Consider the following 136,331-nt stretch of genomic DNA (forward strand, 5'->3'; position numbering starts at 1 on the left):
GCTGGGGGCCGCGAGTGCCGGGACTCTCAGCCCTGGAGCAGGTGGCCCCTCTGTGGGGGGTGGTAAGGACAGGCAGGTGGAGCCGGCCTGGCTTCTCTTTGGAGTGTCCTGTGCCCGGCAGGTGTCTGTCAGGGCCGGGGTCGGGCCTTCCTGCTCCATTGCCGGCCCTGGAGCCCTTACCGGCAGGAAGCCTGGCCCAAGCTCTCGCCCAGCCGCGGCCACTCCTGCCACGGAAGCTGATTTTGCAAACTTCAGGAACAGGGCACCTTGTGAAGGCTGGGGCCCGAGGCCAGGGCTTGGGTCCCCTCCTCATGAGGCCCCTGTCAGGGGACATCGGAGTCCGGCGCAAGGCCCAGGCAGGGTGGGAGAGAGGGGAAGGCAGGAGATGGGCCCAGACAGGTGGGGCCGTGTCTGGGTCCTCCGTGCAACGAAGGTGGGCCCTAAGCACTGCCGTGGCGTCTGCACGCTCGCGTGCATGGGAAAGCCAGGTCGGCTTGCACACGAGCCGGCAAGGGACAGGTGCCACCACTCCCCTTCCGAGTCTCCCCCCCGCCCCCCCATGAACTTCCCTTCCCTGTCTCAGCCCCACCCAGGTAGCTGGGTATCCTTGACCTCCTTTACTTTTCTGGGGCTCCCTCCAGCACTGTGGGCTGCAGGCATGGGGCAGGGTGGTGAGTTCCCATGGGGTCCAACCCCCCCCCACCCCCCGCCCTCGGTGGAGCTTTGACCTGGTGGACGTGTGGCCCACACCCCCAACTTCCTGTTTCTAAGAAAAAGCAGTCCCAGAAAAGTCTTTGGTGGCAAGGGGGGGGGGGGGGGAGTTGGGGGGGGGAATCTTTGGAGGCTTCTGGCCAAGGTCTGGGGAGGCGCTGGGAGGGGTTTTGTTTTGTTTTGTCCAGAGCCGGGGGGTGGGGGGGGGGGGGGGGACTCGAGGAGAGCTGCGGCGGCTGTGGCCTGGCTGGGCAATCACTGGTCCATCACTGTCCGGCCATCTGCCTTCCCTGGACACCTGCTTCCCCAGGCAGGAAGGCAGCCGTCAACTGGGACAGGGGCCCAGGTCAAGGCTCCTCCGCCCCGGCGTGGCCGCCTTGGGTCTAGTCTCCCCAGCACCCATGTCAGGATATGGGCCACCCCCCACCCACCATCCTGCAGCTGGCAGTGAGCAGGGTATGCGGGGGGAGGGGGGCTCCCCCGGTCCGAGTTTACCCCCTCCCCCCCCAGTCAGATGCAGATTAGGCTCCTCTCCCACACCCCCCACCCCGGGGGAAGGGCCGCCGCAGAGAATCCTCCGTGGAATTAGAAGGCTGGTTCCAAAACATTCCGAATTCCTGCTCCTTCCGGCCGGGCCGGAAGCGCGCCTGGGGAGGGGCGAGCAGGGGCGGGGGCTGCGTGGTCCCCGGAGGCCACGGGGCCGACCCTCCTGGGGTGATCGCGTTGCACGGGTCCGGATGGGTCGAGGACTTGGACTCTCGTAGGCCTCGCAGGCCCCTAGGGGGCAGGGGGCGTCGCCCGCGACCGAGTCCGCGCGGGCCCCCCCCCCCCCTTCCGGGGGGCCAGTAGGTCCCCACTTCCTTCCGCCGAGTCACCTTCTGGGGTCTGGCGCGGGGTGGGGTGGGGGGCGAGGGCCGACACCGGGGGTCCTGCGGCCCTCGCTCCGCGGCCTCGGTTTCCTATCATGCGTCTGACGGAAACCCGCCACTGCGCCCCGCGGGGCCGCCCCGCCGCCCGGTTTCACTTCCCCCGCCCGCCTCCCGGCGTCGCGTCCCAATTCCGTCCGCAGCCTGGGTCCCGGGCGCCCCCGAAGGACCCGCGCAGCCGGGGCGCAGGAGCGAGCTGGGGTTCCCCGAGCTCCCGGGGGCGCGCGCAGGAAGTGCCCCCCGCGGGCCGGGCGCGGTTAGCCCTTCCGGTCCCCGCTCGGGGCGGGGGGGGGGGGGGAGGGGCGGCCCGGGCAGGCCGGGGGCCGGGGGGGGGGGGGTCCCCGCTCCGAGCCCGGCGGGCGGGGCGCGGGCCCGTCCACGTGTCGGGAGGCCGAGCCGGGCGGCGGCCCCCGGCGGCGGAGGCGGGAACTGCAGCCCCGGCCGGGCGCGGGGAGGGCGCGTGTGCGCCGGGGACGGGGATCCGCCCTCCCGGGAGGGCGCCGGCTCGGCCACCCCTCCCGCCTGTGCGGGAGCCCGAGGGAGACCCGGTCCTTTAAGCGCCCCCTCCTCCGCCCCGCACCTGGCGAGGAGCGTTCCCGCTGGTGGAAGAGCCCCCTTGCCCCCCACACCTCTGCCCCTTCCCGGGGCTCCATAGAGGCCCTGGGCCCTGTCCCCGCTGGTGGTCCGCACGCAGGCCCCGAGTCACCGCTGGCGGACGCACCACCTGGGTCCACCTGTGCCCCGATTCCCTCGGCCCCTGGGGGCCGGGGCCAACTCCTGGGGAGTGGGGGCCTTGGCAGGTGTGACCACTGGAGACCCCAAGAGTCACGGAAGGCCACACGGTGACCTATGACGCCCTTAGAAATGCTCCCCCCACCCCCAGCCTCTCTCTTGCTCCTCAAGGACTGGCCTCCCCTGCCCTGGACCTCACTCACCAGGGTGATGATCCCCTCTCCACTACCCTGCTTCTCCCCCAAGCTGCTGGGACCCCACCCAGTCCACACCCAGGCCTAGCCCGCCTGCCCTTCTCTATTGGGCAGAGCAGGCCCAGCCGCCCACACCTGGCCTCCCTCTCTTACCCCCCCTTCTCCCACTGTGCACCTGCTGACCACCTTTCCTGATCAGCAGCTGTTTGGTGCCCCAGGTGCACCCCCAGCCCTGTCCCCGGCATCCTCCTGAAGGCCCTCTCACCTCCTTTTCTGCCTCACCTTTGCCCCCTTTCCTGGAGCGGGGGGGGGGGGGGGGTCTTCCAGAGTGGGCTCACTGAGGATTTGCAGAGGGAACGGGGCCTCTCCGGAAGGCCAGCCCCACCCCTGACGTTGGCCCACGCGGGGGCTCCTGTGGTTTCCGTGGCCTGTGGCCAGCACCTGTGCTGCAGACAGGGCCAAGGAAGGTTCGAAGGCTTGGGGGGGCAGGTAGCACCCCTCCCGCGCCCTTCCCCGGGCGCCCCAGGAGGGAGGCCCTGCAGACTGGGGTCCACCCTGCTGGGCACCGGAGCGGCATTTGTGGGGAACACTGTCCCAGTTCCTCCTGTCTCTGGTTGTGCAGGGGGCAGGGCAGTTCTCTGAACTGCTGGGCGGAGTTCCCAGGAGGAGGGGTACCTGGAGTTTCAGGGGTACCTGGAGTTTCACCATCTGGGGGTCACATGGGGTGGAGACGGCTGGCCTGGTGGCTGAGCCCGGCACATCTGGCAGGCTGTGCCAGGCTGCCCGGCCGGCCGGCCGATGACAGCCCTATTTATAGTCTCCATCAGAAAACGCCCCTGACCAGGGCGGTGGGGTGGCCGGGCTGCTCCTCGACACCCGGGGCCTCGTGCCAAGAGGAGCCCAGGCTGGAGCGGCTCCGGCCTGTACGGGCCGCCGCCTGGCCCGCTCACTCCCCTTGGCCACCCCCGAGGCTCGCTGACGGACCGCAGTTGCCCTGGGCCTGAGGCCAGGGGGGTCCTCCAGGGTTACCTGCGAGGCAGGGGACCCAGGGCAGCTCCTCCCCACCTGCTCGGGCCCCCAGCTGGCTCCCAGGGTGTCCTGTGCTGACTGTGGCCCGGGCTTTTCCATCAGAGAGGCTGTGGGCTGGCCCTCAGTGGCCATCTCCTGCCTTGGGACAGTGGCAGGAAGGGGACGGCCCCTCACAGCCACGTCTGTTCTAGGTGCCGAGCGCCGCCCGCCCCGGGATGATCTTGTGGAAACAGGCCCCGTGATCCCCGCGGGACGGAGGGCTCCCGGGGTGCTGGGCCTCCTTCGACAGGCAGTGGGCCGGGCCTCCCCGGAACCTGTCTGGCGGCGGGCACCGGGCACCCCTCAGGAAGCCCTCCCTGGGAGGAGGGGCTCCACACAGCCGGCCCGGCACCGAGACTGGGCGGCCTGCCCGGGCTTTGCAGAAGGAAGGCCTCCCCTGAGAGTCCTGGGTGACCCGCCGGCCGGAGCGGGGAGAGGAGGCTGGGCAGGCCGCCTGCGCAGGAGGGGCCCCCTGTGCTGGGCGCCAGGCTGGCGCGGGGTGGTCTGAGAGGTCGCACTCGCCAGGGCCCTGCTGGGAGGTGGGCCGGGCAGAGAGGGACAGGCCCCTGATCCGTCTGCCCCTCTTGCTGTCTGGCTGCAGAACTCCGAATGAAGAACGAACACGTCCTCTTCCAGGCACTGCCTTGCCAGGTGCTCAGCATGGGGTTATCACTCTGTAAATGTCCCCCGAGCAAGTGGACAGCAGGAGGGACCCTCGGGGGAGAGAGCTTGGCCCAGGGGAGAAGGGTTTCGCTTGCAGTCGGGGAGGGGCTGAGACCAGAGCCTCCTCCCCAAGCCCCCTGGGGGCTGAGTAGCTTCTTGGGGTGTAAGGCATGTGGGGGCAGCCTCCCGCTACCCGCTACCAGCCCCTGCCCGCCTGCCCCAGCCCGGTGGCGGAGGTGGCTCTGGGGCCTCGGAGAAGCCTGCCTTCCTCTAAGGAGAAGGCCCTCGGGGTCTCCCGGGAGGGCCTGACGGAGCCCCCGCCTGTCTGATGGCCACTAGGTCAGGACCCCGGGTCTAATGTCCCCCCGGCCCCCGCTGGGTCAGCACCGATTCTGGGAGCAGCGACCAGGCCCAGGTCCCTCCTTCCCCCACTGAGGACCCACGTAACGGGTGGGCTTGCAGGCGCTCAGAGCTCCAGATGAGAGCTCTCCCACCTGGCCCCCGCCCTAGGCTGTCCCCGACCCCGCAACGGCGAGGGGTGAGGGGCCTTCCGGGACCGGTCGCCGCGTCTGCCGTGCTGCCCCGGAGGGCCCAGCTGCTCCCGCTCGGCCCTTCACCTGCCGGATGTGAAGGCCAGGCCAGCCTGTGGCCGGGACTCTGCTGACCCTCCCTCTTTCCTCGTTTTCTTGGGAGTTCAAACTCCTTGCGGGTCTGTCCGTGGGACGCTGTGAGAACTGGGACCCGGCCAGGGGGCAGCTGCCTCTGTGCCCACCCGGCGTGCCTGCTCACTGGCTCAGACACACCACTGTCCCCAAGGGCACGTCCACGCCGTCACCCAGGAGTCCCAGCAGAGGGTGGGCAGTGGGACAGGGCAGGGGACCGCTATCCTGCCCAAAAGGGGGCCCACGGGGTGTGAGCTCCCCTCAGGCCTCGAGTGGGTCATCTCACTGGGCCGCAGCCGCCTCGCCGGGAAGCTGGTGGGGGCGCAGGCGTGGGGAGAGCCCTGGGGGACCCACGGGGCCAGTGCCCGCTCTCAGATTTGCTTGGAAGACGGGAAGTAGGAGGGTTTGCGGGCCGTGCGTCTGCAGGAGCGTAGGGCCGGCCTTGCTCTGCGCGCGCGCGCGTGTGTGTGTGTGCGCGCGCGCGCGTGGACTCGGGGTGGGCCGGACCACTCCTGCCCGCGTCCAGAGGCCCCGGGGGCCACAGTCCCGGTCCGTGTGGGGTGGCGACTCTGAACTTGCGCCCTGGGCTTTGTGACTCAACCCCACAGCGCTGGTCTGGAATGAAAGGCCGGAGGACACCCCTGGACAGCCTGGAAAACGTCGCAGCTCTTCTCTTCCCAGCACATTTTTCTTCCTAAACTCAAACATCTTTATTGTTTTTGACAGAAGGGAAGTTTCATCTGGAAAAGAGGAAAGGGCCGCAGGCCCCGTTGCCGAGGATCCGGGCAGACCCGGGAGGACGCGAGGCCCTGACGGGCTGTTCTAGCAGACTTGGTGCGTGTGGCCCTCCTAACTTCCGGCTGCCCACTAGGGGCTCTGCCCCACTGTTGACGCAGCCGCGTGTGGACACGGCTCCTACGACAGCTCACGGCCACAGCCCCACCCGCCTCCCTGTGCTTCCGGAAGGACGCAGTCCCCAGGGCCCAGGCACATTCTGACCCAGGAGTCGGTGGTTCCCAAGAATGGGTCCTTTCTGGGGACTCGCTGCTGGGGACACCGGCCAGCAATCCGTCCCCTCCTAATGGACAGAGGCGGAGGCCCTGCTGAACCAGGCTGGCAGCGTCTATGGCCGCTTGAGCTCGTGGAACCAGAAGGCTGGCAGGTGAAGCTTGCTCCAGGTGACACAGCGGCCACCCCACACCTCAGGCTCAGAAGCCCATCAGTTCCCTAGTTACGGAGGCTCTGGAACCCCCTCCCTCACTGACTCTGCGGTCAGTGGCCCTCTGGCGGCTGGCTGGCCGGCTGCCTCACCGGGTCTGGAAGCCAGGACCGAGCAAGGGGTGGTCCTGGGGTTCAGCGGGACAAGATCCATCTGGGCTGTCCATTTTGGGCGGTCATATTGAGGGAAAAACTGGACGGGAACCCTAATAAACAGAGAGCAGGAAGCACCAAGTGAGGGCACGGCTGCCAGGGGCCTGATGTTGGCTTTGCCATAGGGATGCCTTCCTTGTCTGCTCCCTCTTGCCTTTAGTAAGAACAGTTATTCCATGGGAAGCTACCTCCTAAGGACAGGTGAGCCTCTGCTCCATTCATCCATGATCACATCCATCACCCACCATCCTCCCTCTCGACCACACATCCACTATTTGTCCATACACCTGTTCATCCATCAGTTTACCCACACTCTTATCCACCCACCCACCTATCCATCCATCCATCCATCCATCCATCCATCCTTCCTTCCTTCCATCCATCCATCCTTCCATCCATCCTCCCACCCACCCATTCTTCCATCCATCCATCCATCCATCCATCCATTCTTCCATCCATCCATCCATCCACCCACCCACCTATCCATCCATCCATCCACCCACCCACCTACCCATCCATCCATCCTCCATCCATCCTTCCATCCATCCATCCATCCACCCACCCACCTACCCATCCATCCATCCTCCATCCATCCTTCCATCCATCCTCCCATCCACCCATTCTTCCATCCATCCTTCCATCCACCCACCCACCTACCCATCCATTCATCCATCCTCCCATCCATCTATCCATCCACCCATCCATCCATCCATCCATCCATTTATTCATCCATCCTCCCATCCATCCATCCATCCATCCATTTATTCATCCATTCTTCCATCCATCCATCCATCCTCCATCCATCCATCCACCCACCCACCTACCCATCCATCCACCCATCCACTCATCTACCTACCCACCCACCTATCCATCCATCCATCCATCCATCCATCCATCCATCCTTCCATCCTTTCATCCATCCTCCCATCCATCCATCCATTTATCCATCCATTCTTCCATCCATCCATCCATCCATCCATCCATCCATCCATCCTTCCAGCTACTCAGCTACCAGTCTCCCTGCATACCTCCTCTGCCCAATGTGTCTCCAGTGCCTCCCATTCTGCGTGGCACAGAGCAGGTGCTCTGAATTCACCCATTCATTCAACGAGTATTTGCTGAGGGCCTCCTATGGGTCACACGCGGTGCTAGACGCTAAGGCTGTGAAAGTGAGCAAAAGCGACCACACGTCTCCCTCTGGACATTGGGGAGCAGACAAGTGAAGGGCATGGCGCGTCAGCCCCGTCTGTGCAGAAGACGTGAGGCGGGAGGCACGAGCAGGAAATGTTGCTGAAGGTGGGGTGCGGCTTCAGAGCTGGTGGCCAAGGAAGGCCTCGTGAGAAGGTGAGGCGAGCAGTCTCGGCAGCGCAAAGAGCACGTGCAAAGGCCCCGAGGCAGAAACACGCATGGCCGGACTGAGGGGCCACGGGGGCCAGTGTGAGTGCAAAGCCAAGAAGTGAGGGCAGCGAGCGTGGAGCCAGCTCTGGCCGGGCTGGGGGTCCTGGCAGAGTCTTGGGGGTGAGCCCTGACGGCCCCCTGCTGTGTGGTGTCGGGAGCGGGGGTGGGGGGGAACGAAGTCGGGCTGGGGATGCACTTTGAAGCAGGACGGAGAAGACCTGCCTTAGACCATGGAGCAGGGGAGAAGCAGATCAGGGAACACGGGGGCTGGTGTGGGGTGCTCGTCTGCAGTGCCCTTGGGGCCGGAGGGAGGCTGTCCAGTCACCACCCTCCCCGAGCCTTGCTGCTGGCCGGCTGCACCAGGACCAGGGGCCAGAGGGCGTCCCTGGGGCTGAGCCCCCGCCCAGCCATCAGGGAGGTGAGGGAGCAGCCGTGTGCTCTCGTCGGGGGGGGGGGGGCTCTGGATGCTCCTCTCCCACTCCTCATTTCTCAGGACGAGAAGTGGCGGTGGGCCTCGCGGCCGAGGGGGGCAAGTCTAGCCCCCCCAGCACGGGGTGCACACAGGGTGAGCCCAGGTGTGGAAGCAGGAATTGTGCGCCCGCTCGGGAGAGGACGCAGGAGGCCCCGCCACCTGCCCAGAGCCCCCCACTCCCGGGCACCGGGTGCATTTCGGAGGCAGCTGTAAAATCCGAGAAGTGTCCCTTGTCCAGTCCCTGCAGACACGAAGCTTGTTTCTGGAAAGCCAGTCACCTGCTTACTGCCTCTTGAGTTCTCCTTTGGCAGCCGTTTCCAGTGTCCCCAGGCTGTTTGCGGGGCGGGGGGGGGGGGGGACTGAGCCACCCTCCAAGGCAGGGGTTGTGCCAGCGTCGCTGCCAGACTCCGTAGCAGGGGGACCGGGACCGTCCCATCCCCAGCTCGGCCTGGGCTCAGCCTGGGGCCCAGGGGTGCCAGGCGGAAGGGGGTCTGGCACGCACCCGGCTGAGCCTCCACGGGTATCCTGGGTGTGCGGGAAGGGGCTTGCGTCTGGGCGAGGCACCTCGGTAGTCAGTGCTGAGCATTTTATTAAAGCCAGTGGCCTTGGGGTGCACGAAAGGTGGCCCCTCCGGCCCCCACTCAGGCCACTGGGAGGAGGGTGCCCTTGAAAGGCAGGGGTCTCCCTGGGGGAGAGAGGACACTGGTGGCTCTCGGGCGCATGGAGATGGTTCTTCTAGCTCAGGGATTCAGGGCCTTCTCCGGGGATGTGGGGCTGCCGGTCCGTCCCCTTCCCCGAGACCCGAAGGTGTTTGAAGGCGGTGGGCAGCACGTGGCCCAGGAAGGGAGGGTCGGTCACATCGCGGATCATGACGACATACTCCCCTGCAAAACACGGGCGCTCAGACTCGGTCCCCAGTAGTCACCCCCTGTCCGGGCCCCTGCCCTGGCTTCTGCCCACCCCCAGACCCTGCCCAGGACCTCAGGTGTCCTCCCGGGCCCTGCGACCCCAGGACCTGGCGCGCAGAGCACCCCTCACCCCCGATGGGGCTGCATGACTGAGTGCAAGGATTCTTTTGAGAAAACTCCCCATCTTTGTAACAGAAAAGCAATTCATTTCCTCTAAAATGCTTTTTTAAATAATTAAGCCTCTGAGGACACCGTCGTCTGGTTCGTTTGAAGCCCCCGCCCGGCCGGGCTCAGGCCGGCGAGGTGGGGCGGGGGGGGGGGGGGCCGCCCTCCAGGGCGCCCCGGGGATGGAGAAACACTTTCCCTTCTGCAGTCTGTAAACTGTCTGCAGAGCTTCAAAGTTGGAGAAACCATAAAAAAGAAAATAAGAAATAACAGAAAGTGTGGTTGCCATAGAAACCGTCCTTTTCCCCTCCCCCGAGCCCGAGGGGGCTGGCACCGGAGCGTGGAAAAACCTCGCTGGGCTGGCCCGGGCTCACACCAGGAATGCGGCCGCAGCTGAAACGGGGCGCAGGAGGCGGCTCACACCGTCAGAGAGAACATTCCAGCGCCCTGGTCTGGGAAGCAGGCACTCCCCTCGCTGCACAGTCACCAGGGGCTGTGGACACCCTGTGTTCTGGCGGGGGGGGGGGGGGGGTGGCAGGACGCGAAAGAGCCTCGGTGGGGGGGGCAGGAGTTTGCTGGGCTTTGAGTCAGTTCCTTCAGAAATTCGGGGGGCCTGGGCGGGGGCCCGCGTTCTGCAGCCCCGGGCACCAGGCCTCCCTGGCCGGCCTGGAGGAAAAGCCGCGCATGGCAACGCCACAGTGTTTCCAAGCAGCCGGTTTCTAGGTGTTCCCGGGAACACGGCTACACCAACCTGCGGCCAGCGCGCCGGCTGGGGGGCGAGCTCCGCGGGCAGCGGCTGCAGGACCAGGCCCAGCCCTCGGCTCACCTCCCTGCCGCGCTCTTCTCCCCGAGGACGGCAGGGGGTCTGGCCGGTGGCCACCGTGCCGGCCTCGGAAGCCACCCGAGGCCCGGCCCTCGCGGCCTGGCCGTGGGCCCGGTGCCCAGCGTCCCCACAGAGGCGGCGCGGCCACCCACCGGCTTCACCCCTCGAAGCCGGAAGTCGCTTCTCCTCGGGCCCAGCCCTCCTCCGGCCTGTCGCCCATCGGACCCCGCAACTGGGTGCAGGGGGCGCCGCCTCTGCCCACGCACGAGGGGCCCGGGGTCCTAAAATAGGGCGACCACAGCACCAGCTTTGCTGGCGTCAGCAGACTCACGTGGCTGCTGTCGGGACTCCTAGCGCCGGCCCGCACGGCAAGGTGGGGGGCGCTGCCCAGAGCCCGGCCCAGCCCTCCCCCACACAAGGGGGGCTCTGTGGGCCACAGGCTTCAAGTACACGAAGGGTTGAGGGGGCCCAGACCTGGAAGCCTGCCGGCCTTCCGATCGGGACCCTGGACACAAGGAGCCAGGGACGTTCACTTCGCCCGTGGGGACAGAGAGGCCCCCCCCACCCGGCACCCGCGGCCATTCCAAGGGCCCGGGGAGGGCCTGGTGGAAGCCCATCCCCCATCCGTGCCCCCTCCACCTGGGGTGCCTCTGGGGGAGCCCAGAGGGGCATGGGGAGCGGCCGGGCCGGGAGTCGCCCTCTCTGATTCCCTGGCTTCCAGAGTCAAGATGAGTGTTGGATTTAGGGGTGCGTTCAGAGGAAGGGAGTCTTTCCAAAAGGTCGGCAACGATGATACATGTGGATTGTGGGGTGGTGGGTGGAATCGGCCCTCCCCACCCCCACCCCGTCCCCTGCCGGCCACCTACCTGGGAAGGCCGCAGCCGCGGGCTCTGCGGTGGCCGCCCCGTCAGGCCTGCAGGGAGAGGAGAAGGAAGCCCCTGAACCGCAGCCCCGGGGCCCTGAGGACAACAGAGACCCTGCTGTTCCTGCCTGCCAGCCTCAGGCGGGCACAGGTGTGACCGTCCTGTCCTCCGAGGCCCATCTCTGCCTCCCGAGGGTGGAGCGTGCCCCCGTCGGGACAGCTCTCTGCCCCTGGGCCCGGTGCCTCGCCGTCTAAACCCAAACATGGCCACAGAGGCTGGAGCCAGACCCCAACAGACCCATCCCTGTTTCCACAGCTCTGCAGGATCAAAGGTTCTTTGCACGGAGCCCCCACAATGCCGAGCAGAGAGGCCGCTCGGAGAAGGGCTGGCACACCGGCTCTGCTTGGAAGTGACTTACCAGTGGTGTTTATTTTCCAGCGGCAGCCGGGCTCGGCGGGGCCCTGGTGCGTCCTCCTGTGTCCCCCTCAGAGGGACCGGAGGCCATTGCTACCTGGGAGCCTCATGGGAAGGGAAAGAAAGGGTAGCAGGCAGAGACAGGCTGTGCGGGGTTCCCTGGGCCTGGACCCAAGTCCGAGGGACGGAGACCCTCACTTCTCACGCGGTGGCCGCGCGGCGGCCACAAGAGGCCCTGACGGGCAGCCCGAGGCGGCTCAATCAAGCCCAAGTCTGAGGGCTTTGACCTGACCGGGGGTTTCTGCCTGCCCGCAGGGGTGGTCACCAGGAGGCCACCTTGGGGACATGAGGGTGCCCACCTGGACCCCCAGCTGCCAGATGCACCTTCTTGGTGGGACAGAGGCCCCAGAGCGACGGGCGGGGCTTTGCCCTGAAGGATCTACCCGGGGGCCTTGGGGGGAGCCACGGGACTCCTCCCACCCCGGCCTCCGTGGCTGGTGGTGGTTTCCTGTTATCAGAGCTGGGGGTGGAGGACGGGGGCTCCCTGGCATCGGCTCGGCGACCTGCCAGGGTCCGACCCCTTGCCAAGCTTAATTACCACGGGCATGGTTTGGGTGATAAAAAATTAAAGACAAAAGATTTTAAAATTACTTCATTTTGAGCGGGGGAAATGGGCCTTGGCTGGGACCCAGGAGCCACGTTACAGATTCTGAAATGTGGGTGAGGAGGGGAACGCGGATAAATAATTCAGCACTAAGAATAACCAGAGTCTGTCAGCCTGCCAGAGTCAAGAGAAATAGACGGGGTTACAAGAATCCTGAGAGTTTTTACAGAACCCCCAGGGCCTTGAGAAATCGGAGGCCGAGCTGGGAAGCAGCTGGGGAGTCTCGGTGTGAGGAGAGGCCAGAGGCGCCGACTGATCAGCGGACGGTTCTCCCAGACCCGCAGGGTGGGGACTTGGCGCCCTGGGAGGCGGTCCCGAGAGGCCACCTGCTGAGGGTGCACCGGGAGCCCTGGGCCGCAGCGTGACAGCAGGAACACTAACTGGGCACTGACTGTGTAGACGGCACTGAGCTGAGCCTCCAGGAATCGAGGTCAGAGCCAGAGGAGGGAACAGGCCCCCTCTGGGAACCGGTGCCGGCGCCTCCTGGGCGGAAAAGGGCGCTGGGAGAGTCGGGACCCAGGGGCCGGGCGGCGCTGGGGACCCAGGGCTCCAGCCTGGTTTTCTCTTTATCTGTGGCTGGCGTCCTTGTCCTCATGTTTCCTGTGCTTGGGGTTCCTTGTGTCTTGAATCTGTAGGTTTATAGTTTGCGATGAGTTTGAAAACACGGTGGCCGTTATTTCTTTGACCGTCTCTTCGGCCGCGTCCTTCCCTTGCGGCACTTGGGAGCCTCTGATTCCGTGCATGTTTGGCGGAGAGGAGCTGTTCGGCAGTTCAAAACGCTCCGCTCGAGAAGTTCAGCCCTGCTTCTCTTCCTGGGCTTCTTCCGGGGGGTTTCTGTGGCTGTGCCTGCAAGTTCACGCCCCTCCCGCCCACCCCTGCCCACGCACATCATCTTTGGTGGGTGAGCCCACTCCTTCACGCCTCACGTCTGCCGAGCGTGGCCGGTCTTCCCTGCTGGACACACAGAATCCAGTGACGACGTCTCACGCCGCCGTCTACTGGCTCTTCCATTGGTGTCCTTTCTGGGTCGGCTTTGATCGGTTCATTTTTCCTCATCATGGGTTATACTTTCCTGCTTTCTTTGTGTGCCTGGTAATTTTCGGTCAGATGTCAGACATTGTGAATTCTACTTTCTTGGCCACTGGCTGCTTTTGTATTCTTATAGTCTTGATGCTGTTTGGTTACTTAGAGACGGTTTGATCCTCTTGGGTCTTGCCTTTAAGGCTTGCAAGGTGGGGTTCGAGATATGGTTAATTATTCCCCACCACTTGGTACTCTTCTGACGTCCTGTGAGTTGAGGTCTTCCGGACTGGCCCCTGGACCGAGCACTCTTCACAGCCCCGTGTGAGCTCCGGGCAGGACTTGCTGTGACCCTCTCGCTGGTTTTCCTGGCACGTTCACGCACGTTCCTCGCGCTCCGCAGATCTCTAGGACTCCCCCCTCCCGTGCCGCCTCCTGCAAACTCTAGCTGCCTTAGCTTCCCGGGACTCCCAGCTCCTTCTCTCCCCTCGTGAGGACCCCTGAGCCTGCCGGGTCCCCTCCCTGCACTACAGACGGTAATGCTCCGGGAAGCGAGCTGGGGCCTCTCAGGGGCTCCCCCTTCATCACCTGATACCCAGTGTCTTGAAGGCTGGCCATGGTTTCCTGGATCTTATCCGGCTTGTTACCTGTTTACCTGTGGGAGGGCAAACCCAGCCCCTTACGGTCCCGCATTTACAGACCAGACTGAGACGTGGTGCTCAGATGGCCCCAACTCGTGTCTCCGTGGCCCGAGGGCCGGGGCTCCTAGTGGAGGGCAGGGCGTGAGGCCTGTGTGCCTGCTAGTCGGGGTTGTCCTTCCAGGGCCCCCAAGGGGCATATCGTCCTGACTGCTTGTGTCGCTGTGAGGTGGGGCCTGGACCAGTGTGAATACTCTGTGGCGAGGTCCCCGTGGTGGGTCTCCTGGTCCCCATCGGGCCTGGCGGGCCTCACCCGTGGGACCAACGGCCAAGCTGGCACGAGGAGGGGACCGGACAGCCTCCTTTCAGGGCCGACAAGTAACCTGCAGGTTCCTATCAGGTTCCTATCAGATACCTGAGTGGCCCACAGGCCCAGCTGCCTTCCCCTCGGCACCGCCGGTCCTGCCGCTCCCCCTGACCCGTGCCTTTCCCTTTCCGTAGGACCCGAGAGTGTCCTGTCTGAGCCGAGCCGAGCAACCTCAGCAGGCTCTCCTGCCTTCACCTCTTCCAGGACAAGCGTATCTCAGGACTGCGCTGAAACACCATGCAGCCCCCCAGGGACACGCCCCGGGACTCCGTCCCACCGGAATTGCCAGCAGCATGTCTGACCCTCAGCAGAACCACTGCTGAGGCGAGGCCCACAGCAGCCCGGGCACGCCCAGGTGGGCGGAGCTATGGAAAGAGCCATAATTGAAGAGGAAGCCTGAGGCCGCCCAGCCAGACCCTGGCCCAGTGGGACAGGAACCCGGCGACCTGTGCACGCTCGTCCCTTTCCTGGGCAGCTGAACAGAGGGGGGCAGCTGGGGAGGGGACGTCAAGACCCCGCAGTCAAGCACACGGTGGGTGGCAAGAGAAAGGGGTTCCCTTGGGGGGAGCCAAAGGTCTCTGGCAGCCTGTGTGACCCGGGCCTGTCCACCCACAGGCCCACCAAGGGACCTGCAGGGCAGTGGGCAGGGTGGCCCCCCGGCCCGGCAGAGGAGGGCCGTTGGCTACAGACCCGACTTAGGGCTAGAGGGCTGGGGAAGCAGGCCCGCGACTTGGTCAGGCCTGGTCCTGACCCTGGCTGTCATCAGTTTTTCAGGCTGAGGTGGGCACGTGGGCAGGGCATGGGGTGTGGAGGCCCTGAGACCTGACCTGGGCACGGGGACCAGTCTGCCTGGGGCTCAGCATGGCGAGAAGGCACCCTTTTCCTGGCCGGGGAGAGCTCCCCGCCCAGAGCCGTCTAGGTCAAGGCCCCGGGTCCCGGCCTCTGCCCACAGCCGTGTGGGCATCATGGCAGTCCTCCGGTACCGATGGGATGTGCCGGCTTAGGGGACCGGGGAGCCACGGAGTCCAATGCCAGTCAAGGCAGGGATTGGGGAAAACTGCCACCCTGAGGGCGTGTGGTCCGCAGGGAAGCGACCCGGCTCTCCCGACCTGCTCACGTGGGACGGGAGACCCGGGGCTCTCTGTGGCCCCCACACGGAGCCCATAAGGAATTTCCAAAATCAGAACATCAGCTAATTGTTGGAGCACGGCTGGCCCGGATTTGGGGCTGAGCTGGAAACCATCACCACTCCCGGGGGACCCCTGGGAAACAGGAGCCTCAGGGCTGTGGGTCCTGAGTGACGGCCACGGGCACGGACACGGGGTGCCGTGGGCACGCAGCCCCGGCTGCTCCCCCTCTGCAGAGCGTGTTCTGCTCCACGGGGCACCCAGGGGCACTGGGGTCACACTGTCACAGTGGCCCCGGCAAGTGAGGCCCCTGCTTGCACAGGCGGGAGAGCGGCCGGGGGCCTCGGATGGCGGGGCGGGGAGGGGACGTGAAGGTGTCCCCCCCTGGCCTGCAGTGGGCGTGTAAGGGTTAAGGCCCCGCCTGCCGCCAGCCTCCAGCCTGTCGTGCTGTGCTGTGGGGGTGGGGTGGGGTGAGGGCGCCCCATCAGCCCAGCTGTTCCCGCCTGGGCCTCACACCTGCTTCCGTTTATTACTCCTGCTCGGACGACGGGGCTCAGTTCTCCGTCTTTAGAGTTTCTGAGGAAGCAGAGAAACCCATCAGTCTCTATGTCTGATTTTCCATGAACATGCCCGGGGGGTGGCGGTGGGGGGGGGGGGGAGGCCGGGCCCACTCTGCCAGGGGCCGGTGGCCAAGGAAGGGGTGACGAGGTCCCCAGGGGACCAGAGCCCTCTGCCTGGCTCCCTCTTGTGTTGGGAGCCCTCCCCCACCGCGCTGCCCTGGGGCTCATCTGAGATCAAGCTACCCGTCCCCCCGGCCCCGCACTTTGCTGGGACAGCCCTGGGAGCAGGGCTGCCCTACAGCAGACACATTGCCTGGTGACGCAGGCCGCAGGCCGAGGAAGACCTTCCTAGCTGAGGGGCCGGCGTGTGCCAAAGGCTGGCGGGGGGGCGGGGGGTTGCTGTGTGTGGAGAACAGGGCGGGGGCACAGGTGAGCCGGAGGGGGTGCCGCAGGGCAGAGGGGCTGAGGGCTTCACCCCGGACCTTTGGGTAATGAAGCACGCACTCCAGTCTCCTGAGCTGAGCCCTGTGTAGGTCACAGAGTGGAGGGAGAGAGGGTGGAGGGCACCCAGAAGTGGCCCCAGAGGCGGCCGTGGTGCAGGGAAGGGGATGCGTGAACCCCACTGGTAGGGCAGCGCGGGGCAGTAGCTGGCTGGGCCGGGCGAGGAGCCAAGGGGCTGATCCGAGGGCCTTCCCGATTGGACCCTGCACTGCCCCCCCCCCTCACCCCCGGCGCTCAGACGCGGGACAGGCCACCAGCCTGAGCCTGTCGTCTCTGGGACCCCGGTGACCCTGGAGGCCCCCGCCCAGGGCCCTGCTCTTCCCTGGGAGAGCCCGCTGTCCACCGCACGCTTCTCGCTGCATTCCTGCGGAGACATTCCTGGCATATTACGGAATTTCACAACATGACACAGGGCCCCGTCAGTTCCTGAATGATGTGGAGTTGTGTCAGCTGCAAAAGACGAAGTCTGTTGTGTAAATGTGGCTGTGAGTCTGCCCAGCCGCCCGTGAGAATTCCACTGAAACGGGGCATTCTCCCCCAAACCCTAAGTGCGTGTTTTGTAACAGCACAACGCGGCGGCCAGTCTGCCCGGGGGTGGGTGGGGGCCTCGGGCCGACCTTGCCCGTGACTGCTCACTGCCGGCTCAGCACTCGGCCAGCCCGGAGCCTGATGTGCTGGCCGGCACGGCCCCTCCCCTGCTCACCCGGAGAAAAATGGGTTTAATTAAGACTTCCGCGATTAGTCACTTCATCAGTCACCAGGCCAACACAGATGGGGCCAATTACTGTTTTTACTTGAATAGATATTTGGTGCTGGCAACCCCTCCGGGCAGGGTCGCGCAGGTGACCGCTGAGCACCTGACGCAGGCCTCTGACCTCTTGGGGAGGCTGTCCAAGCCTCCATCCCGGGCTCCTCGATGACCCTGCCCCGGGGACACGGGTCCACCTGCCTTGCCCCCTCCTCTGCCCTGGGTCCTGGGTGCTGTCCCGTGAGACCACCACTGGCTGGCCCCGCCGAGACCCGCAGATGCCCCGGGCAGGGGCCTCCAGGGTCAGCTGGATCCAGTTGGGCAGGCCCAGCTGGGGCCCTTGGAGCACAGCCCCAGGCCCTGGGGATGCAGCCTCGCCCCGGGCCGTGGGCACAGAGGGTCAGCCTCCGGGCTCCTCGCAGGGCCTGGCCAGCGACTGCCCCTCTCTGCTCCGGGATGGGGTCCGTGCGCAAACCCCGAAGCCATCTGCAGACCACCCCCAGGCGGGGTCCACACGGAAAGCGCCCACGTGACCCTGGGGAGGTGGGAAGTCAGGTCCCAGACTCTGAGGGAAGAAGTCAGGGCCGTGATTCATGCCATTTCCCGGGACACGGCTCAGGGCCCCTGGGACAGGGCTCAGGGCCCTCCCAGCAGGGACCCTGCTGAGCATGGCTCGCTGGGGTCTGTAGTGAAGCACTCCAAGAGGGCTGGGGGCTGGGGACGGGACCACATGGCTGCACCTAAGTGCCCCCTTCCCCAGGTGGCACGCCCCACGAATAAACAGTGAGAGCACGTGTGCTGGAGGGTAGAAGCCACTGCGGGCCCAGCGGCCTTGGCGGGTGACCCTTCACCTCCATTCCCTTCACCAAAATGCACAAAGGTGATTCTCCTCAGTCACTGACGATACCGCAGAACTGTGCCTGGAAGCTGGAGGCAGCCAGTTCTCTCCCTTCTTATGCAAATCAAACCTCCGCCAGCTCTGAAATGACAGGGTGGCGAGACCTCCTTCATCTTTGTGAGTATGGAGGCACCTTTTTCAGTCATTTCCATTGGGCGAGCCTCCTGGAAGTCTACACTGGGCTGCTCAGCGGGCAGGGTGAATAAACGAGCAAATGACTAGTGGACTGTGGCTGCTGGGGGTCACCAGGCAGAGGTGGGCAGCCCAGGGCACACAGGTGACCAGGGGCGGGAGGCTCGGCGAGGACGCAGAGGCGGCCCCTGTCCGTGAGGCCGCACGTGGGCACGGGCCACGCTGCCGCCGACCCTGAAGCTGACCCGGGTCACCCCGGGCGGGCTGGCGGCCGCCCGGACCGCTTCAGACATTCAAGTCAGCCCCGTGGCCCCGCCATCCCTCGGCCTGCGGGAGCTCTTGGACCGTGCCGACACCCACAGGCCATTCTGCGCCCCTGGACCCTGGGCGCGGGGAGGCGGCGGTGTGCGGGCAGAAGCCATCTGCACACACCCCCGCCTCGCCCCCACGGAAATTGTTAACACCTTGGGAACCTTGCATGGGGACCGTGTTTGCCGACTGGCCGGGGACTGGGGACAGGCAGGAGGCAGGCTTGGAGCAGTCTGTCACCGGCTTCTGCCAATATCTCATCTCATCTGAGTGAGTGGGAGGGAACCGTGCAACAGGGAGGGGGCTCTGGGGTCGCTGGGGGTGGGGCAGAGGAGGCAGGTGGAGCCTGGTGGGGAGAGGGGGCTGCCCCCTCCCGGCCTTTGGCCTCCACGGTCCTGCCTTCCGCCCTCCAGGGGGGCTCATTCTAGACCGGGAGGCAGGCTGTCAACCCACAACCAGAAACACAGACTTCTAGGCCGGGATGCCTGGCTGGTCTGTGGTCCATGCGTTTGCCTGAGGCAGCCTGGGGTGGGGGGGGCCGGGGGGAGAGTCGACAGGGCCCTGTGCCCCATTTCGGGGGCTGGGTCAGGCCCAGCAGGCCCGCTCCCCATTACAGAAAGTGGGGTCCGAGTGGTGGCCTCCCCGGGAAGTTGGGGTGTCTGTGAGATGACATCACAGCCCATCCTCAGCAGGGGTGAGGTTGTTGCGTGCCACGTGGGGGCTGGAGAGGGGCAAGGACTTTTGGGGCAGGGAGTGCCAGAGCCTCCCTTCCCCTGCCTCCCCCGTGGGTCTGGCGTTCTCAAACGAGAGCCCCAACCCGGGACCTGGCAGCCGAGGGCTCCGCAGAGTGTCAGGAGCATCTTGGTCCCCCCCGGTCCCATTCACGTGGAGGTAACCGCCCTGCAAACACCCTGACCCTGGGGGTGGGCCAGACCGGAGCCATACATCTGAGACCCCGAGAGGGCCTACCTGAATGCAAACCAGACCCAGGGGGAGGTCCGGGGCCCCTGATCTGCCCGAGTCCGCCTCGGTTGCTAGAAAGGATGGTTTTCTTAGGATTCTAAAAGGTGGGCTTTTGGGGTCAAGAGCCAGGTTTGGATGCTGGTGTGGGATGCTGGTGCCTGAACCAGAGTAAGGAGCCGGGGGGGGGGGGGGGGGGGGACATGGGGACGGTCCACATCCCCGCAGCAGAACTGGTAGGGGGTGCTGGGGCAGATGCTGGGGGCCTCGGGGGGGGGGCCACAAGACACCCAGATCGGGTAGGGGGCCTCGGGGGCACACAGCAGGGGCCCTGGAGAAAGTGGTTGTTTGGGCAGTGGGGTCTGAGGCAGGTGACGCGCCACACGGACCCTGTGACGGGGCAGGGGATGTGGGCTCTGGGGGGCGCTCGGTGGCCACAAAGGGCTTTGCGCGTCACTGCTCAGACCTGTGCCTGCAAACGGGCCCTGGGGTGGGGCGGCCCGAGCCCCCGAGTTCCCACTGAAAGCCATCCCTGCTGGGGTCCTCTACTCGGAAGACCTTGGAGCCCCGGCCACGGGCACCGGCTCACAAGCAGAGCCCTCCTGGGATGGCGAGGACCCCGGGACGAGGACACTGAATTTCAAGCACCAGAACCGACAGAATGAGCGGGCGGGCGCTGCCTCCTGCCCTCAGGAGAAACCAGACACCGAGGGCCTTGTCTGTGTCGGAGGAAGACAGTTCCTCGTCCCACAGCCTCCAGCTGCCCCCCTCCCCGTTATGAAAGGAAGCAGTAACTCTGCCCCAGGCACGGATGGGTCTGTGCGTGTCGACGCGAGTTATTCCGCGCGCGTTGCAGCTTTGGGTCACACGTGCGTGCCCGCGACCGAAGCGCGGGCTGAGTGTGGCGTGTCAACGTTCAGCGGGATCTTGGCTTTTTTTTTTTTCTTAAAGTCTGTGCTTCTCCACTTACTGTGTGAAGCGGGCCTCATATTTGATTCACAAACCGTGACTCAGAACGACACAGGGTGGCACCTTCCCCTGGAAACAGCTCGTCCCGGCTCCGCCTCGCCAGTGGGATCAAAGGCTTGTCAGCCTGCCGATACTGTGCCAGCCTCCGGGTGTCCCGGCCCGTCCCACGCCCGCTGGCGTCACCGATGAGCAATCTAACTGCGGAACGTCCGCAGGCTGCGGCGGCTCAGGACGGATGCCTCGGGCCCTCCTCCCGTTTCTACTCAATGCCTGATTTTCCTAGGGTTTTGCCGTTGGGTCTGTGCCCACAGGCCTCTGCTCTTTTGTGAGGCTATTTCGACGGGTGCCCCGGAGCAGACCGCGTGAAGACAGATGTGCGTGTCCCAGGCCACAAGAGGCGCCCCGGGCACGCTGGCCTTGGCCACTGCCCCCCCTCCCCCGGGCTGATGACAAGGCTACACACAAGGGTCAGAGGCCTGCCCTTGCCAGCAGGTGGGCGTCTTCGAAGGCCTGGCGCCCCTCCCCCAGGGGCCACGTTCTCCCCGCCCCGCCTGCAGATGGAGGGTTCCTGCCTTCTAAGAGCGGGCCGGCTCCCAGGGTCCCAGCCACAGCTTCCCGATGTGCTGCTTTAGGCCCCAGCTCTGCTCTGCATCCCCCAGAGTCCCCACGGAACTGCAAACCGGGTTGGGGACAGGCCGGGGGCGCCGGGGGTGCCGGGGGGCAGGGAGGTGAGCTCAGTCCCACCTGAGCCTTGGGCCACACGGCCTGGCAGGGGACAGGCTGCTCCCACAAGCAGTTGCCAGGAGTGATTTCTCTGGAACTCAGCCTTCCTCCTGGAAGGGCCCCGGGCTGGGAAGAGCGTGTGGCCGAGGTACTGGCAGGGTGGAGTCTCCTCGGCCCCCACCGTGGGGCTCGCAGCCCCGACCTGTGTGTCTGCTGCAGGACGGATCACGGGCCCGCAGCAGGTATGTGGCGGGCCTCTGGCCGCCTCTGCCCACCCTGTGGGCCCCTCCTGGCCTCCGAACACGATCGAGGAGCATCGTCCCTTCCGTGGGCCACCCGGCTCCGCCAACCTGGACCAGGGCCCGGCTCCCCTGAGGCTGGGAGCCTGGCCTCTCCTGCCGTCTAGGCCGCAGAAGTGCGTGCAGTCCCTGGGCAGACGGAGACCGTGCCTGTGGGGTCACAGGCTCGCCCGCCTGTGGGAAACCGAGGCCCCGGCCCCGGCACGGAGCGCACACCTGGGGGGGCCCACCTGTGGTCCCGCTGATGGCGAGGCCGGACCAAACCCCCCGAATGCCCTGAGGCGGTCAGTGTCTCCTACCTGCTGCCTCCTGGCGGGTCCTGCGTGGTGGGCGTCCTGCCGGGGCCCAGGCCCCCTCTGGGCCTGCCACCTGCCTTCTGGAAGGAGCAGTGGGGGAGGGTTCAGAGGGGCAACCGGCACATGGGCCTCGGTGCCGGGCACCGTGTGGACAGAGCCCTGGGGAGGGGGGGTGTCTCCCTGCCCATACCTCACGGGGGCCGTCCAGGAAGAGGACGGGGCTGTAGCCGGGCGGGGGGGGCCCAAGGCAGACGTCCGAGAACCGGGCACAACCTTGTTCCACTCGCCTGCAGTCCTCAGGACAGTGGGGCTCGCATCCCAGGGCTTCTCCTGGAAGGTGAAGGACAGAACATCCCTCAAACAGCACAAAGCCAAGATGGGAAAGAACCTGTCACACGGCCCCTGACGCAAAGCTTCTGTAGCTCGGCCGGCCGGGGCACTGGCCGTGTGGCTGGGGGGACGGGAGGGGGCACAGCCTGCTCTACACCGCGCAGGCTCCGTGCGGGTGTATTTTGGGGCCCCTGGCCTCTTGACGCCCCCTCACCTGGGGTCCACCCTGAGAGCCCTGCAGGCTGGTGCCCTGGGGCTAGGAGGGTCTCCTACCACACAGCCCGTTGCCTGAGGCCCTGGGCGCCAGGTCAGGACCCGGAGAAGGACATTTCTACGTCATGGCTGCATGCTAAGGTGATGTCGGACCAGGTCCAGGAAGAGTGTGGAACATGGGGGCCGCTGGCAGCCACCAGCCCCCACAAGGGGCGAGAGCCCCCCAGGAGACCCCCAAATCCTCCAGGCTGGGCTGGGCCCTGCAGGAGGTACCCCCACCGTGGACCCTGTCCATCCTGGCTTTCCCTACTCCTCCCCTCCCGGTGTCCCGAGGTGGGACGGGGCGTCTCCTGGCGGTCCCCTCCTTCTGTCCCTTGCACAGAAAGCTGGCTGCTGAGACGGGGTCGTGAGGTTGGTGAGGGCCACCGGCACTGACCCAGACACGTGTGCGTCGGGACCCGCTATCCTGTGGGGGCTGGGCTCCCAGCTCTCCTGACTGACCTCTGTCCTGAGGTCCCTGCCGGCTCTCACACAGGGAGAAGCCACCAGCAGGAGCTGGTCGAACCGCAGGGAGGGGGCTGGATGGGGCCGTGGGGACAGCTGGAGGTGGACAAGGCGGGCTGGACGCTCCCGCCAATGGGGGGAGCTCAGTGGGTGGAGGGCGTCTCTCATCCGTGCCCTGGATGGGGCCCAGGGGCCGTAGGCATTAAGTTCCCTTCCCTGGAGCCCAACTTCTGCAGGGAGAGATGCCTACGGGCCCCAGAAGTATTTCCAAATTACAGGTAGGGAATTATTTCTCTCAGAGGGGTCTTAATGTCATCATTATGGCGCATTATAAAAAGTAAAGTCTTTCCTTCTGCAAGGACATTCTTTAACTAAAGTCCTTCTCTCCATTAGCTTTTGCTGTCCCCACACTATTTATGTCCTAGGCAACGACTGTGAACCGCGTTGCTGACGGCATGATTTCTGTTTCTGAGCGCAGCGACGGTTTCCAGTGGGCCTGAGAGGAACCAGTTGTCTGTTATCGACGCCTCCGGCCAACGAAGTCCCCGGCTCTGTGTCCTAATACCCCTGCCAAGGTGACCGTGCAGGAGTGGGTCCCCAGCGCCCGCCTCCGACAGCAGCGGCGTCAGACCCGACCTGAAATGTACCAGTTTCCCTGGGTGGGGGTGGCCAGGGGACGTGGGCATGGGGCCCGGAGCACGTCGCCTCCCTGGGCTCAGGGTCCCAACGACCACGGCGCCCGACGCACCGACCCGGCACCAAGCAGCTGCCCGCGGATCCTCACGGGACTCCCAGGGCCTGTCAGGGCTGGGGCTCTGTGGTCACAGCCCCGTGGTGAGGAGCCCCGGGCCCAGAGAGCGCCGCGGTGCTGGCCTCCCCGCCTGCCCGCTAACACCACGTCACCCAACGTGGCCGGTAGGCGCGTGGATGACCAAGTTCGGTTTAGCCACAGGCTTGACATTCTCCATCACCTCCTGCCATTCATCATCCCCGGATGAGAAGCGGCTCTGAGACCCCTTTTGGTTGAAAGCCAGAGAAACCCAACACCAACGGGCTTAAACCAAAGCGGTGGCACGTCCGCGGTGCGAGGAGGGGTCCCTGAGATTGGGCTGCTCGGGCCCAGGAGGCCACTGGGCGCCGAGGCCCCTTCCCCACAAAGTGCCACGTGGAACTCGTGCACCTGACCGCTCCCTCTCCTCGGGCCGTCCCCGAGTCTCAGATGTGACGCCGCCTTCCCAGAACTGGGGCTCAGCCTGCAGCCGCCGCTCCTGTCCTGTGCCCCCCCGAATTCAGCCCCAGCTCTTCCCGCTAGAGCTGCTCTCGCGGGGCTCCTGGGCTGATCACAACGCTGTCACCGCAGCCTGGCCGTGCTCGGGCCCCGCGCTTCGGCCCCTCTTTTTGCACACGGCCCGGTGGCCTCCTTTGCCTCCATGTCTCAGCTGGACCGTGGCTTCTCAGGTCGTGCGTCCAAGCGGTCCCTCAGCTTGTCTCTGCCCTGCATGTGCGATGTCCCAAAAGGTCAGGCCTCCTGCCGTCCCCAGCCACCCCGACCGTGTGTGGACCGCAGCACAGGGCGTTTGTGGGGTGGGTGGTGTCCCGGCCAGGCCAGAAGCCTCCTATGCAGCTTGTGCCCCAGTCCATCGTGGAAGGTCAGGGAGAGACCTTGTGGACCCTGCTTGGCCACTGAAAGAGAGCAGGGCTCTCTGGTCGGCTTAGGAGTTTAAAATCCACTTAGAAGTGCGTCCTCTCAGAGTGCCCTCTGTCCCGGAGCAGGGGGGCCCGCAGCCCAGGGCTCCACAGGGTTTGTTGAGAATCTGGGTTTCCCACAACGGGGGGCCGCTGTCCTCGGCCCTAACATCGGTGCACCTTGCCTGGGCACCAGTGGCCGCAGCTGACCCCCACCCCCCACCTCCACTGCTGGAGGCCGGTCTCTTTTCTCCCCCGTCTGTGCCCCTTTGGGTGGGCACCTTGCTGCCCGTGGGGGTGTCCACCACATTCGCCCAGCTCCCGCCTCCTCGGGTCAGTCACCCACCTCCGCTCCCTGCAGACACCTGCACGTGCTGCCCCCCAGACCCAATTCCTACCCCAACTCCGGCTCGCTCGACCAGAAACGTGGACTACATCACCGATGTCCCCCCATCCTGGTCTCCCCTCAGCCGCCATCACAGGGCCCAGCCTCACACCTAGCACAGGGACTCACCACTGGGTGAGACCACCCCCCCCAACCCCAGCCCCAAACTCCCACTGACCTCCTCCTGCGTCCGAGCACATGCCATGCCCTGTGGCCACAGGACTTCCGGGGCCAGCCGCACTGGCTACTCCTCACGTCTCGTCCTAGCTCACGACCGGGCCGCCACACTGAGCCTCTGGACGCTTGGCCCCTCTGGCCTCTGCTCACTCCCTGCCCCCGGGGTACTGCTGCAGGTGTCGTGTCCCGGTGGCCTTGGCCCTGCCACCATCCATCTTGCTGTCACGGGGTGGCCATGTGCATCCCCAACACTCACGCCTTCCTGCGGCCCCTTCCTCACCTTGTCTGCCCTGTTGGCGGAGCAGATCCCCCTTCCCGGCCGCGCTCCTGGCTGGAGCCCCCCACCCTCCGAGAGAGCTGCCTCACCACGCACCAGAGTCTCAGGGGACCCATTGTTCTCCTCAGCCTGGGGACAACATGGGGACAGCGTTCTGGGGCGAGGGTCCCGCCCTGGCCTGCAGGGGCCCTTGGAGCTGGTCCTGGCCTCTCTAGGGGGGCACTGGCCAGCCTGGCTGACCCTCGAGGCAGGGCCCCTGCCCAGAGATGCCGACCCCAGCTCCCAGGAGTTATTTCCGAGGCCTCTATGTCGATTTTAATCATCAGCAAGATAAAGGTCACTGCTGCGTCCGGGGGGGCGGGTGGGGGGCGACTGGTAACGGGAGGCTGCACCGCGGGGAGATCGGCGCTTGACCTCTCTGGGAGGAAATGTCGATTAATTATCTTTTTACAGCCAACTCAATTAGACTCCCTAATCACCTGTGTAGGACGCGGAGACAAAGGCGGAGCGCCGCCCGAGTAAACAAGGCTGCGCAGGCCGGGCCGCGACCGTCAAACGGCCGCCGGGGGGCCCTGGGCGGAGAGCCAGCCACAGGCTGGAATGTTTTCTTCATTTATATGAAGAAAAAAATAAAATGTTATCGGCCCTGAGGGGCCGAGAGCCGTCTCACGTGGAGGTGACCAGACACACCGCGTTAGTCTTTAGGGCAGAGGCTCAACCGGCCAAGGAGCTGCTACCTTCCAAAGGCAGAGCGGCCTGTTCGGCGAGGACTGGCGGGGCCGGGGTCTCCATGGCCCAGAGGGCGAGGAGGCAGCGTGAGTGCTGGGCAGGGCTGGGGGGGGCACCCTTGGGCCCCTTCTTGGACGGCCCAGTCTCCAGACGAGGGCTCCCTCGAGGCCGCGACGCCCCCCCCCCCCCCCCCCCCGCCCACCACTCGGTTTGTCCAGTGGGCGCCCGGGCCCGAGGCAAGGGCTGGCCCGACGTGACCACGGGGCAGGACCTTCCAGGTGCTTCTGCTCCACCTCGACCGGATGTGTCTGCACGGTCTGCACCCAGCATGGAGGCGCCCTGGGGACCAGCCCAGAAACAGGCGTCCCCGTGTGGGGTGTCTCAGGCCCCATCTGGGCTGCAGGATGGAGGCCCTGCCTGCGGGCAGGGTTTGGTTCAGGTTTCTATCCAGAGGTTTTCGAATCCATGAGTTTCCCAAGGAGCCCGTGTGAGAGCCAGGCCTGCAGGCAGCTCATGGCCGGGCCTGGCCGGGCAGGTGTTTAGAAGCCCCGTGCCCTGTGGTGGCTGCGGTGGACCAGGACCCCAGTCCCTCGGGCTGAGCTCGGCAGGGCCGGTGTCTGGGGCCACAGCACCGTTCCTGACGAGGAACCTGGTGCCCGCCTTCCCTCCCTTTACTGAAGCGTAGAAAATGGATTTGACACAAAGCCACGGTCCCCGTTGGCCCATGTCCTTTCTGGATGCTCAGACTCACTGCCCCGTCCCTCTTCTACACGTGTGTCCTTCCGAAGGGGGCTGTATGTGTGCTCTGCAAAGTGGTTAAAGCCTCCTCCTTACAGAAATGCCAAGACACTTCCTGCGACCCCGAGGGCATGCGTTACCTCCAGGCTCGGCTCCTGGGCTCAGTTGTGCTGGAATCGCAAAAAGGACTCGAAAGGGGCCGGGACTCTGTGGTCAAACCCGCAGGACGGGGGGGAGGCACTGATTTGGGGTTCTTCCTGAGCCTGTCTCTGATGTCCCCTCATCCTCGACTCCGGGAGCCTCCGGCAGCCAGGCTGTTTATGCCTGGCTGGGCAGAGCGAGGCCAGGCTGCCCCCGAGGTGACCAATGGGGACACCAGCCTTACGGGGCTAGGCAGGCAGCCTGACACCACACAGGGCTCCCCTGAGGGGTCTCCTGCTCATCCAGCGGGAAAGTAGCAGAGGAGCGGCCCTGGGGACGTGGGGTCTGGACACCGCAGCTGACCTCCAGCTTGGTTCCTGCGCAGGTATCGGCCGGGAGGCTGCGCCTGGGGCTGTCTACTTGGGCGACACACAAGGCAGTCCTGGGGGCTCTCGGGACAGACCTGGGCAGAGGCCTCGGGGCCCACGAACGGGCCTGGAGCGTGGCAGCTCTCCAACGGAGAGGGCCGCCTGCAGGTGTGGACAGCGGCAGGACAGGCCGGGACAGTGGCTTGGGGCTCCCGGCCAGTCCGGGTTCTCTGGGGTCTCTGGACCCCGAAGCTCGCCTCCCACGAGGGCTGGAGTTGGCCTTGGGCCGGGGTTGTGCTGATCCCAGCAAGACAGAACTCATGGCCCCGTGTTCTTTCTGGGAGGGATGAAAGGAGGTTTGTTGTGTCTCTAGGAGCTGCCGTCGGGGAAGACGCGCTGCGGGCAGCAGCCTTTACTAGGAGAAGGAAGCTGGTCGTGAGGCTTCCAGAAAGGCCTCGAGGGGCCTGCGGCCCACCAGCAGAGCGTGCTGTGAGGGGCTGGGCACTAAGGAGCCGGCCGTGACCAGGGGTGCGGGCACACGCTTACACACACCCCCCACACGGGAGATGTGCACACAGATGCACACGGTGCCACACACGGTGCTTACACACGCAGGCCCACGCTCAGCACACGCCTGGCCCACGGGCCCTCAGTCCCAGGCTGACCCTCGGCCAATTCCCACACCTGCATGTCTGGCTGGCCATGGGCAGCTCCTCGGGGTGGTGCCGGGTGCCCGGAGGCTCCCTGTCCCCACACTGCCCTGCCATGGGGCCTGGGCCAGGCCTGCCCCACGCCCACCACCGCCCAGGAGCAGAGACTCCAGCAGACCCCTCCCCAGAAACTTGGCCAGGGGACCCTGGACAGGTCAGAGAGCAGGGTGCCGGCCTGGCCTCCCGCCCTCCTTGAATCCCCTGCCTGAAGTGGGTCCTGGATCCCAGGGGCTGCACCCTGTCCCAGGAGAGACCCCCACCCCCACCAGCTCATGCAGGGGCCTGACACCCACTCCCAGGGGACAGAGGCCCGTAGGCAGCATTGTGGTGACCAGAAGGCCACGGGCTCTGTGACGTGGAGGGGGGCAGAGACAGTGGCATAAACCGCCCCAGGAGGGCCCCCAGGGCCAGGCTTCGGGCAAGCAGGGCTCTGACCACAGGAGACTGGGAGCCCCTGCCAGCAGGTCCCAGCAGGGGCCCCAGCGCAGGCTGCACAGGGGCAGCTGGTGAGGTGGGACACGTCCCCTCCCCTCTGTGGCTCAACTGTCAGAGGCTAAGCCTGAGGCAGACGAAGACACAGACGAAGTCTCCGTCCCTGGCCGGCCTGGTGGCCCTAAGCGGTCTGGGGCCTGTCCCTAGGCCACAGGGAAGGGCACCCACCCCGGCCCACCCTGCCCTGGGGCAGGGCATCCTCACTGCCAGTGTCAGCATGTGTCCCCCCTTGGGGGGACAGGCCTCCGAGGCCGCGGTCAGGGGCGAAGAGAAATCCAAGATGGTTCTGGGTTGCTGAAGGCACATCCGTGCCTTCTAGAGCCGTGTTCGCAGCCACCCCCCCAGGCACATCCATGTGGGCGCAGGCTGGCCACCACGCGAGATCTCGGCACCTGACGCAAGCCCAGGCCAGCCTCCCTCCCTCCTTTCTCTCCGGGGCCCCCCAGAGATCTGCTGTTAGGGGTCCCGGGGGTGCTCCTGGGGCTCCTGCCCTGTGGCTGTGCCCACGCAGCCCCAGGACCCATGAGCGGCAGGTGGAGAGGTGCTGGGGAGGGTGGCCAAGGCTGTGGGAGGGGCTCACTCCGCGGGCTATGGTCTCAGATCGCGTGGCCCCCCCACCCCCAGGGTTTCAGACGGACGCAGCCCCTGATGAGCAAGTGTATCTCCTGCTCACGGCATTGCCTGCAGGCACCATAGGATTTTCCTGTACTTGTCTGGGACGACCCCCCCCCCCCCCCCCGGTAGGATTCCTCCACAGGAAATTCACGGCACAGATTTCCCTTTAAAAGCAAGGATCTTTCATGGTAGCTACGCCGCCATAATTAACCATAGACAATTAATATTAAAATGCGTTACCTCCCCCCTCCCCCCCCAAGGCAATGAAATTCCCAGAAGTTCTCTGCTATACATTGCATCGCTTATTGGCAAGACTGCATTAGCAGCAAAGGGCACCTTGATTTTTAAAATCATCTTACAATTAGGGATGATTCTTCACAGACCGCATCTGATGAATGCTCGGAACCATGTGTTCAACAAATGGAAAAGAGGGACCACTCAGATCAGTTGGAAACATTTCCTGGGAGGGTTTTGTGCATTTCACTCTCACACACACACACACACACGCACACGCAACGTGAGGTTCTCGCCCTGCTAGGGCTTTATCGGGTTCCCAAATCCAATTTACGGGGATTGTCTGGGCCGAGTGGCCCGCCTGCCGGTGTCCCTGCAGCCACTATCGGCACCTGCGGCAGGACTCCGAGGGCTCACACTGCCAGGGGGCGCGCGGACGCCCCCCTGACGCGATCAGCACAAAAGGGCATCCCGCTTAAGGCCGAGGGCGGGAACTACAGAAGGTTAAGCGTCTAAATATAAAAATCTCTGTGAACCGAACATCATTATCAGCTTTGTTGCTACCACGTGGGGGCTGCAACGTCACCAAAGGCTGCGGGAAGCCTGGCGCCGGTCCACGCCTACGAAATCGTCTTTTCTTCTCAACGGAAAGCAAAGTGCTCGGAAGTTAAAAACCATGAGGCGGCTGGCATAGTTCGTATCAAAGGGAGAAGAGGATCCTGAGCCCCGCGTGGCGACACGAGGCCTCCGGGAAGTACTTTCTCTGCTCGTTTCACTTACTCGTGTGATTAGAAAGCAGGCTTTTGGAGGGTTTACGTCCTGAACCGCCCGTTGCAGGGGTGAGGAGGAAGCCGAGAAGCCGGTCCCCGGGGGGCGTGCGCGAGGCCGCGCCGGAAGGTGCCAGCTGAGCCCGCCACGGGGCCGCCGCGCCCTGGTGCCTCGTCAGCTCCCGCCGCCGTGGGGCCCCGTCTCCCTCACTTCCTGCCGGTCTCACAGAAGGAGCGTCTTCGCCTCCAGCCCCGGTTTCACGAAGCCCGTTCGTCACTGCCTCACAGTCCCGTGGTGGGGCCGGGGCGTGAGGGCGAGGGCTACGGGGGCGCGGCGCGCGTAGGACACCCTTCCTGCAAAGGGCTGCAGAGGGAGGGCACCCGCCTCCCGCTTCCCCGTCAGCCCCCGGAGGCGGCGGAGGCCTTGGCTGCCGGTGGGTTTGCTCACGCGGCGTCCAGACTGTCAGGCAAAGGCGCCGGTTGACGGAAACGGCCATCGTCCCCTGGTTCTCCGGCCACAGAGCCTGGTCTTGGCCGGCACACTGCGTTCCTCGTCTCCTCGAGGCCTGGTGCGGTCACGTCACCAAGTTCTGGCCGACGGCGTGGAAGCAACGGCACGTTCTTAGAAGGGACGCGGCTTAAAAGGGAGGGCCCTGGCTCCTCATGCTTCCCCCCCCAGCTGCCGGGAACAGGGGGCATGACGACTGGCGCCCGTGCAACCTTCTAGGGCCACGAGATGACGCAGGAAGGGCGACAGAGCAGCGGCACAGGAAACAGAAACAGGGGCCCCAGTGACCGTGGGGGACGGCACCCCAGCCTCTGAACATCCACACGAGAAGCGAACCTCAATGGAGCTGAAGCCGCCGCTGTGCTGTCGGAAGGGGGCTCGAGAGTGAGCTCAGGAGCAGGGACCCGGAGGCGGGGCTGCTCTGAGAACACGGAGGTTCGCTCCGTGTTCCCTGTATGCGTGGGGGCTGCCACACGACGACACAATTTTGCTTTCTTTCAGAATAATGCTCAGAATAAGTTGAGGCTGTCTGTCCCCAGAGAGTCACAGAATGAGCCGCTTTGGTTAAAACAGCAACAGAGACTTCCTTCTTTCCCGCCCAAGCAGCTCCGTGTCCCGGCCGTTTCCGGTTTTCCCCACTCCCACGCGGGTCTCAGGTACCACCCGGCCGCCCCGCAGCTGCCGCCTCCTGGACCCCACAGAGCGAGCTCCCCTGGTCAAGCTGTGATTATCTGGGATTTTCTCGCTCACGGCCGACTCCTATCCTACCTGTGGCAGCAAATTTGCACCGACTTCATTTCCTGTTTGCAGACGGCCGGCCAGTGTGTCCATGACCCAGGGCCACCCCGGGCCAGCTTGTCCGAGGGCTTGGGCCCCCGTGGGGCGAGCGGTGCTCCGGGGCAGCTGAGCGGGCAGGACGCAGTGGCAGTGTCCTGCAGAGAGGCTCGGGCGACCCCTCCTGACCCAGGTGTGCGTGTCCCTGGCGCCCCACCCTGTGAGGGGACGGGAGGGGGTCACGAAGGGGTTGGCGGTCCTGGGAGCAGATGCCGCTCACCATCGCTTTACAGAAGAGGAGACAGGTGTGGAGAGGCTCGGCCAAAAAGCGGCAGAGAAGCAGCCACCTCCCGGGTCAGCCCCCAGGGCACCTGGCAAAGGACCCGGGGCCTCGGGTCCAGCTGCAGAGCTCGAGCGGTTCTCATAGGACCCAAGGCGTGTTCCCCTCGGTCTCCCCAAAGGTGATTCTCTACGGCTCCACGCCCGCGTCCTAGCAAAGCCGGAAACGTCTCTGAGCGTGTCAGCAGCCGGACACCAGCCCCGTGAGCACAGGGTGAGGCCCGCTCCCGAGCGGCGAGCACCCCAAACCCGCACAGCGGGCTGGGCCCGGGCCGCCCACACCAAACACCCCGGGCGCGGACGTGGACCCCCCTTTCCGGGCCGGGTTTCCACGGAGACCTCATCACAGGCTCTGAAATCCCTGCCGGTGGAAGGTGTGGTGCCCAGAGGGTGTTTTTACGCAGAAACATGAGACCTATTCTGCCCTTTGGCGTAAAGTTGCTTCTATAAACCGAGTGGGAAGCAGACGAGGGGTCGTGGCCAGCCCCCCGGGCCTCCCCCCACAAGCCTCGGGGCCCCCGCCGGCCGCTGGGGTGTGAGGCGCCCCCACACAGAGGGCCCGGCCCGGGCCCTGGTGCAGAACACTAGTCCCCCCGTTCTGCTGTGACCTGGGAGCACCCCCTGCGGCATCCAGGGCTGGGGTCCTGATGGGGGACCGGCCCCTCTTCAAGGGCTAAGGAGAACGTGAAGGTCCCCGTGGTTAACATGCGCGTGAACTTGCCCGGTGGGGACCCCGGAGTCCCGCTGATGACCGTGCCCTGGTCCACAGGACCTGATGCAACTGCTTCCCGTGGCTAGGGGACCAGGCGGGACCCACAGCCACGCTCGCTGGGACGCCTCCGGTAACGCACATGCTCCCCCCATTAGGACGTAAGCGGTGGGGCTGCATCAGCTTGTGTGGGACCCGGGGTCCCCGGACACGGTGAGCTGCAGAGATTAAACTCTGATTTACCTCCGGAGCTCCAGTGCTCTGCTTCCGGCAGTGGTTCCAGAGGACTCCATGGAGAAGCCGGGCCAGGCATCCACGGCAGCAGCTGTCAGGCACCAGGAGCCGTGGGGCCAGGTGCATGTGGAGTTGCTGTGTGCTCCGGGCAGAGGCGGAACCAGCCGGAAAACCAGGCAAACGCTGGCGACCGTTAGGTCTATAGACGCCTGTCCCGGGCGGGTGGGGGTTGTCACGAGGGCGCGCTCCCATCCAGCCACAGACCTCCTGGTGACAGTGGCCGAGGCAAACCGCCAAGGTCTGACAGATGCAGAAACAGGCCCGAGGCCCTCAGCCCAGGGGCCACACCGCACCGCCAGGCTCTTGTGCACCAACAAGACAGCCGGCAGTGACCAGATGTGCATGTGGCGAGGGCAGGACGGCCGCCATGGCGGTCCCCGGGCTGCCGTGCCCCAGCCCCACCACGGGCTCTGGGCTCACACAGTAAGAACGTGCACCCGAGGGGTCTGGTGCCCAGGGCGGTAGCTCCAGCCTGCCTTGTAACCCACAGCAATGGCGACCAGCCTGCTCGGGTCTGGGCACTGTCTTCCTGGGACATTCTGTCCCCTCCAGGGCCACTGTGCCTGAGTTCTCAAGGGTCAACTTTATTTTCTTCCTGCCCAGGTTCTGAGGCGCCCGCCATCAGCCCACACACCCCGAAGCACTCACGTAAGCTACCGCCAACCAGCTGGTCAGCTCCACTCACCGGGAGGGCCACCGGGGATGTCCCTCTGGCCTCGAGATGTGTCTGATGCCGCTGCTGGCTCCCGGTCTCCCCTGGGGAGCAGTGGATCTCCTCTGGCACTTTCCAGGGCAGCTCTGGGCTCCAAGGCCCCAGACTTGGGGCTCCACAGAGGATAGGCGATGCACTCAAAGCCACTGCAAAGGGGACAGGTGGGACTGGGCTTTGCCGGACGCCAAGCTGAGAGGGACACCTGGCTGTGGGGGACACGGTGGCTTAAGGGTCCTTCCAGGGAGGAGGGGACGAGGCGACCACTCGGAGACTAACGTGGTGGGAAGCAGGGAACGGTGGGGGGGGTGGGGACGGTGTGTCCGGGACCACTGGAACCACGCCGCAGCCCCAGCCCACCTCCCCCTGGCCCTCTGTCTTTGCTCCTGCTCCACTAGACAGAGCATGTCGTGTCTGGTGGTCACTACTGTGTCCCCAGTGCCCTCAGAGTCCTTGGTGTGGGAGCCACGTGTGGACGGGCCCGGGTCGAGTAGTTCTGGGCCATTCCTCCTCGTCTCCCACCCCACACGGGCGTCCGGGGTCGCCCATACTCACAACGGGGTCTGGAAGGGTGTCTCCGGGTTGTCCTTGTCCACTTTGAAAAAGCTGACCTCTGAGTAGGCCGGAAGCTGCACGTACCTGACGCCAGCCGAGATCTTCAAGACCCGGCCATCCTCGCCTTGGGAAGGACAGAGAAGCAGGCTGAGCCAGGGAGGGACAGAAGAACCCGGGTCTCTCCCTCCCTGGTCCTGGGCCGGGCACCATGAGGACTGTTGCAGCAGACCCCCCGCGCGGGCAGGGCTGGCAGAGGCCACGGCCGTATCCAGCTCACGCTCCCTGCCCACCGTCCCGGCTCCTCTGTCCCCCTGGCCCTCACCTGAGCCGTCCTCGCTGCCCGGCACCGCCACCCCTCACTGGGGATCCCGGGCCTGAGGGCACCTGGCTGTGCCTCTGGCTGGGGGGCTCTCCTTGTTGGCCAGCCTCAGGGTTTCACCTGCTCAGGGGCGGGGGGGTCGCCCTGGCCGAGAGCAGTCACACCGGAGGCTCGTCTTCACCGCGGTTCCACCTCCGGGGAGACATCGCTGCTTGTGGCCCAGCCCCCACCTCGACCTGGGGGATGGCTCCACCCCCCTGGTCTACACTCCTGGGGCACTCGGCACAGGGCCTGGTCGCGTGGACTCTGAGCGGCGTCCGTGACGCCCGTCATTCAGCCCCCGTGGAAGAGGGGACAGAGCAGGACAGATGCTGCAAGTACTTTGACTTGGAAGGAGGGTAGTGGAGGGCGGAGTCGAGGATCACATCCCAGTATGGTCTGATTGGCCTCCGCTCTTGTCATGATGGGGCACCCGGGACCAATCTATGCTCCTACCTGAAGCAACCAAAAATGCAGACAAAATATAATGATAACACGATGGTTTTCAAGATCCAAGGACAGTGGTCCCTGAGACGGGAAACAAAGGGTGTGGACCCCATAACTGCCCAGGTCACTGCCTTGAGAGAAGGTGGACCGGGTACAGGGAGAGGGACTGGCAACCCCAGGAACCCCCTCAGTGAGGACACAGGGCTGAAGGGGGAGGGGGGGAGGACAGGCACATAGCAGGAGTCCTGGAGTCCAGAAGGCAGAGGAACAGAGAAGCGTGTGGGGCCTCTGGGTGCACAGCAGAGCACAGGTTGGTGCGCCAAGTGCAAGGAAATGTCCCCAGGCCAGGGAAAGACAGGGCGGGAGGCTCTGGGCTCACATGGGACAGGAGCGGTGCTCATTCCCATTGGCCAGGCTGGGAGACCCGGAAGTCATGGCACACTGGGCAGGGTTCTCAGAAGGTCTTGCTTCCGCAGTGGGGATGACGGGTCTCAGCTGGAGCTCTCCACCACACCTAACACTTCATAAAGGCAAAACCTGAGAGGATCGAACGATCTCCAAGGAAGCCAACTGTACCCCAGAAAAAAGGCCAAGAGTACTTATGGGAACACAGAAATATCCAGCCTCCAAATGGTACGTTTTCAACGTCTGGCACCCAGTCAAAGACGTCCAGGCGAAGAATGACGAAAAGTATGGTCCATAATGAGGAGGGAACACCGTCAAATGAAACCAACCCAGAACTGACCCAGATGTTAGAATTAGCAGGAAAGGACACTTTTTCAAAGTTATTACTATAACTGGACTCCGTGCATTCAAAAGATAAGTACAGACACTGAAGATATAAAAAGAACAAAGTTGAACTTCTAGAAATAAAAACTATTAGATAAAAAATACACTGTATGTGATCAATGGCCGATTAGACATTGCAAAAAAAAAAAAAATTCATGAACTTGAAAACATAGCTACAGAAACTGCCCAAAATGAAATACCAAGAGGAAAAAGGAAAAAAGAAAAAAATAAATAAAAAAGGAAGGTAAAGAAAAAGAGGGGAGAAAGAGGGAAGGGGAAAAAGAATCCATGAACAGTGAGGCGACTTCAAATGGCCTTATATATGTGTAACGGAGCCTCTAAAAGAGGGGAAGAAAAAGCAGTGATGGAAAATTATTTGAGGAAATAAAGGCTGAAAAATCCCAAAATTTGATGAAAACTATAAACCCACAGATGCAAGAAAATCAACAGACCCAAGCACAAGAAACATGAAGAAAATTACACCGTGTCACTTCAAAAATAAAACTGCTCAGGGCGCCTGGGTGGCTCACTTGGTTAAGCGTCCGACTTTGGCTCAGGTCATGATCCTGCAGTTCGTGAGTTCGAGCCCCGCGTCGGGCTCTGTGCTGACAGCTCGGAGCCTGGAGCCTGGAGCCTGCTTTGGATTCTGTGTCTCCCTCTCCCTCTGCCCCTCCCCCTGCTTGCAACTCTGTTTCTCTGTCTCTCTCTCAAAAATAAACATTAAAAAATGTTAACAAAAATAAAAAATAAAACTGCTCAAACCAGTGATAAAGAGAAAATCTTACACTACCTCACACCTGTCAGAATGGCTAACATTAACAACTCAGGCAACAACAGATGTTGGCGACGATGTGGAGAAACGGGAACCCTCTTGCACTGTTGGTGGGAATGCGAACTGGTGCAGCAGCCACTCTGGAAAACAGTACGGAGGTTCCTCAAATAATTAAAAATAGAACTACCCTACGACCCAGCAATTGCACTACTAGGCATTTATCCAAGGGATACAGGCGTGCCGTTTCGAAGGGACACATGCACCCCAATGTTTATAGCAGCCCTATCGACAATAGCCAAAGTATGGAAAGAGCCCAAATGTCCACCGCTGGGTGAATGGATAAAGAAGATGTGGCATGTATATACAATGGAATACTACTCAGCGATGACAAAGAATGAAATCTTGTCATTTGCAACAACCTGGATGCAACTAGAGGGTATTATGCTAAGAGAAATTAGAGAAAGACAAATATCATATGATTTCACTCTTATGAGTACTTTACGACACAGATGAACATAAGGGAAGGGAAGCAAAAAGAATATAAAAACAGGGAGGGGGACAAAATATAAGAGCCTCTTCAATATGGAGAATAAACAGAGGGTTGCTGGAGGGGTTGTGGGAGGGGTGATGGGCTAAATGGGTAAGGGGCACTAAGGAATCTACTCCTGAAATTATTGTCGCACTATATGCTAACCAATTTGGATGTAAATTTTTAAAAATAAATTAAATTAAAAAAAAAAAAGAGAAAATCTAAAAGCAGCCAGGGAAAAAGCAAGTTTGATTTTTTTTTCAACGTTTGTTATTTGTTTTTGGGACAGAGAGAGACAGGGCATGAACGGGGGAGGGGCAGAGAGAGAGGGAGACACAGAATCGGAAACAGGCTCCAGGCTCCGAGCCATCAGCCCAGAGCCTGACGCAGGGCTCGAACTCACAGACTGCAAGATCGTGACCTGGTTGAAGTCGGACGCCTAACCGACTGCGCCACCCAGGCGCCCCGGGAAAAAGCAAGTTTGTACACAGAAAACACAGATACAGACGACAGCAGACTTCTCTTTGGAAACAGCATGGACAAGAAGTCAATGGAATAGCACCACTGTCCTGCTGGAGGGTAAACCAGAATTCTATACCTGGTGAAAATACCTATGAGAAATGAAAGCAAAATCAAGATGTTTCCAGACATATGAAAGTGGAAAGAATTAATTGCCAGAAAGCACATAGGACAACAAATGTTAAAGGCTAAGTCCTTCAGGCAGATGAAAACGGTACCAGGTGGAAATCTGTATCTATAAGAAGGAATGGGGAGGACCAGAAAGGGTAACTACAGGGGCAAGTTGATGAGATTTCCTTTTTTATTTGTTACGTATTCTTTGAAAGATAAACGACTGTTTAAACAAAAGTAATAACAATGTGTTACGGAGTGTATTAAACATATGACTGTAAAACATATAAAAACAATAGCATAAACATTGGGATTGCAGAAAAAGAAGTATATCCTATTGCAGAGTTCTTATGTTATATGTGAAGTCGTATGGTATCTCTCCAAAGCAGGCTGTGATAACTTAAAGATGTAAATTGTGGTCCTTAAAGCAACCCCTAGAACGAAAAAACAAGGAGTAAGAATTGATAAGCCAACAGAGGAGATAGGATGGAATCAGAAGCAATACTCAACCCACAAAAGGTAGGAATAGAGTCTAAAGAGGGGAAAAAACCAGCCAGGGCAAATAGAAGACAGTACAATGGTAAGTTTGAAACTGGTATATAAATAAATACATTAAATGTGGATGGAGTAAAAATTTCAATGAGAAGATAGATGTGGTTAGAACGAACTAAAAAGCAAGACCCAGATATATGTTGCCTACAGAAAGCACACTTTAAAGACTTAAGTAGGTGAAAAGTAAAAGGCTGGATAAAGATACTCCATGCTGATATTAGTTAAGAGAAAGCTGGGGTCACTATATTCATAGTCATATTCCTACTTCATAGGAAGTAGATGCCAGCACAATAACTATGCTAGGGATGAAACAGGTAATTTTGGGGGCGCCTGGGTGGCTCAGTCAGTTAAGTGTCCGACTTCGGCTCAGGTCATGATCTCAGTTTGTGGGTTCGAGCCCTGCGTCAGGCTCTGGGCTGACAGCTCAGGGCCTGGAGCCTGCTTCGGATTCTGTTTCTTCCTCTCTCTGCCCCTCCCCCACTCATGCTCTGTCTCTGTCTCTCTCAAAAATCAATAAACATTAAAAAAAGAAAAAGGTAATTTTGCAGTGATAAGGGGTCAAGTAATTAAATGCCATAAAAATCCTAAATGTTTATGCACCTAATAACAGAGCTCCAAAATACATGTAGCAAAAAATGATAGAAACGAAATCAGAAATAGACAATTCCCAATTATAATCACAGATTTCAATATACCACAGTCAGTAATTGACAGAACAAGTGGACAGAAAATCAGCAAAGATACGGTAAATCTGAAGGGCAGTAACAGTAAAATCCACTTGACTGGTATTTATAGAAGATATTTATAGATATTTATTTACAGATTGATATTTATTCTACCCAACAAGAGCAGAAATCATGCTCTTCTCAAAGTGTACACGCAACATTTACCAAAAAAGAACAAATTCTATGAAAAAAGTCTCGATACATTTAAAGGGATTCAAGATATACAAAGTGTGACTCTAACCACATGGAATTAAGTCAGAAGTCAATTACAGAAAGATCTGAAAAATCTCCAAATATTTGGAAAGGAAACAACACACTTCTTTTAAAAAAAAATTTTTTTTTCAATGTTTTTTATTTATTTTTGGGACAGAGAGAGACAGAGCATGAACGGGGGAGGGGCAGAGAGAGAGGGAGACACAGAATCGGAAACAGGCTCCAGGCTCCGAGCCATCAGCCCAAAGCCTGACGCGGGGCTCGAACTCACGGACCGCGAGATCGTGACCTGGCTGAAGTCAGACGCTTAACCGACTGCGCCACCCAGGCGCCCCAAACAACACACTTCTAAATAACTCATGTGGCAAAGGGAAAACCAAAGGAAATAAGAAAGCATTCTGAACTGAATGAAAATGAATACACAACATGTCAAAATTCTTGGGATGCAGCTAAAGCAGTACTAAGGGGGGAAGGTATAGCAAACTCTCATATTAGCAAAGAAAGGTTTGAAATAAATGACCTTGGTTTCCATCTTAAAAACTAGGAAAAAAGAGAGTGAATTAAACCCAAAGTAAGCAGAAGAAAGGAAATACTAAGATCATAATAGGAATTAATGAAACAGAAAACAGACAACAGTAGAGAAATCAATGAAATCAGAAGTTGATGGTTTATCAATGACACTGATAATCTGTAGCCAACTAGTCAGGCAAAACAGGAAGAAGACACCAATAATCCACAGTAGGAACAAAAGAGGTGATATCAAGGCATTAAGTGGAGAATGAGGAAATATTAGGAACAAGCTTATGACAATAAATCTGACACCTTAGATGAACAAATATTCCTTCAAAGACGCAAAACACCCAAGTTTGTTAAAGAAGAAACATGGAGGGGCGCCTGGGTGGCGCAGTCGGTTAAGTGGCCGACTTCAGCCAGGTCACGATCTCGCGGTCCGTGAGTTCGAGCCCTGCGTCGGGCTCTGGGCTGATGGCTCGGAGCCTGGAGCCTGTTTCCGATTCTGTGTCTCCCTCTCTCTCTGCCCCCTCCCCCGTTCATGCTCTGTCTGTCTCTGTCCCAAAAATAAATAAACGTTGAAAAAAAAAAATTAAAAAAAAAAAAAAAAAAGAAGAAACATGGAACTTCGGGGTGCCTGGGTGGCTTAGTCGGTTGGGTGTCTGATTCTTGATTTCAGGTTAGGTCATGATCTCATGGTTCACGGGATCAAGCCCCAGTTGGGGCTCTGGGTTGACGGTGTGGAGCCTGTTTGGGATTCTCTCTCCCCATCTCTCTCTGCCCCTGCCCCACTGTCATGTGCTCTCTCAAAATAGATACACTTAAAAAAATAAAAAGAAGAAACAGATAACTCCAATAACCATATATCTATTAAAGACACTGAATTAGTAATTAAAAGTCTTCCCACAAAGAAACTCCAGACCTCAATGGCCTTCATATTGAATTCTACCAAACATTTAAGAAAGAAATGAAATTATTCAACAAGACTCTTCCAGAAAATTGAAGAGGAAGTAATTTTCCCAGACTCATTCTACAAGGTCAGCATTACCCTGATACAAAAACCAGACAAAGATATTAAAATAAAAAAAAATTCAGGGCACCTGGCGGGCTCAGTCAGGGGAGCATGTGACTCTCGATCTCAGGGGTGTAAGTTCAAGTCTCATGTTGAGTGTAGAGATTACTTAAAAACAAACCTTAACAAGGAAAATAAAAAAAATTCAAGACCACGATCCTTCATGAAAAGATATGCAAAAACTCTAAACAAAATTTTAGTAAATGGACTGTCTAGATCATTCAAGGCCAGGAAAGAGCAGTCTTTCAACGAATAGTGATGGGACAACTAAATGTCCACATACAAAAGAATGTAGTTGGACCCCTGCCTCACACCACACAAAAAGATTAACTCTAAATGGATTATCGTTCTAATGTTTATTTATTTTTGAGAGAGACAGAGACAGAATGCGAGTGGGTTAGGGGCAGAGAGAGAGGGAGACACAGAATCCGAAGCAGGCTCCAGGCTCTGAGCTGTCAGCACAGAGCCCGACGCGGGGCTTGAACCCACAAACCGTGAGATCGTGACCTGAGCTGAAGTCGGACGCTCAACCGACTGAGCCACTCAGGCGCCCCTAAATGGATTATCATTCTAAATGCAAGAGCTAAAAATACAAAATTCTTAGAAGAATATATGGGAGAAAATTTTCATGGCTCTGAGTTAAGCATTCTTCTTAGATATGGAACCAACAGCATAACCAGCAAAAGAAAAAAAGTACGAGTTGGACTTCACCAAAATGTAACACTTTTGTGTTCAAGGGACACCATCAAGAGACTGCAAGACAATCCATAAAATGGGAAAAAACATTTGCAAATCAGATATTTAATAAGGGGACTTAGCTCCAGCATAAAGAACTCTTAAAAAAAAATGTTTTATTGGGGCTCCTGAGTGGCTCTGTCAGTTAAGCATCTGATTCTTGGTTTCAGCTCAGGTCACGATCTCATGGTTTGAGAGTCTGAGTCCCTCATCAGGCTCTGTGCTGACAGTGTGGAGCCTGCTTGGGATTCTCCCTCCCACTCTCTCTCTGCCCCTTCCTGTTCTGTCTCTCTCAAAATAAATAAATAAATTTAAAAACAGTTTATTTTTGAGAGCGTGTGAGTGGGGGAGGGGCAGAGAGAGAGGGACAGAGGATCTGAAGCGGTTCTGTGCCGACAGCAGCGAGCCCAACGTGGGGCTTGATCCCACGGACCTGTGATATCATGAGCTGAGGCTCAAATCAATAGTCAGATACTTAACTGAGCCACCCGGTCGCCCCCATAAAGAAGTCTTAATAACTCACAGTAAAAGGACAAGTTACCCGATTTTTTAAGTGGGCAATGAATAGGTATTTCTCCAAAGCAGATGTACGAATGGTCAATAAATACATGAAAAGATGCTCACATTCCTCCTTGCTAGGGATAATGCAAATCAGAACCACAAGGAGACACTGCTTCACACCCAGTAGGATGGCCATGACCCAAACGACACATGATGAGAAGTGCTGGTGAGGGGGTCGAGCGCCTAGAGGCCTCAGTCATTGCCGGTGGGGACGTAAAATGTTGCAGCCGAAAGAAAGAAAACACATCCAGACTGGAAAGAAAGAAGTAAAATCGGATGTTTTTGTAGATGACGTGATCCTCTATATAGAAAATCCTAAGAAATCCTCAGAAAAAATAGCAGAACTAACAAGTGAGTCCAGCAAGGTCAAAGGATATCAGATCAATATTTAAAAATGAATTGTAGTCTCGGGGCATCTGGGTGGCTCAGTCAGTTAAGTATCTGACTCCGGATTTCGGCTCAGGTCATGATCTCGAGGTTCCTGAGTTCAAGCCCGGCATTGGGCTCTCACTGTCAGCACAGAGTCAGCTTTGGATCCTCTGTCCCCCTCTCTCTGTCTGCCCCTCCCCTGCTCATGCATTCTCTCTCTCAAAATAAATAAACATTAAAAAAAAAATCAATTGTAGCCTAGCAGTTTCTGACATGAAGATAAGAAAACAATTCCAGGGGCGCCTGGGTGGCTCAGTGGGTCGGGCGGCTGACTCTTGATTTCAGCTCAGGTCATGATCCCAGGGTCATGGGATCCAGCCCCAAGTCAGCTCTGCACTGAGTATGGAGCCTGCCTGGGATTCTCTCTCTGCCTCTCCCTCTGCCCCTCCCCTGCTCGTGTGCGTCCTCTCTCTTTCTCTCTTAAATAAAATTTTAAAAAATTCCATTTACAATAGCATAAAAAGAACAAATATTACAAGCGTATTAATAAACAAATTATAATTATAAATTAAATAACCAGCAATAAGTTAGCATTTATTAATAAATTTAACAAAAGAAGTATAAGACTTGGACACTAAAAATTACAAGGCTCTGGTGAGAGAAAGCAGAGGGAGGCATCAATAAACGGGGAGATGTTTCCCGCTGGTGACCTGGAGTGAGTGCTGTCAGCGGTGGTGCCTCCTGGCCAGAGTCCCTAACAACATCCCAGGAGGGTTTTTTTTTTCTTTTTTTGGCAGAAATTGACAAAGCTGATCCTAAAAAATTTATGTAAAATACAAAGTTCCCAGGATAACCAAAATAATTTTGAAAAAGAAAAACCAAATTGGAGGAATCTCACTATGGGGCTACAATCATCAGGACGGTGTGGTGGCACAGGGACAGATGCAGGAGCCAATGGAACGAAATAGAGTCTGGACATAAACCGTCATTCTTTTTTTTTTTTTTTTTTAATTTTTTTTTTAACGTTTATTTATTCTTGAGACAGAGAGAGACAGAGCATGAACGGGGGAGGGGCAGAGAGAGAGGGAGACACAGAATCAGAAGCAGGCTCCAGGCTCTGAGCCATCAGCCCAGAGCCCGACGCGGGGCTCGAACTCGCGGACCGTGAGATCGTGACCTGAGCTGAAGTCGGACGCTTAACCGACTGAGCCACCCAGGCGCCCCTAAACCGTCATTCTTACAGTCAAGCAGTTTGCGACCCAGGTGCCAAGGCAATCCAGTGGGGAGGTGACGGTCTTGTCAGCACGTGGTGCTGTGACAGCTGGACAGCCACACGAAAAGAGATGAATTTAGAACTTGATCTCATCCACAAAAAGTAGCCGAAGACGGATGGCAGAAATCCAAGAGCAAAACTTTTCCCAGAAAACAGGAGAATATCTTTGTGTGCTTGGGTCAGGCTAGGAATTCCCACACAGGTTACCAATATTATGATCCACAAAGGAAAAAATTTGCTCATTGGACTTCACCAAAATTAAAGCCCTTTGTACTTCAGAAGATAGCATTAAGAAAATGGTAAGCCACAGACTGAAACTATTTGCAAAGATGCATCTATAAAAAGACTCGTATTCAGAATACGTCGGGAACTCCAATAACTCAAACCCAGAAGAGGAACAGCCTAATTTTAAGAAACAGGCAGCATGTTTGGATTAACATTTCTCTAGAGAAGATACACACGTGGCCAATAAACACACGGAAAGCTGCAACACCTCATCAGCCGTGAACTGTGGGTCAGAACCGAGAGGGGCACCAAGATGGGCGCCCCCGGACGCCCCCTCGGGCCGGCTGTGCACGCGCAGGGTGTGGGAAATCCAGCCCGGGCCCCGCCGACCGCGTTGTAAATGGTGCGGCCACTTTGGGAAACGGCCTGGCGGTTTCTTTAAAAATTTACACGTAAATCTGCCACGTGACGCGGCGACCCCACTCGTGAGCGGATAACCGAGGGACAGACCACACGGGCACCCAAAAACTCGCACCGAGCACTGCCACGTGGGTGCACCCCAGCAGAGGGCGTCGGTCAGAAAAGCAGAGCAGGTGTGAGGAGAGGGGTGGGGTGGGCAGGGGGCCGCAGGCAGGAGGTGCGAGGCACGGTCCGAAACAGACGGCGTGGCGCTGCTTGCCCGACTCCGGGAATTTGCTAAAGATCATCGAATCGCTTACAGCACAAAGATTTCACGCTATAAACACGGCACCACAATAAAGCTGTGAAAATAAACCAGCTGTGGGGGCGTCTGGGAGGCTCAGTCCGTTAAGGGTCGGACCCTTGGTTTCAGCTCAGGTCATGATCTCACGGTTCGTGGGTTCGACCCCCCACGTTGGGCTCTGCACTGACAGCGTGGAGCCTGCTTGGGGTTCCCCCCCTTCTTCTCTCTCTGCCCGTCCCCTGCTGGTGCGCAAGCGCACACGCTCTCTCTCGAAATAAATAAACCTAACAAAATAAAATAAAATAAAATAAACTAGTTGTGACTGTCTTTGATCCGCGCCGCACATGGGGGCTTCCTGCTCAAAGCTCGCCGAACTCGGGCGAACTAACGGACGTTAGGAATCCCAGGCACGCATTTTAGTAGCGGTGGTCCTGCCCGGCCACGCACAGGGACCGGTGACCGTGCGGGGGCCCTCTCCGCACCGCGCCCTCTGCTCACGGGTCACGGGTGGGACCGGCTTTGGGAGGTCAGCTGGTCCACGCTGTGCGTTGCTGCCCCGCTGGGTCCCTCAAAAAGCAGCCCAGATGCTACAGGAGACCTGCCCTCCCCGATCACCCACGGAGGACACGGGAACTCGCCCCCCGCAGACACCAGCGGTGCGTAGAGTCACCCTTCCTCCTATAAGACGAGCGGTGGCCGCGGGCACGCACAGAACCACCCCACACGCACACGATCACTGCACACGTGCACAACCATTGCACACGCACAACCACCCCACACGCGCACAACCATTGCACATACTCACAACCACCCCACATGCACACAACCACCCCACACGCACAACCACCCCACACGCGCACGATCACTGTACACGCAATCACCACACACGCTCACAACCATTGCACATGCACAACCATTGCACACGCGCACAACCATCGCACATGCACAACCACCCCACACGCGCACAACCATTGCACACGCGCACAACCACCCCACGTGCTCACAACCACCGCACACGCGCACACGCCCGCCACCTGGAGGCCTCGCGTGCCTACTGCCTGTCTGCCGAGGCTCCCGTGGCGAGGACCTCCGAACAAAGAATCTGCTGGTGTCCGGGTACCGGAAGCCACTCGTGGCATCTCGTCCCTAACCCTGAGAGCCCGACGCCTGTTTGTCCTTCCGAAAACGCAGTCGTCACCCTGCAGACACTCACTCTCGGCAACTTCCCCGCTGTCCTGCTGCAGCTGAACGTTCAAGTCGAAGGAAGACCCCTGGGCCACGTCCATCACCTCCGGACCCAGAATCACGATCCTCCTGGCTTGTGCTGGGAGACAGCAGAGCGGAGCACGGGTGAGCAGGGCACGGGGGATGCCGCCCACTGGAGCCCACACCCCCCACGCAGGCCCAGCAGCCTCGATTCCCAGAGCTCTGTGGGGAGAGCGTTATCACTCGCCACGGTCAATCCCCTGCAAGAGCCACCTGACCGAATGACCTGGGCAGTCACTAGAACGAGACCGTGACCCCGCCCTGAGGGTCAGCTGTGATTTTTAAGCAATTCCCACAAGTCCATTGAAGAGACTGCAGAGGGCCACCAAATGGGGAAGGGCTGTAAGCAAGTGGCTCATCAGCATTTGGGTCTGTACACTGTGGAAGGTTCCGGCACATCCTCTGCTTGGTTGGGACTCAGGCCCTGCACTCCTTGTGTCTGAGTCAGGGGCTCCACGTGTGTGGACGAGGTGCTACGGCCACCTGCCGGGGAGCTGGCCTGGAGGGCGACCCACCCACAGGCTGGCCCCTACCTCCTGGATCTGCCGGGCGTCCTCTGGGGTCTGAGCGGCCGGAGACAGTGTTTTCAGCGTCTCCTTCCCCCTGAACCCCGAGCCCTGGGGGGCTGGGAAGGATCCGGGAGTCCCTCCAGGAGACTCCCCCTGACCTCGGCTGCCACTCCCCTTCACAGGACCTGAGCCCCCACCGAGGAGTCCTTCCCGGCCTGGCGGGTGCCTGCCGCGGCCTCTCCCCTGCAAGGGGCCCTGGGGACCCACCTGAGGTCGTGGCTGGTCAGCTCTGAGTGAGCAGCTGCAGCCCGTGACCCCTGGCCCCCGGGGTGGCACTTCTGTCCTGGAGTCTAACAGGAGGTCACCTGACCCGGCCAACAGAGGGAGGGGCCCCTGCAGGCCCTCTGTGCTCCAGTCACGGTGCAGAGAGTTCAGGGAGGGGGACAGGTGCCCAGGGCCCTGCGGGCGGGGACCCTCTGAGGCTGGGACCCTCCTGCTCACAGCGGGGCCGTGGCTGTCCGAGGTCGGACTGGGGCCTCTGCCGGTCACGGTCACGAGCCCTTCCGAAACCCGACTGGAATGTGTTTCTTCTAAAGGGGCTGGGGTTCTAGATGAACTTCACCATCACCCCCAAACACCTCCTGACCCAACTCCCCTGTGACGGTGCCTGGGGCCGCCTGAGGGAGAACTCACAAGAGGACCTTGCAACGCCGAGGGCGGGGGGTGTGGGCACTTACCCGCCGGGTGGCCATTGATCCACATCCCGCGGTAGACGGCCCCAGAGCAGAGGGTCATCCTGCCCAGGCCGCTGAAGACGTCACCGTGCCACTGTCCCTGCAGAGACAGCCGTGTGCACTCAGAACCCACAGAGGGCACGTGTGATGCAGGGGGAGGGGGTGGCCCCGGGGTCCCGGGGACCCTTCGAGGGCGGGGAATCACGAGCTGCTACTGTGTGGCCACGCTGCCCTGCGACTGAACTGTAAGAAGCCGTGACGTCTGGGAGCAAGGACACGTGTACAAGATGCCAACGAAACACCGGCTCGGAAAGGGGGCCCTTTCGGCACAGAAACCCTCTCGGTAAGGACACCGCATGTGTGCGGGCCGGAGGGCTCCCTGACAATGGGCAGGCCCATCGAGGGGCCCGCTGAGTCCCCGCGGCGCACACCCCACTCTGCCGCCCTCACAATAAACCTCGCTTTCCGAACCACACGCACAACAGGGCAGAAGAATAAGAACTGCGTCACTTCTGTGGGAAACTTCAAGGGCCTGCTGGTGCTTTGTTTGACTACGAATTACTCCTTCTGGAAGAAAACTCAGCCGAAGGCACGTTTGGTTCCACGCATCCTTCTGTGGGAGCTGATCGGGCTCCACTCCCCCGCCCTGCCCTCCACCTGGGCTGGGCCGCGGTCGGTGCCCGTGTGGACGGCGCTGCCCACGGGCCCCGCGGGACACAGCGCAGCTGAGGCCGGCGCCGGCCTCTCTCAGGCCCCCGGGAGGGGCCGCGGGGCCGTGGCAACGGCCCCCGGGGGCTGCGGCCCGGTACAGCTTGGACACCCCAAACCTGGGAAGGAGCCTCTCGCGGGCGGCCTGGGGAACAGAGTCGCCGAGCACCAGGGCTTTGGAGTCAAGTCACCGTGAGGGGTGGAGGTCCGACCACGGCTCACCTCTGGGCCCGGGGCTCCGGACAGCGGGCAGCCCCCCGGGCACCCGGCAGGGGTGGCAACCCGACCGCCGCGGCCACAGGAGGGCCGGGGCTCCAGGTGGGCAGGGGCAGGCCGAGCCCAGCCGCGAGGCCTGGCCGTCCCTCCCGCCCGAGACCCAGGCGGCAGAGTCGGCCTTGCGGCCGTTCCCGGTCTCCCGAGGCTGCACCTCGGGGATGCTCGGTGCACGCGGGGCTGAGGTCGCATCCCCCAGGAAGTGGCCCCCGGGTGCAGGCGACGGGCCGGACCAAGCCCGCGGGCGCTGCTCTCTCGTCCTGGACTCGGGGCGGGAAGCCCACCCGGCAGCGGCAGGGGCGGCTCCGGAGACGCTTGTGAGCACCTAAGTGACCATCAGCGGGTGCCGAGCGCACAGGTACCCGCGTGGGGACGGGGGCGCGGGCGCTTCTACCTACGTACGTGTTCTGTGCGTACCCGCGGGCAAGCGTGTTGCGTGTCTGCCTGCGTGTGTGTGTGCGTGGCCGGGCAGTGGCGCTCTCTCACGGTGACGGGCGAGGTGATCTGGGCGGGAGCCAGCAGAGCAGCGGTCCTGGGCTGAGCTGTGGTCCGTGGGTCGAGGTCGGGGCAGCGCTGGGAGGGCAGGGTGGCTGCCCCCGGTTACGGTCTGCTTGCTGGGAAACCCTTTCCCTCACGACACCATCCCCAAACCTGGCGACAGACCCCTGGCTGGCCACACGAAAAGCCCACAGGAGCCACACCAGATCCACTGCCCCCAACAGACGGGTGCCCTTCCGCCTGGAAACCTCTGGGCATGGGCCGGGGCCCGGCGGCAGCAGGTGACACAGTAGGATGTGGTCAGGCCCCAAGGAGGCCGGGGCAGGGGTGGTGGCCACAGGTGAGGGCTGCGCCTTGCAGAGCGACACCTCCCTGTGGGGCCCCGCGGCCTCTCGTCCTTCCTCGGCCTCGTCGCTCCAGCTCCCTCCGTCCCACCGACGCGAGAGCTGCTGTTTCTGTGCCCCCTTGTGCTCTGGGCAAGCCTGCTACCTGCCCTCACCCTGCAGTGCTCGTCCCTGTCCCTGGGCAGGCACGTGGGTCACCCCACCCTGCGGGGATGGGAGCAGGGCCCCTGGAGCCCAGCCATGTGCTCACGTGCCCTCCCAGGTGCCGGCCCCATGCCCGCACCTCCCTCTCTGGGCTCCAGACGCTCCCGCACACGGACCCAAACCCTGTAGCCCCGTCCCGCCCACGGGGGCACCCGAGACTCCTGGAGGCAGGGGCCGCAGCTCCCACGGGTGGACACTCGTTGTAAATGCTTCCTGGCTCCCTCGGGGCTGCATCAGGGCCCAAATCGACACAGGCCGAAGGGCCCTCCAAATGGCGCGATGGCTGCTGAGCCAGTCACCGGCGCCCGCCCACCTCACAGCCATTTCCGCCACGACAGCCGCCGCCTCTCGTCCCCGCTCGCACTCCCGTTCACCAAGCCAAGCACCGGCGCAGCCTTGCCTGGGAAGCATCGGACTCTCGGGTCATTCCACACCCAGGGCCTCCGAGGAGGAGAGCGGCCCGTGGGCACAGGCGCCCCCGTCCCCCGGCGACCTTTAACTCGCCTGCTAGAACCTGAGCCCAGACCGCAGCTCCGGGGCAGCTGGGCTTCCGCGGCTTCAGTGCAGAACCACACCGGGACGAGCACACTTGGGTGTGCCACGCAACTCAGCCAGCGTGGGACCTTTTCTAATTAATGTCATAAATCATACCTGTGAGAGCCCTGCCCTTTCTCCGCCGACACACGCCCGAAGCACGAGTCACCACTCCTACAACTGTCTCCTGGAGGAGGCTGGACCCCCACGAGGAGGGGCGAGTGCATTCCACCCGGGGCGGGGGCTCCCTCCGCCCAGGGAGCCGGCTGGCACCCAGGCCGGGGCTGCTGCACGGTGGGAGCCATCCCGGGAGGAAGCGCGGGGCCTGTGTCCACACCACAAAGACCGAGGGAACGGGGTCCAGTGTTAGGAGACGGTTCCGCGGGACGACGGTGAGGCACGCCTGTCAGCCACGGCTGCGGGGCTTCCCTAGGACCCCGAGGGTGCTGCTGTGGACTCGGCAGCTGGGCCCACCTCTGGGCGCCCAGGGCTCCACAGGATGGGACCCGCCTGTTTGGAGCCTCCCTGAACAGAGTGGGGCCAATGGGACGAGAGATTCGTGGCTTGTGCCCACAAGTGATGGGGATAAATTGTGTGAGACAAGAGCTCGACTCTCTTCTCATTTAAGGAAGCGCTCTGCTTGACCGATGCGACTTTTCTTTCGGAGGGAAAAGTTGCTGTGCTTTCATGGTTATCGCTTCCGTGCCGGCCCCTCCCCCGTGCTCCCTGGTGCTCCCGGAATCTGCAGCCTGGCACACTGGCGGCCACTCAAAGAGGCATTCGCGGTCTCTGCGCCATGCCAAACCTCGGAGCTGGAGCAGGTGACCACTTCCTTTGAGGTCACGGGCTCGCAGACCAGGTTGGGGTGGCTGGGGTCGGGTCATATATGAGGAAATGGCCGCGGGCCACCTGCCCGGGCCCCGTGACTGTCCAGGAGCCCTGGTGTCCCCGGCTTGCGGGACGGCCTGCAGGGGTGGCAGTGACCGCACAGGCTGGCATGACGGTGGCATGGGTGTGCTCCCCACTCTCGTCTCCCGAACACCAGGGTCACAGGGTGTCATGCTTGACCTCCGTGACCCTGCTGTAAGTTCCCGGGATTTCACGGTGTCAGCGGTGGCTCTCGCTGCCTGCCCGCGTCCGTTTCTGAAGTCTGTGGACATCTGAACCTCACGTGGAGCCTGTAGCCTGGTGTTGGCTCCCGCGATGGCTCCGGCAGCCCAGACCCTCCTCCCACACGTGCTCGAAAAGGCCCAGATGCCTCTTCTGTCCTGCGTGCAGCGCCCCCCGGGGTCACAGCCCCACATCCCTGGACTGTGAGGGGGGGTATGGGGACACAAAGGCCCCCGGCGCTCCTGCAGACGCAGGGGAGCCGCCAGCAGGTGAAGACACACATAAGGCCGGCCACCTGCTCCCTGTGGCAGGCAGGTGCACCGACCAGCAGGCCTCCCTCTGGGAGAGCCAGCACGGAAACGCAGCCAATGTGCACGGACAGCCCGAAGCCAGCAGCTGCCGGTGGGGACCACGCCGCAGCCGCACAGGTAGGGAGCGCTCGGCTGTGCGAACAGCTCAGGCCTGCCTCCACTCCACGGGAGTGCGGCTCGCCCCCACGGCGCTATCGGCCCCCAGGCCCCGTCCGCTATTGTGCATGGTACCCACACTGGTCGGGGCAGGTTTTCCGGAACAGAGAAGGACAGATGCTGGTGGGAAAGTAATGTGGCACAGCCGCCGTGGGAACCGTGAGGAGTTCCTCGCACATCCAGCAGTGAGCTACCCTGAGGTCCAGAAGTCCCTGTGGTGGGTCCACGGCTGCAGAGCCGGGCGCAGGCCCTGTGAGGGCTGGGCATCCCCCGCCTACGCGCAAGGCAGCAGGCGCTCCAGGAGCCGAGGGGTGGGAGCCACCCCGGTGCCCACCGACGGAGGCACGAACACGACGTGGTCCCTCCACGCCGTGGAGGATCATCCGGCCCTAAAGAGGGAGGAGCACAGATGCCCTCGGGGGCACCGTGCTCCGCGACAGCGGCCCGTCCCCACAGGACAGACCCCGTAGGACTCCGGGGACGCGCAGTACACGCGGGGGTCAAATACACAGAGAGAGTGGCAGGGTGGGCGCCAGTGTTTCATGGGGCGGAGTGTCCGTTTGGGAAGGTGGAAAGTTCTGGAAATGGGTGGCGGGGACAGCGCGCAACTGTGTGAACGTGCTTGATACCTCCGAACTTCACGCTTGGTGGTTAAGACGGTACGTTTCAGGTCAGGGGTATCTCACGAGATACACAGATCGTTTTCAAGAGGGCCGACTCCTTCCCTGCGAGGGCCCAGGGGGTCGCCCACACCCTCACAGGAGACGCGCCTTGGGGTGGCGCCCCGCTCCCTGCGGCGGCTCCGTGTCTACCGATCACCGATTACCGGGTGACTCCCGATGCCCGGAGGTCAGAGGTCGGGCGGGAGGTGTCCCTACACCCGGAGAGGCCCGCGCTGGACCCGGGAGCCCGCGCCTTCCTCATCGGCCAGGCCCGGCGCCAGACTGTGCGAGGACTCTGTGGCGGTCCGAAAGGCGTCCTGGCAGCTGCGAGTGAGGGCCCTGAGGCCGCCCTGTGGCTGCAGCCTGATCCCACCCCCTCCTGGACGCGGCCCTCCTCCTTTGGCCCTGTCCGTCCGTCTGTCTGTCTGTCCGCACGGCCAGCTGGAAGCCAGCTTAGAAAGGGGCCGGAGGGCAGAGGACGGACCCCAGCGCCGGCCCTTCCTCCGGGACCCGTGTGCCACTCGTGTCGTCAGGTCAGCGCCTGGACCGCAGGGGAGGTGGCTGCTCGTGTCCCTGCCATCACGTGCGGATGGGGCTGCCCAAATGGACACCGCCCAGCACGATGGAGGATGGGTGTCCCAGCAGCACTTGGAGCTGCAGGGGGCAGGCGGAGTGTCCGAGGTTCTTGGGCAGAAGACTCCGGAAGGTTGGGACGCTGCCCAGCAAAAGGAAATGGAGAGACACAAGTCTGCATCCTGGGGAGACGCGGCCTGGAGGGACCAGGCTTCCACCTCCACTCATTTGAGGCGCCCCACGCCGAGGACACGCCATCTCCCTCAAGGGCGTGCGGGGGTCCCGAGGTCTGCAGGCTGGGATGGTGTGGCTGGAGACACCACGGGGCGACTGTCCAGGCAAACACCTCCTCACTCTGGACGAGGCAGCCTGGCCATCGGGAGCTGCGGCCCAGGGCGGTTCTGTCGGAGACCCGGCTCCTGGACCGCAAGTCGGAACAAGATGTCTCCCGAGTGGGAGAAGCCCCTGGCAGGCCTGCCGAGGCCACGCTGCTGGCAGGGCTGGGCTGCCCCCTGGTGGATCGCCCGGCAGGCGTCCCGGGTCAGCCCGGGGAGTCGGGGGCTGCTGCCTGTCCTCTCCTGGCTGAGCTTCGACTTGCAGGGGAGGCCTGAGCGGGGCCCAGGTGGGCAGCCACAGCCCCGAAGGGAGGCCATGCAGGCGGCGGAGGGTCCAAGGGCCAGAAAAGCCTCCAGAAACAGGGAAGTGCTGGGGGCTCTAAAGAGCGTGTTGCCCTGTCCGGCCGTGGGGAGCCTGACCCGGGTCCTAGGCTGTGCCGGCTGTCCCTGAATGTCACAGGGATGTGAGGGAGCCCGGGCTCCAAGCCAGGACTCCCTGATGTGGGAGGCCTCCTCTGGGCCTGTGAACTCACAAGGCCCTTGAACTACAAGATGGGCAGAACTGAGGCGAGGGCTGAGGACAGAGCCTGGTGCCTGTGGCGAGAGGCCTAGTGGCCAAGTGGCAGATTCTGGTGTCCCCCAGCCTGGGGTGTGGCCATGCACATTTGTGGAGGTGACTCCAGGTGGGGCGAGGACCCTGGGAGGAGGGCCTGCCCTGCGTTTCTCTTCCCTTGCAGCTCCAGAGAATTGAGGCGGACAGTCTGTGGCCCCATAAGGATGGACGGACGGACGGACGGACGGACGTCCCCTCGTGGAGAAGCAGCAGGTCACAGCAGCACCTGCAAATGGGCGCGGTGCAAACCACCAAGCACACCAGCCCAGGCCGGCAGGGCAGCAGCAACGTGGACGCGGGGCCCCTCGGGCACGGAGGGCGCTGGCCTGGGTGCGGTCTTACCGGGGCAGATCTTGCTTCATGAGCAGGGAAGGCAGCCGTGTGGGGCTTCCCGCACTACAGCCAGCGTCCGGGCACCCCCGCCCCTGCCCCAGCCACTCTGTCTCCACCCCGGGCCGGGGACCATTTTATGGCCTCTCAGCCCCAGAGCCACCCTTCTTGGCCGCCTTCGTGGGGCGGAAGCCGGACCCCTTGAGGTCTCTGTCGGCCGGCTGGTGCGCCGCTTCGTCAGCAGAGGGCGCTGCAGGGGCAGCCGCGAGCGGCAGCACCTGGGCTCCCAGAGCCGGGTTTAGTGGGCGTGTCACAACCATGGCAACAGCTCCATTGGTCTTGAAGCCCCCGTGCGCGCCACGACTCTCCCTGCCCGAGCCAGGTTCCGGGTCCATCTTTGGGGGCGTCTCCGGGGCCACCCGTGCGTCTGCTTTTACCCCGCCTAGCGCTGCACAGCCTCTCGCCAGCTGCCCGTGTCCACGTTCACGCACTGGTGTGGTTTGTCCCCCAGTGGGACTCGGCTCTGGGCACCACTGCCACCTGACAGTCCCGAAGCTGAGGGTCCTTGCTTCTCCTCTGGCCTTTGCTTCAACAGCCAAGCTGTCAGCACGGCTGCGTCTTCACCTCCGAAACGTCCTGATGCTGTTCTCTGGGCCCCATCGCCTCTCCTGACGGTGGCTCCGACTAAGAGCCAGGCGGGCCTCTCCCACAGAGACCAGAGCGTCACCCCTCCGGCCCTTCCCGAGACGCTCGGAACACATTCCAGCCCCGCTGAGGCTCCGGGGCCTCCCAAGCCGGCCTGCCATACCCTCTTCCTCCCGCCCACACACGAGGACACATCAGGGAGGACGGCCAGGCCCCTGGCCACCCAGCTGCCTGCAGACCCAGCGGGGCCCCTCATCCAGTCTGGCCGCCGACCGGAGATACGCATCCCTGGCTCTGCCCGCTTTGCTCCCGGCCGGGCATGCGGGCCAGTGTCCATAAAAAGAATGATGAATTCTGGGGTCTTGACGAGGTCTTTGGATCTGCCTGGGTCTCTCTCCCCCACCCCTCGTAGTGAGTAACCCCCCTGTCAAACCCGAGGGGCAGTGCCTGCAGCGGTGAGGGGGGACGGGGCTCCTTGTCCGCTTCCGCACATTATCGTGGGGGCATCCCTCACCAAAACCCGCTTCGCCCGCACCGAGGGCATCCTCAAGGGACTGAGAAATTTCACCTCATTTCCACAGGCGACAGTGCGGGTTATGGCATCTCAGGAGCCAGTCAGGAAAGGTACTGGCCGGGGCCCTTCACCGCAGCCCTCCGGGCCCCTGCTGGGGGCGGGTAGCAGCACTGACACGCACCGGAACACTCCGGAGGCCAGCACAGAGGGCCTGGGTCCCGCCAGGTCCCCAGATACCTCATAGGTGGAGCCGTCGGCACAACGCAGCACCCCGTGCCCCTGACGCTGGTCCCGGACCCAGTCGCCTTCGTACTCGTCACCGTTCCTGGGGACACAAACACAGGGGCTGCCGTCAGCCTGGGGAGAGCCAGGTGGCGGCGCTGACTCAGACCGGCTCCTCCGACCGGGGCTCAGCAAGCGCCACCGGGACGGAGGCGAAAATAGGCTCTGAGCAGATGGCGTGAGCTCCTGCCTCGCCAGGGCCTGCTGCGGGCGGGGGGGTGGCGGGGGGCTGTGGCCTTGGCGCCCGCTCGCCTGGCCCCCCAGGTGAGTAAGACTTGGAGAGGCTACCGGAGAAGCGGGGGGGACCTGCGCGGAGCCGCGGCCGCCGGATTTAAAGGCAGGCAGGCAGGCCTGCTGCCGTGGAAGCCTTGGCTCATCCTCTGGCCAGGGCCCCACACCCACCTCCTGGGACGTCTTCTCTCCTGCACACCCCGTGAGCGATGTCCGTAACTGAGAGAATGGTCAGAATCCTACCAAGAACTCAGACCGAACCTCGTGGACCGGCGCTGGGGGCTGGGGACAGATGGGTGGCGTACTCACCGGAAGACCATGTGTCCTTGGCCGTGTCGCTGGTTGTCATGGAACCACCCCCAGTAGGCTTGTCCGTCCCGGTCCACCAGACGCCCGTATCCTAGGGAGTGAGCCCAGACACCCAGGGTCACCTCTTGCGTCCTGCCAGGTGGACCTACATCCCCGAAGGGGCTTTGCGGGCCTCCTGAGGGCGGGTGGGTCGGGAAGAAAGCTGGGGTTGGCGGGGCCCCCGGGAGCCAGGCCGTCCTCCCAGGCCAGGGTCGTCGGGGCAGGAAGGGCAGATTCGATTTAGGGTGGCCCCAGCAGCCACCCAATGGAAGTGGCTCTGGGGTCCGGCTCTCAAAGGTCCTGAGGGTGGGAGGGTGTCACTTAAGGACCCCAGCCCCCCCCGGAGTCTGAGGCCGGAGTGCCTGCTGTGTGGTGGGGCCCATACCATGGTCTGGCCACTGCAGGTGTGCACGTGAGCCCGTGGGAAAGCCGCCCCTCACAGACATAACAGCAGGGCTGGGCCCCGAGTAACAGACTCAGAGGCCCTCAGCCTAGAGGCCAGAGGACACGCTCATGAGGACAGGGCTTCACTGTGTCGTTCGGGACAGCTCGGAAACGCGTGCGGACACCATGAAGGCACCATCGGACCTCGTGGCCTCTTGGCCCGGTTCTGGGTGCTGGTCTTCCAGAATAGTGAGCGCTCTGGTCTTTGGGCCTCGGGGGCACGCACGCCACCCCCAACCGCCCCCTCGGGGCAGAGTCCACTTCCCCCCAAGCGTGGCCTCTTGACTCGCTCTGTGAGCAGCGTGACCTCGGAGGGCCTGCACCTTCTCGCCCCCCAGGAGCCCCGAGGCTTTTAGGCCAGGAGGGCCCGGGAGCTACGTCACTGCGGCTGGAGGGGAGACCCCACGTGAGTGCGGAAGCTTTCCCAGCAGGGCCGGGCCAGATCGCTGACGCCTGGGGTTGTGGGCAAACAATTAAGTCGCGGTTGTCTTGAGCCACTGGATTTAAACCACAGTGGTGGTTAACCGACGCACGACCCTTGTCACAGCCACAGCGCACGGGGTCCCCGGGCCATGGCCCCCACACGGAACTGGGGGAAAGGCTCCCAGGCCCGGGTGCATGTCAGGCTCCCTGGGTAAGCTCAGATGCCTGAGCCCACACGGGCCCCCTGAGTCAGATCTTGGTGAGGGGTGCTGGTGTCCAGGGCTCCCCACACAGCACCCTGCCACACTCAGTAAGTTCTGGTGGCCGTCAGACCTTCTCTCATGCCGTGGGAGAGCTCCCCTTCGTAACATCCACCAGCTTTGTACTTCATGATGCCACGTCCTTGAGGTTCTCCCAAAACAAACTGTCCCGAATAGGTGTTCCCTGGTGCAGAGGAGGAGGGGCACAGGCATCCGGGGTTAGAGCTGTTGCCTGTGTCCTTGGTGGGTCAACAGTCAGACCCTCCTGTCCCCAATCAATGGCGGCAGGCGCCATTTATTTACCTTGGCTGACGGGACGAGGTATGATCGGGTAGGTCTGGCCCTGCCATCCTGGTTACCGTAGGGGTGTCGGTTCCCTCCCCTCCTGGCCTGTGGGAGCAGACCTGTCCTAGGACGACCCTCTGTGGCATCCGTGAGCCCAAGGGAAAGGCCTCTCTGGGTCAGTCTGTGGAGTGAACCTTCCCTCCCAGAGAAGCGGCCACCAGGCTTGCCTGCGAGGGTCTGGGCTCCTGGAGCCGTGGCTGCCCCTGCTCCAGGGGACGCTCTGCTGACTCAGGACACCTAATGGAAACCAGGAGCCCACATTTCACAGTCGGAGGGGCCTTCTGCAGCCGGAAGCCAGGTACAACTTAGAGCAGATGGCTTATGAGGGAGGAGTTAGCATGCCCGCACCTGTCCCCACCGCTAACCTGATGAGGCCCAGATCCGGCAGCCTTCCCCCGTGATCTCCCCGTCCGTGAACTCGCCTTCGTAATAGCCCCCATCTTTAAACAGCAGCTTCCCCCGACCTGGGGAAAGATCAGGATGTGAAGTCAGACCGAAGTCGGAGTGACTGCTGGCACACGTGTGTGGCCGGGCTCGTTTCCCAGAGGGAAGAGCGAGGCCTCGAGGCTCTCAGGTCTCTGTCTTTGGCTCCGTCTCTGGTCCCACACCTGCTCTCTGCAAACTCACCCACCTACACGCTTCTCAACAGAAATGTTTCTGAAACATTACGAACACCCGCTATCTCAGCCAGGATGACTGCAGAGCCATCAAAGTGCAGAGGAGATCCCACTCCGGCCTCTTCAGTGGGGACGCTACGGTCGCCTGGCCTCCGTCAGCCCTGGGGACGAAGGGGAGTCTGCGACACAGGGCAGCACTTGAGAAAACATTTAAATAAGGGGAACTGGGGTGTCTGGCTAGCTCAGTCAGAGAAGCGTGTAACTTTTTTAAAAAACCTTTTAACGTTTTATTTAACTTATTTATAGCAGAAAAAAAATCTGATGTTTTATGAGATACGTATTAGCGTTCTTCCATAACAAATTATTGCAAACGGAGTGCTAAGACAACAGAAACTTATTATCTCACAGTTCTGTAGGCACAGGCCAGAATTACAAAATCAAGGTGTAGATAGGGTTGGCTCCTTCTACAGCCTCTGAGGGAAAATCCATTCCATACTTCTCCCCTAGCATTTTGCCAGCAATCCTTGACCTTTCTTGGCTTACTGATGCACCCCTCCAGTTTATATTTCTGTCTTATGTTGCCTTGTCCTCTGTGTGATCTCCTCTTTTCTTCTCTTATGAGGAAACTCATCTTTGGATTTAGGATTCAACTTAGTCCAGGATGATCTCATCTTGAAATTATTCACAATCATACCTGTAATGGTTTTTTCTTTTTTTTCCTTCAATATATGAAATTTATTGTCAAATTGGTTTCCATACAACACCCAGTGCTCATCCCAAAAGGTGCCCTCCTCAATACCCATCACCCACCTTCCCCTCCCTCCCACCCCCCATCAACCCTCAGTTTGTTCTCAGTTTTGAAGAGGCTCTTATGCTTTGGCTCTCTCCCACTCTAACTTCTTTTTTTTTTTTTTCCTTCCCCGTCCCCATGGGTTTCTGTTAAGTTTCTCAGGATCCACATAAGAGTGAAAACATATGGTATCTGTCTTTCTCTGTATGGCTTATTTCACTTAGCATAACACTCTCCAGTTCCATCCATGTTGCTACAAAAGGCAATATTTCTTTCTTTCTCATTGCCACGCAGTACTCCATTGTGTATATAAACCACAATTTCTTTATCCATTCATCAGTTGATGGACATTTAGGCTCTTTCCATCATTTGGCTCTTGTTGAGAGTTCTGCTATAAACGTTGGGGTACAAGTGCCCCTATGCATCAGTAGTCCTGTATCCCTTGGACGTTTTATTTTTTGAGAGACCGAGAGAGACAGAGCACGAGCAGGGGAGGAGCAGAGAGAGGGAGACACAGAATCCCAAGCAGGCTCCAGGCTCTGAGCTGTCAGCACAGAGCCCGACGCGGGGCTCAAACCCATGAATGGGAGATCATAACCTGAACCGAAGTCAGATGCTCAACAGACTGAGCCACCCAGGTGCCCTGTGTGTAACTCTTGATCTCAGGGTTGTGAGTTTGAGACCCACATTGGGGTAGAAGTTACTTAAATAAATTAAAAAAAAAAAAAACTTAAAAAAAAATAAAAGGGGGAACCATGAGGTCTTAGACACAAGCCTCCCTGCCCGGCCTCGAGGAAGAGAAGCAAAGATTTCAGACAAAAGCAAAAAATGTCTTGTGTGACAATTACACAAGTCAAAAAGTTAAAAATATAGAAAACGCTAACAGCCAGTAGACACAAAAAGAACTCATATAAAAAAATTCCAAAAGACCAGTTCTCCAGGAGAAAAACGGACAGAGGATATGAGAAGGCAGAATCCCCAGACAGACATGCCCGTGAACATAAATGCTTAAATGCGGGAAAGTCTGGGCCCACCTCTGGAGAGGACTCCCCCGCCTCTTACTCGGCACTTTCTCTTCTCTAGTGCTGAGGTGTTTTTGTTTGTTTTCAAAACTAGGTAATTTTCTTGATCATCAAAAGTAAACCATGAAGGCAATTTTCACTTTGGCCAAGACAGATGAAAACCCTGGGGAGGATTTTACACTTGTGGCTTCCCCTGCCCAGGGTGCCCCAGAGCCTGCCAGCGAGCGTTGGCGGAGGGGTCTCTCAGGGCCCTGCAGGGACTTTCCTCGGCTCTCATGACAGGGAGCGTGGGGCCCAGCGCTGCTGCTGCTCCTGCAGCCACCTGCCCGCCCAGACACCCCAGGAAATGGGCTGTCGGTGCAAGGTGGCAAGCGTGGGAGTGGGCCACAGATATTTCTTACCATGTTTCTTTCCTCCTTTCCATTCTCCTTCATATCGAAAGAAAGAATTCGGGTACACGTAGACACCATAACCTGATTGTTGGGAAGAAAATGGAGGTGTGAGCACGTGGTGACACAGGTGACCCCGCTGACAATCAACAGACACTAGAGAGGGGTGGTCTCTGGGCCCTGAGGGGAGTGTGCAGGATGCGTGCACAGGGTCCTTGAGAGGCTGCGGCCTGGGGAGGGTCTGGGAGACAGCTGCTGGGGGAAGGTGAGATACAGGGTTGAGGGGAAGGGGCCAGCCCCGCCATTCCTCTGCACGAACGCACCAGGGTCCTCTGGTCCCCTCGGGACAAAGCCCACATTTACACCTGAGGGGTCCTGCCAGCAGCTGCAACCCTCCAGTTCCCCACCAGCCCCGTTTCCACCGCGCAACCTGGACTCCTGCACCTGCCGTAAAGAGGCCCAGGCTCCACCTGAACTACCTGAAGATGGCTCTTCTCATCTACGAGCAGCTCCCGCCAGCCTCGGAACCGCGCGTCCAGGGCCAGGCCCGGACCCTCCCGGCTCCGCTGCGGGCCCGCGACCCCTCCCACTCGCGGGGGTGCCCCCCTCCCAGGCTCGGGACACCGGGGCTTCCCCGGGGTTGTCGGCTGGGACCTTGGCGTCTCCCTCCCGCCGCGCACGGAGGCCCGGTCCCGGCCTACAGCCATTACCGTCCCGCGGCGGCCTCGGTGGGTCCCGGCGAGGCAGGCTGGAGCTCGGGCTGCCGTGGCCGGCAGCTGCCATCTTGCCGCTTGGGGTTTCCTTAGCAACCAGCAAAGCTCTCTTCCATTGGCTCGTGGGCCAGCCTCTGGGCGATAGCAATCTCTGGACTGGAGTTGTGCAGGCCCGGAGCCCCCCCTCCCCCAGGACGCAAATACGCATGCGCAGCACAGCGCGTTTCCGCCGCTGACGTCCCTTCCGCCGAGGGGACCGCCCGCCAACGGCCTTGGCGCCCGCGCCGGAAGCGGAAATGGTTGGAGGCTCTCGGCTCCGCCCCGGCGGCCATCTTGGAGGCTCCGGAGGCGGTGCCGCACAGGACAGAGCGGAAGTGCTCGGCTGTCCCTTCCCGGACCGTGCGAAGCGCCGGCGCGGCCGCCTGCCCGCGTCCTCCTTCCCGCGGCCCTCGGAGACCGCGCTCGACCGCAGGGAGCGGCGAGGTGCCGACGGGCGGCGGGAGTCCGGGCGGGCTGGGCCAGGCACGGGGCGGGCGCCGTGCGGGCGCGGCGGCGTGCTAGGCCGGGCGGGGGCTGGGGCCCGGCTCCGGGGGCGCGCAGTGACCGCCTCCCGCCCCCGCCCGCGGGCGCGGCCTGGGCGGGGTGGGCTGCCCACCCCCGGCTCGAGCGGGGACGTCCGCCCTTCCTCCTCGGGTCCTCGCTCGACACTGGGGCTTGTCTGTAGGGGGTGGGTAGGAAAGCGTCGGAAAGAAGAGTTAGGTTGCCCAAGGTGATATCTGGAAATATTGCAAATTACGGCCGCAAAAGTCGAAGTTCTCCAAGCCGACTTTGCACCCGGCGGTGCTCCCGCGCCGGGGATCGCGCAGCCCACAGCCGCCCTCGCCGGTGAACGTTCTTCGGGGCGCTCCCTCGAGTCCCGAGAGGAGAGCGGCCTGTGAGCCCTGGAAGTTTTCCCGAGGCTCGCTCCTCTCAGCGGGGTTGGGCTGTCAGTTCGTGGGCCTGCGGGATCGAATCCCCCGTGGGTGAACAGAGCCCTCGGCGGTTGAGACCCAGATCCTGCTGAGCGCGGGAGGTGACCCCGGCCAGGTGCACTGTGGTCAGGGCCAGGTGCGGACGTCCAAGATGGGCACGCCCAGGGGCGGGAGGAGCGCTGGCCGGGGAATGCGGTTTTGCTGAGAATGAGTAGGTGACGTCTGGAAGGGCATTTCAGCGGAGGGAACGGCCCCAGAGGTTGCAGGTGAAACTCTCACGTCTCAGACCTAGGAGGAATAAGGGAGGAGGGCGAAGTGTGTCGTCGTCCCCCCCACCCCCCCGCCCCCCGTGCCTGGCAGGATGCAATCCTGTAAGGGCCATGCTTGCTGTTTGAGGAGTGCGGCTCTGGGGCAGGGAAGGGCCCTAGAACTGGGTACAGAGACAGTTGTGTGCAGTTTCAGGCAGGACCCTCTTTGGAAGGGTTTTGTTAAAGTGCTTTTTGCTTTGTTTTCCTTCTGACTGAGCACGAAACAGTTCAATCCAACAGGTAATTTACTAAGTGCTACAGAACTGGCCCTTTTAGGTGACAGGGCCCAGCAGTGGTCCAGACAAGGTTCCCCCTGAAGAAGCTTGCGTTCTAATAAGAAAACGAGAAGTGAGGAAAATCAGAAAATGGTTGTCACGGAGAATAAAAACCAGGTGATATGAGTGACTAGAGATTGTTGACCGGAGGGCCTCTCTGAAGAGGTGGCCTTCAGCCTGAGCAGGGGAAGAGGCTCACAGACAGAGGAGCTGGGTTAGGGTGGCCCTATCCCAGAGACAGGGCTGGCACGTCTGAGGAAGGCTCCCTCTGCCAGGCCCTGGGGGCCCACGCAGCTGACTGGTTACTCCCGGCGAGAAGCCTTGGAGTCAGGGGCCAAGGTGCTATCGCCCCCTTTCACACATCGGAATGAGGTGTTGCTCAGGTCCTACCGCCAGAAGGTGACAGAACTGCTAAGAGTTCACTTCCTTAATGTTACTGTGGCGGTGACTTTCATCGAGACACAGGGAGTCCCGTGATGCTGTCTGTGTTGCTGGCCAGACGGTCAGAAGTTCGCTAACGTGTGTTGGAAGGGGTTCTGCACATCCCTCTTGCAGGCAGGAGCGCGTCCTCTCTAACGCGGCTCTTCTGCCACAGTTCAGGTGGACGTTTTGATGGTGGACACTTTGGTCGTAGAAACGTGGAAGAAGGGAGCACTCACGAGGATCCATAGGACAGGAATGTTACTGATGTAGCTTTCTGCTGGCCTGGCTTTGGCCTACGCCGGGAGGCCAGCCGTGGGGGATTCTCTCTCAGAATGTACAAACGCACCCCCTGAAGAGGCGGGCCTGGGGCTACCTTTCTGCTGGGTTCAGTTGTGCGACTGCACTTTCTGTGTCTCCCGTGAGGGCACAGGGCATTTCTTCCGTGACACTTTTGGCCCTCTACCCGTCCTTACGTCCGCTCCAGGACCTAGTGTTATGGAATCACAGTTAGCTTTAACGCAGACTCGTTTGGGAGGGTGCCGCGCACAGGTTCGGGGGGCAGCGCCGAGCCCTGGCCTGGTGTCTTCATCAGCACCTGGGACCTCTGGTTCGGGCAGCGGCGTGCTCAGATGGAGAAGCCGAGGTCGGGCAGAGCTGCTCCTGACCTTGGGTCAGTGGCTTAAACTATTTGAGACTCGATCCTCCTCAGTGAGATAGGAGCGATAAAGCTGCTTCGGGTGGCTATCTGGGTTCTCATCGGCTAATTCCTCACGGAACCCGTGACGGCACGGCACGTGGAAATAGGCAGGAGGGGGTAGGATCCCTTGTGCTTACAGATGAGGAGCTGGGGTGCAGGCCGTGGGCTCCCTCCCTGGGAATTGTGTGGCATTTCCCTGTTCACGGAGTGGAGGCCCAGGCCGTGCACAGCCGGCTGCCGGTGCCCTGGGGAGCAGCCTGGGTGGAGAGCGGGGCACGCCTGGAGAAGAGGGGATGCCGAGGGGAACCCTGGGAATAGAGCAGAGGAGGGAGGCGTGGGTGCAGCGGCCCCAGGGAAGCTGTGTCCACAGGACTTGACGGTTGGCGAGGGCTGCTCCCGGGGGCCAGCGGGAGGAGTGCGGTCCAGGTGACATGAGCGGGAACAGAAGTCCCCGGTGCTGCTCTGCATGTCACGTGCCGGGCTGGCTCTCCTCCAGGGCCTCTTGGTTGCGTCTGTCCCGTGGACAGCTCGTGGTAAAGACACCCAGAAGAAAGACACAGTCAAGACAGGAAATGTGCTTGGTAGTATCGATGGAAGTGGGATAAAGTGATGAAATCCTCGAGTGCTCTTTTTTTTTTTTTTTTTAACGTTTTATTTTTGAGACAGAGAGAGACAGAGCATGAATGGGGGAGGGTCAGAGAGAGAGGGAGACACAGGATCTGAAACAGGCTCCAGGCTGGGAGCTGTCAGCACAGAGCCTGACGCGGGGCTCGAACTCACGGACGGTGAGATCATGACCTGAGCCGAAGTCGGACACCCAACCGACTGAGCCACCCAGGTGCCCCTCGAGTGCTCTTTTAATATGAAGTCTTTTGTGTGTTTCTCAGGTACAGGATGTCTGAAGGTGACAGCGTGGGAGATTCTGTCCATGGGAAACCTTCTGTGGTGTACAGATTCTTCACAAGACTCGGGCAGGTTGGTTTCTCTGTAGTTGGAGCGGGCAGTTGAATGGGCCGGATGGGATTCCTGCCGACCGGGAGCGTGCTGGCCGCTGGCGCGCCCAGGAAGAGGGCGGCGGACCTGTCCCCAGCCTCCCTTCGCGCCTTCCCCGTGCTGCCAGCGTGCTCGTGTCTTCTGTGCTTCCGTGAAGGGCCACGCAGAGGTTTAGGCCTGGGGGCCACATATGCTCTCTCACCTGTTTTCTTTGCTTTTCCCCGACAGCTTTTACAAATACGAAAACACTTCTTAGCTCCTGGGTGGTGTGGCTGTGCCCTTACCGTCCTGTCTCCTGGCCGCCCACCTCCCCGTCCACTTGGCCGGGGGGGCTCTCAGACCCCCTCACCCAGCTCTGTACTTGATTTTCAGGCTGTAGCCGTGGGCTGAGGCCTGCTGCGGTCAGCGGTGCCTGGAGAGAGAGAGAGAGAGAGAGAGACACACACACACACACACACACACACACACACACTGGGTTCAGAGGTCTGATTCGGTGAACAATTGCACGTACTGATGTTTTGACTCAGAATGAAAAGCATATGTGTTTTTAAAATTAAAAAGCACTTGGGAAACTTCATAATTACTGAAGCCGGGTGACGGGTCCTTCCTTTTACTTTTATGAACGATTGACATTTTTCATAGAAAATTAAAAGCTTACAGGTTAAAATTAATTTGAGAGTGAAAATTAGACAGTGCACATACGTCTGCTAATTACACGTGCTTGCACACATGCATGTATGGGTGGAACCAAGGAATCCTTCCGGAAACTTCACCGCTTGGTGCCCACTGTCTGTGAGCTCCACCCCGCCAGGGGTCAGGCTGTGGCTGACTGGGCTGAGGCAAGGTCCGCCCGGGGCTGCTGGGCAGGGCTGAGGCCAGCTCGGGGCAGGGGGAGGTGGGGGCTCTGGGACCCGTGTAAGGCATACACGCTCCCAGTGCCCTTGGGGTGAGGTCAGGTGTCTCAAAACGACTGCTCAGGCTGATGCCGTAGGACCGTCTGCTAAGAGAGAGCGTTCTGTCGTGTTCTCGCTTAAGGGGTGGGCCTGTTTCGGGAGTGATGGCAGGTTGGGGTGAATCGTAGTCACTGCTTTGTGCTGGTAACTTAAGAGCCGGCAGCCAACGCTCACAGGAAGCATTGCTGCCTTGCAGCAGGCATCGCGGGGTCTGTGCGGCGCCTGTGAACTCTTATCTTTCTAGATCTACCAGTCCTGGCTAGACAAGTCCACGCCTTACACGGCCGTGCGATGGGTGGTGACGCTGGGCCTGAGCTTCGTGTACATGATTCGAGTCTACCTGCTGCAGGTGGGTGTGGCTGGCTGCACGCTGCCCAGACGTGGTCTCGGGGTGGGGTGTCGGCTCTCCTTCTGTCTCCGGAGGAGGAGGTTTCATGGCGAAGGACGGGGTCTCCAATAAGTCATTTTTCAGGTAAGGACTAAACGTAAGAAAAATTGCAGTGACTGTGTTTTAAAATTGGATCGTCCGCAGTTCACCCTAAGTTTGTCATACCCTGTGGCTAGAGTTCCCAGGACAATCTTGACATCCTCCTGGGGCCTGTGAAACTCCAGCGGTCCTGGTCTGCACCGTGGACCCTCTGACCCCGCCTTGGGACTCCTGGCACAAGAGACCCCGGGGTGACAGAAGAACCTTCTGGATCAGCCACCTCATGCCCTGAGCATCCTGAGGGCTTAGCTGTTTCTCTCAAGTTCCCTTTCAGGAGGCCGAGGAGAGAGAGTGGGTTGTTGAGTCTGAGACCTGGTGACTGGAAGTGGGTTTGAAGGACCTTTCTTCAGCTCGGGTGATGTCCCCAGACGTCCCCTTTGCCGTGTATGTGTTCTCCAGTGCCCACCTGTTCCTGGGTGCGAATTCTCTGTAGGCCCCGGGTGCGGGGTATCTGATGTCCCGTTACATCTGGAGGAAGGAAGGTTGAAGGCCTCGTCCACAGTCTTTTCTCCTCTGTAGCTGGAAAGGCGTTTCCTCCTTTAAAGCAAATGCCTCCGTTCCGGATGTTTCCAGGACGTAGGAGGACATGGGCCCACCGGTCAACACGCTTGTGTCCTGGGCTCTACGACGTGTCCACTGCTGTGGGAAATTGTCACTTGAACTGAGTGTAGCCTCTTTGTTCCCGGGTACTGTTGCCCGTGCATGTTTCCTGTATGCGAGCCTGACGCTGGCTCCGCGTGGGGCCGTGGGCGCCATGGGAGCCGTTCTGTGGTTCCCCGTAGCAGGACTGCACAGCTGCTCTGAGGCTGATGTCAGATTTACTGCGGTTGTTTCTAGGTTTGTCGTTTGAATGGGAACTTGGTTCATTCTGTAACGGACAGAACGACCCGGAGACCTTGATTTCGGGGTGCTGGCGGGACGGGGGCTCACCTCACGCAGGCTCACCGTACTGTCTTCTAAACCCGAGTTCGCACCTGCTGTGGCGTGGCTCTCAGGAAGGCACGCCGGCAGGAGACCGTCGGCTTTCCACGTCTAGTCAGTGGTTTCCGGGCTTGAAAAATAGGAAGGCGGAGGAGTTTTTGCTTGTGTGCAAGTCGTTTAGGCTTTTAGAGTCGGTAGCACCGTGGGTCTTGGTGCCGTTGGGTAAACCTGGCACAGGTTTGTGTGCTTCCGTTTGTTTGCACGTCCCGAGGAGGGTTTGGCTCCACAACATTCCCTGAACCTCATTCTCGACTTCCGGATTTTCCGGTTCTGGATTTTTCCGGGCGAAGGTTATTAACACTCGTGACCAGTGTGTGGTGATGGTGGCGTGAGGGACCTACCAGGAGAGCCGATGGCCGGCACGTCCTGAGCGACGGCTCAGATCCTGGACTCTGGTTCAGGTGGCCGTCGGGGCGTGCACGCCGGCGCCATTCGGTGCCCGGTCCGTACCTGCTGGGGGCTGTGGCACAGCTCAGGCGTGCGGCTTCGCGAAAATCCTCCTTTTCGTCTGTGCTCCTGATGGGGAGCTGCTGGCTTCGGGTGTCACGTGCATCCAGCTCGACCCTTGGAGAAGTTCTCCGTTTGGGCCGTGGCTTGTCCACGGTCACGCTCACAAAGTCATTTGAGGTCAACTGCCATGGTGGGCGTCCACTGGGCCTCTTTGTCGCCTGTTGCCACAAAAGCTGCCCCTCCTCTTGTACGTCAGTTGTGAATACTCCGAAGTTCGGTTCACCCGAGGTCAGGAGTTCACGGCATGGTAGGCCGGGATGGGGTCCGGGGGCGGTGTTGGGGCATGCCATTGACCGTGCCTCCTTCTCTTGCAGGGCTGGTACATCGTGACCTACGCCTTGGGGATCTACCACCTCAACCTTTTCATAGCTTTTCTTTCTCCGAAAGTGGATCCTTCCTTGATGGAAGACTCAGGTAGAGTAGAGATTGTCCGCTTGGCTCTGTTTGTTTTGGAGGGTTGTGATTTTGTGTACTTCACAGTCGCCTCATTTGAAATCTGAACTTCTGAGACCGTCCTCTTGGTGTTTAAAGTGTACGTAGAACCTTGGTGATGACAAATTTGTGTGTAGAATGAGTCCTTAAACCTCTGTAAATGCGTGGGGCAGGTCCTCGTGTCCCTCTGATCTATAGACCAGGGAAGGGAGGCACGCAGGGTTGTGGGACTCGTCCGAGGCCCTGTGGTGGAGCGTGTGGGGCAGGGCTGGCACTCTTGCCTGACAGCCAGCCCGTGTGAGCCCTGTCTACACTCGATGAGTCGGCCCCCTTCCTGGGAAACCAGAAGTCTTCACGGGCAGCTTGCTGTGACCGGCAGAGGCCACCGGGGTCTTGACCGCTGATGGCCCGTCGAGGGCAGCGCTCTCTGATTATCCAGGATGATGGGTTGAAAAGTTCTCGTCTCACGCTGCTCCTGGCCATCCCTGGGCCAGGTTGGGGAGCCAAGCCCACACCTGACTGGCCGGCCGGGCGGGGGGGCACACAGGCAGACTGGGGGGTCGGTCACTCTGCCAGCACGTCCGTCACCACTGTTGTAAAAACTCAGATGCAGCTGCCCGCTCACGTGACCCTCCTTGTGGTGCTTCCTGAGTGCTAGACATTTTCTCCAGAATGTTCACTCCATGACCAGAAGCCTGTGGTTTTTTCCTATGGGCTGTTTAATGAAAACGGTAAAGGAAACAGCACTTCGTTTGCTGTCATTTGGGGGAATTAGGTGATTGAGAGATCTCTGTAGGCCCCAGTTTCCTCGTGTGTAGCTGGGCAGGGAGGGTGGGGCGGCCTGACTGCTTGGGCTCCGCGTGGAGGGCAGCCATCCTGAGCGGGACTCTTGAGCGGACCCAGCTTCATGCGTCTCCTGTGTGAGCTCGGCTGGTGTGTGCCTGACCACTGGCGTGCGCCACGGCATTTATGTGACTATTTAAGATGTGCAGGAGTTTGTCCTAAAAAGAAATTCTAGGGGCACCCTGGTGGCTCGGTCGGTTGAGCGTTCAACTCTCGATATCAGCTCAGGTCATGATCCTAGGGTCGTGGGATCAAGCCCTTCGTCAGGCTCTGTGCTGTTACGGACCCTACTTAAGATTCTCTGTATCTCTATCTCTCCCTCCCCCCCGTCCCTCCCTCCCTCCCACCCCTCTCCTGCTTTTTTTTTTTTTGTGGGGGAGAGAGAGTACGTGTGCACGCGTGCCTGAGTGGGGGAGGGGCAGAAAGAGAGAATCTCAAGCAGGCTACACGCTCAGCACAGAGCCCAACGTGGGGCTCGATCCCATGATTCTGGGATCATCCTGGGATCATGACCTGAGCCGAAAGAGAGTCGGACGCTCTGCTGACTGAACCAGCCAGGGGCCCCACGGTGAGTTGATTTCTCAATCGGTGAAGATTCTGTGTTGTGTTTGGTTAAGCAACATAAATCTGTGCCTCACACGGTGGGCCTGCTCATTCAGAAGCTGTGGGGACAAACTCATAAACGCAGGTGGAGACAGACGGAGGAGACCCATGCTCTATTTCGCTGACATTCTGCCTTTCAGATGACGGCCCCTCGTTACCAACCAAACAGAATGAGGAGTTCCGGCCCTTTATTCGAAGGCTTCCGGAGTTTAAGTTTTGGTGAGTGATTCCTTAGGGTAGTTGAGAAAGGCTTGTCCTCAGTGTGACGAGACCGAGAACAGAGGTTCTGGTTCCAGTGGGCCAGCAGTGGCTTCTTAAAGAGATGAGAGTTTCATTGTGTGCTTTGGGCATTGACTCCTAGTGAGTGCTGTGCTTGGCGGGGCACGGGGCAGGTCACAGAAGCCTCTGTGGGACAGCCCGGTGCCGGGGGCTTCTCCCGGTTGCCAGGTAACACCAGTACTCCTTGAAACGAGCGCAAGAGAAGCTGCTTCGGGATAGAGGGTCCCGGGTACGTTGCAGACGTGGAGCTCAGGAGGGAGGGGTGCCGCCCCACACACGGCAGCAGGGCTGGGCCCCTCCAGGGCAGGTGCGGCCTTGGGGACGTCTGCTGTCCCCAGGAGTGCTGTGCTCGAGACCGGGCTGGGATGGGACCTCCCGGAGGCAGTGATGTCTGTGTGCTGTTGCACAAGGAGGAGTGTGACACGTGGACAGGTGACTCCCACAGCATTAGGAGCAAAAACCCAAAGGGAACAAGCTGCCACACTTTTACTTTGCGTCCCTGATGTGTGTGGGGGACGGGGCGGGCCCTCTGCAGGCGTCCACCCGCTGGATGGGGGCGCGGGGCGTGGGCACTGCCTGGGGAGGGAGCGGATCGTGGGTGGGATGGCCCTGCAGCCCCCCCAGGGAAGTCTGCCTTTGTCCTGCCGCTTAGGGAGAGCCAGGGAGGGGTTTCAGTAGGGCCCTGAGTCGGTGGGCCGGGCCCTGAGCTGGAGGGAGCCGCCGGGATCCCCTCAGCGATGCGCGGCCCCGGGTGGGGCTCATTCCACGCGGCAGACACGAGGCCCCCGAGTTGTCCTCGAGCTTTTGGCACGAGCGGTAGTGTTTCACACCCTTTGTGATTCCGGAAGAAAACGGGACTCTCAAGGGACTGAGGAAGCGCGGTGCATGCCAGGCCACTGCTGCCCCAAGTGGGGATGCTGCCGTGGCCCCAGGTGGCACTGACCTCCTCCCCTGCTTTAAGGCACGCGGCGACCAAGGGCATCCTCGTGGCCATGGCCTGTACCTTCTTTGAGGCTTTCAATGTCCCGGTGTTCTGGCCCATCCTGGTGATGTACTTCATCATGCTTTTCTGTATCACCATGAAGAGGCAGATTAAGGTGAGCACGCGGGTGCTGCGGCGCTGGGAAGTGCTGAGCGGAGAGCCCGCTTGGATCTTCTCTGTACTCGGAGCGTCACGAAGCTTCGTGCAGGTTTGCAACAGGGACAGGGCACAGCCCCTTCTCATCAAGGCGGCCAACTCAAATCTGTCCCACAGTCCAGCCGTTAAGCAGACGGCTCTTTGGGGGCCAGGTGGGAAAGGCCCTCAGTTCTGCTGTGCCGTCCTCACCGGCCCATCGTCCTGGGGGCTCAGAGCCCAGGGCCCACCACAGTAGCCGTGTGTCATGCTGACGTTACCCTCAAACAGATCCCAGGGCGGCTTGTCCGCCACCCCCCTGGGTATCAGCGGGGTCCAGGCACCTCCCATCCCGGGGCCCCGGCCCAGCCCTAGCCCTTCCCGCATGTAAGGGGTTTTAAAACCTTTCCCCCCACTCTTGGGATTTCCAAGGAGCTCAGCCGACTCCGCGGGCCCTGGAGGGTTTTGCTGGGTCGCTGGTGGGGAGGGGACCAGAAGCTTATTGGAATCCTGGTTTCGTTGCCCCGTGCGTAGAGAAGAGCAGGATTCAGATTGGGAGAAAACACTCATCACGAACGAAGCCATTGTAAAATGCATCTGTTTGTCCCCAGCACATGATAAAGTACCGGTACATCCCGTTCACACACGGCAAGAGGACGTACAAGGGGAAGGAAGACGCGGGCAAGACGTTTGCCAGCTAGGCGCTCAGCTGGACCCATCGGAGTCTGAGGACGGTTCTGCGCCATTGTAACAATGCCTTCTTCCTTCACATAAAGTAGTTGATTTCGAGGGAGTCGAATTTTCTTTTTAAAAAGGAGCTTCAATTATTTGTAACTGAAACATCAGGTTCTTGAAGAAACTGACATTTAAACCAAATTGCATTGATTTATTTTTCAGTGACGTTCAAGTGTTCAAATGGATGGAATTCCAGTAAACTGCAGGCTGGGAGGACTGTCGGGTGGGGTGAGGGGTGGGGCGGGTGGTCTCAGTTGTCGTGTGGTCCTGGAACGGACCTGCACGGAAGGAGCCAGGTCTCGCCCCAGCTGCCCCCCGCACCCCTGGACGCCACGGCCACGTCGCCCAGCTGGATGATGATGCTAACCTGACTCCTGCGCTTTGGAAGAACATTCGAAAGGTGATTTTCAAGTAACTCTGGGGTTCTAATGCCAGTTTCCCAATTTCATCTCACGAGAGATGTTTCAAGTTGGTCTCTATCATAATGACTCAAAACTCTGTTCTTAACTACCATGATTGCTTTTGAGGGCCTGGAATTATAAATATATATATTATATTTTAATTGTTTGGAATTATTTTGACACATTTCTTTGATACCTGAAGAGTTGTTTTTGATTAATTTAAAGTTGATCTCATGCAGCGGCCCCTTTATAGAAACAACTGGTAAGAGCAGACCAGTTTGTGGGTTTTAACACATGGCTTCTCACTTTCTACAGGAAAACAGAACTCTGACCCGCATGTCAACTTTTTTGATGTGATAAAAACAAATACTCGTAAACATTTTACTAAGTGACTTTTTAATTCCAACTTTATTAAAGAGAGTGTCCCCTTTCTTGTGGAGTCTTTATCTGGAACACTGCAGCTCACCAGTGTTGAGCAAACCCGGCCGGGAGGTGCACGGCCTTTGCAGGGGTGAGTGGGGTGGCCCCGGGGGTGGGGGTGGGTGTTGAGGTGCAGACACGGGGGCTTCCTCCTGCCCTTCGGGGGGGGGGGCAGGCGCGCAGCTCTGACTGACCAGTGTCCCATCCATCTTAGGGGTTTAGGCACTGAATGTTTATTGTCTGGCTTTTCTTTTGCCAATTCGTGCAGATCTGAAATTGAGCTCCTCTTGCTTTGAAGGGCCCGATTCAGACCTTTTGTGTAGGTCATTCGGTATTTTAATCTTGGTATTTAAATGATGTTATCAATCCATACTTCTGAGGCGACACTGTAGCTCTGGAGATGCTCAAACTCCAGACACTTTATTCTTCATCCTGTTTTCCTAGCAAATGCTCAGGCCGCAGATGTGACGGGAAATTGTTTGCGCTCGGTCAGAGCATAGGTAATGGGCCTCAAACCGTGGAGCCTCTCTCAGGCTTCTCTCCATCCGGAGGTCGGCTTCTGTCTGGCAGGGTCATGGGGCCTGTCTTAGGCGGTGAGCTCTGTCAGCCGAGGAGCCGTGTATTCCCGAACAACTGTGTCCAGTCCATCAGATTCCGGAACTCTCTGCATAGGCCTCTCTCACAAGCCCATGACGCAACAGGGAATGTGACATCCTGACCACAGGTTCTTACCCTTTACGAATCTGATTTTCAGTTCACCCTTAACAGCCTGAACTTTCCTACACTTCTGTGGAGCTGGTCTCCTAAAGAAGCTTGTGGCAAAGTCCCGTCTCTGGCAGAAACTAAATACTTTTAAAGACCTAAAAGTAACCAAAAGGCTAGACAGCGGTGACCTGGTGTGTGCAGCCGGCCTGCCCAAGTCTCGGGGAGACTGAGCTCTGAGAGCGGCTGTGGGTTAGGTGTTAAAAAAGCAGAGACCCTCTCGGGCAGGCTGGCTGTGCACCCGGAACCCCGGGCAGACCTCAGCCGAGGTGCAGACTTCGTTTTCTAAGATGGGAAACAAACGCAGGTGTGTTAAAAGGCACGTGCTGACCTTCTCAGGTGGAGGTACAGCCCCTCGGAGTCTCTCTACTCCCGTGAACGGTGTGCCTGAGCCACCGGCAGCCTGCCTCTGGTGACCAGGGCGAGGATTTGGGTCTTCGGGGCTGGCGGCTCGGTGACTGTTGAGCCGCGTTCTCTGCTCTTGGCCACACTTGCCCCTTCGGGCCAAACCCTGACCACGTGCCTCCTACAGAGCCGCTGTCGGCACGTGAACGGTCTGGGGAAGGGAGGGAGACCAGAAGCGACCCGGCTGTGCCGCGGCGGGCATGTGGTGCGGCCGGTCCCCCAGGGGGGCTCCTGCTTGCCGGGGGCTCGGGGGTCCACAGAACGGGGAGCCCCGGCCTCCTTCCCGCCCGAAGGCCCCGGACCGGCCGTTTTGCCAGCAGGTCCGGCCTCTGCTGCCGGAGCTGCTGGCAGCGTTGCTTATGTGACGTGAAGTGAAACTCGAGAATTTTGTGATTTCTGTGCAAGTTGACCTTGGGAACGGATCAGGATTCTCCCGACGTGAAGAAAGACTCGTGGGCTCCTCTGCCCTTGGTCAGGTTAGCGATAGTGCCGCACGTAGACGAGCTTCTGGGGAGGGAACTTCTCCCTGCAGAGAGGGCACTCCGTCTACAGGGGGAAGGAGAAGGGTCACACGGGCGTGGCCGGCGCAGCCCCGCCACAGGCCCCCAGGGTCCCTACGAGACCGCCACAGGCCCTCCCACAGCAGCCTCCTGCAGTGACCCGTGGGCTGTGCACGCCTCTGTTAACTTCAAATTAAGACGATTAAAAACCCCTACTTTTCTCAGTAGTCACAAACCTGAAGGGAAGGCCTTAACCCTGGGGTAGCGGAGCTGGGGACACTGACCAGGCCAAGGAGACGGTCAGCCTGTCCACACGGTGACTGGGCCTGGCTGCCACAGAGGGCTGTGTCGAAAGGGCAGCAGAATCTGCGGTTCCGGGAATGAACGAGCATGTCCTGTCCAGCTCAGTTCTCGTGGCCCCACCCCCAAGGACAGGTCGGGTTCCCTCCTCCCTGGGAAGGTCAGCTGACCTCCCACTAGGTGTTGCTGCCCGGGGCGGCCCCTTACAGAGGCAGCACCTGTGTCCCTGGGGAATCCCTCGAATGGAAGCAGGGGCCCCAAAGTGGAGGCTATGGCACAATCCAGTGGGACCCACACAGTGCGGACACTTCACAGGTGCTGGTTCTGAGTCTGCTCCACCCAGGCTCTGAGGCCACGGCCACCGTGAGCCCCACGCACAGGCTCTATGAACAGTGCCCCTTGGCCAGTGTGTGGAGGCAGGTGTCCTCAGGTAGGAAAGAGGACGAGGCGTTTAAACTGCACGTCATACCCCTTGTTTATCTGCCTCACCTGTGCCTCCCCCCCGCCCCCCGAGGCCGTGGGGGCCCACGAACCCGAGCCCTCCCTGGAGTCCGCATGGAGGGAAGAGGCTGTAGCATTCCCTGCTCTGGTCACCTGGCCAGGTAGACCCGCCATCCTGCGGTCTCGGAGACTGGCGTAGGCAGCTGTGTGTGCTGGGAGTGCCCACGTGGGTGGTCGCGGCGGACGTGTACCCGGCCGGGGAGGGCCCCCTGTGTGCAGGCAAGCAGGGCTTCCAAGGGGCCCCATCGGCGAGGCCTCTAGGGACAGGACCTCGCGGCCCGGCTGCTGCCCCAGCAACGCCTCCAGCTGCACAACCACAGCCCTGACTCTAGGCACGCACCGTGTCCGGCTCATCTGGGAGCTTTAAAAAGACGCACCCGTCCACCCCCCGTGAGAGAAGGTTTCTGGGACAGGCTTCCTCCCGGATTCCTGGGCGGCCACCTGGGCGGACCCAGGCACCTGCTCGTGGAGCCTGCTTCCAGAATCACAGCTAGGGACCCAAGGCACACCCACCTTGGTGTCACACCACTGGGTGATGCACTCCCAGCAGAACAGGTGGCCGCAGGGCGTGGCTGTTGAGTGTCGGCGCTCCTCCAGGCACAGAGTACACAGGGGGTTTCTGGAAATGGCTTTCTCTTCCACGTGGCTCCTGGGGGTGTGGCAGGGAAAGACCGTAATTTAATCTCCAGGGTCCTTGCAGTGCTTGCCCTGAGCCACGGCAGTGCCCAGCATGGGGATGCTCAGGCCACGGCCCTGCCCCAGGGACTCACGCGAGCCGAGACCCACGCACCTGCGATGAGACAGGCCGCGGTGTAGCTTCCACTCCCGCCGTGCGCGCTGCCTCTGCCGAAAGCCGTAGAGCTGCAGGCCCACGGACAAGGCCAGGTGCAGCAGGGAGATGAACCCCAGCAGCCTGTAGCTTTCACGAGCCCTTGTGTCCTCTGCAGGTGGGGAGCGCACGCGAAGCTGTCAAGGGCCAGAAGGGACAGTCACGTGATCGGTTGGCACAGAGCGCCAAGCAGCATGGGGGCCAGGACGCCCCCTGGCAGTAGAGTGCTCCACCGGATGAGGCCAAACCCCACCCTCCTGGCACAATGTGGCGGGGCGGGGGCGGGGGGGCTCTCGGCTGAATCAGGAGGGCAGGGGTGCCTTGCAGGGGCTGAGTACCGGGCGGGAGACGCTGCTGGACAGCTCAGCGCCTCGCTCCCAGCGGGACCGAGTGCTGAGCAGGGGAGGTGGCTGTAGGGCTCCCAAGTCTGCAGTCACTCTAGCTGCAAGTGAGAATTTGGAGGGTGAAGGGATACATCTGGGGACCCACACTGCAGAGAGACAAGGCATTGGCAGAGAAGCCTGAGAACACCCATGGGGCAGGGAAGCAGCACCCGGGCAGGTACCGCTAACCAGCTCGTGTGTCACATAACGGAGAAGCTCCCACTTTCAGCGAGACACCTGCCCCCGGGTGACGCTGCAGCTAGTGATGGGGGCAACTTGTAGCCACAGCCCTGAAGAGAAAGTTGGCTGCCCTCCACTTCTGGTCCCCCTCCCCTCAGCTGGGAGTCCCCAAGCCAGGCCCCCTGCATCCAGGCAGAGAAGACTCGGCAGCAGTCCCCCAAGGCCCCAGGAGAGCAAAAGGCCTCGGTCCGGGTTGAGCCCGTGTCTCCGGGCCCTTCGCCACGGCAGCTCAGCACACACCCTAGGTAACACCAAGGGCGGCGAGCCGTCAGCCCTTGTGAGTGGGCACGGAGGGCTGAGACTGGAGAGGAGAGAGGCAGGCACCCGGGAGAGTGCTGCCGAGCGAGGCGAGGAAGTGGGCAGTCGGGGCCCTGAGGCGAGACTCTCCCGGTGAATCTTGAAGCAAACGCATCAGGTAAGAAACAGGATGCGAGGTGGAGCTGACCGGAAGGCTTGGATCAGGGAAGATCCCGGAGGCAACAGGTGTCCCTACACGTGCGCCTCCAACGGGGCAGCTGGGAAGGGGCTGGCGCGGACCCAGGAGCCTGGAGCCTCGGGCGGGCTCTCAGAGTAAACAGCGGAGCGGCTCCCAAACGCTACCTCCGGAGGAGAGATGTGCCCTACCCTCAGGGTTCCTGGAGACCGTACTTCCAGGATCTTCTGGCAAAACGTGACGTGATAAGAGCCTCGCTTTTCGGTAGAGGGCCCTGTGGCTGTTCCCCAACAGAAGCCGAGACACAATCGGTCCAGAACGGAGCGAGCACGGACGGCACCTGCCACTTACGTAAGTGACTCCCGTGAGCCTCTTGGCCAGGTGGTAGAAGGCACCGTGGATATAGAACCAGGCAACGTGGAGCCGCTGGAGGCAGGCGAGGCCCTGCCTGAGCACCAACACGGCCCGCAGGAGCACCCTCTTCTGCTGCTCGGTCAGCGCGGCCACGTGCCGCTGCACCCAGAGCCTCGCTCCCGGCCGGCCGCGCCTGTCGGCTGCCGGGCTGCCCTGCGAGGGCCTGGCGCCGGCGGCGTCCGCCTGCAGCTCGTGCTCCAGGTGCGTCGAGGCCCGGTCCAGCAGGTAGGGCAGGACGGTGTGCAGCGCGACCAGCACGCCACGGCGCAACCTCGAGGGCACTCGGCTCTGGGACGGGTCCACCTGGATGATGCCAACATACTCCTCCCCGAGGGTCTGGTAGCCTGCCGGGGTTGGGGGAGGGGGGTGACGCACGTGAGAAGACTGAGGCCGGGCCCTGCCGTCCCTTTCTTTCTCTCTGTACCGGATCTTGCTCTCTATCAGGTCCCCGCCTTTCCTCTGAAGGTGCCGCACTGGGGCCCTGCTGCCCTTGCTCTGTGACAGGGCTCAGCGCTGGGACCCCTGTCCGGCCACGGAACTCAGTCACAAACAGTCCCAACGGGACCTTGGGCAAAGTCCAGGACAAAAGTCCCCAGAAACAAAGGATGAGAGAACGGCACAGATGTGACCTCAGAACTCTGAGAGGCTCCAGCTGGGGCTCGGGGTCTGGCGTCTCCTGCAGGGGAGGGGTCAGGGTCCCCTCCTTCCCTGAGACTGCATCTGGGCCAGGGACACTAGGAAGCACCTCCAGGCGCTTCTCACTCTGCTGGCAGCTCCCCCACCCCTGTCCCTGGGCTTGGTGTGTTGTGGGCCCCTTGGTCTCAAGGTCCCCCCTGGGCTGTTACCTGCAAGCGTGGTGAGGCCGAAGTAGGCCACGTCCGACAGCAGCTCGATCTCTCTCCTGCACCGCAGCCACCTCTTCGCACCTGAGAGGAGGGGCGGCGGGGGCGAGGTGGCAAAGTTCAGGACCAACGCTTCCCGCTCCTCCTGCCGCCAAGGCCCAGCCACCCCTCCGCAGGGCTGAGTCTGTCCTAAGTCACACCCCTTCTTGTCCTGGTCTCCCAGCTGTGTACCCGGCCCCAAGTCTCCTGCCTCGTCTGGGCCGCTGAGTCTCCTGAGAACCTCCCCACCTGCGGCCACCCGGCCCTCTGGGACCCACCTGGGTAACTGTTCTCGAGCCCAGAAGGGCCAGAAGGACAGGCACTGTAGCATGGTGACTAAGAACCCAAGCCGAGCCTGCCGTCCGGCATCAAATCCCAGCCCCTCGCGTTGCTGGTTGTGACCTCAGATAAGCTACCAGAGGTCTGTGGAACCCCAGTTTCCCTCTGCAAAAAGGAATACATCGACAGAGTCCCGCCTGGGAACGACGTTTTGAGAACTAAACCGGTGGTGTTTGTGAAGCACCGAGAACGTGGTTCCACACAAGACGTGCCAAAGTAAACGTGCCCCCCGTTTCTTCCGCTCGCCCCTCTCCCTGCCCAGAACCCCTAGCCGTGAGTCCGCAACCCGAGCCTGGCGTCCGAGCGTCCCCACTACCTTCGCCCCCAGCCCTGGACTCCCGCTGCCCGGAAGCGCGCACCAGTGCCCGGGCCTCACCCCTGGCCCCAAACCCGGGCCTCACCCGCCAAGCTGTGCAGGGCGCCGCCCGCCGCGCTCCGCAGCCCGCCGCGATAGTAGTCGTCCTTTTGCGCCGCGCGAACCACCTCCGGAGGGCCGGCGGCCGCAGGGACCATGATCGCTGCCCGCCGGGTGCTGGTGACCCCCGTGGCCACGCCCACGCGGGCGGCGCCCGATGACGCAAACGTGTGGCGCAGGCCTTTTGCGTCTAACGCAGGTGGAGGGACGCGGGCGGTGCGGGGGGCGGGGCTGACTGCTGCCCAGGCGGGGCGGAGCCGCACGAGCGGCGCCTTGCGGGTCCGGGCACGACGCTCGGTCGGGGTCTATGTGGCGGCGGGCCGGGCCCCGGCTCGAGCATTGTGGGGGCGATGCGGGGGCGGGGCCGTAGGGGACGGGGGCGATGCGGAGGCGGGGCCGCGAGGGGCTGTGAGGAGCGGGGGCTTTGCAGAGGCGGGAAGGGGCCGGAGGCGGGGCCGTGAAGGGCGGGCTCGGGGCCGTGAGGGGTGGTGAGCAAGGCGGGGTGGGCGGGGCCGTGAGGGTTGGGGGCGATGCGGGGGCGGGGCCGTGAGGGGCGGGGGGCGATGCTGAGGCGGGCCGTGAGGGGCTAGGGGGAATGGGCTGTGGGGCTGTGGGGCTGTGAGGGGCGGGGGCGTTGTAGAGGCGGGAAGGGGCCGGAGGCGGGGCCGTGAAGGGCGGGCTTGGGGCCGTGAGGGCTGGCGAGCAATGCGGGGTGGGCGGGGCCGTGAGGGGCGGGGGCGATGCGGGGGCGGGGCCGTGGAGGGTGAGGACGACGTAGAGGCGGACAGGGGCCAGGGGCAGGGCTGTGGAGGGTTGGGGGCGATGCGGGAGCAGGACTGTGGAGGGTGGGGGCGACGCGGTGGCAGGGCTGTGGAGGGTGGGGGCGCTGTAGAAGCGGGCAGGAGCCAGGGGTGGGGGCGATGTGGGGGCGGGGCCGTGGAGGGTGAGGATGAGGTAGAGGCGGGAAGGAGCCAGGGGCGGGGCCGTGAGGGGTAGGGGGCTGGGGAGGCGGGTAGGGGGCTGGGGAGGCGTGCAGGGGCGGGGCCGTGGAGGGTGGGGGCGGGGCTGCGGTGGGTGAACGCCGGCCCCAGCTCCCCGAGGTCCCGGAAGGGATGGGCGTTGGGGTGTGGGAAGGGAGTGGGCGGGGCGGGAGGGACGGACGGAGGTGGGTGCGGGGCGTGGTTTGGGGACCGGGTGCGAGTGCTGGCGTTTTCGGCTCCGGAAGCTAACGTGGCGGCTTCGAGGTGAGCCTTGCTCCTGGATCCACGGTGAGCGTGACGAGACAGGCACCGTTCCACATCCGCAAGTGCCGACCCTTGACCCCTGTCAGCCTCTCTGCTCACAGGGGAGGGGCCCAGGGAGGCCACACGCCGGAGGGGACGGCGCTGGGAGAGCCACAGCTGGACCGAGCTGCGGGAGAGGAGAGGGATGATTGAGGAAGGTTCGAGTGTGCCTGGAGGCTTGGGGCTCTGTGCCCCACCCGCTGCCCGGCAGAGGAGGGCAGGGGGTGCCGCAGACGGACACGGCTGGCGCCTGCGGCTTGTCCTGTTGGCACTAAGGAGAGTGCCTGGCTACGGGGCTGGGGAGCCACTGAGCCTACGGTGACCTTGCCCGGGAGGGCGTGGGGCGGGACGGCCGCGGCCTTGCCCTCGCCTCTGCTCCCATCTCCAGGACCACCGCCCACCGAGGTGCAGCCGGGCAGTGGCTGGGCTGTGGCTCTGAGCCAGCCTCCGCGCTAACCGGAGGTCCCACCAGCTGTGGCCAGGCCCTTCCTAGTGAAGCCCCCTGGAGGCGAGCCCCTGCCCACGTCCCTGTGCCCCGCAGCCAGAGGCTGCCTGAAGCTGCAGTTGGCACCCCCGCCCCCCCTTCACAAGTTTCTGACCAGCTACGTCTGACAGTCTGAAACGCTCAGCTCCTTGCTGGCCCCCAAGACGCCCTGGCCTGTGGGTTTGCACAGACGGCCCTGGTGTTCACCGCAGCCAGTTGGTGGAGGTTCGGGTCCCTCACTGCCCCGTCGTGCCCACAAGCGGGTCCTGCTCGGGACTGCACATCCCAGCATCTCTCCTGCTCAGCCTCACGAAACCATATGACCAGAAACCATGTGACCCGGCGTGTGTTGTTCTGGGCAGGTGGGGCCTGGGTCCCCCGGTTCAGATCTTCGTTTCCCCCCTGGCGCCGCCCCGCACCCTCGCTGAGAGGACTTCGGGTTGGGGGTCAGACTGAGGAACGGCCGGCAGGTGGCGCCGTCGGCCCATCTGCTCTACGGGGTCAGAGGGTAGAATTTTAGAGATTAGGGAGTTTCACCCCAAAGAGTGAAGCTGGATCAGGATCCAAAGATGTGGCAGAGTGACTGTGATCTCTCCCCGGGCAGGAAGGTGAAAAAGAACAGAGTGGACCTCAGGGAAGTGGCCGCCTGGGCCGGGCTTGAGGTGGCCGAGTCCAGCCCCTGTGGTGGGAGGCGGGGAGGGGGTGTTGTCCACCAGCTGGGCCTGCAGTTAAGGGGTGACTCCGTTTTTAAGCTACTGGGTGCTACTTGCTGTGTCCAGTGGCAGCCGAGCCGTGGGCCCTGCTGACCAGGAGCCGTGCTGGGCTGGTCTCTGACTCAACCTGCTGTGACTTCGGCTGGTCCTTGCTAGCTTGCAGAGAGCTTTCGCACACTTTCCACCTTAACTCCACAGACCTCCGTTTTTTGCTCTGTGAAATGGGAACACTGATAGAATGAGCTGGAATTTATTAAGAGCCCGCTGTGCCAGCACATGAGTCCCCTGGATCACAGGCTGCCCTTTGAGCAGGAGTGTGATTCCCAGCACTCAGGATCCTCTGTCCCTCCTCCGGGGTGCTTGCCCTGGACCCTCTCCTGTGTCCCTCCTCCAGGGTGTTTGCTCTGGTTCCTCTCTGAGCCCTGCTGCACACCTCACCCCAGGTCCCCCGCCTCATCTCCCGCTTCCACCCAGCACCACCCGCAGCCTAGTGGGCAAGCTGGTGGTCAACTCGTCTGTGTCCCTGTGCTTCATCTGGGAGGCTGGCTTCACCTGGCGGAGCCTCCCTGCTGGGGTGGCTGCTGTCCCCTCCAGCCCGGCATGCACAGGTGCCGGTAGGAGGGGAGGAAGGAAAACCAAGATGGGCTGGCTTGTTGTCCTAATTCTAAGATGCTCCCACTGTGTGACTCCCTGTCCCGAATTCCCAGGCCTCAGGGTCCTCCTGTTAGATAGCGGGTGGGGTGTGCCCTTGTCCTGGGACTGGGAGGGGGACTGTTCCCCGGGGCAGGATGCCCACCCTGGGGACGGGAGGTTGAGGGACACAGGACGTTGGAGAAAGCTGCGTGCATGTCCAGACAGCCACACGCCTGGGTGCTGGGCCTGGGCCCCTGACTGGGCAGGTGCCCTGGGGGTGGAGGGCAGAGGTGGGCACTGCTTCCTTTTGTGGGGAGCGGCTCTCAGACAAACCCGGAGAACAGGTTTGTCCACCCCCGTGGCCGCCCCGGAGGCCTGGAGGCCCAGAAATGCCCCTCACTGCACCGACTGGCACTCGAGTGCGGTGGCACACACACAGAGTGGGCGTGGGGTGGGGGCAGCCTGGGGAGGGGAGGGAGGCCCCGGGTGCAGATGGGCAGCACCTCCAGGACCGAGCAGGGGACCCCCGCCAGCCCCTCGAGCAGAGACCTCGTTCAGCCAAGCAGTGGTCCCACAGCAGGAGGCTCAGTAGCTGGGGTCAGGACAAGGGGCCAGAGTGCAGAGCCCAGGTTGGGGGCCTGGGCTTGCCTGCGAGGTCGTGTCAGTGGTTCCAGGGCATAGGCGAGTGGCTGGGGCCAGTGCATCCCTGTGCTCGTCAGGGATGGGACTGTCTTGGCAGAGTTGCGTGTCCGACGAAGCAGAGTCCGCCTGGGGTTCTGGGGCTCTGGCCCATGGTCAGGGTTTCAAGGGAGCCAGGACAGGAGTCTGCACTTGGGAGGCCAAGGAAGGTAGGGGCAGAGCTAAGAAATCAAAGCTCAGAGAGACTGTGCCTTGTTCAAAGCAGGCACCTGGTGATCCCAGGTCTGTCTGGCCCCACATCTGTACCCCAATGGTTCTGTCTGTTGCTGGGTGGGGGTGGCTGTCCATGTATGCGTGGCCGTCATCCTGGGCTGAGCCGCTTGGGCCCAGGGAAGAGATGATCCAGGAGGACTTCCTGGATGAGGAGGCTTTGCACCGGCAGAAGGAGAGGGAGGGCTCTATCCAGAGAAGAGGTTGGGGTGATGGGTCACCCTCCTGGCCTCCCGTGGGGGTCGGGGGAGAAAGGAAAGGAGGGAAGGAAAGGCCAGGCCCCCGCGGCGTGGGGTGCCCCGAAGTGTGGGGACTCATGGGCACCAGGAGGGCCAGACAGGGAGGCCTCCGCAGGGCCACGGGCCGGGCGGGGTGTTGAGAGCAGCACAGAAAACCCGTACGTGCACTCCACTCCAGCCAGGGGAGCGGCCTCCATCCCGGGAGCAGGGAGGTCAGGCCCTGTCCTGGGGCCATTTCCTGGGTGGCCACTTTGGAGAGACCGTGTGCTGGAGACACCCTCCTGTGGCGCCACTGCCTTCGTCCTAGCGGGGACCCGGTTGCCGCGTCTGCGCAGCGGTACGATCCTGGGGGATCCTGGGTAGGTCCGTACCTTTCCTGGGCTTCGGTTTCCGGGTCTGCTGGGTGGGCCCTGGGGGGCTTCAGTGCCGCATCCAGTTGGTTCTGAATGCGGGGTTGGCAGATTTGTCCCAATTCACAGAGATTGGTAGCTGCCAAGGGCACCAGCACACCCCCACCCCGCTCCTCTGGCCACCTCACGTCAGTGAACCAGAAGGAGGCGTGTGGGATATTTTAGTTAGCGGGGCCCCAGCGCAGCCCACTGTGGCCCAAGTGTGCCGGGGTCCTCCCGCAGGCGGAGGGCAGTGGGGGCCCCGGGCCCGCTGGAGGCCAGTGGGCAGGAGCTGAGGCCTCCAGCGACAGGCTCTGGGTATTTCTGCCCCTGCCCACACCGTTGTGGCTCATTTATCAGACAGGTGTGACCTACCAAAACGTGTCACCAAAGGCCAGGGCCGAGTGGGGACCCGATGGGGTGCAAGTTGACCGTTGCATTTGGTAGCTCTGGGCATGTGGTGGGGGTGCCCACCCTTACAGGTCAGCGCCGCGTCCCTGCCCCACCGTCCCCTGCAGCACTGGACTCTTCTCTCCCTGTGCCAGAGCCTTCAGAGGCTCCCCAGCACCCGGAGGAGAGAGTTCTAGGTCTGACCTTGGCACTGGAGGCCCCTGCGGATATTGTGAGCACCTTGAAGAGTGGGGATGCGGGAATACAGGTGCCCTGTTTGGTGACCCCTGGCCCCACCCGGGAGGCCGTCTGCAGGTACCGTCTTGTCCAGGACTGTCCCGTGACTCAGTCACAATATCACTCGTCCCCCACCCCGCTGCATGTGTCTCCCCAGGCATAATCCCTGTTCACGGTCTTTTACGACCGCCAAGGGACTACTTTGCTGCCTGCTTCCTTAAGATGTGAGCCCTGTGAGTGTGGCACTTCCGGGGGATCACTGCGGTGCTCCCCATTCCAGAAGGGGCATCACAGGTTTTCCTGAACAAACACAGAAAGGAATGACCCCCATTTCAGTGCTGAGGGCAGGAAGGGGTGCCCCCAGACAGCTGCCCTTGGGATGGAGGCCGGCAGCATCCTTGGAATCTTCTCCCATCTCCTCCTGTCCTCCCTCTGTGGCCCGGCAGCAGAAGAGACCTTCCAAGGTGGCCTGGGGTGCCTTCGGGTGAGGAGGAGCCTGGTGGGCAGGACTCTTAGAAGGTGTCTCCTCTCAAAGTCTCCGCTGGAGATGGTGCTCCTGGTGCCCTGTTGTGCCTGCGGGATAGCACGTGTCCCCAGGCTGTCCACAGGGGTGGGGGCAGTGGGTGAGCACGGGTGCAACTCCTCCAGCCTCGCTTGGCCCTGGGCCCCTGCCTGGGAGCACCAAGGCAGGGGAGGGGAGCTCATGCATCAGCTTGGGCAGCTGGAGGAGGCATTCAGGGGAGGCCAGGCCCGTGGGCTCGGAACCTACCACCGTCTCTAATAAGACAGTAGCATTTTGTGGAGGGGGCCGAGGATGGGGGATAGGTCTGCAGACTGTGGGCGAGGGTGGGCCTGGGTGCAAGCGTCTGGCCCTGTCCCCAGGTTGGTCTAGAACCCTATGGGCAGGGCTGAAAGCCTTGGGCACCCCAGGGGAGTGCAGCACAGAGCATGGAGTGGGACAGGGGACGGCCAAGGTGGCCCCAGCCTCAGGTGGGGCATTTCCCCCCCGGAGCCTTTTTCCTGCTTTGTGCAACATGGGAGGTGACACGTTCCTACTGCCTTTTGTTCCCACAACCGCTCCTGTGCCCATGCCTGTCCCGGCTCCCCCTCTCCCAGGCGGGAGCCCCCCCTCCAAGCCCTGTTACTCTCAGCTTGGCCTTACCCAGGCCTGCTCTGTGTCGTGGCTGCCCAGCACCCCTGCGCCCCCACCCTGGGCCCGACACCCTCGTGGCACTAGCGTCTTTGCTGCCCAAAGACCCTGGGGTCTGCTTCCCATCCCTCCCCGTCCGTCCCTCACCGGTGGCTCCAACGACCAGTCCTCCCTGCCCTGCCCTCGGCCATGTGCCCACCCTTGAGCAAACCCTTTTCAAGAGGGTGAGCTTCCTCCCCACTTCCTCTCCCCCCACCCCCTGCTGTCCACCCCGACCCAGAACACAGCCATGTTCCATGTTCCACAGACCCATGGCCAGGTCTCCCAGCATGTGGTCTTCAGTGCCCCCCCCTGCCCCCCACCCAGGCCTCGTGGGGCCTCCTTGGCCCCCTCGCGGGCTGCTCTGGCCTGCCCGCTTCCACACCTTCACCCAGCCGGCCACCCCAGGTCCTGGTGGGGCCCGGATGTGCTGTTGGCAGAGGCCTTGAATGGTGCAGTCACGGTGGATGTTCACGGCCTGAGGGGCCGGCAGAGGGAGACGAGGCTTCTGATGTGTTGTTGGCTATGTGCCCGTCCAGCACTGGGATGTGGGAAGCCACCGCCAGCCTCCTCTGGGGGTGGGAGGACTGAGGGAGGAGCTGGAACAGGTGTCCCCGGCTATGGAGGTGCCCTTCAGTTGAAGAGTGCGCTCCCTCAGCTGCCCCAGGTGAATCCTGGGAGGACTGGGACACGAAGGTCCTAGCCAGCCCTGGGCCCACGGACCAGAGGGCCCTTCCTGCCACAGGGGTTTTGCTGTCCCTGGGCTGTATGCTTCCTTTTTAATCCCCCTGTGCTGTGGCGTGGAGACGAAACTACTGCCCTGAAGTTCCCCCCTGGAGCTGCCTGTTGGGCCCAAGTGACCCTCCCGAGTGGAGAGGGTGGGGTTCAGGCAGGAGGGGCATTGGGGCCCAGTCTGCTGGTAGGTTGTGGGTTCTTCCCGGGATCATCTTTGTGGGGTGAGACCCGGTTATTTTGGCCCTGCCCCGATGGGGTGTTGTTCCTGGTACAACATGGGTAAGAGTCCCTGGGGGTGGGGGTCCCAGAGCGTGAAGACTGGGAGGGGCCTGTGTCTGCTCACCAGGCTGGGCTTCTCCCTGAGACCCGCCCAGTTCCTCAGTAATCTCTTCTGCAGGCCTCGGGCGCAGAGAGCAGCGGGGACCCCTCCTCACCACGTCTCGACCCCACTCTTGACTGATAATGGATTGCCATTTGCCCATCCGGTCCCCCCTTAGGTGCGTCTTTTGGGTTTTTGTGGGTTTTTGTGGTTTTTTTTTGTATTTTTCAGCATGGATAGTGTTACTTCGCTGCGATTTTTAAAAATCCGTATTGGCAGTGCACAGGGTGGTCTCCGGACCCCTTTCCGATCTGAGCAGCTGTCGGGGACCCCGAAGTGTGTTGTGCAGTGGAGCCTGAGCTGCTCGCACCGGCTCACGAGCCGGCTATGAGGTCTCCGGTAATTCTGAGAGCGGGTTGTCACACGCGGCCGTTATTAAAATCAAATTAAACTAATTAAATTATGTAAAACATATAAATTATAAGAAAAGCAAGGTAATGGACACTCTTGCTTCCTGATTATTCACATCTTGCTGTTATCTGCGCCCCTATCTTGTAGCTCACGCCTGTGCCCTCCGCCCAGCGGAAGTGCGGGAGGACCGGACGTGACCCGGTTTCCTCCCAGCTGGAAACTGGCTGCCGCGGGCGTATTCACGTGGAAATTGGCAAACACCGCCCATCAGGGCTTTCACCCCCACGGGGCTGGTTGGTAAATCTGGATCAGCACATCCCTGGTTATTAGCACTTGACATTTACTACGTTAGATATTGAGACTAATCATTGAAAACATTTTGTTGATGCAGTCTCGCTGAATAACAACCAAGTGATTACGTGCGAACATAAAGAACATTTTTTGTATTTTATGGAAGTAGGGTTGACGTGCGGTCTGACATTAGTCCTTAGTTTCAGGTGCCCAGCATAGTGACCGGGCAATTGTGTAAAATACTCAGGGCTCGCCGCCATCATGTTATTACAATCTACTGACCGTGTTCCCCGTGCTGTACTTCCCACCCCTGTGACTCCTTTATCTTGTAACTGGAAGTTTGTACCTCTTAATCCCCTTTATCTATTTTCCCCATCCCCCCACCTGCCTCCCCTCTCACAACCACCTGCTCTCAGTACTTACGAGTCTGTTTCTTTGTTCGTTGGTTTGGTGTTTTAGATTCTGCGTGCGAGTGAACTCGTATGGCTTTTGTCTTCGTGTGGCTGCCTTATTTCACGTAGCGTAATGGGCTGTGGTTCCATCCGTGTCGCTGCAGGTGGCCAGGTTTCATTCTTTTTATGGCTGAGTAATAGTCCCGCGTGCGCGCATGCCCGGTGCTTCTCCGTTCCCCAACGGGTGGACGCCAGAGGGCGCTCGCACACCTTGGCTGTTGTAAATGGTGCTGCGGCAAACTTCGGGGTGCGTGTACCTTTTCGAATTAACGTTTTCATTCTCTTTGGGGAAATACCCAGTAGCATTCCTATTTATAATTTTTGAGGAACCTCCATATTGTTTTCCACAGTGGTTGCACAAACTTAGGTTAATATAAATAGTTTTTCATGAAAATAACTTTTTTCCCCCAAAACGAATTCGGCAAGAAGAGCGGTATTGCTTTGTCTTGTCGCGAGTGTCCGGAACGGGGGGGGGGGCAGGAGGAAGGGGGCCGGGCTCTGGATGCGCTGCTGCGCCGCGGCCGCCACAGCGTGCGTTCACAGCGTGCCCGTCGGGGTGGAAAGCTCTCGAGGAGACCCACCTCCTTGCACGCAGGCATGTGCGTCCCTCGCCGCCGTGGCAAAGCCAGAGACGATGACGCTCGGCGGAGGTGGTGGCGGGTGAAAGCCCGAGCCTGGCAATGCCCGTTTGGGGTTCTGTTACGTGAGCCCCGTCGGTGGGTCTTTGGCTGTGAGTGGATCTCTACCTGGGCAGGATTTGGGGCATCTGGAAGCCGCTGGTCGCTGAGTGCGGCAGAGAGTTCCCGCACGTCCACGTGTCGCGTGGTCTCTCCTGAACGTCGCCACTGCTGCCGTGAGAAAAAGCCTCAAATATTCGGAAGCCGTCAGACTCGCAGTGGTGGATACACATTCTCCAAAATGCTCATTTTTACCGAAGCGCAAATTTCATCGCTGGCAACGGACCTCATCACGCGGTCGTCACTTTGCTTTTAGGTGGCAGGCTCGCCGTATGCGCTTTGGAGAAATCCGCCGCCAGATGTTGCACACGCCCGTGCCTCCCAACAGTCTGTCTGCCGTGGTTCCTTCCAGCAAAGACTGCTGCCTGCGCCTCGCGGCCCGCGGGCCTGGCATCTGCCGCCGGAGCCCCTCCTCTTGAGAAACCCCTGGCTCTCTCACACAGGATACGGGCAAGAGCTGAGGTTTCACAAAATTCACGTTTTGGAATTTCCCAGGGCAGCGGCTTCTTCTGTGTTTCGATCTGAGTGTGCGGTGACAGGGGGCCTGACGGGACGACCCAGGGCCATTTGGAGCCGCTGCCTGGCTCTGTGCTGGCTGTTATCCACCATTGCGCAGATGTGGGCACGGGGAGGAGCGGGGTGGGGGGTTAGTATGGAAATAGCGCAGACTTCTGCCCCCCCGGGGTTCTGGGACACCAGGGGCTCCGTGGGCCTCACGTTGGAAGCACTGCTCTCCCGCACGCCTCGTTCTGGTCTCTGCTTCCTCCACTCAATACTATGCTCTCAAGACTCTGCTTGTCCCCACGGACCTCATGCCATGTGTTTATTCCATGTGTGCGTCCCCCAGCGGTCAGGGCTGCTGGGAACATCTTCCCCCACTCCTCGGGGGCCAGTGCCAAGCTGGCTGAGTGACCCCCCACTCTTACCTGGGGCTTGACCCTTGACAAAAGCCCCTCCCTCGGGACCTAGCGTGAGGGCTCAACTCGGTGAGACCAGCCCTTGGGCCAGCTCACTCCTGCCCACCCTCCGTGAGCAGGGGGCCGGGGCAGGGCGCTTCCCGCCACGGCCTCGGAGTCAGGGCTGCTGGGTTCTCTGTGCGACGTGCCCGGCCTGGCTTTGGGCGGCTCAACAGCTTTGGGGGGAGGGGTTGAGTGGCCCCCTCATCATCTGTGTTCTCATCCGCTAAGTCAGGGGTGGGTAGAGGGTCCAGCTTCAGACTGGCCAGCCACGGGGGTGCCCTGACCTGCCTCCCCGTCACTGGGGCCCCTCCATCGGAGGCTGTGCTGGAGAGGCAAGGTTGTAGGAACCGGTGCCAGGGGGCGCTGGCGGGCAGCGAGGTGCCCTGCTGGAGAGGAGACCCGTCAGGCAGCACTAGGGAGTCAGGGGGAAGGGACGGCTGGAGTGGAGGACTCTGGCTACTGGGTCCCGAGACGAGGAAGGGGTTGGGGGGGCAGGCAGACCGTCTCCTTGATTTCCGGGTCCCTCATCGTATGAGATTTTCAGGCCCTCAGACCAGGTGTCCAGCCCGGGTGGGACCCCAGGGGGAACGTGGGCAGTGGGTCTAGAAAAAGTCAGGTGGGATGTCTGGAGTCTGGTGGCTGGTGGGGCCTGGGGCTGGGAAGGAGCGGACGCTCTATCGATACATCCCCGCCTCCAGAGGCCGGGGCTCCCACCTCTGCCTGGCTCCCCACCCCTGGGGTCTTTCTGAGCCAGGGGACGCCCGTGGAGTGACACAGAGGATGTCGGGAGCAGGCCGGGGCTTGCGGTGGCCCCCGGGGAACTCCTCTGGCCAGCCGGCCGCTCTGCAGGGCACGGCAGGGGCGCTGCGGACATTGGAGGCGAGTTGTCAGGGGTGGAAGTCACTGAGGGTCCACGCCAGCCCTCCCTGTGGGCAGGGCACCACGGACTGACACGTGCAGGCCAAACGGCAACCACTTTGTCCTCTGGGGGCTCCGCGGGCGGGGGCTGGCCATTTTGTGGAGGTGGGCGTACCTCTGGGCATGAGCACCGCGCCCTTGGCACTTGGGCTCGGGGCTGGGCCGCTCTCTGGCCTCTCTGGGCCTGGGCCGTATGCCTTGATTAAACAGGCCGACGCTGGAGGACAGGGGTCAAGTGGACCCAGCCTGGCACTGAACGATGTCATCCATGACCGGTCACCCGTGGGCAGTGGCCAGTTCCCAGGACTCGACGTTGGCATCTGGATGGGGGTCTGAGCAAGCTGAAGGCCTGGCACCAGAGGGCCCCCCGTCCTCGGCCTGGGGCTCTGCGAGGAGGAGCAGGCCTGGCTGGGGACAGCCCCACAACACCCGTCAGCTGGGGCTCCCCCCACCCGCGGCCCCCACCCCACAAGGCTGCTGACCCCGCCGCAGGCCCGTGGACTGTAGGGGCCGGGCGTGTCCGAGGGGTGCCACGAGGGGCCCTGGCGTGGTCTGAGGGGCAGGGGCGGGTGGCGAGGGGCTCAGCTCACACGGCAAGGTGCAGCCGGGCCCGTGCCAACGGCTGACCTCATGGTCCTCAACGGCCTTGTCTCGGCTTGCGGTGTGGTGCTGTTGCCTAATTAGGTTCTACCGCGCCAGTCCCGCCGAGCCCCACGCCCGGCCTGTGCTTGCAGACGTGTTCAGGCACGGATCCTGGGCTCCCGTAGCAGCAGGAAGCCGCCGTGCCTACTCGGAACCCGGCAGTAGCCGGCTGAGACGGTGGCAGGAGCTCGCTCTGGCCTCGTGGGCTGTGTGGCCGGCGGCCTCGGGTGAGCTTGGGCCGGGGGACCCCACAGCTTCGGGTGAACCTGGAGCCAGGGCGTCTGGAGGGGTGACCGGGAGTGGAGGGCGGGCTTGTGAGAGGCTGTGGCAGGCACAGCAGGGCTGGGGCCGGAGGGGTCCCGTGAGTCCTGGTGCCCTGGCCTTCGGGCTGCCTGGTGCCCACGCCCCGTGCTCTTCGGGGGCGTAGGACCCCAGGGAGCTCCTGGCCGGCTAGTTCTAGGTCAGTTGCTGGTCTTGGATGGGGTAGGCCAGGTGGAGGCCGAGGGGCTGAAGTAGGTGGGGGTGAGGGAGGGATAGACCCCCAGGGGGGGCGGAGGGAGCCCCAGAGGCCTGGGCCTCAGGAGAGTCACGCGCTAAGCCTGACCCACGGGGACCTCGGGAGAGGGCCTGCCCACCTTCGGTTCATTTGCCTACTCAGGCAGAGCATGTGGCTCTGGGCGGCTGGAGGGGCCAGGTATCCTGATGTCCACCCGGGGGCCAAGCCCAGAAGCTCTGTCCTGGGCCCAGTGGCCTCCCACCTTGGCCTCTGCGGCCTCTCTCTAGCCCCCAGGGAGGAGGAAGTCTCTGGAAGGAGCTGGTCCAACGTGTGTGGGGAGGTGGATGGATGGAGTGGGGGCTCCAAGTAGGAGAGGAGCCTGTGCACAGGCCGGTGGGACTAAGACTTGGGGAGGGGGCACCAGGAGGCAGGTGGAGCCTGGGCCACTCAGGGGCTCGGACACCAAAGTGGCTCGATCTGCTGCATAGACCCACAGGTGGCCTGAGCCGCCGGGCTGGGGGTGACGGTGCCGTGGGAGCCGAGGGCTGTGGAAAGGGTCCAGGGGCAGCCTCCTCGGGCCGCTCCTGTGGCCCGGGGCCACCCCTCTGAGGCCCAGGGCTGGCGAACACCCCCCAGCACCATCGTGGCAGAAAGGGCTGACTGGTGTCTGTGAAATGCTGCCTGTTTTGCCTTTGAACTTCATCGAGTTCAGGAAAAGTCCCAGCACAGAACAGCAGTCGCTCTTTAGTGATGGAGCCATTGCTACGGTTACCAGCCCCCTGGCTTCACCCACTCCTCACCGGGGGGGGGGGGGGGGGGGGGGCGTTTATCCCTGAGGGGTGGTGAGCAGGACGGCCATACAGCGGTGCCCTGCAACCCCACCCTGGCATTGGCCTGGATGCCTGGCCGGGCTTCGCCCACCCACCCGCCGCCCTGCTCTCTCTAGGTGTGTGATGAGCCACAGGCCCAGTCCCCACTCCGGAGGGGGACTCCAGGGGCCCGGGGGGCAGAGGGACCTCAGAACAGCGTCTCCCTGCCTCCCTCGGGTGGCTGGCCCCAGCTGGTGACCCAGGCCAGCCACACCTCTCCCCTGCTGCCCTCACTGCCGACAGCCCCGCACCCGTCCGTGATGGCTCCCCCGCTGGAAGACCCAGGGCCCAGTCCGGAGAGTGGACAGTTTTTCCTGAACATCAATATTCTGCCTGTGGGTGAGTGAGGTGGTTCTGAGTCCCCGCCTCCCGCCCGGGAGAGTGAGCTCTGCCTGCTCCCTCAGAACAGGCGGGCTGCCGTGGGTGGGGGGCCCCGTGCGTGATGGCAAGAGTGGCTGGTGTGCACCTGTCCCCAGTGCACGAGGTTGACATGTCTTTGGCGGTCTTTGTCCAAGATGGGGGGCTGAGGTGGCCCCACCCGAGGTCCCTGGCTTCTTCTAGTTGAATGGGGACTGTGGCACCTCGGGTGGGTCTAGGGGGCGGCTCCCAGTGGCTTCAGGCAAAGGCAAGTTGCAAGCAGCTCCAGGGCTGGGGGTGGGGGACAGGGGCCCGAGCAAGGCCACTCCCCTGGTCCCTCCCCTCAAGGGCCAGGGCAAGGGGCGGCAGATGGGACAGACTTCCTTTTAGGAAGACCGCTTTGGGGCTGCCGGCCGGCCCACCAGCCCCGTCCATCTCGGTCAGACCCCTGGGAACCTGGGCCGACTTGGGGCTTCTCAGCACAGCTGGGCTGTGCACCCCAGGGAGGCTCTGGGCACCTCGGGGCCCGTCGCCTCTGTGCCTTCCTGTGGCCCGCTGGCAGTGACATTTGTGGTCTCTGGAGCGGGGCGATGATGCTTTGGCGCCTACCGTCTCTGCCTCTCGGCTTCGGGAAGATGGGATAGTGGTGCAGACGCTGTGAAGTACTCGTGTCTCGGGTGGGTGGGCGGATAAGGATCTGGCCACGCGACCACCACCACGTATCCGTTCGCGGCGTTTCCGCTTCCGGCGTTTGGATTTACGCAGGTGCACAGGTGCACAGGTGAGCCTGGCCAGGTGTGAGAGCCCCTTGCCCGAGGGAAGGGTGGGAGCCGGCTGCACCCGTAGACGTGGCTCCGGCGTCTCTCCCGCTGTATAATTTGCTCCGTGTTCCGCCGGGGATGTGCTGGCTGTGAGCTGCAGGCTGGGCCCGGGCTCCCCCGGGAGGTGGGGGCTTCTCCCCTTGGGGCCCAGAACCGTCGGCCGCGGTGTCCTGAGTACCCGGCATGGTGGGCTGAGCTGCGGCCACCAGGGAGTGTCCGGCCCCAGCCCCGGGCCTCGGGCCTGGGCTCAGCTGCTCCCTGCCGGCCGCGGACTCGGCAGCCACTGCTCCAGGGTACGGGGGTGCCCGGAGGCTGCTGGCACCCACCGGTGTGGCAGAGCCCAGGCGTGCGGCCGGTCCTCTCCCTGCGCCTGTCCCCTGTCCCGGCAGCGCAGCCTCTGCCCGCACGTGCGGGGGCCCTGCCTCCTTCCGGCTCCTTCTGGCTCCTCCTGGGCAGACGCAGCCCGCGGCGGACCCTGACTCAGCTCTCCTGGGAGGTCAGGAGGAGAGCGCACCCTCACCCCCGCGAGGCCTGTGGCTCAGGGAGGTGGTGCGTGCCCACGCGGACCCGCTCTCCCTGAGGCCGGCTGCTGCTTGCCCTGGGGCTGCCCCTCGGGACAGCAGTGGTGGGAGTGAGCGTGGACGTGAATTGGCACGCCCGCCCGCGAGGGTCTGTGCATGCGTGTGCGCGTGCGTGTGTGTGTGTGTGGAGTGGGTTGTGTGCATGTGCTCTGTGCGCCCCGAAGAGCCGGACCCGGCCCGTTCTCCCACATTCCCCAGACGTGCCCCAACGGGTCTCCTCCGCTGAGGGGACATGTCTGCTCGAGGCCCACTGCCCCCTGCCCAGGCTCTGGGCCCTGCTGCTCAGCTCAGTCTGGAATGGACGCCCGGAGAGGGCGGTGGCCGCAGAGCAGGCTGCCGAGCCCGGGCAGGGCCGTGGGGCGGAGGAGGGGGCCCCCACCCGTGGCCTGCCGTCCCCACCTCGTGCTCTCCTCGAGGTGCTCCCTGTGCTGTCTGTCCCCTCCACGCCTGACTTGCCGATGCTGGTGTGTGACACAAGGCCCCGTGCTTGGCTCTGGGCCGAGGGCCGGGGTGGCGGTGCTCCGTCTGGCCCTGGAGGTCCTTCCAGAAGGCTCCCCGAAGCAGCCTCACCAAACAAGAGAGGTTTTCCAGCCAAGAGGGCAGGAGATAGCCTCAAAGCCTGTGAAGCAGGTCAGCCTGTGCTGGAGGCTGTTTGGGGACAGTCGGCAGCTGCAGGCTGTGTCTACCTGACATTCGGGAGGCTCCTTCTGGCTGTGGACTGAAGTATGTCCGGGTTCCCTTGAGCCATGGCGCCTGGCTTGGTTGATGCCAGCTCTGTCCCAGGTGGGGGTGGGGTGGTGGGGGGGAACAGTGCCCAGGAGGGGGGTGTCTCGGGCCTGCTCTGGGGCCCTGGCCTCATGGGCTTCGGGACCTGGGTCGGTGGCTTGCACGGAGCCTGTGCCATCACCCAGCACCTGCTCTGGGCCGCCCCCACTGGGACTCACAGCCACCGTGCCCACGATGGGGTGCAGGCCCCCAAGTTCTGGTTTAATCCACTCTGGAGGGGGAGAAGACCCAGCTACCCGCCGGAGCTGGGGGCGGGGTGGGCCGTATGGGGCCCAGCCCCAGAGCCAGAGCCAGTGGGACGGTGTCAGGAAATGTGGCAGCGCCCACGGCAGATTGCTTACCCCACTTCTCGTGTGTCCGTGGTAACGGGTCTCGTTGAGAGCCAGTTAATCCCCTCCCACAGGTAAAGGGCTGGGGGTGCCGGGCGCTGTGCCTGCCGCACCCAGAGAGTGGGGTGAGGTGGAGACTTGAGCTCCCAGGTTTAGGGAGCAGTTGGCCTCTTCACGCCTCTGGGGTCGTGGATGCCAGCCAGGAAGGGATGGAGCCAGACAGGCAGAGTTGGACTGGACAGACACAAAGGGCCTCTCCTGGGTGGGGGGGGGGGTGTTGAGGGGGCGGCTAGGCTCCTGTGGGGGCTGAGTGGGCATGGCCACCTGGTCACAGACTGGCACTCTCTCCAGGGCTTTGGAGGCTGGGGTCTGTGCTTTGGGAGGTGCAAGGGGCCTGGGGCATCAGGTTCATCCATGCTCCCATATGGCGTACACGGAGAAGAGATCCACAAAGGGCTTCTCTAAAGGAGCCGGGGATGGGGCGCCTGGGTGGCTCAGTCGGTTAAGCGTCCGACTTTGGCTCAGGTCATGATCTCGCGGGCCATGAGTTCGAGCCTGGTGTCAGGCTCTGTGCCGACGGCTCGGAGCCTGGAGCCTGTTTCTCCCTTTCTCTCTGCCACTCCCCCGTTCATGCTCTGTCTCTGTCTCAAAAATAAATAAACGTTAAAAAAAAAATTTAAAGGAGCCAGGGTGGTGGGGGCAGGCCCGGCACTAAGGGACATCCCAGGGATGCTTGCCGACTTGGGGGCTATCATGGATGCCTCCCCGGGTTGCTGAGCCGCCTGGATGCCCCTGCGAGATGCAACACGTTCAGCCAGTGAGGAGGGGCTGTGGTGGCAGCTCCCTTCTCTTTTGCGGGGAGTCCCAAGCTGTGGTGTCCTTTCTCCACCCGGTGCACAGATGGGGCTGAGGTGGGAGAGCCCCAGTGTTCTGTGCGCTCACGTCTGTGAGGACGGGCCATCTGGAGCAGCCGGGCAGCTCGCTAGGGGCGGGGGGGCGGGGGGAGACACTGGACCTGGGATGCTGAGCCATCGATGCTGAGGACGGCTCCCTCCTTTCCGTGGGCCCCACCCAGCCTGGGTCCCTGGCGGGGCCAGCGTGTGCTGAGGAGCTAATGCAGCTCAGTGATGCTCAGAGACACTCAGTCACTAACTCAAGCTCACACAGCAAGATTCCCAGAGACAGGGCTCAGGCTGGGGAGGATCAGCAGGAGGGCCAGGACGCTGCTGGGTGTGCGAGGTCCTAGGGTTGGACCCGACGGGCCAAGGGTGCAGAGATGGCCAGGTCCCTCGGGTGGGCGGGCGTGTGTGCACCGGGAGCTGCTGGTCTCCTGCGTCCCCAGGCCTTTGAGGGCCAGCCAGCCCTGCCGGGCACCTGTCTGCGTGGGCGGGGCCAGCAAGCCAGGGCATCCCCAGTGCGCGGCTGAGGCTCAGCAGGGCTTGGAGCAGAGGAGTCCTGGTGCTCCCCTGTCCCCGACGGTGTGCATCCAGGCCTGTGTCTTTACAGAGCTGGGGCTGGAGAGGCCGTGGCGGGGTGGGGGGGGGTGGGGGGGTGCGGGGAAGCCAATGTGTGTCCACGAGGCCAGGGCAGGATGTGCGGACGCGGGCGCCTTCCCACTTGAAAGTGTGTTCGGATCCACTGCCCCTGCTCCTGGGACCTCCCGCCAGCTCTGTGCTGGTAACCTTGCTTTAATTCTTGTTTTCCTGCCTGAATATGAAAGCAAGAAGCAAAACTTGGTCAGAGGAGATGATTTGGAAAATACGGGAAAATGTGGAGAAGAGACCGAATCTGTCACCCCTGCCGGCACCTTCCGTGGGGGCTTTGCGTGCGCGGGGCTCTGTGCTCCAGACGCTGCGCCGACCCCGAGGAGCCCTTCCCCGGGGCTTGGTCTACCTTCCCCCCAAACCCCTGCCTTTTTCTCTGGAGTCTGATTTTTTTTAATTAATTTCTTTAACGTGTATTTGAGAGACAGAGCGTGAGTGGCGGGGGGAGGGAGGGCAGACAGATACGGAGACAGAATCCGAAGCAGGCTCCAGGCTCCGAGCTGTCAGCACAGAGCCCGACGCGGGGCTCGAACTCACGAACCGCGAGGTCGTGACCTGAGCCCAAGTCGGCCTCTTCACCGACCGAGCCCCCCCAGGCGCCCCTGGAGCCTGAATTTTATGGCTGTCTCCCGGTCCGATGAATGTGGCCGCTGCAGCCGCCACGAGAGCGTCTAGGAAACCTGTGAGTGCTCGCTGTCGTAAATAATGTTGCGGGCAAGCCTCCTGCGCACGCGTCTGGGTCTGAGCCCCTGGCTGTTTCCTTGGAGGCGCGTGTCTTTCCCGCTGCGTGCAATGGCATCTGCCGTGTTCGCCAAACTCTTTGAAGCTCCCGCCTTCAGCCTGCTGCCGAGCGCCGGGAGGAGCGAGGAGCGGGGCGGGTAGGACGCCGTGGCCTCCCTGCTGCCTTTCCAGAATCAGTCCTGCCTGGAGCAGGAGGGAGGGTCTTCCCAGGCAGGCTGGACGTGCGCTCACCTTCAGGGCCACCTGGGGCTGGGGGAAGTGGCCCAGCTCCCTGGATAATGACAGCTCTGGGCTCGTCACTCCCTGGGCAGGGACACGCTCCCCTCAGGAGTCTCTTCTTGTCACGAGTCCTGGCCAGGCTGGGTGAACGCAGCCATGAGTTGTTACGTCCTGGGCGCCCACCCCGTGCCTGGAGTCCAGCATGTGCCAGGGCTGTGCTGGGCCCTGGGACAGAGACCTGGCTTTGCTGGCAGACGGACTGAGACCTTCCTGCCCAGTCTGCGGGGAAGCAAGGGGTCCAGGGCTGGGCCAGGAAGGGGGACTCCACATCAGGGAGAAGGGAAGGGGTCACGGGTTAAAGGCAGGGATGGAGCCGGGCGTGGTCCACAGGTTGTCTGGAGGCCGGTGGACAGGCCACGGGGGTGCCGTGGCTGGGGGGTCCTGCAGGGAGGAACCTGGTCTTGGGGCATTTCCTCAGTGAGGCCCGGGGAGCCCACAGCCTGGGGCTCCGGGCCTGGGACTCCTCCGGGCTGGGGGCTGGCTCTTTGAGCACCCTGGCCGGCCAGAGGGAGCCAGCCCAGCCGACATCAAGCCGAACAGAAGCTGTCGTGGGTTTCCCTGGGACCGGACGCTGGGCAGGTGTTTGTCAGGTGGGGGACACGCTGTGCAGGGACTGGGAGGGGCCCAGTTTGTGAAGGGGGTCCCCTGACAGGGGTCCCTGCTTCGGGGGCCTGGGGAGGGCAGCGCTGGGAGCAGGTTCCTCGCTGTAAGGCCTGAGGGCAAGGGGGCTCTACACCTGCCGATTCCAGGAAGGAGGCCGGGTCCGGGCACCGCCTGACCCTGGGGCTCCTGCTGTGCCCAGCGCGGGGTTGAATTTACTGCCTGCTGGGCTCAGAGGGACCAAGGTGAGGGCCCCTCCTCCCTCCCTCCCCCTGGGGCCAGAGGAGCATCCCGGCCCTGTCCCTGTGGCAGGCCGAGGAAAGGCGTGGGGGTGAGCCCGGCTGGCCCCGTGTGCCCGCGCTCGGCATGCGCTGGCAAAGGCCTCTGTGCCCCGAGCAGTCAGGGAGAGAACAGCGAGAGCCGGCCCCGGCCCGTGGGGTGAAACGGTCTTCCGGGCCTTTCTTTCCAGCCGGCCCCGAAAGAGTAGACGGGCAGTGGCCAGGCAGCGCGGCACCCGGCCGGGTGGGCGTGTTCTTCTCTGAGTGTGACCACTGGCCCCAGAGACGGGAGGTCCCCTCCCACCTGGGGTCACCCCCATTCACGGTGTCCAGACCCCACTCCTTCCCAAGCTCCCCTGGGACCTCCCCGCGGCCTGCGGACTGCAGGGCTCGGAGACCACTTTCTCCCCAACCCCCTGCGTGCTTCCCGCCACCCGCCTCCACCCTTCTCTTGTCTTGGGTACCTTGCGGTGGGTTTGCCCCGCGGGGGCCGCGGCATCACGGAGCATTCCCACCCCCCACCCTCTAGACCTGGGCTGTCCTGCCGGGGGGTCTGGGCTGGCCTGGAGGAGCTGAGACTCTGACCGTGTGGCTGGTCTTACTAGACGTGGCTCGACCCAGCCCTGACCCAGCTTATGGGCCCTTCCCTGTCCTACCAGAGTTAGATGGAAATACCCACCCCTGTCCAGTGAGAGAGGCCTTTTGGGGGCTGGATACCTGGTCTTCCAGGACCTGGGGCCGTCTCTCTGTGCCTCAGTGTCCCCCTCAAAGAAAAGGTGGTATTGGGAGGTAATGAGGGCTCCTGAGGGCTGGCAGTGCCTTTCAAGGCCTCTGGTTCGTCAGAGATGGGTCCTCACCCCTCCTCCGGTGGGCACCACCTAGACAGGAAAATGCCTGGTGGGGGGGTCTTGGTGGCTCAGCCCGGCCCTGCGCCGGGGGCCAGGCTGCCCACACCTTCCCCCCGCCCCCCCAACCCCGTGCCCATGGGAGATGCCTGGTGGCACCAGGGCTGTCCCCAGGCTCCAGGCTGTGTGTTCCCTGAGAAGCAGGAGCCGGGGGGAGCGGAGGTCCGATCCCCGTACACTGTCTTGAGTTCTGATTGAGCACGGGACGTCTTAAGACCAGATGCTGCTGAAAAATGAAACACACACTTCCTAAATTTAGCCGGTCGAGAATTGCACATTTACCTAATTAGGCTTATTGATTCGGCGCGTCCGCGCTCGCCCCCCCCCCTCCCCCCGCGGGCCGCACTCGCTGTGCCGCTGGCTGCCTGCATGCACGCCTCTCTGGGCCCGTGTGTCCTTGCTGTCCCCCGGCGCCCGTTACTGCTGGAGCCGGGCAGTGCCACTCATGGGGACAGTGTTCGTGTACATGGGGCAGCTGGTCAGTCTGGCTGGACTCCTCTCCGCCAAGGCCGAGCAGACACACGCCTGAGCTGCCCGAAGCTGGGCCCAGCCGGCGTGTGTAGGAAGAGCAGTGGGCACGTGGTCCCTTCCCTGCCTGCAGGGACCTCATGATCTGGGTGGCGAGACTCAAAACAAGGGCAAGGCCCTTGTGACAAGGCGTGTGAAGTTCTCTGGCTCAGACCGTGGATGGTGCGGTCTCAGAGCGGGCGAGCTCGAGGGTCAGGGCAAGCAGGGAAGGCTTCCTGAGAGAGGCACCCTTGCTCTAGGTCCTGGAAACCATGCAGTTGGGTCCCCTGGGTGCCAGGCTGGAGGGTCTGATGCTGCATGACCCGAGAGTGGAGCCCTTGAAGGTTTGGAGCCCGGAACCGCCTGCTCAGGCCTGTGTTCCAGGAGCGCGGGTGGGGTGAGCCTGGGGGAGGCGGGGGGCCAGAGTGGGTCTGGGAGACTGGCTAGGACTGTGCTCCGTGGGGGTGATGGAGGGCTATGGGGGCAGGCGGGCCGTCCTGGCTGCCGGGGCGACTTCCAGAGGGCCTGGTGGTCACAGTGGGCACGTGTACACATCATCCACCGCGTGCAACGGCCTTTCTCCGGCTGCGTGGCCGGCCGGCCCGGAGGCCCTGAGCCCTGCCGGCCCACGCATCCCCCGCCCTCCTTCTTGAAATGCTTGGTGTCTCTGGCTCAGAATGGAGGTTTCTTTCCTGGTGGTTTCCAATTTGCATCTCAATTTTGGCTCTGAGGGAGAGGAGCCCAGTGTCGTCGTCTGTTTGTCTGTTCTTGTTGTCACCCTTGGTTTCCATCTCTGTCTGTCCCTGGGCCTTGTTCTCCGGGCACAGACGGTGTGGGTGCCCTTCCTTCCTCCTGGGGCCGCATCCCCAAGGCCTGCTGGGATCCTGCCGTGGCCCAGGCAGCCTTGCCCCCAGGACTGACGTCTGTGCCCCCAAGAGGCGAGCCACCTCCTCCCCCTGGCTGAGCCCCACGCTGTGGGGGGGGGGGGGGAGAGGTGTGCAGGTGGGTATGGCTGGAGGTGCTGCCCACTCTGGCCTGCACCCAGCCAGGGCTCTCAGCCGGGCAGGGACGGCGGGGACACTCAGGGCTGTCCGTCTGGGGAAGCCTTGGAGAGCCCGGGGAAGAGCCAAGGGTGGAAGGAGGCCCGGCTCGGCCGCTGCGGTGATGTGTCTGAGGCTGAGGAGTGTGGGTACCCACGGTGTGGTCACAGAAGGTCACGGGGCCCTAAGCGGGAGTCTCGTCCTGGCCTGAGTGTGGCTCCTGCAGGCTCCAAGAGGCTCCGTCACCCATCCGCGTGATGTGGGTCTGCCCTCTCACTCAGCCCAGCTTTTGCTGTCAGGGGTGGGGGCGGGGATGAGGCCGCAGCAGCAGCCCCTAGCCTGGGGCTATGTGGGGGGGGGGGTGCAGAGGACCTTAGAAACCAGAGGGTCCTATACCCGGGGCCACTGAAGCCCGGAGAAGGGAGGGGTTCGGCTGAGGCTAACTGGGGGTCTGTGGGGGGGGGCTGAGGCTAACTTAGGGTAACTGGGGGTCTCTGGGGGGCTGGACGTGATTCTGCATCTTGTCTCCTGCTGTCAGGTAGCCCAGGGCCAGCTGCTGGGAGTCTTGGCTCTGCACACCGTTGCCCAGCTGGACACGTTCTCTTGACCTGCCTCCCCCCTCCTCCACTGCCACCTGCTGCAGGAGGGAGTGGGGGGGGGGGCGCAGAGGTGGGGGAATCCCAGGAAACCGGGTCTGATGGGAAGGTCCCGTGAGGGAGGGCCCCCAAGCGTTTGGGGTTTGTCTCTGCGGCAGGTTTTGGGGCCCTCTGAGACCTGGAGCTGCGTGAGGGGGACATATGCTGAGGTCGTGGCCCCCTCGGGGCACGAGGCCAGTTTGGGGAGGGGAGGCAGTGGGCCAGCCCCCACTTTGCCCTTGGTGCTGTTTCTAGCATGGGGGTCACATTTCCAAGACAGCGCTAAGCGCCCCTCCCCCCACCCAGGGCGCTGCCCGCTGGTGTGAACTGAGGGGCGCCTAGTGCCCGGCCGAGGATCTGCCCACCGGGTCCAGATACTTACGCAGGTTTCTGCGCTTGCCACCTTACGTCTTGGGGGAGGGGTAGAGCCTGGCAAACACCCCTGTCTCGCTGCTGCGCTGAGCCACCTGCTCCGCAAGCGCCCGGCCCCTGGATGGGGAAGCGGCTCTCGGTCTGGTCCGCCCCCTTCCCGGTCCCACCGCCTGGGGCCAAGCGGAGGGGCGTGTAGGGGGAGCGACGAGGCCGCATCTCTGCGGGGAAAGCCTGCTGGCCCCACCGTGCGCCCCGATCTGCGCCCCGCGCCCAGCTCTGCGCCCCGCGCCCCTCGACTCTGCGCCCCGCGCCCGGCTCAGCGCCCGCCGCCGAGCCCGCGCCCCCGGCCCCCTCCCCGCGCGGGGCGGGCAGGGGGTGTGGTGCGGGCGGCACGAGTGACAGCGCTCTCCTCGCGCGCGGCGCCTCCACGGGGCGCAGTGTCAGCGCGCACAGCCCGCCGCGGGCCGCCCAGCCTGCGGGGCGATGCCGCCCGAGCCCCAGCCCGAGGCCGGCTGCTGAAGGCGCCCCCGCCGCAGCTGCCCCCCGCAGCCGCAGCCGCCGCGGAGACAATGGACGCGGGAGCCGCCCCGCGGAAGCACAGTAGGTGCCGCGCCGCCCCTGGTGCTGCGCCCGGGCTCGGTGGACGCGCGGGGGCGCCGCTGCTCGGGGCGGGTCGGGACCGCGCGGAGAGGGGGCGCCCCGCTGCCTCGGCCCGCCCGCGGTGGAGCCAGGGGCCTCCGAGCTCCGGACCCGGGAGGGAGGGCTCCGATCTTGGAGGGGGCGGGGTGGGATCGCGGGGACAGGTGAGGGGTCCTGGGCTCTCTTGGGGGCCGCAGGTGCGCGCGGAGGCATCTGGGGCTACCTCCCTGCGAACTTTGCTCTCCAGGTTTAGGGTGGATACCGCGCTGGGGCTGTGACCCTGTGCTCAGACTGCGCCCTGCTGAGCCCGGAGAGGGCACCCTGTCCCCTCACTGGATGTGGATGGAGCCCAAGCACCCCAGACATTTGGGTCTGTGGTGAGGTGCTGGGTGGGATGTGGTTCCCTGGAGTGGGTACGTCCGCTTGGCTGCAGGTGACTCTCTGGCCCTTGACCAGCAGGGGCTGGGGTGTGGGGGACCTGCCCCCACAGGGGACCCAGCTGGGCTCTGGAATGGCCCTACCCAGGCTGTCCGAAGGTGCTGGCACTGGTGCTGGGGAAGCAGTACTTGCTCTGGAGTTCAGGGCCTGCTGGCAGAGCGACGGGGCGTTTCTTAGGGGAGGTGGATGCTTCTGGGAGCCGGCGGAGGGAAGATGCCGGGGGAACAAGAGGCCTCCCCCCCGCCCACACACCCAGTGACCCTTGAGGCAGACAGAATGACCACTGACTCCCCACCCGGGTGGCCTTTCTCCCATGGCTGTCTCCACCCCTCATCCCTGGAACTGTACCGCATTTGTGTCCTCCCTGTGCCCTATGCCCTGATCTCTAAGAGGTGATGCTCAGCTCTCCTGACACCTGGGCCACCATGCCGAAACGCTTCTGTCGTGAGCCCGTTTGAGTCCTAGCAGGGTCTTTTGAGCCCAAAGACTTAATCAGGCAGCTGTAGCCGTGGAGGGGAGTTCAGGCGCTACAGACTGGGGGGCGGGTCAGAAGTGGGGTCAGGAGCCTGCCTGTCCGCCCCAGGACCCAGCTCTGGTCCCCCACCGGGTGTAACGGAAGAGATGGCTCTGGGGCCCCCAGCAACCCCCTCGTCTGTACTTAACCCAGGGCCACATCCTGTGCGGGGCCCTATGGAGAGAGTCCGGGGGTTTCGGAGAGGAGGCCGGCGTGTGGCAGGCGGGGTGTGTGCCGTTGGCTGACGGAGGGGCCCTCACAGTCCCCTTCCCCGAGGCTGAGCATGTCAGTAACCCTGTCCTGGCCCAAAGCTGTGGCTCGCCCCGGGAGGCAAGAGAGCGGCTACTTCTTGGGGTTGAGGTGAGGGGACTCGGCCTGAGCACGGGTGGGCAGGCCCACCGTACCTGGGGCTTCCCAGAGGGTGGGCCGGCTGGCCTGGACATCTTGGACCCTGGCCCACCTGAGCTATGAAGTGTGCACGGAGCTGGGGTGGGGTCTGTCATCCGGCCACCAGCAGAGCTGTTGGGGCTACCGTCAGGGGACAGTTAGGAGCATAGGGAGGGTATCCGGCGGGCTGGAAGTGCCCCCTCCTGAAGGTGATCGGGCAGGGACCTCCCCCTCCGGTGTCTGAGCCGGGTCTGTGGAGTCCCACAGGTGCCAGAGGGACTTCTGATCCCCTGCAGGACCCTCCTAGTGGGGTGGAGGGGGGGGGTCAGGCCCACCCGGGCCCTCCCTGAAGCCGGGAGTTCAGGTTACATAACCTCCCCCTCCCTCCACGCGCACGGATTGGTTTACGTGGCAGGAGCCAGGTTTGACAGTGGGAGCTGTAATTGGATTTTAATTTTTAACGTCTGCAGTAGATGAAGAACTATGGGCCCATTTGTACACATTCTGTTACTTCATTAGCTGGGACCTGTCCCACCCGCCCGCCGCCTGCTCCCCAGAAGGGAGGGAGTCTGGCCTGACTGACAGGCCGCCTGCCACCTGCTCCAGCGAAGGGCAGGGCACGGGCTGGGCTGCCGGTGGGCGCCCCTGTCCCTGCCGGGCCGCCTTCCCCCCACCCCGCCCCGTTCTGCATTCGTGTCCACCGAAGCCCCCCGGGTCCTGTGTGCCGGGAGGGCGCAGCCATCGGGGGCTCGGGATCACACCCACCGGAAAAGCAGCTTCTGCTGCAGGGCTGGTCGGGCCTTTTGACCCCAAGGACCGCTGGGTACGGATGGCCCTGAGCCTTTGGGACCCGGCCAGCCCCTGGGCACCAGGACCCTGTGTACTACCCGGTCTCCTAGGTGCTGGGGTGGGTGCAACCCCGGTGCCCCTCGCGCCTCCAGATGGCCTCAGGCCCTGGGCAGAAGCAGGGCTGCTGTGCCATCGGCCCTCCCCCCACCCCCAGCTTGAGGGGTCCCGGGAGGCAGGACAGCTCCGTCCCCCCTGCACTGCCCGCCCTCTGGATTATTCTTAGGTCTGTTGTGTAACAGGCACAGCTCAGGGAGGAAGGGCTCGGGGAGCTGGCTCCAGCGGCAGCAGCCAGCCAGCTACGAATGGAGCTTTCTGTCCCTTCCGCCCGCCCGGCACAGGGGACAAAGGAGGCTGCCTGGTCACCTAGCTCAGCAAGGAACTGGCAGCCTGGGCTGTGGAGAGGGGGCCTGAGGTCAGCAGAGCCCCTGGGCTCCCGGCCGCTGAGCCTGGCCCAGGCCCCTGTGGGTGTGGATGTGTGTTCTCCCAGGCACCGTGGTCTGGGGAGGGTGCCCACCCCTGTCCCCACCGGCTCCTCGAGGCTCTTCTTCCTGCCTTCTTTCCACCCCCTCCGTGCTCCCAGCAGCCTCTGGGGCATCGATGCTGGGGTCTCCGCCCCCACAGAGCAGGCTCCTCACCTGTCTCCTCAGCTCCTACTGTGCATCAGCCCCCCGTGGGTGGGAGGCTCGGGGCGGGGGGCGGGAGGCACTCAAGGGCAAACCAGCCGGGTCTGGGGAGGTCTGGGGCAGGGCTGTCCGATCAGCCCAGAATCTGCATGGGGAAGGCCCCGAACACTCAACTCACCTGTGGGGTCGGCACCCGCTGCGCCACCTCCCCCCTGTCCCCGCCGACGCCTGTGTACCCTGGCACTGCCCGTGCACATACACTCAATCCCAGGCTGCCCAGGGGAAGGAGGCGAGCTGGCTGGCGTATCGGGTCCAGAGACTCTGCCGTCCTCAGAGAGAGGCCCTTCCCGCCAGCTGATGGGGCTCGGCAGCCGGGCCAGCGTGAGGGGCGTGGGGAGACGCAGGCGTGATGGGGATGCCAGAGACGGCGTGGCCTGAGCTGCCGACCCGGGGGAGACAGAAAGGCAGGGAAGTGGGGGTGCAGAATCCCAAACGTCCCTCTGGTCCGTCTCACAGGACAAGCCCAGGGAGGCCTCTGACCCAGGCTAGGCACCTGGTTCCCCCAGCCCCGCCTCCCCTGCTCCCCTTACCCGTGGCGGTCACCTAACCGGCTGTTCCCCTGGGTCCTCCTCTAAGGAGCTTGGGGTTCTGACCAAGTCATTCGTGCAGAGCTCGGAGCTCCCTGCCAGCGCTGGGGGCTCCGGGGCCCTGGGCCTTAGTGGACCTTGTCTGGGTGCCCCGCCCCCCCCGCAGCTAGAACCAGCAGAGGCACCCACCTTATCAGAAAGGCTGATTTCTCCACGAACCCCGTGTGAGACGCCCCTCCAGCCCAGCCTGAGAGCTGCTCGGTGCCTGCGGCGTCCAGGACAAATGACCACAAACCTCCATCCTGGTCTGGAGGCTGGGAGCCCCAGACCAGGGTGCCCAGCGCTGCACTCCTGCGGGGCTCTAAGGGAGGATCCTTCCTGCCTGTTCCAGGCCCTGGGGTCCCTGGCATCCCTGGACTTGTGGCTGCTCCCCTCCAACCTCTGCCTCTGTGTTCACGTGGCTCGGCCCCCTGTGCGTCCTCCCCTTTTCTTCTAAGGACACTTGTCATTGGATTTAAGACCCACCTGGAGCGATCCAGGATGAGCTCATCTCAAGATGCTTAACTTGGTTACGCCTGCAAAGACCTTTCTCTGCATAAGTTCTGGGGTGTGGATGCATCTCATAGGGGCCACCATTCAGCCCTCCACAATAGTTGTGCTGTGCACGCGCCCCACCCCCTACCCAAACACCTGCAGGCCAGAGGCAGGGGCCCGGATCTCACACCCTGGGCCCCACGGGCTGAGGATGTGCTAAGTGCATGAGAGCTGCTCTCCCCAGAGCCCCTGACTGGCCTGCCTCCTGGGTCCCCAGGACCCCAGGCTCTCCTTGGGCTGGGCACAGCCTCCAGAGGCTCCCAGGGGAAGGTGGGGAGGGGGCCTGGGGGTCCTGGCCTCCAGGGGGATGTGGAGGCCAGGTAGGTCCTGGATGGGCCCTCCTTCAGTGAACGGCTGCTCCCGGGTCCTGCCAGCCACTGGTCGTGGCCACCTCAAGGGGGGGGGGTCTCCCAAATGCCCCTTTCATCAAGACTGGCTACTTTGTTGGAGGGGGGGCAGCTTTGGTGGGCTGAGGCCTGCTGCCTGTATCTTGGGGCCTCAACTGCATCTCTGTACCAAAGTGGATCTGACAGCCCCCTGGGGCACCCGAGAGCTTCTCCAAGGAGGCACCCCAGGCCCCAGCGTGGCCCTGAGCAGCTCTCCAGGTCTAGTAGGCTTTATATGTTGCCTGGGAGTGTGGAAAATGCAGACTTGAGAGGGTTTGGGCCGTTTCCACTGAAGTGGGCCTTTTATTTATTTATTTATTTATTTATTTATTTATTTATTTTTAAAAAAAAAATTTTTTTTTTCAATGTTTTTATTTATTTTTGGGGCAGAGAGAGACAGAGCATGAACGGGGGAGGGGCAGAGAGAGAGGGAGACACAGAATCGGAAACAGGCTCCAGGCTCCGAGCCATCAGCCCAGAGCCCGACGCGGGGCTCGAACTCACAGACCGCGAGATCGTGACCTGGCTGAAGTCGGACGCTTAACCGACTGCGCCACCCAGGCGCCCCCGAAGTGGGCCTTTTAAACAGGCTCCCGGGTGATTCTGCCTTCTGGAGAACCATGCTCAAGGAAACTCAGGTGTCAGGGTGGGTGGGGAGTGGAGATCAGGTCCATGAGGGGTCCCACTCTTGCAGGCTGGCTTTGGCTGGCCGGTGAAGCCCAGGCCCGGTCCAGGGCTGGGAGGACACCCAGAGCAGGGGGCAGACTTGGATCAGCTCCCAATTCTGCCACCAGCCCCTGTGTGGCCTTGGGCAGGGGGCCTCGCCTGAACGTCTCACCTGTGAAATGGGCTAATAGCAGTGTGCCGTGGGCAGCGCATGAGTGGTCTGGCCCGGCCGCCGTTGGTGACCGCTGCCCTCCCCCACTCCCCGGGCGGTGGCCGAAGGGGCTGAGCCTCCCCCCAGCCCGCCCTGGTGCTCTCCAGGACCCAGCTGTTCCCTGGAGAGCCAGCTGTCCTCTGCTTCTCCCGCTTCCATTTGGGGAGCCCAGAGCTGAGGGCAGCTGCTGGCAGCTTTCATGCGCAGTCATGCGGCTGGCTCAGCCTCTGGCCTGCAGGCCTCAGTTTCCCTGGGCTGATGCTCCCTGGGACAGCACGAGCAGGGTCGCTTGTCCGCACCCGGGGCCTCAGCGACTCCGCTGGGCTTTCCTGAGAGAAGCTGGGGAGCCCAGGGTGCCCACCCGCTGGGCTGTGCACCCCAGGGTTCCTAGGGGACAGGCCAGCGGGGGCCAAGCTCTCTCTGCTGTCTCCTTTCTGTGGCCGAGCCTGGAGGCCGTGTGTGGCAGTGGTATCGGGGACCTCCTTCACAAAGTGCCCCACTGCTCTCAGAGCCTCTTATTGGCCCTCTGAGCAGAACCAAGATGTGGACCTTGTGGAATGTTCCTGCAGCCTCCAGAGAATAGAAAGAGGGCTAATTCACAAGCCTGGTCCCGCTCAAGGCCTTCACCCCCACCTGGTTCCCCCTGGGGACCCACCAGAGGCCAAGGGTGGGGCCGAGGCCTGTTCCAAACCCCTGCCACTCCCTGGGCTGTGGGCTCCTAGGCCAGACAGTGGCCTCTCCGAGTGCCAGGCCCTCATCCCATAGGGAATGTGAGGGACGTGCCAGCTGTGTTTCCTCCACCGAGACAGGGGCTTCTCGCCAGCTCCCAGGAGGTGGGCTCTGGGGGGCCCTTGCTGGGCCGTCTGGAAGCAGGACTTAGGTACAACTTAGGACAGCCCAGGCGGGGCGGCCGTGGGCCCCGTGTACCAAGAGCAAGGCCAGGGCACCACCACACTCCCCAGGCCCCACTGCCTCCGAGGTGAGGGTTGGGGGGTCCGCAGCATGAGGCCTGGAGCCCAGAGCTGCGACAGGCCAGAAACCATCAGGGAGAATGGGTTATTAAAAATGGATCTCAGGAGGCCCAGTTAACTCTGGGAGCTGGAGGGGGTCTCACGTGGACCCTGCTTCCCACGCGGACTCCTTTCCCCTGCCCTCGGCCCCCCTCCAGCCCCTCTGGCTCTAAGGCCACAGTCCCCATATTTCTGTGCAGGAGCCCTATGCCAGCCCTATGGGGGGACATAGGCAGGCCGGGACCCCTGCCCAGTGGCAGGACCCCCCTGACTGCACAGCTCTGAAAGGGCCAGTTGCCCTGGGGGAGCAGAGGGTGTTGCCCCAGTAACTCCGGGTCAGTCTCTTTCCGGGAGGGGGGGGCTGGGCCAGCACATCACAGAGGGGGAAGGGGCCGGTGAAGGTCAGGTCAGAGGCGTCCCACCATCCCACTGTCCCACAGGCCAGACCATGGCGTGCTCTGGGCCCCCAGCTCTGCCCCCTGCCTGCGCTGGCAGCCAGAGCTGTGGGGAGATGCTGTCAGCCCGCACGCTGGTGCGGGAGTGTTTGTTCACACAAAAAGGCCCCGGCATCTGTGTCACCCTTCAGAAATGCCAAGCCGGCAAATGAGGTTTTTGCTCTGCCTCAGGCCTGTGGCAGGCGGGTGAGAGGGCCTGGGGACCGTGCCTCACCCCTCTGGCGCCCTAGGGGAAGGGCCGCCGGCCTCCAGTGTCCCCCTACCGGGACCTGGTGTCACTCTGTCCTGCCTCATGGGAGCCACCCGGGTTTACAGGAGGAGGGGGCAGAGACCCAGGGCTGGTCTTGCCTGCAGGAGAGCAGCTGGCGAAGTATTTCCTCTTGGCTCGAATGCAGCAGCCGCTGGCCTAGAGTGAGCCCGGGAGAGAGGGCCTGTTTAGGACAGGGAGCCCTTGCTGCTGCCCTCTGCCTGCCCCCCGGTCTTCAGAGCAGCCACCCTGAGCAGCGGGGGGCCGGGCAGGGTCCACCCCCCTCCCCAGAGCTTATAGGTCACTCACCCAGCCCTTTCTGCCTAGGAGAGCAGGCGGGCCTGGGGAGGTACCTAAATGGTTCCCAGGTGGTTGGGATAGAGGCTTGACTGGGGCTCCCGGCCAGGAACAGGTGCAAGCCACCCTTTCCGGGGGCCTGGGCTATCGGCCTGGTCTTGGGAGACCCCCCTTTTGCGTTTTATTTTCAGCCTTCCCAGTGTTGGTCTTGTTATTGCCCCGTTTTAAGTATGAGGACGTTGAGGCTGGGGGTGGCGACCTGACAGCAGGCAGTGGAGCAGGTGACACCCTGTGCTGTCTGCTTAAACAGGAGCGTCTGTGCACAGAGCAGGCAGGAGCTCGTCCGATGCTGGTCCCTCCTTCCCTCAGGGAGGGGGGTCGTGGGGGCCCGGACACGCTGACCATGCTGTGGGGGCCTTGACTCCCCATCTCAGCACTGAGGAGTGGACAGCTCCCCGACCTCGTCCGTGGGCCCCCAGGGCCGGTCCTCCAGGCCCTGCTGGGCACCACCCTTTGTCCGCGCAGCACAGAAAAGCCAGGCCCAATGTCCATGTGCCACTGCCGCCATCCGGGGTCCTCGTGCCCCTGGACAGTCCCCTGGGATGCCCTGTCTACACTCTGGCAGACCCCAGCAGTGGGTCCCTGTGTCCTCCGTTGCAGTAGGCTGCTGTGCTCCACGTGTCCCCAGGATTGCGGCTGGCATCAGGGAAGAGCCCGGCAGAAAAGCCCTTCCTGCACTCCTCAGCGAGGGACGCTCTCGAGAGCCCAAAGATCAAACACCTCCTCACCCAGCACCGTGTCTGAGCCTCGCTGGGGGCGGGCAGGGGGTCTGGGCTCCCGGGGGGCTCCCCAGGTCCGGGCGGCGGTGCTCCCCGTGCGCTCGGCCCCAGGCTGGAGCCGAGGCCTCCTGCGCTGTGCAGCTCTCCGCAGGCCGCCTGCTGCAGAGCAGATCCCGTGACTGCCAGACCAGTTCCTGAGCAACCAGGCTCTGGCCCACTTCCTCCGGGCCGCAGCAGAACCCCGGAGCATCAGGGGGCTGCCTGCCTCAGCCAGCAGGCAGTGAAGGGGGGCAACCCTGACCTCCGTTTGCCTTGATGGGCTTGGGGGTGACAGAGGGGTAGGCGGGGGGTCGGCTCCCCAGAACAAAGCCAGCTCGTGCGCCTCTGGGCAGAGCTTTGTCTTGAGGGGCTGAGCAGACTGTCCACGTCACTCTTTCTGTGACCTGTTCTCATCACCTTCACCCATCCAGCCCTCCCTTCAGCCACCCTTCAGCCTGGCGAGGTGCGGCCTGTGCCATGTGGCCTGGCATAGTGTGGCCTGGCATAGTGTGGCCTGGAGTGGGGTGGCCGGGTGTGTGTGGCCTGGCGTGGCTGCCTTCCGGGTGGGTGGGCTGCGGTGGAGGGTCTGCTGAGCACTGACGTCATTCAGTGGAGGCCGGCTGTCCAAGGCCACGGATCTACGTTCTTTGGGCTGCACCTGTGTGGGCCCAGTCCCTTTACTGGAAGGGGGTGGCCTGATGCCGACCTCAGCCCTCCTGACCAGGGTCCTGGGGTGTAGGGCCCAGTCGGGCCCTTGGAGCTGCCCTCGTGGATGAGGCTCCTGAGTGTGGGGGGAGGGTGTGGTCACCTGTGGGCTTCTGTAGCCATTCACGAGGGCTGGGTCGGCCTCTGCAGGAGGAAGAGCCCCTGGTGCCGTGGGGTGCGGAGAGCTAGCCCGTTCCTAGGCCCTGTGCTGTGGCAGCCGAGGCCCGGGGACCTGGCACTGGGTGCTGGCTGTCCCAGGGCTGGAGGCGCAGGAGGCCCACGAGGCCCCTTGTCTACCTGCCCAGGGCAGGGGCCAGGGATGCCCCCCCAAGAGGACTGGGCTGATGGGTGTGGAGGACTGGCCACCCTGCAGGCCCACGTTTGGCCTTTCTGGGCAGGTCCCCACAACGCAGTGGCCCATCTGCTACCCCCAGTGTGGGCAGGGAGCCCAGGAGAGTGGGTAGGGGCAGGTAGAGGCCTGGGCTGCTCCACTTTTCTGCAGGCCCAGCACTGGGCGAGACCAGGGGGAGCAGTTGTCCGTGTGGTCTTGGGGGCAGGGCCGGGGAGGGCTGGGGGTTCGGAGCTCCCAGGGGGCTTGCCAAACACAGGGTGGCAGGCAGAGGGCCTGAGAGCACTTTCGGGGAGCCCGTCCGCCTCTCCACCCCGCCTGCCGCCCCGGGGCCTCCCGTCGGCCCCAGGTGTGGGGCAGGGCCCCCTCCCCGCATGCCCCCACCTTCACCCCCTACCTGTGGAGGCACGGTGGGCGGAAGCGGGCGCCCTCGTGTTTGTGCATTTTGTGTATTTTTAAAGCGGTTCTACAGCTGTGCTTGACTCAGTTACGTTCTCCTGTGGGAGCTCGGCACGCGGCGCATTGTGGGGTTATTTTGGGCTTGGCATCATTGGGGATTATTATGTTCTGCGTCTGTAAGAAACTGGTGCCACCGCACGGGGATCATCGAGCGGAGGTGGGGGGTCCAGGATGTGGTTCGGGATGCGGGGCCCAGGGCGACGTGGGGGCTGTGACGGCGGAAGGCCCCGGCCGCCCCGAGGCAGGACGGGCACCTCCCGGGGGCTGCCACACGCTGCTTGTCCCCTCCCCTCGGTCCAGTGGCCGTGCTCTGCAGAGGCCTGTTGGCTTCAGCTGCTTGACCCAGGAGCAGCGAGGAGGGGCAGCGAGGAGGGGCTCCGGGGGGTGTTCTCAGGACAGCGGACACACAGGCGGATGGGTGGGAAACGACAGAGACCCAGAGCCTCCCTGCCCACACCCCCAGGGCTCCTGGACGCAGTTGGGGTCTTCAAGCTTCTAGAACCAGAGCTCAGGACAGCCAATCTCCCCGACCCCAGCACACAGCCTTTATCCACTCGCCCCTCCTCTGGCTGCTTCCCGGGACAGGAGGTCGGGATGGGGCAGGGACTGTAGGTCCTCCCTCCTGGGAAGTCCCTTAAAGGGCCACAACCCCTCACGGACGTGACGGCCCAGCCATACAGCAAGGCAGGCCTACCCCCAAGCCAGCGAGCGGGGCCCATGCACGTCCCGCTTACGGGGGGCACCTCACTCCGGTCCGACCCGAGTCCCTCCTGCCGCAGCTTGGGACCCCCCACCGTTCAGGGCCCGGAGGGCATCACGCTGGTGGGCACGCGGCTCCTCGCTCGGCTCTGACCTGGCGTTCTCCACCACACACTGTCCTGTCTTCTCAAAAAGACCTAAATTGCCCCCTTGTGCTTAGCTGTGCCTTAAAAAGACCCGGGCGGTGACTCAGCCGTCACCACTGGGCGCTGTTCCTGGAGACACACGAGGTCGCTGGAGCAGTTCTGTTTTCTTGAAACCCCCGGGCCAGATTTGCTCCCACAACAGGGACACAGCCAGGGTGGACGGCACCTTCTCTCAGCCTTTGGTTCAGGTCCTCCTCGTCCAGCTTGGGACGCTGGCCCCTTTCCTCAGGAGTGGGGAGCTGTCTCTAGACCCCTGGGTCTGGCCCTCTCTAGCCCTCGGGTGCCCATGTCTGGCCAGAGTGGCTTTTCCATCGTGCCTTGATGGGATAAGGGCCAGCCCTTATCCAGGGGGGCACTGGGGGCTCCCAGGGTGTCATTGCTGCTCTTGAGGAGCCAGCCCGTACTGACCAGCTGGAGGCTCCGTCCTGGTTGGGGGAGGCATGAGATCTGGCCTTGAGTGGCATTCAGGACTCCCACCTGCCCCTGCCTTCTCTGGGGTTGGGGGGGTAGCCTGGTCATGGAGGGGGGGCTGCGAGGGACCAGAGGTCTCGGGGACTGTGCCCCTCAGCAGCCTCATGGACTGTGAGACAGGGTCACCCTCTGTCCTGGTTGCCGGCTGACAGTGGCTACCGTCTGTGCCGCTGGCTCTCTTGGTTGGTCACCACGAGATGAACGAGGTGGCTCAGACACCCAGACAAGCCAGATTTGCCGATAGGGGTAGCCCCTTCTCTCAGGGGTGTGATGGGGGCCAAGGCTGTTGGACAGCTGCCCGCTCCTGAAGGGCCTAGAAGGACAAGGTGGTCAGCGAGGACCCCCCGAGGGAGTGGCTGTCCTTGGAGCACTGGCCACAGGAGGCTGCCATCCCGGAGGCCAGCGGGCACCCCCTGCACTTCGGGAGGAGTGGGGGCAGTCCCGGCCCTGCCCAGGGGGTGCTGGGGCTGAGCCGTCTGCAGTTTGCTCGAACGTCCCCAGTGACTCACCCTCCGGATAAGCCATCCTTCTTCTTTCTTGTCTTTTCTTTTTTCTGCTCTAGAGAAAAAAATAAACATTTGTGTGCGTAGCACTTGGTGGCTGCGGGGGCCCACGCAGTCCGTAGGCAGGAGACTGGGGGGCAGAGGGTGAGGAGCAGGCCAGGAACACGGTGCCCCGGGACCCCTGCACTGTGTCCGCCTCTGGCTTGCCTCGCCCCGGGCTGTGGGGGTGTGTGTTGGGGGTACAGTCACCGTGTGGCAGGGGGTGTGACCTGTTGTCACCCCAGGGCGCCCGGGGTCTTTGAGGGCCCTGAAAGCAAAGGACTGATGACTGGGTGGGGCTGAGGGCCTCAGGGCAGCTGAGCAGAGGGCTTATGGAGACAAGATGCCCAGGACCGACCCCTCGTGGGCAGTGCCCGCTGCCTGGGGAGCTGCTGTGGTTCCGAGCCCGCCGTCCTGTGTGCTTGATCAGGGCCCCCGGAGGGGCCTCCCTTGCACCTCCCACCAGGCCGTGAAGACCCTTAGCTGTCTGGTGGGCAAACACCTGGGTCAGTAGGATCTCGGGGCCTCTCTCTGGGCTGGAAGGAAAATGCGTCTCCCAGGTCTCCTGGTCTTGAGTTACCGGTTCACACTCTGGCCCCAAGCTGTGTGTTCTCACTTTAAGTTTCTCTAGTTGTGTGTTCACACCCCCGGCCTCCCCTCCCCGAGCTGTGTGTTCACACCCCAGCCTCCTCAGCCTCCCCTCCCCGAGCTGTGTGTTCACACCCCAGCCTCCCCTCCCCGAGCTGTGTGTTCACACCCCAGCCTCCCCAGCCTCCCTCCCCAAGCTGTGTGTTCACACCCCAGCCTCCCCAGCCTCCTCTCCCCGAGCTGTGTGTTCACACCCCAGCCTCCCCTCCCCGAGCTGTGTGTTCACACCCCAGCCTCCTCAGCCTCCCCTCCCCAAGCTGTGTGTTCACACCCCAGCCTCCCCGCCTTCTCTCCCCGAGCTGTGTGTTCACACCCCAGCCTCCCCTCCCTGAGCTGTGTGTTCACACCCCAGCCTCCTCAGCCTCCCCTCCCCGAGCTGTGTGTTCACACCCCAGCCTCCCCTCCCCGAGCTGTGTGTTCACACCCCAGCCTCCCCTCCCCGAGCTGTGTGTTCACACCCCAGCCTCCCCAGCCTCCTCTCCCCAAGCTGTGTGTTCACACCCCAGCCTCCCCTCCCTGAGCTGTGTGTTCACACCCCAGCCTCCCCAGCCTCCTCTCCCCAAGCTGTGTGTTCACACCCCAGCCTCCCCTCCCCGAGCTGTGTGTTCACACCCCAGCCTCCCCTCCCCGAGCTGTGTGTTCACACCCCAGCCTCCCCAGCCTCCTCTCCCCAAGCTGTGTGTTCACACCCCAGCCTCCCCTCCCCAAGCTGTGTGTTCACACCCCAGCCTCCCCAGCCTCCTCACCCCAAGCTGTGTGTTCACACCCCAGCCTCCCCTCCCTGAGCTGTGTGTTCACACCCCAGCCTCCCCTCCCCGAGCTGTGTGTTCACACCCCAGCCTCCTCAGCCTCCCCTCCCCAAGCTGTGTGTTCACACCCCAGCCTCCCCTCCCTGAGCTGTGTGTTCACACCCCAGCCTCCTCAGCCTCCCCTCCCCAAGCTGTGTGTTCACACCCCAGCCTCCCCAGCCTTCTCTCCCCAAGCTGTGTGTTCACACCCCAGCCTCCCCTCCCTGAGCTGTGTGTTCACACCCCAGCCTCCTCAGCCTCCCCTCCCTGAGCTGTGTGTTCACACTCCCAGCCTCCCCTCCCAAGCAGTGTGTTCACACCCCCAGCCTCCTCTCCCCGAGCTGTGTGTTCTCACTTTAAGTTTCCCTAGCTGTGTGTTCACACTCCTAGCCTCCCCTCCCCAAGCTGTGTGTTCACACCCCAGCCTCCCCAGCCTCCCCTCCCTGAGCTGTGTGTTCACACCCCAGCCTCCCCAGCCTCCCCTCCCCGAGCTGTGTGTTCACACCCCGGCCTCCCCTCCCCGAGCTGTGTGTTCACACCCCCAGCGTCTTGAGCTGTGTGCTCACACCTCTTGCCTGGGCTGTGTCAGCCTCCCTGGGAGTTCGCCCTCTACCTGCTATTTGACCAAGGCATTGCCCGTCTTAGAAGGTGCAGAGGTGGGACTAGATCCTGGCTCTGACCCCAATGCCTTGGGGGTTGGAGGGACAGTCACTCTGAGTGGGAAGCTGGCTGAGGCCTCTCGGGCAGACCTTGTGCTCTCGCCAGGTAGCACACGATGGCTGCTCTTGGCAGGCCAGCAGCTGAATCTCCCAGGAGAGATGGCTTGGGTGGGGGTGTTGCTGGGCATTGCCACCTCCCCAGCCTGGCCCTCCCTACTGTATTTGGGGTGGCTACTCGACAAATAGCTAGCAAGAGGTTGTGTGCCGGGCACGGCTGGCTCTCGACACCGGGGTTAGCAGTGGGTGGCACGGCCCTGCCCCCAGGGAGGCCCCCAGCCCAGACCCACTTCCCACGTGGGTACACCCTCCACATAGACCTGTCACCATGCAGATGGTGTTGGGGCCAAGTTTGACTCCCTGGGCAGCCTCTTGTGTTCCAAGTCTCACTGGCTTTTAATGTGTGCTTACACAACCATTACACAACCATTGCTCCTCTGGTGCAAAGGGTGGCCTGATCTGGGGCTGTCGCAGCGTGTGTGGTAACGTGGGCTGGCCGTCTTCCTGCATGGGGGCTGCCTCTCTCGATGGGTGCGCGGCACTCAGCTTATTTGGTGAGATCACGTGACACCCAGGGTGTCCCAGGTTCCCGTGGAGCCACCCAGCCCTCTCTGTGAGCAGTCAGCCCAGAAGCCCCCTCCCAGGCCCCAAGCCCTGGTCCCCATTTGGGGGTGGGGCTCCTAGAACCTGCAGGTGCCAGGCAGTTAGCGTGGCTCTCCCCACGTGCCGGGGGCCCCGTGAGCTGCAGCCTCCCAGGGCCTCCCCGCTTTCCCCCCGGGGGAGACATCATGACAAGTTCTGCACCAACCCCAGCCCTCTCCGAGGTGTTTATTCACTTTTGCTGTTGGACAAGCATGTGCTACCACCCAGAATTTTTAAAGGGTTTCCATTCTGCCAACGAACCCTCCTCGCACGGGCACCTGAACGTGGTGACGGAGTCAGTCCGGCTGCAATTCATACACAGCAGGGCGCGTTGTGGAAGGACCCGGTGCGGAGGGGTTGTGGGGGGCAGCATTCAGAGGATGGCTTCAGGAGCGTGCCCTGTGCCGGCGCTGTCCATCCTGGGCTCAGCGAGACGGGTGGGTGCTGGTGGCTGGCGAGGGGGCTGCCGCTCCCGCTCCTCTGTGCCCTGAGCCGGGTCCAGGGCCAACAGCCTTGTGCTCACGGCAAGTGTAAGTGCACCCCAGCCGGCACGCTCTGGCCCCTGCCCTCTCTTCGTGCCCCCGGCCCCCTCAACTCCTGCTCTGCAGTGAGGTGGCCCGGTCTTCTCTGGGCTTTGTGAAGGGTACGGCGCTCGGGGGGGCTCCTCTGCACGCCCCCTCCCAGGGCTGCCCCAAGGAGCGGGGCGCATTCCTGCTGCTCTGCCTTTCTCTGAGGGTGGAGGTGCTTTGGTTTGCTCCCTACTTCCTTCTTGGCCCCGAGTGCGAGCCTGACGCACGGCAGGTGCTTAATAGACCTGGACTGACGGCTGGGGGTGCAGACGGGGAGGAGGGAGAAGGGCAGGGAAGGGTGGTGGGGCGTGCACGGGCAGCCTGACCTGGCCCTGGGGTGGGGGCTCCAGGCTGAGTGGCTCCCTCTGACCCGGAAACGTGCCCTCTGCCTGCAGGCCTGATAGCCAGAGACAGGGGCTGATTTGCATGTATTTGCATCTGCACGAACATGCTTCTAATTTCGAGGAGTTTTGTGCTTTTAATCGATGCAAGTGGCCAAGTGGCTTCCCATCCCTGGGTCCAGGGTGGCACAGCTCAGGGGCCGGTGAGGCGGATGGGACGTTTCCAGGCCCTGGCGGCTGGCCCGGGCTGCTGCGGGCCACGGCTGTGGGAGGGGGTGGGGCGGGCGGTGGGCAGCTCCTGACAGACCTCGCCAGGGACTTGGGGGCGCCTCTGGGTGGGCTGGGCCCGTGGCCGCGGGGCTGTGTGGCTGTTGGCCCTGGAATCCGGCCGTCTTGTCTTCGTGCCAGGCCGGCTGTGGCTCTGCCCGGGTGCTGCTTGCAGGCACAGAATCTAGGTCAGGCTGGTGCAGAGAAGCAGGGCCGTCCGGTGGGACCACAACGGCCCGGGGCAGGGCCCTGACCTGATGACCTTGGCGGAGCGGGGGAGGGCTGAGGGTGCTTCAGTCCTGTGGGGGCGAGGAGGGCTTCGAGTGGAAAGGTGTTGTGGCTGAGGGTGTCACGATGACGGGGGCGAATGCCGCGTGTGCCCCTGGGGGCCTGGACATGTGGGCGTGGCTGTGGCTCTTCAGGCAGAGCCTTCCAGAAGCCCCCGTCCTTCCGGCTGTCTGTGGCCTCCACTTCCTGCCAGCCCATCCCTTCACTGGCGGATCACCCCATTCTCCCTGCCTCCTCCCACGGGTCTGTCTGCAGCCCCAGGGCTCTGGCCACATTCTGCTTCGCCCGAGGACTGGAGCCCACCTCCCCTCCTGCCCCAGCAACCCTGGGGGCTGCTGTGTTGATCCTGACCACCCTGGCCAGAGGGACTCTGCCCTCCCGACTGCCCCGTCTCCACGGACCCCAAATCCATCCGGCCTTCCTGTTGTGCTGTATTTGCGTGCTCTGTTCTTCTGCCTGGGAGTTCAGTGCTGTTTCTTTCGGAGCTATTTGCTGGCTCAGCTGGGCTTGGGGGGACCGTGAGGCAGATTCGTGCCCTGTTTGGGGCGGGCATGGGGGTCCTGGGGGCAGTGGGAATGCTAGGTTTTAGCAGCAGCCCCTGCCGCCCAGGGCCTCTGTGCTTGGGGTTTATCTGCGTCTGCGGTCCGCTTGGGTCCACTTTTTCCAGCCATCTCCCCAGAGGTCCCCTCTGGAACTCACTCCTGGGGTCGGGGTCTGAGTCCTGGTCTTGGGTCTGCCTCCGCTTGGCTATGAACCGTCTGCCTCAGTTTCCCAGTCTTAAAAGCAAACAGGTTGGACGCGGTGGCCTCCGGGGGTCCTTCTGACTCAGGCACTCTGAGGAGCAGCGGGGACACGCCGAGGCCCCCCGTGTCCCTGGATCCCCGGCGCAGGGAGACTCGAGGCCGAGCCCGCCTGTAGTTGGGCTGGTTTACTGCAGCAGGCCATCGGGGAAGCGTTTCCTTGGAGATTTATGTAGGACACAAGTCCGAATACGAAATCCAAGGTGCCCCGTGGAGGTTTTCTGCAGCTGCACATCTGCTCTACTGCCCTCGTGGGGAGACGATCGCGCGTAGCCTCTTGTTCCCGGAGGCTGCCACCCAGGCACTGGTCAGGGCCCGTGACCCTGAGAATAGCGAGGCAGTGTCCTTAGGCCCCGTGTCACACAGTGGCCACCAAAGGGGACATTGCAGTGGGATCTTTGGTACAAGAAGGCCTGGCCCCGGGTGTGCCCCCACCTTGTGCCCCTGCCCCTTGCTGCTCTCCAGACCTTCCTCCATGGCTGTCCAGGCCCCTCAGAACTGCTTGCTCTCCCTTGGTCACAGACTGGGAAATGCAGGCCCGAGGGGGTGTGGGTTCCCCTGGGCACACGGGCGGGACAGAGCAGGACTGGAACCAGGGTCCCCAACAGCCAGCAGGGCACTGCCCTGTGTATGCCTCCTCCCATCTCCAATGGTCTTCCCAGCCCCTCCCTGGGCACGGTGCTTCCTGGGACGCGCTCAGGTCAGCCTAGGGCACACAGCGCTGGGCTCGCGTGTGCTGGGTTTTGCTGCCCCAGGCGGCTGCCCCGACTGTTCCCCTGGCTGGGGGGGGCCTCTGGGGCTCGGGGTCCTGTGGCTGCAGGCACCCCACGCTGGGAGTGACTAGGGCAACTCTCCTCTTTCCTGCCTCTGCTCTGCCCGTGCCCCGGCCACCCCCTATGTCTCTGGGGCCCCACCGTTTCTCTTCGGGGCTGTTTTCCTTTCCAAGTATCATTTTGTTCATCCCGACACAGGCTGTGCCCTCCCACCAGCCCCTGGGCACACGCACGTGTACACGCAGGCCTCTGGGGGTCCCCGCACGCCAGGAGGAGCCCTGGTCAGTGCACGCTGCCCCATGACAGGGGCGACCCAAACAGTGCTTTTGGAGGGTCAGAGGTGTGGGAGCCTCCCCTGCGAGATGACCAGGGACTAGACCGTGTCACAGCTGTCCCAGGGAACCATAGGACTCCCAGCGTGAGAGCACGGGCAGTGCTGGCTGGTGGACGGTGGGCCTGCCTTCTGCTCCCACCAGCTGGGGCACAGCTAGATGAACACGCTGAAGGGTCAGGGTGCATAGTGCACGAGGCAAGCTCACGGAACGCGTGTGGACCCTCAGGGTCAGCTTTGGGTGGGGAAGCTCAGCACCGTGATGGGGGAGGGGGCTCGGCAGACCCCAGTGTGTCTGTGGCTATCAGGATCAGATTGTGAGTGGCTGCCTGCCTGTGTAGACCCCAGTCCTGAGAACATGTGTGCAGATGAGGAAACTGAGGCACGGAGGGGGACGAGCTCTGCCTACCGACAGGACTGGCTGGGAACCCAGGGACTCTGGGCCCAAGGTCCAGGCTGCCCCCCATGTGTTAAGGCCTGGAGTGGCCTCCTCCTGGCCACGCTTGAGAGCCAAGGGATGGACCCAGCTGGAGCTCATGGCCAGATTGAGCCTCAGACTGGCCCTTGCCCGGTGGTTTAGATCTGGAAGTTCCAGGGAGTGGGGGTGGGCGGATGGCAGTTCTGGGCCTGACACGCAGACCCCCTGAGCTGGCATCCTGGCATCCGGGCCCAGGCTCTGTCTCCAGGGGTGAGGAGGCCCTGCCCTTGCAACCCCAGCTCCCTCTGTACGGCCCTTCGGCTCCAGACAGGAAGTGGGTCTGGGCTGATGTGGGTGTCCATGCTACGCGGGCAGGTAGCAGGGAGGCAGGGAGGGGGGCGGGGGTGGGCAGGGGCGGCTCAGGGCAGTGGGCCTGGGGGCGGGGAGAAGGACTGGGGCTCCAGAGCATGAGCTCTCCCCTCTCCCCAAGAGAGAAGGGGTCAGGCTGGGGCCCCAGGCTCACTGTCCTCCCCCCACCGCCCCCCTGTCAGTATTTGTTTATTCCGGTCTCCTCTTCAAACAAGAAGAAAATTAGACTCCTGGGGGCCTGGCAGGCCCTTCTTCCAGACGTGCATCCCCACCCACTGCCAGCCAGGCCAAATGCTCTCAAAGACAGAATTTTGCTTAAATGCCCAGAAAGGAGATTTAGGAGATCAGAATCTTAAGCAAATTAACATGTGCGGCAGGCGGCTTTTAATCACCGCCGGTAATCACCCACCCGCCCCGCCCCTTGGGGGAAATCAGCTCCAGGCTGTGAGGGGGTGGGGCCGGCCCTGCCGATGGATTATTCATCAGAACCTGAACTTGAACCACAACCTCATTTTGCCCACTCCAGGGAGGCTGCCCCTCGCCGGGGAGCCTGTGTCTGCCCGCCCCTCTCCACCACCCACTCTCCCTTCCTCCTTGGGTTTTGCCTGTCGCCTCTCCCTGCCTCAGTTTCCCCTCTTCTGAGACTTTGGGGTTGCTGGCACTTTGCCAGTGGGGACTGTGTGAGGGGACTTGCAAAGCGCAGGTGTGGTGATGCCGGAGCGGCCCCTCCCCGCTTTTGCTCCTGGCCGCAGGTCGTCTGTGCACATTTGCGCTGGTGCCTTGCTCGGCCTGGTCCCCTCTTCTTGGCCCCACAGACCCCACCTCAGCCCTCCACACTCGGCTGCAGGACCCCCTCCCGGTGTGGCCAGCAGAGAACCTCAGTCACACCTGGCGCTGGAGGGAGGATGTGCCACCGCAGTGCGCACGGGCCCGGGGATCCTGACCCTGCCCAGTGCACGAGTGACCACTGTGGACAGGAAGGTCAAGGTGTCAAGCTCATGAGGGCAGATCCCTAGAGACTGAGGGGCTGGGCTCTACCAGGGGCGGCGAAGGAGGTGGCTGCCCCTTTAAGGGAGCCAGGCGGCAGCCCTGTGGCCTTCCCTGGGCAGGATCCAGGTGGTGGCTCATGTGTCTCACTCCCTCCACACCTGGGGGCCCGGCCTGGCAGGAGGCAGTCACACCCTGGGGTGGCGGCAGCTCAGGGAGCCCCGAGGAGCCCCAGGTCCTCCTGCTCTGGCCTGCCGCCTGCCTGCTGCCTCAGCACCTTCGCCCACATCTCCGTCGACCTCCCCAGGCCACCCTCAGGGCTGTGGGCAGAAGTGGCGGCTTTGGAAACAGCACCTGAGGCATGAGCAGAGCAGCGGCTCGGGGCAGCCGGTCTCTGTGGCTGATGTGGGGAACGTCATTTCTCTTGGATGCTGGATGCCACAGGTTGAACCAGAACACACCCCAGGAAGAGGCAGGCGGTGCTGGAGCAGGGGTGGGGGCTGCTCCGCACACACCCCACCCCCAGACGGCTCCCTGCTTGGCCCAGGCAGGACCCTAGACCCCAGGATCTTCTCAGGATGCTCACTGAGGGACATGTGGGGAGAGGCAGAGATGGGGCACAGGAGGGGCTGGGATGCCAAGGGGCAGGGGCTGCCACCAGGGGCTCCCGGACCCTCATCGTCATGCTGCGCACACACCCCTAACCAGGCAGCCAGTGAAATGTCACCCTAGCCATCCTGGAAGCACTGGGCATTTGGGGGAGCCCCACGGGGTCGGGGGAAGGTCGTCTGTAATGATCAGAGGGACCCCGTGGTCCGGGGGGGGGGGGCAGCCAACCGGAGGGCATTCCATTCCTGGGGGGAGCTGGCCTGGAGGGAGGGAGGTCAGAGCCAGCTGAGGGTGGCCTTCGGAGCCAGTGCTGAAAGAGCAGGCGCGCCCAACTGAGACCCCACCCCCACCCCGCACGCGCCTCCTCCCCCGCCCACTGCGGGGCTGGGCTGTGAAGGGTTAAGGCGGGCGGGGCTCTGGCGGGAGGGGCGGTCCCGGCAGCGGCGGGCTGAGCGCTCGGTGATCGGCCATGGGCGCGCGCTCAGGCGCAGGGACACGCGGGGCCGGCACACCGCCCGAGGCCCCTTGGGCCACGCCGGTAGCGGTAGGGGTGGTACCCGTGGGCCATGGAAGAGCCCGGGGACCCCGGTGGGCTCAGCCTGGACGAAGGTAAGAGGGAGCAGTAGGGGCTCAAGGAAGAGGCTGTAACTGCCCTGCAGGGAGCCAGGGTCAGACGCTGAACTGCCCATCGGTGACCCACTGAGCCCACTTGGGCAGGGCTTGACCCCTTCCCCCAGGGGTCTCCGGGACAACCCCATCCCATAAGCACCTGCACACCCCTGTCCCCTGCATCGTCCGCCACTGTGCCAGCATCTCTGCAAAAAGTGGAGACAACCCCGATGGGCGGGGGGGAGGAGGTGCCCCGGCGGAGCTGACGGACACCTGACCTCCAGTCTGCCCCCGTGGGGCACCAGCCTCAGTGCGGGGGGGGGGGAGGTGTCAGATCTGGGGTATCCTGACCTGTGGGACCCGGGGGCTCGCCTGGTCCAACCCCCTCCCACCCCCTTCACCCAGGGCAGCGCGGGCGCCCCGAGCCTCGTCAGCACCATGGACAGGGCAGCAGCTGCTTCTCCCTGAGGCGCCTGCGGTGGTTTGCTGAGCCCTCAGGGTTCCGCCAGGCTCCCCCCCCCCCCCCCCCCGTGGGAGATTTCTTGCTCAGATCTGTCACTCAGTCCTGACCTGCGGCCCCGGGCACGGCCCTGGGCAGACAGCATAGATCAACAGGGGTGGCAGGCGCCCTCTAAGGCTGCCGGGAGCTGCCCAGCACGAAGGAGCTTAGGTGCAGGGTGTCAGGGCCCGTCCCCGCAGGGACCAGATGGGGCAGCACTTCTCAGGCAGCATTTGCTCCCGGCCAGGAATGGGGAGAAGCAGAGAGGGGAGATGGGCCAGAGCCACCACAGCTGTAGCTGGAGGGACCGGAGTCAGCAGAACTTCCTGACTAAGGGCTGAGACCCCCCCAAGGAGAGTTGAGCTTGCCTTCTGGCCATTCGTCTGGATCCCGGTTGTTCTGGACTTAATTAGTTCTTCCCTCTGATTGGTGTGGACACACGGGAGGGACTGTGGAGCCTCGGAGAGCAGGCGGGGGAGTGGGGACATTACTGCCAGGTCGTCTGAGGGCGAGACCCTGGCGGTGCCTTTGATGGGCTTTGTGACCACAGGCAGACAACAACCCTCTCTGAGTCTCTTGTGGAAGACAGCGATGGCGTGGAGTTGCCTTGGTAGAGTGTCTGTGAGCAGAGTGCGCCCTGTGTGTGTGATGCTCCAGGATGCCTGTCCCCTCACCACCCCCTTCTCTTGCTGAGATGCCCTTTATGAGTGGAGGACAGCATGGCAGTGGAGGGCTGGTGGTGCAGACACTCCCGGCTTGGCTGTGTGCTTGGGCCGCTCGTCGGGACACCCCCCCGGATGACCACAGCCCCCATGCCAGTGTGGGGCAGGGGTCTCATAGTGGCTGGTCCTTGGGGAGAGCCTGGCCCAGCACATCCCTGCCTATCTGGCCTGCAGAGAGATCCATGGAATCAGCAGCCAGCCTTGGTCAACCTTGGTCAGAACCAAGGGTTCCGGGGTGCGGGATGCCTGCCTGCGAACCAAGGGGGCGACCGGCTGCCCCCAGGGTCCAGGGAGGCCTGACACACCCAGGCTCTGCAGCCAGGAAGGGAAGAGCCCTGGTCCTGGGAGGGGAGGAGGAGGGCAGCAGCAGGGCCTGAGGCCCCTCGTGCCCCCATTGCCTGGGTCAGGGTCTCAGCTGGCCTCGAGGGGGAGACATGTGGCCTGGCCCTTGTCTGCTGGGAGGAGTGTGCTGCGCCCCTCCCCCCACACCCCGGGAGAGAACAGTCTCAAATGTGCAGCTGAGGACAGAGCAGATGGGCTGGAGTCTTGGGTCCGGCCCCCCATCTGCACAGCTAATGAGCCGATGGCTTAGCTTCCAAGCTCCTGGCACCTTTCTCCTGGAAAGCCGGGGGACGGGCAGGGAGTGAGCGAGGGGCGCAGAGGCCAGGACAGGGTGTGAGCGAGGGGCGCAGAGGCATCGAGGAGGGAGGAGTAATCAGAAGTGCCTGTTTCTTCTGGGACTTTGCTCCCAGCACGGCTTACGTGGGCTTCTGCCGGCTGGACAGACTTCCTGTGTGGAAAAGGCCCCTCGGGCAGGGTGACGGACACCCTTTCCAGGACGGGATGTTTTGTCCGGCTCTTGAGAGCTGGAGGGAGAGGACACTGCCCATCCCGAACGGGTCGGTGTGCCAGCCAGGGACAGCTGGCCCTTGAAGACTCCAGGCTGGGGCCTCGGGTGCCGGACGATCGGGTGAAGAGAGGAGGAAGCTGTTCTCAGTCCCAGTGACTCGTGTTGGTCCTGGGTTCACGGTGATCGGGCCCTGGCCCCGGTCAGCTGAGCTGCTGACCTTTGGAAACTGCCTGTTGTTCAGGCCCCTGTGGTGGCACTGACCATGGGCCGGGTGTGGGTGGCCCCTCCTGCACCCCCTCCCAGGTCCACGGTGGGCATGTGGGGGGACAGAATCGAGGGAAGTCAGGGTGACGCTCAGGGAGGTCCCATCCCCAGCCACACGGGGACAAGATAGAGGGGACTTTAGGAAGTCAAGTTGGGAGAGCCCGGCTGCTTCTGGAGAGTCCTCAAGGTGCCTGAGGCCCCAGGGCTCTCGAGGAAGCTGCCCTGGCCGGCAGGAGCGGCGGGGCCCAGGGATCAGTCCACGGGCTCAGCCTTCTTCTGTTTCCTATTGCCTCCGTGGCTCCGTGCCCACTCTGCCGGCGGCCGTCCAGCCCCGCCAGCTGCCGCCTGCCTCCTGCGCAGGCCCAGGTGGGTGTGGGGTGGGGACGGCCGGTTCCGCCAGTGAAGGGAGGACCCCCAACCCCCCCAACCTGCGGGAGTTTCCTCTCCTCCCAGCAGGCAGGCCCAGTCCATCTGGTGGCTTTTCAGGAACATGCCCCCACCCCCAGAGCCGCTGGAAGTCTCTCTCTGCTTCTCCAGCCGCTCCCGGGGGCTCCCGGGGGTAGGCCCATCAGACAAAGCCGACAAAGCTGGGCACCTGCCTCCAGGGAGGCCAGGCCGATGTGGCTGTGTGATGGCCGTCCTGCCCCCTCCCGGCCTCTGCTCAGCCAGTGCCTGGGAGATGAGGGCCGGGGTCTGGGACAGGAGCCCCCAGAGCCCATGAACCAGGGCACCTGTGAGGGCAGGCTATAAATAGAGTCCTCTCCCCACACAACTGTCCAGTGTGATTAATGCCACTGCTGTGGCTGAGCTGGGGGCCACCAAGACAGGAGGAGGCAAAGGGAGAGCCACTGCGGGAAAGACCCTCACCGGTGTGAGCAGGCCCTGGTCTCTGCTGGGCAGGCAGAGGAAAGCAGGATATTGGGACCCCACCCTGTGTTGAAGACCCATGTCCCCGTGGTGCCCAGCAGCCTCAGTGACAGTGTGGTGGCCCATTGCATGGGAAGGGGTTTCTGCAGCGGGAGGGCACTGGGCACCGGATACCCACTGCTTCAGGAGCCTGGACAGTTGTGGACTCCTGGCCCCTCACACCCTACTGGGTGACAGACAGAAAGTTCCCGCTGGCCTTCCCTCAGGGCTGGTCCTGGCAGGATCCTGTGTCACCGGCTAGAATGGGCCAGGCTGCTGCCGTCCCCTGCCCAGAAGCGCAGGCACCCAGGGCCTCCGTGGGTGGCAGGTGCGGGCCCGGGCCCGGGGCCGGTCAGTCGGCCGGGGGGGCGGGACATCGCTGGCTGCCAGAGCCCGTCTCCACCCGATGGCACTCTCAGGAAAGGGTGGGGTGGCCTGAAGCAGCCCAGAGGGGCAGAGCAAAGTCTGGCTGGTCCACCCCCACGATGCCCTCGGGCCCCCTTGCTTCTGAGCCAGGTGATGCCGCGGGGCTAGGCCCCCCTGCCCACAAAACTCTCTCCTGGCTCTTGCTAGAAGGCTGAGCCTCTGGCCCCACGGCGAGGATGCTGCGGGAGGAGAAAGGCACATCCTGGCAGGTGGAGTGTCCGGCGTGAAGCCCCATCCCCGGCTGCTCCCCTGTCCCCCGGCCCTCCCCCAGTCTTGTCCGGGGCCAGCCCTGGGCCTCGCTGGCCTGGCCAACCCCACCCCCCCCCGCCCCAGGGTCTGCTGCCCTCGTGCAGACCCTCGGGCCAGTCCTGGCTCCTGTGCCCCCTGGGCGCTGGGCACAGTCACCCTGGAGTCCTGCCTGGGGCGGGAAGGGGGGCTTGAGGGAGCCGACTCGCACTCCCTGATAAAATAAAAATAGTTGGGAGGAGGCGCCCAGACGGGCAGGGGGAGGGGGGCGCGAGCTGCTTCTCAGACGTTTAAATAATCTCCGCCATATGTGTGTGGGCCTGTCCCTCCCTCCTGTGAGGCGCTGGCCAGGGGCCGGGCCGATCCCCCGTGGGTGCGCGCGGGAGCCCGGTGCAGCAGCTGGGGCCTGCTGACCTCTTCCTCTTCTTCTCCACCCAAGCACAGCCTGAGTGCCCGCTGCGTGCGGAACTGGCCCCGGTGGACAGCAGAGATGCGGCTCGGGGCGACAGGGGGGGTGCTGAGGACCGGTGAGGGCTGTGGCAGGGACAGGCCGGCCTCCAGGCCAGTCGAGCCTCGGGCTCCGTGTGTCCGGCCGTTGCTGTCTGTTCTGAGTCAAGCGGACACGGAAGGGCTCCCTTGAAGATCCTTCGAAAAGGCAGAGAAATGTCGGAGGGGAGAGGGGCTGGCGGGGGGGGGGGGGGGCGCTGCCCAGCCTGGGACCCAGGGCTGGTGCCCTCAGGGAGGGGGGAGGAACGCGCCCCACACCCTGACCCCTGCACTCATTTGCTCAGTGAAGGGGCAAGGGAGGGCCTGACCCGTGCGCACACCCATCATGGACGGGGGCCTGTGACACCTCAAGAGTGCCGGTGAGTGCACGTGCTCGCACAGGGGAGCCTTTGGGCATCGTTTGTGGGCTTTGTTGCGCTTTCCAGTCCTCCCAGGGAAGAGGCGGGGGTGCTGACCGCCCCTGGCCTCTTGCCCCCTCCTGTGTGAGGGCAGGCTCAGCCTCCAGTGTAAAAAGGAAAAAGCCAGTGCTGGCCAGCTTCTGATGGCGAGGACGTTTCCCCCTTGGGGAAGCTGCCACCGTGTCCCGTGGCCACTGGAGGAATCGAGGAGGGAGGGCCTGTGGGGCATCCTCTGACAGACAGGGAAACTGAGGCATGGAGACAGGCAGGCCATCCGAGTCAGCGGTTCAGCCATGGTGCAGGGCCGAGCTGAGGAAGGTCATGGGGACCTTTCCTCTGGGGTGTCAGTGTGGGGGGAGCCCTCCCTGTGCCCTCGCCCCCCCTGGGAGGGGGTGCCACCCGTTCATCTGTGCCGGGCGTGTCCAGGCACCAGCCTCCTCGGGGACGGCAGCCGGAGGTGCCGGCACTGGCTGGCGGTGGCCAAGCCCTGGAGGCTGGACGGCCACTAGCTGACCAGTGACGGCCATGCCGGGCGCTGACTCATGTCACCTCGTGGGGCTGGCTTGGCGGCCTTGGCACCAGGGGCCCAGCCTGTGCTTCTGCTGTGGGGCAGTCCCGAATGGCACAGGGACAGAGCAAGACAGGACAGGGTGGTCCCTGCCCGGCGGTGCCCCGGGGGATCAGGCAGTGTGCAGATGAATGTGTGCGGTCTCGTCCGGAAGCCACAGGGCAGGCGGGAGGATGCTCAGAGGAGCAACTCAGGTCACAGGACTGAGAGCCAGGAGAGGTGTGTGGGGCAGGCGTGAGGAGGAAGTGGCTGGGGGGACCCCTGGCGAGGCTCCTGGCTGACCCGGGTAGGTCAAGTGTAGACTGGTTCCAGGCTCTGGAGGCCAAGTGTGGAGACTGAGCCCCCGCAGGGCTGGTGACATGTGGCTGCTCTGGCGGCCACATCTATGGCACTGTTGGGGCTGGAGGTGGGGACCGACCAGGGAGTGGACTCTGGCTGGGGTCAGGGTGCTGGGATGTCAGTCTTCCCCGGACGCTCTGGGCGGCTGGTGCTCGCAGGCCAGGCGGGGTGGTGGCGAGTGTCCTGGGTGCGGAGGGAGTGAGCCCATGGGTGGGGTGGGCTGGGCTCCTATCCCTCCCGGTGTTGGCCTGGGTCTGCTCCCACGCAGCACCTGGGGTGGGGGTTTTCTCCGGTCCTGGGACCTGTTCCCTTCTGTGACCCTGAAGGAGGGGGGGGGGCTGGCTCTGGTGACCACCTGTGGACACAGGGGCCCGGCTCGTGCGTTTGGGGACCTGGTCAATGGTAGGTGCCCCTGCTCTGTGCTTGGTTCTTTTGGGCTCTGCTGCCCCTCCCTTAGAGGCCTGGGGCTCAGCCCCTGTGGGGGAGGGTGGGAAGGGAGGAACTTGCCTCTGCTTTGGGGGGCTGAGCCATCGGGGTTCAGGGCCTGTCCTGGTTTCAAGCCCAGCTTGGCAATCGCCTGGGGCATGGCCTTTGCAGGTACCCAGCATGCTCAGCGGCACTGTGGGGGCAACATGGTGTCCCCAGAGTCAGGAGCCCCCCCCCCCCACGGTGTCCTCAGACCCTGGTCAGAGTGTCAGAGCTCAGGTGGGGGTCACCAGGGTCTCGCGGGCAACAGAGGGGCTTTGGTGGCAGAGCCCCGCATCAGGCTGGACTGATTGGACCGTCCTCCGCCGGATCAGTGAGGTCCACCCTGGGCTGGCTGAGGAGGACTCAGGGGTACAGGGACACTCAGTGTGGGTCCCCTCCTGGGCCCCCTGCCCAGGGAGATTAGGGCACCAGAGCCCCCCTGGCTGATGGCAGGAGACCATTGATTTGGGCTGAGAGTCCAGGGGCCTGACCCGAGGATGGCAGGGTGTGGCCGGCTCAGGGAGCTTTTGTCCGGGGGGAGGTGAGAAGACCCCAGAAAGGGGCCAGGTGTGGGGGAGGAAAGAGGCGCAGGTGTGACCAGGTGTAACCTGGGTTTGAAGAGCCGCAGGCTTTGAGGCAGGAGGGGATGCCCCAGCGTCAGGGAGGGTCCGCCGATGGAATGGGGCCGTGACACAGGACCGGCAGGTGCGGCCTGGGGAGCCAGCCTCGGACCCACCTCCCGGCCTCCTGCTCTGGTCCCTCTGCCCCGCTCCAGCTGCCCCCCGAACACGCAGAGGCTGTCAGGGCTCCGCAGCCGTGTCTCCTAGAGGAGACCCAGGACCCTTTCTCTTTCTAGAGACTGGTGGCTTCCTAACCTGATTCCACATAGCGCCGCCTCCTGAAGGGACTGACTCGGAGCCGCTCTGGCAAAGGCTCCTAATTGGGTTCTGGCATTTGGCTTTGAGTCGACTGCGTTGGCTCTGGTCAGGTGGGGCCCTGTTCCCTGTGGTCAGCCTGGGACGCCCATCACTAGCTCCTCATGGCCTGCCGCCTCCCCCCCCCCCCCCCCCCCCCCCCCCGCTCCGACCTCGGACCGGGCTGTGCCCAGCTCTGTGGCCCAGGCCCCAGCCACTCGCCTCTGTGCTGGGGATGGAAAGGTGACAGCCCAGTGATGCCTGGGTAGGGGGCACGCGGGGGACCAGGGGCTCGGGGGCTCAGCGGCAGACGGGCTCCAAGGTCCTCGGGACCGGGCGCCAGTCCTCGCGGCCGCTGGTCGATGTGACCGTGAGGTGGGGTTCTGCCCCTCGGGCCTCGCGCCCTGGGAGAGGGGGGCGTGCCACCGTCTGTCTATCTTTGCCCAGCTCTCCTCCTCGTGTCCAGAGCTGCCCGCCCCAAAGGGCTGTCCTCATCTGGGCCTTCGCTGGTGTCGCCGTGAGTGGGCCTCGTGTCCGGTCAGCAGATGTGCAAGCAGGTCCTCCCTGGGCCCGGCTCTCCCCCACCAGGCCGGGCCCACCAAGGGAGGGCAGCCTCTGGGGGCAGAGCTCGGCGACGAATGCGCCCAGGGCAGTGGGCCGCCTCCCGGAGCTCTCTGCCCCAGGGGCTGGTCCTTGGGAGCTGAGGCGGCACAGCCGGGGGCCCAGAGCAGGATGAGGCGTCTGGGAGCACGGGACCCAGGCTTGGGGACCGGCAACTGTCCCTCCAGGGCTAGGAGTCGAAGCAGAAAGGGGCCCCCCGTGTCCCAGGCCCTCCCCGGGCCAGACAGGCCTGGGCAGGCAGCCCGCCCAGCTCGGCTCCTGGTTGCGGCCCACAGAGGGCTGGACACTGAGGGTGAGGTTCTGCTACTCCCGTCACCCCTCACCCCCACCCCGGGGACCACAGGAGCCCCTCAGAGCCCCTGGCAAGTACCAGGGACGTGGGCTTGGGAGCTGGCGATTCTGGGGCTCAGGCTGGGACAGAGAAGGGGCAGCAGGGAGGGCGGTGGGGAGACAGTGGACGGTCCCATGAGGACCATCACCCCAGGCCTTACAGCGGTGTTCTTTGGGTCCTGGAGTGGCCTCTCTGTCTTGCCTGTTGTCGCTCAGCCGGGACGTGGGGGCTGCCTGCTGCCCTCCTGGTCTCCAGCTGGGAGTTCCCTTGGCCTAAATCCTCTGGCCAGCTGGGCTGGACCCGGGCTTGGATTAGCACAGGGGATTGGGCAGGGGGTGGGCGGGGCTTGCAGAGGCCCTGCGGCTGCCCTGCCCTCAGACTCTGGGACGCTGCTTCTTTGGGGATCCCTTCGTGGCCCTGGTGGATGGGCAGGCTGACCTGGGGGCCATCTAGGACGGCAGGTGACGGTTGGGCCAATGCCAGAGGGACCTGGGAGCAGCCCCGCGGGGGCCTCGCAAGGCTCTAAGCAGGAGGAGGAAGAGGAGGAAGAGAGAAGGAGGGCCCGTGGAGCCCCTGTGCCACCCGCCATTGCCTGACCTGCTGCTGAGGCGGGGTGGGGGACGCGGGCGTCCTTTGGCCTCCGTGAGCCACCCCTGGCCATCGTCCTAGCATGTCTGTCCCCTGGCCGTCTACCCCCAGCCGGACCGGGGGAACAGTGGCCTGCCTGGCAGAGGCCCTCCTCTGGGTGGGAGCGAGCGTGGCCGTGTCCCCGCCGTGGCAGCTCGGCCCGCTAGGTAAGGGGGCAGGCCTGGCCCTCCTCGGCGGGAGTGCCGCCTCAGAGCCACAGGGGCCAGGAGGGTGGGGGCTGCTTCTGGGCGTGCAAAAGACCCCCCTCCTCCAAAGCAAACCTATGACCTCCTGCCCCTCGGGTCTCCCTCTGGGGGTCATGGGGCTCCCGCTGCACCCCCGGCCCACCTGTCTGACCCCAGGGCGCCAGGCAGGCAGCCCGGAGGGTGGGGGTTCGGGGATCAGGGGCAGGGCTGTGGTGGGCATGCTGGCTGGGCACTCAGGTGGCTATAAAACTTTTGCTGAGGGGTCCCTGGCACTTTGCAGGGGTGGGGGTGGCACCTTCAGCCGGGATGCGCTGGGGCTAGCGTGCTGGTGAGGGACGAGACCGCGCCTAGAGGGGGGCAGAATGCCCCTCACTGGTGTGAGACAGGGGTGGGGTGGAGGCCTGCCCGGCCGGTGATGGGAAGGTTGTGTCTGTTCTGGCTGGGCCGGCCCGCGGAAGGCCCCACTTGGGACTGTGTCCCGCGCCCCTGGGGCCTGGTCTGGGTGCCCCTTCTGGAACCTGTTCTGGCCTCTGCACCCGCCCCTCTCCCCCTGTCCTGCCTTATCCCTCCCCTCTTGCTACCTGTACACCAGCAGCCTCACCTGTGTCCTCATTGCTCGGTGTCTCTGTGGAGCTCAGCCTCCCTTGTGGGCTCTCCCACCACCACCCTGGAGTGTGAGGAGTCCCACTGGCTGGTCTCCTCGGGTGGCATTGCCTCCAGGGGGTCCCTTAGTGGGTGGGTCATGTGGGGTTGAATTATCGATGCTGCAGCAGTCCTGGGCTTTCTGTAAGTAGGTGTGAAGGGCCCGGGGGGCTGGGGCTGACCCATCCCCGGCCTGGAGCCCCAGAGCCTGCAACCTCTCCAGCCCTGGGGGGCTGCTGGCCTGGCTGGGACCCCCTCCCCTCAGGACCTGGGAGACGTGAGAGCTGCAGACAGGAGGCCAAGTGGACAGAAGAGGGGAAGGGAGGGCGGGGAGGGGTGCTGGGAGGAGGGTTTGTGTTCTGGAGCTGAAGCCTGGTGCTGCCTTGACCTCCCGGGGCCCCGCTCTGTGGCCTCTAGGGACAGACCCTCACCCTTCCTGCAAGGAGGAGGAGGAGGCCGGCTTTCCCCAGTGGCCCGGGAAGCAGGTGCAGGCTCCCAGGTTAGACCACAGCCTGGCCACCCACAGAGGCCCTTATGCACGGCAGCTCCTGAGCATGGCCTCAGCCACCACAGCCCCTCGTGTGTCATAGGCATTGGGGCAGGTCACGGCAGTCACTGGGGCTGGGATGGACACGGTGGCTGGAGTGAAGCGAAACCAAGCTGCAGAGGAACAGGGTCCTGCCTGGGACCTCGCCTGGCCCGGGGCAGTTGGGGAGGGTGGCCGTGGCCGGGGCTGGGTGGCTCGGTCTGTTTCTGAGCTTGGGCCTGTGGCCCGGGCCAGCGCCTGGGGGTAGGAACCCGCCCCCGCGGAGGGCCGGCGGGCGGGCGGGTGGACGGTCTCTGCACCCCTTGTGCACGGGGTGGTGGGCGGTAGGGCTGGCCCGGCTCTCACGGCGCCCCTTCTGTCTTTGTGTCGGTTGTCTTCTGCCCACCGTGTCCATGACGCCCAGTGGAGAGATGCATGAGCGCCATGCAGGCGGGGACCCAGATGGTGAAGCTCCGCGGCAGCTCCAAGGGCCTGGTCCGCTTCTACTTCCTGGACGAGCATCGCTCCTGCATCCGCTGGCGGCCCTCGCGCAAGAACGAGAAGGCCAAGAGTGAGCAGGCGGCCTTGGGGGCGGGGGGAGCTGGGGGCTGCCTTGGGGGAAGCGGGCTGCCCCGGGGGGCGGAGCTGGGAGCTGCCCTGGGGGGGAGCGGGCGGCCACGAGGCAGCTGGGGAAGTCTCCAGGGGCCTTCGGGCCCGACTCAGGCATCTGGTTGGCCTTGAGGTTTCGAGGTGATCTCTGGGCGTCAGGCGCAGAGGGATCAGGGCCTGTAGGACTGTGGGGACTGAGAGCCCATCTGGGATGGTCTGAGGAGCAAAAAAAAGGCCCTTCCTTCAGTGTAGCCGGGTCTAGACCTGCCGTAAACAGAGAGAGAGACCCTTGCGGGGCACATGGAGGGCAGGGCTTCAGTGCCACATGTTAGCTCAGGCGACCTGGGGCATGAGGACTGGCATGGGGCGTGGGGGCTGCAGGGCCGCCCGGGGTAGGAGGGGGCCTGGGCTGGAGGGTTCTTGCAGGGGTGGAAGGGCGAGGTGGACGTCGCAGCAGGGCCTGTCAGGGACCAGGCTGGAGGCAGGAAGGGACACGTCAGGGTCCTCCCAGGCCCGGAGAGACCCAGCTGCACCAGGGCAGGGCCTCAGCCCCGCAGTTGCCAAGGGCACAGCTGCCGCCATGGGGCCTGGGAGCCTTGGTGCAGAGCCCCTGGGAGGCATCCTGGTGGTTGGGGGGGGGGTGGTGCGTGGGGCTGCCCTCTGGGCCCATGATGCTCAGATGGGGCCCCTCCTCTGGGCACGGCACTGCTCCCCGTACTGGGCATCATGTGGGAGCGGTGATAAGGCAGGGGTGGGCAGGCCGGGACTGGGGGAGGCCGTGTGTGGTACTCAGACCTGACTCTAGCCTTGGAGGATCCTGAGGAGGGAGGAATGGGGGGCAGCTGTCCCCTGCCAGCACCCCCTAGTCTAGGGCCCGGGACCCCCGCCCCTGCCATGCACACGCATGCATGCAGGGAACTGGAGAAGAGAGGTGGGCAGGCCCCCCGCCCTGTAGGCGGGCTCTGTACTCCCGGGAGCTCAGGGGGTGGGAGCAGAGGACAGGAGGGACACCCCCCCTCACTGCATGAAGTCCCCCCTCCATCACAGCTCTGCCCAGGATAACTCCCAGAAGGGCACGAGTCTCCCCACCATCACTGCCCTGCCCAGGATAGCTCCCAGAAGGGCACGGAGCCTGCCGGGCAGGGCTGCAGGAGATGGGCGGGTGGTGTTGGGAGGTGGTGAGAGCTGGCAGGAGGGTGTGGTGGTCGGGGCCCAGCCCAGGGGGCCGGGCTCCCAGAGGGGATGCCTGTGCCCTGCACGGCTGGGAGGGGCCCTGCCGCCTGTGCAGGAACAGACCTGAGAACTCGTCTCCTCGTGGTAATTCAGCTTTGGAACGGAGGCCCCGTGGAGCCCCGGGTGCTGTGGCCAGTAATGAAATCCTTGGTGGACCCGGAGCTGGTGCCCGCCGGGCAGGACCCCGCCGCACCCCTGGCCCCGCGGCCTGCTGGAGCCAGAGCCTCCTAGGGAGGCGGCGCGGGATTGGGCCAGTCGCCCTGTCAGAGTGGAGACGCGAGCTGGCTGGAGCCTGACGGACAGAATTGGCCTGTCTGGGCTCCCTCACCCTGCAGCCTCGGCTAGTGCAGAAGCCACGCGCCTGGGGTTGCTAACTAGGGGGAAGGGGCTGCCCCCGAGAGCACGAGCCTTTCTCACACCCCGGGGGAGTGGGGAGCAGCCCTCAGGGTCAGAGCAGAGCAGGGAGGGGTGGGCTCCCCAGGCTCAGCACATGTGTACATTTTCTTTTCCCCACCCTGACGGTCCCTTGAAACACCCCTTCCCCGGCTCCCCCAGCCTCAGATGGGAAGGGGACCCACAAAGGTACCGGCCTTGTCTCTCGCGGGCCGAGCGGGGCAAGCTGCTGCGGCGGGCGGGGGCGCCAGCCCGTGGGGACAGGCTGTGACCGGCGGCCGCCCCTGCCTGCCCGCAGTCTCCATCGACTCCATCCAGGAGGTGAGTGAAGGGCGGCAGTCCGAGATCTTCCAACGCTACCCAGACGGCAGCTTCGACCCCAACTGCTGCTTCAGCATCTATCACGGCAGCCACCGTGAGTCGCTGGACCTGGTCTCGCCCAGCGGGGACGAGGCGCGCACCTGGGTCACGGGCCTGCGCTACCTCATGGCCGGCATCAGCGACGAGGACAGCCTGGCCCGGCGCCAGCGCACTAGGGACCAATATCCTTGGTCTCGGGGGGCGGGTCCCTGGGTGGGGCTCTCCCGCCCCTGGCCGGGTCACACGTTTGGGGGAGGGGACGGGGGGGCGCTCTGGGCCTGCTGGACCCGTGTTGGTCCCTGACTCGGCCCTAAAGTGGCTGAAGCAGACATTCGACGAGGCGGACAAGAACGGGGACGGCAGCCTGAGCATCGGCGAGGTTCTGCAGCTGCTGCACAAGCTGAACGTGAACTTGCCCCGGCAGAGGGTGAAGCAGATGTTCCAGGTGGGGTCCCCTGCCTCTGGCACCCCGGGCATAGGCTCTGTGGGGCTGAGGCTGCGTCCGGAGAGGAGGGGCCCTGCCCGAGCGGCGGGAAGTCCTGGGCGGGGTCTCTGGGCCCGCAGTCAGTGGGAGGCCAGGAAGCGGCTTGCCCCTCGCCCTGCGCCCTGCGTCTGCTGAGATGCCCCAAGTGGCCGCCTCTCTCTCTGCAGCTGTGCGGGGCCCTCCCTGGCAGCCTAGGTATTTGGGGCAGGTGTGGGTCCCTGAGGGAAACCACCCAGAGGAGGCTGCACGCCCTTTCCTCCACTCCCCCCCGCCGACTCCCCAGCCTTGATGAGGCACGCCGCCGGCCTGGCGGGGGTCCAGGGTGCACACTGGCCCGTGTTGCAGCCTCAGCTCTGGCTCCCCGCCCCCTGCAGCCTCCCGGTTGCAACCACCCCGGTGTTAGAAGTTATGAAAATGCATCTGTCAGCTGGGAGGCGGCCTTTATCGTCTGTAATTAGTTTCTCTCTTTCCGGAACTCCTGCTGGAGCAGCGGCGGGGAAAGGTGGC

The 136,331-nt window shown here is 62.9% G+C and overlaps 4 protein-coding genes across 14 annotated transcripts in view; 2 read left to right on the plus strand and 2 right to left on the minus strand.

Annotated features, from left to right (window-relative positions):
- Positions 1-8,769: 8,769 nt before the first annotated feature.
- On the minus strand, positions 8,770-60,837 carry MORN1 (MORN repeat containing 1). Of its 10 annotated transcripts, none has more exons than XM_086715431.1 (15): positions 60,479-60,683; positions 59,781-59,852; positions 57,316-57,414; positions 56,679-56,789; positions 55,440-55,530; positions 54,855-54,942; positions 46,811-46,907; positions 45,512-45,622; positions 33,836-33,959; positions 33,257-33,429; positions 32,521-32,720; positions 21,772-21,911; positions 21,585-21,661; positions 10,960-11,006; positions 8,770-9,081 (listed from the first exon to the last, which is right to left on the minus strand). In XM_086715431.1, the coding sequence occupies exons 1-15, from the start codon at positions 60,549-60,551 to the stop codon at positions 9,064-9,066; spliced, it is 1,521 nt and encodes a 506-aa protein (XP_086571557.1). In that variant the 5' UTR covers positions 60,552-60,683; the 3' UTR covers positions 8,770-9,063. The 10 variants fall into 10 exon arrangements, with proteins under 10 accessions (XP_086571557.1, XP_086571560.1, XP_086571562.1 ...); XM_086715429.1 differs by lacking the exon at positions 8,770-9,081 and adding an exon at positions 9,187-9,498 and having other exon boundaries at positions 60,479-60,687; XM_086715434.1 differs by lacking the exon at positions 32,521-32,720 and having other exon boundaries at positions 60,479-60,677.
- Positions 60,833-71,917, plus strand: RER1 (retention in endoplasmic reticulum sorting receptor 1). 2 transcript variants are annotated; one of them, XM_086715449.1, is made up of 7 exons: positions 60,833-60,964; positions 64,043-64,130; positions 65,346-65,450; positions 67,394-67,493; positions 69,098-69,176; positions 70,198-70,333; positions 70,962-71,917. In XM_086715449.1, exons 2-7 carry the CDS (start codon positions 64,050-64,052, stop codon positions 71,049-71,051), a joined length of 591 nt encoding a protein of 196 aa, XP_086571575.1. In that variant the 5' UTR covers positions 60,833-60,964; positions 64,043-64,049; the 3' UTR covers positions 71,052-71,917. The 2 variants fall into 2 exon arrangements, with proteins under 2 accessions (XP_086571575.1, XP_086571576.1); XM_086715450.1 differs by lacking the exon at positions 65,346-65,450.
- On the minus strand, positions 71,876-78,468 carry PEX10 (peroxisomal biogenesis factor 10). The gene is made up of 6 exons (XM_025912165.2): positions 78,295-78,468; positions 77,519-77,599; positions 76,611-77,017; positions 75,165-75,340; positions 74,888-75,023; positions 71,876-73,619 (listed from the first exon to the last, which is right to left on the minus strand). The coding sequence occupies exons 1-6, from the start codon at positions 78,404-78,406 to the stop codon at positions 73,551-73,553; spliced, it is 981 nt and encodes a 326-aa protein (XP_025767950.1). The 5' UTR covers positions 78,407-78,468; the 3' UTR covers positions 71,876-73,550.
- Positions 78,469-90,352: 11,884 nt separating this feature from the next.
- Positions 90,353-136,331, plus strand: part of PLCH2 (phospholipase C eta 2) — a 69,795-nt gene continuing 23,816 nt past the window's right edge. Inside the window, exons 1-5 of the mRNA XM_086715454.1 lie at positions 90,353-90,465; positions 91,681-91,942; positions 133,170-133,316; positions 135,279-135,521; positions 135,655-135,785. Of these exons, the coding sequence (XP_086571580.1) occupies positions 91,864-91,942; positions 133,170-133,316; positions 135,279-135,521; positions 135,655-135,785 (600 nt within the window). The 5' untranslated portion in view covers positions 90,353-90,465; positions 91,681-91,863. The remainder of the gene's footprint in view (positions 90,466-91,680; positions 91,943-133,169; positions 133,317-135,278; positions 135,522-135,654; positions 135,786-136,331) is intronic.

This window comes from Puma concolor, chromosome C1 (assembly GCF_028749965.1).
Source record: "Puma concolor isolate L17-30 chromosome C1, mPumCon1.1.hap2, whole genome shotgun sequence".
NCBI classification, from domain to species: Eukaryota; Metazoa; Chordata; class Mammalia; order Carnivora; family Felidae; genus Puma; species Puma concolor.

What these genes read in the sequence shown, in the direction of transcription:
- MORN1 (XM_086715430.1), bottom strand. Translation starts at nt 60,689, where the DNA reads ATGCGTATTTGCGTCCTGGGGGAGGGGGGGCTCCGGGCCTGCACAACT. An exon ending in GATCAATGGCCACCCGGCGG is followed by an intron (nt 45,623 to 46,810) that starts GTAAGTGCCCAC and finishes GCTGTCTCCCAG; the next exon opens with CACAAGCCAGGAGGATCGTG. An exon ending in TCCTGGACGGCCCCCGTGAG is followed by an intron (nt 21,662 to 21,771) that starts GTATGGGCAGGG and finishes TGCTCCTTCCAG; the next exon opens with AAGGCAGGTGGCAGGCCCAG.
- RER1 (XM_086715449.1), top strand. Translation starts at nt 64,050, where the DNA reads ATGTCTGAAGGTGACAGCGTGGGAGATTCTGTCCATGGGAAACCTTCT. An exon ending in TTCGAGTCTACCTGCTGCAG is followed by an intron (nt 65,451 to 67,393) that starts GTGGGTGTGGCT and finishes CTTCTCTTGCAG; the next exon opens with GGCTGGTACATCGTGACCTA. An exon ending in TTCCTTGATGGAAGACTCAG is followed by an intron (nt 67,494 to 69,097) that starts GTAGAGTAGAGA and finishes TCTGCCTTTCAG; the next exon opens with ATGACGGCCCCTCGTTACCA.
- PEX10 (XM_025912165.2), bottom strand. Translation starts at nt 78,406, where the DNA reads ATGGTCCCTGCGGCCGCCGGCCCTCCGGAGGTGGTTCGCGCGGCGCAA. An exon ending in CGGCCTCACCACGCTTGCAG is followed by an intron (nt 77,018 to 77,518) that starts GTAACAGCCCAG and finishes CAACCCCGGCAG; the next exon opens with GCTACCAGACCCTCGGGGAG. An exon ending in CCCAGTGGTGTGACACCAAG is followed by an intron (nt 73,620 to 74,887) that starts GTGGGTGTGCCT and finishes TTCCCCCTGTAG; the next exon opens with ACGGAGTGCCCTCTCTGCAG.